This window comes from Apus apus, chromosome 1, assembly GCF_020740795.1.
Source record: "Apus apus isolate bApuApu2 chromosome 1, bApuApu2.pri.cur, whole genome shotgun sequence".
In the NCBI taxonomy this organism is placed as follows: Eukaryota; Metazoa; Chordata; class Aves; order Apodiformes; family Apodidae; genus Apus; species Apus apus.
This window is the reverse complement of record NC_067282.1, coordinates 72,138,547-72,267,731: the sequence shown is the minus strand read 5'-3', so window position 1 is coordinate 72,267,731 and position 129,185 is coordinate 72,138,547. Positions and strand designations below refer to the sequence as shown.

At 44.1% G+C, this 129,185-nt stretch overlaps 1 protein-coding gene across 3 annotated transcripts; it reads left to right on the top strand.

Moving 5' to 3' along the window:
• The first annotated feature begins 17,414 nt into the window (after positions 1-17,414).
• On the top strand, positions 17,415-117,778 carry TBX15 (T-box transcription factor 15). Of its 3 annotated transcripts, none has more exons than XM_051608438.1 (8): positions 17,415-17,773; positions 74,560-74,773; positions 83,853-83,954; positions 85,743-85,914; positions 86,282-86,449; positions 90,700-90,764; positions 99,490-99,587; positions 106,836-107,700. In XM_051608438.1, the coding sequence occupies exons 1-8, from the start codon at positions 17,572-17,574 to the stop codon at positions 107,072-107,074; spliced, it is 1,260 nt and encodes a 419-aa protein (XP_051464398.1). In that variant the 5' UTR covers positions 17,415-17,571; the 3' UTR covers positions 107,075-107,700. The 3 variants fall into 3 exon arrangements, with proteins under 3 accessions (XP_051464398.1, XP_051464397.1, XP_051464396.1); XM_051608437.1 differs by lacking the exon at positions 106,836-107,700 and adding an exon at positions 115,285-117,778 and having other exon boundaries at positions 17,423-17,773; XM_051608436.1 differs by lacking the exon at positions 106,836-107,700 and adding an exon at positions 115,189-117,778 and having other exon boundaries at positions 17,424-17,773.
• The last annotated feature ends 11,407 nt before the right edge of the window (positions 117,779-129,185 follow it).

Here is a 129,185-nt window from a genome sequence, read left to right as displayed (position 1 = left end):
CTTCCAAATTCAAACTAGTCCCCACGGGGAGGGGGAGCCTGGTTTAGCCCGTTATTTGCGGGGTCAGTGGAGGATGTCTCCCGTCAGCTCCCTACTGCGGTACTACGCGGCTCAGCACAGGGACAGGGCTGTCTCCCCGGGCTCTCCTGTGGCCTCTGGGCACGCAGCGAGCCCTCCCAAACGTCAACAACAAAGAGGAGGCGTCTTGATGCTCAAGTTCCGCGTCGCCTTTCCAAGCCCCTTGTCCTCTCCCTCTCTCTGAGATGGTGCTTGCTTAGTGCACAGAGCAATGACCCAGCACTGAAGGCCATCCCGACATCTTGGCATCCCTAAGGGCTCCTTCCTTGCCCTCCCATAGATAGCAGAAAAGGGGTCCCCACCTTCGGGGTAGTGAAGCCCTGCAGGGAAAACGCGGATGACTCCAGTCCCTCTCGGTCTCTCCCTCTCCCAGCTATTATTCCCCAGCACTTTCCTTCTAACGAGCTAGAGGCTAGGCATCATTTCAGTGGCCGACTGGTTTGAAAATATGCGGGAGGGGACTGTCCATCCACAAGCAGATCTACTCATCGAGAGTAGAGCCCTCCCGGCTTTCCTAAGCATGAAAAACACGAGACGAGCCGAAGATTAGCCAGAGCCGCCACCTCTTTAACGTGGGGAAAGAGGGGAAAGCGTGCTACCCTGCCTGGGAGACTTTGCATTCTTTCGTTTTCAAGAGAGGGCAATAGTATCAGCAAGGCAACATACACCTGATCCTGCTTATTGCAGCCAGGGCAAATTTAATGTATCGGCAGCTGAAGACGCCTGCCGCCTTTTGTTGCACCGTGTGCCCCGACATACGACCTTTTCGTCTTGGCATTATTCGTTCCCCGCTGCCTCTGCTGGGGCTGGCGGAACATGCCTTTGAAACAAAAGCAGAGAATGTGAGGTTTGAAAAGCCACGTCCCATCCTGGCCGTGTATCTCAACCTTGAGCCTCTTTCAGCCGCGCAACGCGGTGCTGAGCCTCGCTCGCCTGGCCCTGCGTCTCCTCGCCTCCGAGGGGTCGGAGCTTTGCAAGTTTCCGAACCCCCGGGGTGGGAGAAGTGATGGAGAAGTGGTGGAGAAGAGGGGCTAGTCTGGAGCCCTTCACCTTTGCCGTCCTCCTCGGGCCCCAAACTCGTGGGTGGCCAGAACTGCACGCGTCTCTGTCCCCAGCCAGGGGCTTTTGGGGTAGGCTTATAGCAAGGCAATTATTGCCTTCCTACTTCCATCCTACTTCGGCCGAAACGAGCGTAATTTACCGAGGCAAAGCACAAATGTGTGACTTGCCGAGCACCCTGTCATGTAATATTCCCTGCAGTTTGAGCTCTTCGGGATGAGCGAGAGGTTAAACTCCAGGTTCACGTGAAAATACCTCGGAGACACCGTGCGTGGGGCAAGCGGGAGAGGCAACAGCGGGACTGCAATGCTTTTTCTTTTCCAGCGTCTCAGCGGGGAAAATTGCAGCAACTTCCCTGCAACGAAAACCAATTTAGGGGAGAAAAGAAAATAGAAAACAATTAGAGAGTTGATACGTATCGAGAAATTAAGTCTTGAGCGCCAGGCACCGCTCCGTGCCGGGTGCAGTGTTGGTTGCCTCAGCTAAATCCAGCTGGTCATTCTTCCCTCTGCAGAGCCCGACGAGTCCCGCCGATCTCCCCGCGGTTTCGGCGGATGCTCCGGGTGGTGGAGCCCGCGGTGCTGCGGTGCCGAGGGCGGGGAGCGCATCATTCCTGCGGCTCGGAGCAGCCGGTCTCCCTGCTCTGCCTCACCTGGTGCTCACCCCGGACGGGAGGTCTCGGCTCCCGGCTTCGCCCGAAGTCCCAGGGCTCAGCCTCGCCGAGTGTCTTCTTTGCCTTTTTTATTTCAAACGACCTTGACTTCACCAGCCGTTCTCGTTGTGCCTCGCAAACTTTCCTCAAGCGTTGTTGTGTCCGAAATAAATTTCTAAACGAGCATTTGCCTCCCAAACACGGATATAATCTTCCCGGCCTTTCATTTTAATGACTTCCATTGAATCGATGCTGCAAAGCCCTTTATCTTATAGTGCAATACGGAATGTGGCGTTGTATACATATGGTTTAGTTTTTTCCCCTAATTCTTGCGATCTGGGCAGCTTTGAGCAGGGAAAGGCATATTTATACGTATTTTACTCCTTCCACGTTCTAAGACACTGCAGGGGTATACGGTGATTTGAGAGATCTGTTGGGCCAGACAGATTGAACTAAGTCTTGGGCAAATGCAATTTAAAGCGGCCTCAAAGGAAGCGAGTCTGTCCTTAAGACAGAGCTAAAAATGTCCTGGAATATCGTTATTGCTGTTCCAGAAAATAGGCTAAGCATGGAGAGATCAGTTGCTATGGCAAACAGATAAAGAATAAAAGTTAAGATCCCTTTTTTTTAAAAAAAAAAAAAAAAAAGGTGGGGGGGAGGGGTGGGAATAGAAGGAAGGTACGTGTAAAGCCGCTGATAAAAAAGGATTTTGGAAAGAGGATTGTGCAAAGCCAGGAGAGTTTTGGGGCGTGGGTGCGGGCAGGGGCCGCTAAGCCGAGATCTGGCGTGGGGTGCTGGCGTACCCCCGGGGGTGAAGGCAGGGGGCAGGGGCGAGGGGAAGGTGTCGGGCAGCCTGCCCTCAGCCTGTACCACTGCCCCGGAGCCGGCAGGCCGCCTCTCGCTACCTTTCCCCGCTGCCTTGGTGGAGCCGGGGGCTCCCCGCCTGGAGAGGCGTTTTGGGAACCCCGCAGCCGGCACAAAATCACTCCGCCGGGTCCTGGCAAATTTCCCCCTCCCATCCCGGCCCCAGCTGCGAAGGCTCCCCGCGCCGCTCCCGAAATTCATCCCAGCTCGAAGCTTTCACCCAGGGGCTCGCCTGCCTCTCACTCTGCCAGTGTTGCTGTGAGAGCGTGTGTGTTTGTGCGTGCGTCTGTGCGAGAGCGTCCTGAGTGCATGTGGATGCGTTAGGCTGCCTTGTCCGTGGCTGGTTTCTGTTTGAAGGCATCTAGAGGTGGTGTCTCTGGTCTCCACACGACTCGCTGTCAAGGCAAAGGGGGTGAGTATAAGTGATGTAGTCCCTGGTTGTGACCCCTATTTGCGCTGTGTCTGAGCTGCCAGGCCGTCTTGCCCGGAGCGTTATTTTTTATCTTCAGCTGCTCAGGAAGAGTTTACTCCGCGTTCTCCTTCCCCTGAACTTGACAGGGAAGTATTGGTACTGTTTTCTTTATTGCAAGGCAATTCCTGCAAAAGCAGGAAATCCTGCAGAAATACTTCCATCCAAATGAATAAATGCGAATGAACTCCACTTTCTGGACTGTGCCACCCCCTTCCAGGCTGAATTCAACTCCTTTTTAACTTGCAAAATCTGTCCGTGTCCCTGCCCGCCTGTCTATCTGCCTTTGGGGTTGGGTTTTCTGGGAGAGGCAACCTAGGTCAAACCAGTAAGTACCCAAATATATGTCCAATCCTTTACCCGTTCTTTTGAGTGGGTTATCCTCCAGTCCCCCCCCGAATTCGTTCTTATTTGAGTAACGAGACAAAGACCCGTCTCCTTCCTGAACAGCTAAGGCCCCCGACCAAAACCCAGTTGCAGGAGTCAAAATTCAGAGTGCTTCTCAGAGAGAATGTATTTGTATTTATATTTAAATACACTAACATAGACCCCTAAAAAGCTGTCGAGCCAACCCAGCATGTAAAAGAGGTATCAACCCCGGTACTGTGTGAAAAGAGGTAACATTCTTCTTCTAGGCGCATTTGAAATAGGTTACCAATTTATTGTTGGGGGATTTTTTTCTCCAGCAATAAACATGAGCTGATTTCTGAAATAGTTCCCCCCTCTGGTATTTCCCCCTTTTCTGTGATGTAGCTGCCGTTGCAAACGGGAGAGGAACAATTTCGAAATCTGGGATCACGGGTAGAGGACGAGAAGAGTTAATGCCGCCAACCGAGCTCTGTTTCTAGTCAGACATGTTTTGGAAAATGGCAATAGGCTGAAGAAAAGGTGCTCTCTGAAAGGACGAACCTCTCGGCATTTAGCCTTGAAACCGTGGAAGAGGGTAGCTCTGCAGCTGCGGAGATCTCGACCCCGAAACGTTTGTAGCTATTTACGATGATTTTTGTACCGAGTGCGGGAAGGCGGGAGGGTCAAGCTGTTACTGCAACTGTGCTCAGCTTTACTGCCGCGAACCGTAGGGGACTGTGCTGTAAAGCCGAGGTCTTGAGAACCTCCACTCTGGCAGGGAAACACCCCGAGAGCTGATGGGACACCACGATTAGTGGGATGCCGCCGAGGTGTCCTCTCTCCTGAGAGGCTCTGGGGGCTGGTGCGCTGTGTCGGTCTCGGTCTCCTGGTAATGTTTGTTAAATCGTTTTCCAGTGTGGAGGTTAAAACGAAAAGGCGGCCTTTGAAGCGTCACTTAGGAGACGCGCGGCGCAGACCTGGAAACCGAGTCGCCGGGGATCGGTCGTGAAATCTTTGCAGCAGGAAAGAGGGTTATTCGCATAACACCGGCGGAACGGGCTGCCGCCCGTGCGTTTATAAATCAAACCGGGGGGGGGAACCAATGCGAAAACCAGAGAAGATACAACCCAAGTAAAAGCAGGGCACGTGAAACCTGCACTGTACAGGCCGACTCGCATGCTCGGTGTCAGGGCGGAGGGAGGGAGGTGTGACCCAGATGTGTCGCATCAGCTGGCGGGGCCTTAGCTGGGGCTTCCCCGGGCCGGCGGGGCAGGCGACGGGCGAGGCCGCGGCCACGAAGCGGAGCTGAGGGTCGTGCAGCTCCAGCACTGGTGCAATAGACGTTGGGAGGGAAAGGATCGCCTCGGGCAGAGCTGCCAATAAAGGCCCAGAGCGCCGGCCCCGAGTGTGAACTGCTTTTGTGCTCCTGGTGACCCGACTCGACCTTTTTCGGTGCTGGGGAAGAGACCCGCAGCTGCTCTTGGTTTCCCGAGCAGAGACCGAAGCGTTGAGTTTTCTCCTCCGCGGCTCTCTGGGTGATTCCTTCTCCCTCTCTACTTTTATACGCTTGTCCATTGATTTAGAAAAACTTTCTTCGTGAAAGTTTCTGTTCCCGCGGCTCCAGATGCGTCGTTTGACACTGAAGAGTCGCGATCGGCTTTTTGCCTTTTGCAGGAAACCGCCCAGCCCATGGGGATTTCTTCTCAGCTGCTTCAAGTTCAAAGGCACGTTCCTGAAGTCGTTAAGGGGGCAAAAGGGACAAGTGCGGGGGAGGCACAGGGTCAGGAGTGCAGGGTCGAAGCCATTAGAGCCGCCGTCTCTGCGGGCTTGCCCTTCTCGGCCTCGGCCTTTCGCTACTGGCATCGCCCTGTCCTGAGGCTTAAGGGACACGGGGGAATGGAACTGTCACGGTATTTCTCTTTGAAAACGGACTAAAGAGATGGCACTGAGGGCCATCGAGCTCTCAAGAGGTAACTTCGGTTGGGAGCGAGACTTGAAGAGAGCGCGGTTTCCCCACCCGCTCTCTTCTGCCTTCTTGGGTTCCATGATCCCGAGGGTCTCAAGGCAGTCATATCACTCCTAATGAACGAAAACAAACAAACAACAACAACAACAAAAATAAAAATAAAAAATAAGCAATTATATCTAAAAAAATCTCTGCCGCTCCTGGGGCCTGCCTCTCTCCGTCCCCTGCATCCTCTGTCACCCCGAAGGCGTCTGCTGGGGAAATCTTTCCCCTCGCCGCCGCCCTCTGTTCCTTCCCTACAAGTTATTGGGTTACATTCGGCTGCTGCGTTCTACGGGACATGTGCTGGGCTGTTAGAAGCCTCTATAAAAGAATAAAGACTTAGTGGCAGCCCAAGCCTGAAACTCGTTTCCCTACACGTTATAACACAGTCTGCAGACGCCGTTTAGTAGCGACGGGATTTGGACTAGTAGAAAGACGAGTCTCATATTATTTCTATTTAATCGAAAGAAGAAAGCCATGTAAGGTGTTTCCTGTCTACTTGAGATTTTGTACGGCCCTTTAGGCAGGTTATTTCTTTGGAAAACAGCCACGGAGCCCATTGTCTTTATCTGATGCTTAAAAGATTGGGGAGGAGAGGAAAGAGAAAAATCATTGTTAAAAACCACTTTGAAGTTGTGCAACTGTTGCTGCTCCAATTTTTTTCTCCAGTCTCCAGATGCACCAGAAATCGTTACTTTGATCTCACAAAGCAGCAATTTATATTTTTTTAATTTTTTTTAAATGGTTGGGTAACTCAGAGCGTAATGGCAAACATGCAGGGAATGAGGTCATCGGGCAGCGCGGGGAGGGCCCGGGGAGGCGGGGAGCGAACGCCGAGAGCGCAGGAATGAGGCGGCGGGGAAGGAAGGGGCTTTCTCTCCAAACGAGCCTCGCTGCGGTAACATCTGCTCAAGGGTAGTTTTACATCCCCCCTCGTTCACAAGGGAAAAGTCCGTGCCAGTGCACATGGGGCTGACTGGAGCGTGCGCGGGACCTGCCCTTCCCTGCGTCTGCCCAGCGCTGGCGGCGGGGCGCGATGCCACGGAGAGAGGCGTCGGCTGGCGAGGAGCCCGGCAGCTGTTGAAAGCGCGTCTGGGGACACGGAGAGATCCAGGACCCGGCGTGGCAGAGGGTCCCGACCCTTCTGCGTTGGAGCAGACGGGAGACATGGGGGAGCCCTCTGCTTTCGCTGGTGTTTGACCAAGCCTATTTGACCGCTCCCCAAAGCGCCCAAAACTTTGAGCCCCAGACAAAACCACGAGCCTCGCGTCTCTTGCAATGCTCCCAGTTGGGGGATGCATAGGGTGGCGTTACCAAAGCCAACACGACCCAGTGCCCTGCGACCGCCGGGGTCACTCTCGTCTGTTCCCTGCTGCCCGGAGGCGCCTGGACAGGAAGCCAGGTCCCCACGATCAGGGCCACGGCCGCCCCCGGGCCCATGATGGCAACAGTGCAAGTGCTAAGAGGGCCCGGACAGGAGCAGCAGGCTGCCAGTTGTCTCCCCAGAAGTGTCTCGGGGGACAGGGCCTTGGGCCGCCCCCTCCCTGACCGAGCCACAGCCACCTGCCTAATGGCTTGACTCCCTGGAGAGACCCACCCGTGCGGAGGTCGGGAGTTTATTTTGCTAGGGAAAGTCATGTGTGAGGAAGGGAGGGAGGAGGGCGGACTCCTCATACACCGACCCCATCACTCTCATGCTTAAAGACGAAGCAGCGCCGTGTCCCCGGCGGGCTCGCCGTCTGTGTAGTGGGTTGTGTTGAACCCGGCGTTGAACGCGAGTGATTTTATTTCTGAGCAATCGCAGCCGCTGCCTGGTATTTCTATCCTGAAGATACAGACTCGGGGGCGGTCCTCTCTACCTGCAGCCCTCATAGAGCCTAAAGTAGCTCTTTCGGGACCCCTTCCTGACCCCGTGGGGATGTTTCCAGCGACGCCTCCCTCCCCACCACGAGTGTCCGCGCTGGGGGGAGCTCGGCTTGAGCCCTGATTTTGCCCGGCCTAGAGGCACCCTTCCCGGGTTGCGCGGAAGATGCGCCTCTCCCTCGCTGCAGGTGGAAATTGACACACAGCAGCCGCCTGCGAGCAGGATTTCGGTGAAAAGGTGCCTGGACTCACGGAAGCCACTGGCACCATGAAAACCTGGCTCCGACCTCGCTGCTGCTAAGGGGCGAGACTGCTCCAGCAGCCGGTCACTGGCGAAAGCGCTCAGGCAGCGCAGGGCAGAGCCCTCCCCGCAGGCTGGCTCCCCGTCTGGGCTGACGTGCAGCCCCGGGAGCTGCCGCAACCTCCTGCTCCCCTGCATGACGCAGACCATCCCCTCAGGGAGGAGCCCCGCAGCCGGGCACCGCGGGGCAGGGTTGAGGACAGAGCAGCACACGCCAGTGGGAAGGAAAAGTGCACGCAGGGGACAGGGGGCCAGGCACACGGCCACCTCCCACTGCAGCTTTGGGGCGGGAGCTGCGGCGCGGAAACCTGTGGTCTCTAGGGGAGGGGGCAGCCCGGTACGGCGGTGGGACCGCACTGACCAGACGATGAGGTGCTAGGATCTGCCTCGACCGTTCAAAACTCGCATTTTTTAAAGAGGAGAAAAGAGGGGGAGGACAAAAGCGACATAAATGAGATGCTGACACTGAGGAGTCACAGGGAGGCATCAACAATTGGTGCCTATAGACCACATCAAAGGACTGCAGAGCAACAATAAAATCCCTTGAAATACTTCTTAATGCAATGTTTGCATTGGGCAAGTCCGCAAATGACGCCGAATTTGCCATCACAGAGGAAAGAAAGAACCAGATGAGGAGGTTTAGCCAACATTCCTCTGAAACCCGGCTGTAGAGGGGAAGGAAAGGAAGGGAGAGGGAGAGATTTTGATAATCCGGAAAGGCAAGAGGAGAAACCACATCAACGCAGAGCGAACAAATGTGGCAGGGCAGGATTATTAAGGCACAGGGGGATCGTAACAAATGGACCGACCTGCATCAAGACATCTGTAAAGAAGAAAATTTAAAATCACGATTGCTAGGGGGGCATTTTTGACTCTGAGTCTACTGCTTAGCCCTGGGTTTTTTGTTGTTTGTTTGTTTTTATTTAAAGAGGCCACACTTGTCCCCCTTGCGCATGCACCTCCTGGGGCATTTAGGGGCACTCCTAGCCCGCGTCTCCAGCTCGTCCCAGTAGCTGAAGAGACTTCCCGTGGCGGGATGTCCCGGTGCGGGACGCCTCTTGCACCAATGGAGAAGGAGGCAATCGGGGGCAAATGTGTGTGCTGGCGAGGGTAAAGTCTCCAGGTTCCGGTCGGTCTCTGCCAAACAAGCAGTCACACTCAGATGAGCGCTTAATTGTTATTGTGTTTTTGTTTTCCAAAGGCAGAACCTCTATTCCCCGAGCGCGGCTGCAGTGTGGCACAGACTGGCTTGGTCTGGTTGCTCTGCGGCCGCTCTCATCATGCTGGTCCCGCCTGACTGAAGCCCAAAGTCAGGAGTGTGGATTTAGCCACGCACGCATGAAAGAACCGCTGGGTGCAGGCGGCCGAAAAACCCTAGCACCTGGGGCAGCGGGCCCGAGCCCTGCAGCGGGGTCTCCCTCCCTTCCTCCCTCCCTCCCTGGCTGCTCGCCCCCAAGGAGCTGAAGCCGCTGGGCGCCCCGGTCTATGCCGATCTGCCAGATCCCGCTCCCGCCACCAGTGACTTTCCCTAAGCCGGAGCCCATGGCGGCTGAGCCGCCCGCGCTGGTTTCACACGAAACCTCCCGATTGCTGCGCCCACCTCGGCCGGCCTCGAGAAGCGCTGCCGGGCCGCCTGCCCTCTCCCCGGCCGGCTGGGGTGCTCCCCTCCCCCCTGCTGCCCAGGAGGTACCAGCAGTTCTGCCCCTGCGGACAGAAGCTGGATGCTGTACCCACCCCCCACCCTCCCCTCCCGCAGAACTTCGTTCTGCGAGGGCCTGGAACGCGGCATTGCGGGAGAGGGCGGGGGGTGGGGAGGGTGCTCCCGAGGCCGGCTGGACGGGCCGGAGGGTCCCCTGCAGCTCTGGCGTCCTGCTCCCGCCGGCCTCTCCTCCGACACCTGCCTCCCTTCGCTGCGGCTGCCGAGCCCGGTGCCCGGTCTTACGGCCCCAGCCCCTAAAGCTCTCGCGAGTGGGCTCTCAGCTCCCCGGGCTGGGCTGCAAACTTGGCCCTCGGGCTCCTCCTCCGGGGATGCCACGCGCCGCTGGCTCGACCCCAGGCGACTCCGTGCCCTCCGCGACAGGGACTCGCTGGGGACGGAGGGGCGACGGGGGCAGGGAGAGGCCTTTCGGCGGAGAGATCATCGCACATGCTGCCGGGGATCACAGGATCGCGAACCTTGGGGCGAGGTGTCCTCCGGGACATGGACAGAGGAGATAAAGTCACTCTTAATATCAGTATCACGATAGAAAGTGACGCCGTCAGGAATGTTGACCGCACCGAGGCAGGAGCGGGAGTATATTTGTAGATTTCCGCGTGTTTGCTGGGAATTATCAGGATGAGCTGTAGGGAGGTGAGAAGGGTGCTACGTGGGAAGGATAAAGGCCCAGCTGGATCAGAGGGTACCCCACGGTGGCATCTCCCCCCGCCCCCGTTGTCTTCCAAGATTCCTGTCTTCCAGCCGGGAAAGAGCTTTGTGAGGCGGCCAGAGCGCACAGAAATGAGCGATCGCAAGCACTAGAAGCAAACGCTCCCGGGACAGCCCAAAATTTAGCTGTGATGTAGCTCAGTCTCCGGTAGCCTTTTGGTTACTAGAAACTAATAAAAACAGTATTAGAAACTAAGAAAGACTCGCTTAATAATAGATTTGTGTAAATTCGGGGCGAGGAGCAAGAAAGGGTGAGGTTTGCGATGCAGAAAAGAAGCCCGGGACGGGGCCCGACAGATCATGGCCATTTTATGGGGATCGGATCCGGGTTTCTGGCGTGACCGTTTTACACAGGAGTCGAGTTTCATGTGGGGAGAAATTAGCTGTGTTTGAAAATCCCAGAGTTGTAGCACGTACACATTGCTGCCCGTCGTGGAGGCCGGGGACCGCTCTCCTGCTTTTGTGGTGGTGCCGAGCGCTGATAGCGCGGAGGGATAAACGCCCGGTCTCCATAACAGGCTGATCACACCCCTCAGACACTGCTCTTTTAAATAGCCCCGTTAAAGTCCTCTGCGTTTTAGCATCGACCCTAAACGGGATTGTTTACAGTATAACACATGGTGTATGAGGTAGGGGAACGCACAGACTTCTCTTGGTTCAAATACCTGTGCCTTGAAGAGAAAAAAAAATATTAAAAATCCCCTTATATATATATATTTTTTTGACTGAACACACATTGAAATGCTACGCGTAGCTCGACTTTCTTCCCTGGAAAAGCGGACTTTGGATCCTGTCTCAGTAACAATGGGCCGGTTGTCCGCCTTCAGCACCCCATACGAGAACCGTTGTGTGCAAGACCAATTTATGGAGAGACGTTTTATGGAAGGACGCCGCTTTTTCGGCGAGTTGTGGGGACAAGGGAGGCAAAACGGGGGAATGTGGCTGCCAGGTGGGTCCGGCCTGGACCGGGGTGTGGTAAAAGCAGCGCTTGGATGATCTCGTTCCTATTCCCAGCCCGACACCCTCGTCTGCGGCTGAAAGGTAGCGTGAGCCCGGTGTGCGGGTGAAGCCTCAGATCTCTCCACCCATCACGCTCATTCCTGCGGGTTTGGGAGCCGAGGGTTGCATTGGGGCTGGGGGAAAAAAAAAACAAACAAACCAAACAATCAAACAGAACCCCCCCCTCAAAACTTCAAAACCCTCTTCCTACCCTAAATTGTAATAGCTGCAATAATCTGCCAAGGAATAGCTCTTAAACATGCCGCCGTGGACATGCTGTTTGCTACTGGCGTGAAACTGATTTATTTTTCTTTCCACGTGGAAAAGTAGAGCCGAGGGCCCGGCTGGGAACAGTCACCTTTTAGACTAAGTTCTCCTTGCCGGGACTCATGCGTGGGCTGGCCCTGCCCTGGCTTTCCCGGTGCTTTTCGCATTCCTCCGGCCTCGCAGCGGCGAGAGGAAGCATCTGCGGCCCGGTCCGCTCTCCGAGCAACAGCGGTGCTGAGCCCAAACAGCACAGGGCTGAGTCCCGCGGGCTACCGGGGGCTGCTGTCGCCTGGTGGGCAACCTCCCCGGGACCGCTCGTGTGCCCTGGCTCTGGCAGCAAGTCTGGTTAAAAGCTCTCGTCCTAGAGCTTGTCTAGATACAGCCCCGCTGCTGTCTTCTCCGCTGTTCCCGAGGTCCCCTGACCCCTCAGGTCCCCTCCGAAATCCGGCAAGGGCCGTTTATTTCTTGAGGGGAGAGGGGGTGAGGGTGGTGGAGGGGGAGCGAAAGCAAACAAAAAACCCACCCCAAAACCAACAACAAAAATCAGACTCAAGAACCACTCTGAGATCTTTCTCAGACCCTTCCTGCCGGCCAACGCCACCCCCGAGTCCACCTGCAAACAGGGGCAGGATAAAGGAGGCCCCGAGGAAACCTCAACGACCCACTGAAGAGGGGGCCGGGGGAGCTCGCAGGGGTGCGGCGGACCCCAGCCCCTCTTCCCCCGGTTACCAGCCTTCCCGTGTGAGCCACCTCGTCTCGTTTTGGCACCTTTCTTCAACGTGGGGGGAAGGACACGACACAAATGTGGGTGTCAGAAAGGTAACATGGCTAGGGAGGAGTTGTGAGCAGGCTGGCACGACCGGTTAGACACTTATTTTTCTCCTCATTCTTCTCCTGCTCGGAGGAGCCGAGCGGAGCGCAGAGTTTCTTGGGGAGACCTCTGCTCCCCAGCGGGGTTGCCGGCCTCGGTCCTCCTTGGAGCTGCCTCCTGCCTCTCGCCACCCTAGAGGAGCAGCCACACGAATTCACCTGTCAGCAGAGACCTCAGCAGAGAGAAAATCACCCGAGGAAGGGAAAAAATAAATACATAATATAAGAAAGAGGCGGCAGGAGCAGCAGCTGCCGGGAGTGGGTCCCGAGGCGCCCGTGCGTGTGAAGCGGGATGTCCCGGGCGGGCGCGCCCCCAGGCTGTGCCCGGGGACTGCAGCACACAGGGAGCGAGGAAAAGACCAAGCGCGCCTATGTTTATCTTAGGGTTTTTGTGTGCATGCGGGGGAAGCTGAAAGCTGCAGAAACCCGGCGACCCTGCTGACAGCCAGGCGAAGCGGGTTTGTAGGCGGCAAATGAAGAAAGAGGCCATCTAGACCCTCGCTTATCGCTCCGGGTTGTTCTGAAGTTTGGCGTGGGTAAATACGAAATGCATGGCTTTAAACCCTGCCTGTGTTGTTCCAAGATAGTAGCTGAGAAGGCAGAAGGGTGTCTAGCTGGGACTTTCGTCTTTGTTAGCGAGAGGAACCTGTTTTGTTTGAATTATTCATCGTAATTGCCTGTTTCCAAACAGCTCCACGGGGAGGCTCCGAAATGCAGTCAGGTCTGATTAGTGCCTGCGAAGAAGAGACTCCCGGAGCTGGAGGAAGTTCAGGAACAGTTTGCGTTCCCGATTCGCTTCCCATCCAGGAATACTAGGGCCGAGATGGGGCTGAGTGGGGGAAACAGGCCCAGGGACATGGGGCGTTTTGTTGCTTTAAACCCAGGAAACCTGTCGATGCGTTTCTGCTTTGCCTGGTCCCTTTCTGCCTCCCCGAAAACAGGAGAGACAGAAATCATCTACACCCGTTGGTCTGCGGTGCCGAAACAAGTGGGGGAAAAGTCCTGGTAATATGGAGGGAAAGTAGTGGCTGTTTTTTTATAGTTCAAGTGTGTAATCGGATTTTTTTTCTCTCCTGATAGAAAGCAGATAAATTTATGAAGGGAGAGCTAAGAGAATAATTACAGGGTGAAGGTAGTTAAATTTTATTTCGAGTCCCAAAGGCAAAACCTGACATTTTATTGCAAACATCTGGAAGGCTTAAGAGACTGGCATGGTGTTTGTTTAAACACTAATAGAGATTTTTATTCTGTAAAACACAAACAAAGCCCATTTAAAAACACTCGAGACTGTAAATATTTTGCGGTGGTTCAATTCTCAAAGCCTGAGAAAACGGGGGGAAAGGGGTGGGGGAACGAATCGACGGCATAATAGGGGTATAATTATGAATTAGTTAATAATACGCAACAATACCGTTTGTGAAGACCATAAAAATAAATTGCAAGCGTATTTTTTTTTCCTCAGTCACAATAACTGACCCCGCGCAGCCCGGGAACATCACCTCGCTAGTTTCCAAGCGGCCACTTGTGTTCGCTTTAAACTTGCTTCTTACGAGAGCGCCAGCCTCGAAATCTTCCGGTCCGTTTTAAAACATAATCGACGTTGCATTAAAGTCCAGTAAATCACTCGCCCACGTTATCAGACAGCCTTCAGCCCGCGCCCGCTGACTAGTTTTAACATTGTTTTCAATTACTAACTTTAAAAAAAAAAATAATAAAAAAATACCCGAGCTAGGTCTGGCTAAAGGACCTTCGGCGAAGTTTTCCTTGCTGTGGAGCAGAGTTTGAAACTGGCTGGGCTCAGCCCCAGCGAGCAGCACATCTGGACAGCACTCCCGCCTCGCAGCCGGCTCCCCTTATTTCTCTTTTTTTTTCCCCCAAATATTTCAACATATAAACAAGTATTTTCAGGCTCGCTCGGCGACAACTGGAAAGCAGGAGTGAATGATTTCTTTATAAACCCCGGGGCCTGGCCCTACGACCCTTGCTCCTTCCACTTTATTCCAGGGAGCAGTTTCCTGGATTTAATGGGAGCTACCCCTGCGAGTAAGGGTCTGGAATAAAGAGCAGGCAAAAGGACGCATTCATCTCTGGCGGCCGGGGGTCAGAGTCGGATCTGAATCCAGATTAAGCCCAGACCGACTCCAGATTGACGCCACTTGCCACGGAGAACGGGAAATTCGGTCCCTAACACCGTTCCGGCTGAGAAGAGCCCCGGAAACCGGGTGCCGGCGGCACGGAGCAGACGCGTTTTGCTCAGCGAGATTTTGGTGCAGAGGCTGAATCGAAATCCCAACCCCTGGCTTGAGGAGCGTGGATTTCTCTGCGCGAGCCCTCTCAGGGCAGGGGGCAGAGAGCCCTGCGAGGGGGCAGCGTTGGCTTCCCTCTCTCAGCGGCACCCCTCCCCTTTTCCCCCGGCACATCCTCGTGTGCATGGGGCCGCGGGGCTAGGGGAGGGCAAGGTTGCTAAAGGGGCTGCCCTTTCCCTCCGCTCGTACCGAGAAGCAGCGATTCCTTTGTGTTTCTCGCTTTTGCACCCCCCGGTGCAGAAGGGCAAAGGGAAGGCGAGCTGTGCTAATCTCCGGAGCATCGGCGTAGCCGCAGGGGGGAGGGAAAGCACCGGCCCCGGACACCGCTCCCGAGACCGCGGGGAGCAGTTCTCCCGTCCCTGGCAAAAGGGTCCGCTATCTGGGGTCTGTCAATTAGGGGCCGTATTGGCTTGAGAACTCCGCTATGTTTCTGCTTGCTGCTGTGACGGCTGTGTCCCGCTGCCAGGGCAGGGCGCGGGGTCGTCTGACACGGCTTGCAGCCTGGAGAGCCCCTACGTACGAGACCCGAAAAGGGCCACTGCTGCTTTAAACTGTCGACCCGTAAAACCACACTTAATGCTGTGGAAAACGTGTTTCTGAGCTCTTACATCAGCCCCCAAAATTAGTTTAAGCAGCCCTGCCTTTCCAACACAATTTCCTCTTGCTAAAATGCTATAAATAATCTCCTGTTTTCTTGGGCTCTCTTTCTAAAATCTCCCTGCAGCTTCTTTAAAAGCCTTTCTCGGTATCTGTCTCCCAGACGAGTGCTTCCGAGGCTTTCGGAAACGGGGAAGCGTGTTTTTTGTTTGTTTGTTTGTTTGTTTGTTTTACTCTGGGAGACGTTCCTTGGCCGGGAGGAGGACACACAGCCGGGGGACCCGCTGGAAACGCGTGTGCCCCCTCCAAGTGCTCCTCAGTCAGGCCCGCTGCCGGCTCCCTCCAAGCCCCTGCCTCTATCTTTCCCTTCTTCTCACCGCGCCCGCCTCGGCACTACTCCCCATGGACCCGGGGAGCGGGGCAGTGCCGGGGGGGAACACCCCGTGTGGCAGTGCCGCCGTGCCCGGCGCTGAGCCCTCGGCGAGTGACCTGTCAAAGGCAATGTACAGAAGAGGGGAGGGGAAAGGATCGGCGGAGAGGGGCGGGAAGGCGGGAGGGGGGGGGGGGGGGTAGATGAGGGGGTGTAGGGCTGGTGATGAGGACGCACGAAACCCGCTCCTCGGCCTAGATAACAGGGCTTAGTCGTTCCGAGATTTCCAGAAGAAACGGTTTCTTTCTCGCTTTTCACCCGAAAACCCTTTCCGTGAGTGTGAACCTCAGCGGGCTGTTGTGAGGCCGTCGAGAGCTAGCTCTTTAGGCAGGGGAGAGGAGGCTGAAGGGCTCCGCCGGACCACGTAGACATGGGCAACCTGGGGTCGTTCCGATAACTAAAGGAACCCCCCATGCCTGCTCCCTTCACTTGTGTCCGGCCTCATCGAAAAATCTCGCCTAAGAAAAATCTCGCTCTCCCCGAGCGCTGCTCGAAGCAGCTCTGAGCCTTCGGGAAGCATCTGGGAAACACTGGCCAAAAATAATTCCCTCTTGAAATTTGGTGTGTATCCTCGACCGCTTTTCCTGCGGGGTTCTATGCATATTATTCGCTTTCTTCACTATATAATTGTTTATGGTTTATTTTCAATCGGTATTCGATTCTCGGGATCGAACCCCAGCGGCTTCAGGGTTTTTCCCTGTATGGTGTTTTGATTGACTTCACCTATTTTCCCGTGGTCCCATCAGCAAATGAAAATACACGGTGCTTCCTTCACCTTCGCAAATGCAGTCCTTGTTCCTTTTCTCTGCAAGCCCCTACACCACGCACGACCAAGGAGCGTGGGAGCAGCTACAGCCCCGCCTCAGTCCGGTTTCTGGGCAGAGTGAACAGGCGAGCGGAAATAAAACGCTGAATATCATGCAGGCAACCGGGCGGGATCTGTACCTAGCGAGTTTGTTCGCGCTGTGGCTGAGAGGCAAAAATAATCGGGGGGTTGGGGAGGTGTTTATATATGTAATACATACTTTACATTGAATATAGTTGTTCTATATATATTTTAAAAAATATTTATTTATATAGATATAAATTCCTCTTCCTAGAGGGAAGCAGCTCCCTTGCCCGAGGCTGTCTGGGTCCATCTGTGCCGCTGCTGGCGCCGGCCCACGCCGCCCGCTCAGCCCTGCCGCTCCACGGACACGCATTGTTTGAAGTGAAACTTCAAAACTCCCCCGGGGACGTTGCTGTTACCGGGCCAAACACCGATTCCGCCGGCAAGCCCAAGTAATATATGGCATGAATTACCTTGTAAAAACACCCCCTCGTCCGGCACCCCCGGGTGGTAAAGCCCCTCTCGGGTACTGTGCGTGGGCATTAGCTAGTAGCAGCCCCTGGGAAACCTGGGTGCTGCGGAGAGAAGTGCGGGAGTTGTTACCTCTCGGCATTTAGAGCTATGGGTTTCCTAGTGGCTCTCCGCTCTTTAAACAGTTAATTCTCCCGGCCGGTGCTCCAGGTCTCAGATGGCCAAAATTCCTCGCCCTGAAGCCGGAGTCTCCCTCCCCTCCCCATTGGGTCGCGGCTTTTGGGTCTCTCCCGATCTCTCCCTCCTATTGGCCGGAGACTTTTTTTTTTTCCTTTTTTTTTTTTTTTTCCTTGACAGGCGCACGCAGCCTGCTAACTCTTGGAGAAAAAAAAAAAAATCCCATAAGTTTGGATCAATCAGAGAGAGACAGAAGGAAAGGGGAGAAGGAAAAAAAAAAAAAAAAAAAAAAAAAAAAAAAAAAAAAGATGAAATCCAGCCTGCGGCCCCTCTGAGCAAGTGCTGGGGACCTGGGCTGAGCACACCCTCCCGGCTCTGCCTGCGGAGTATCTGCAGCCTCATGTAGTGCCTTCAGGAGACTGAGGGCTGGTTTTCTGGGGGTGCAGCTGGGGAGGGGTGGGGGGAGAAAGAGGCGAGAGGCTCTGCCTCTGGTCCCTGAGCTCTGCTCTCCCAGGCACTGGCCGCTCATCTGCCCAAGGGTCTGGGCTGGGGGATAAGATGAGTGAGAGACGAAGATCGGCTGTGGCCCTCAGCTCCCGAGCACACGCTTTCTCGGTAGAAGCCTTGATTGGGACAAATAAAAAGAGGAAACTGCGAGACTGGGAGGACAAGGGTCTGGATTTGTCCATGGAAAGCCTCAGCCCCAACGGCCAGCTAGGGGACAATGAAGACCCGACTCAGTGCCTGGACCTCAACCCCGGTTAGTGCAACTCCTTTCTCTTCGGGGACCCCCCAGCCCCGCTTCCTCCCCGCCGAGCCCTGTCGGGAGCTGCTCACCGGGACAGCGGCGCCAGGCAGGGAGGCAACGCGTCCCGCGAAACATCCGGAGCTGGGGGAAGGGGAAAAGGGGGAGGGAAATTTGCGGAGATTCTTTGGATTTTAATTTTAAATTTTTTGTTTTCCTTTTTCGGTTTACGGGGACTTTTCTTCTACTCGCTGTGGCCCTTTCCCTCCCTAACTCCATAATGTCCCGGGAGGGAACGGCGTGTCCCCTCCGCCCGCTTCCTCCTCCTCCCTCTCCTCCCTCCTAACTCTGCCGCTCGCGATAGTCCTTCCTGGGTGTCTCGGGACACGCGTTTCGCCTTGTCCCGGAGCTTCCCGACCACAGCGGGGGTGCCGTGTGGGTCCGGGGCAAAGGAGCGGGGCGCGACACTCGCGTCCCTGCGGGAGGGATCCCCCCTCTCCACTTCCGCGCGGCTTTCCGGGACACCAGCCAGCACCCCGAGCCTGCCCCGCGGAGACCCTGCCGCCCGGACCGAAGGCTGCGGGGCAGGAAGAGGAGGCGGGTGCCCCAGATCAGCGCTGCGCCCAAGCGAGGGACGCCGACTGCGCGGAGCGGCGGAACCCGCTGCAAACGCACCCCCGCCCCGCAGCGAGCTCCCGTCCGAGACCTCCACGGGCATGGGGTGGTCTCAGCCCGACAGAGAGGGGCCGGGAGCCTGATCCTTTCCTCGGGATCGGCCCCTCCAGAGCTGAGCGGTGCGGCCTCGCTCCGCGCCCAGGGCGGAGCGCGCAAGCCCCAGTGGCGGTGCGTGGGGGGGGGACGGGGACGGGGAAAGGAGGTCTCCCCTCTTTGCAGGGATACCGCTCCAGGCAAAGAAAAGGGCCTCAGCCGGGAGCAGGAGCAGCTGGTGAGGGGGGCTTCGGGGACTCCCGGCCCCCGCTACGGAGACTGGCGCCTCCCGGGAACGAAGGCGTTTGGAGCAGCGACGGGGCCCCGGCCCCTCGGTCGGCTGCACAGTATTTGGGGAGAGACAGCATGAGACTTCCCTCGTGGTATCTGTATCTTCAATTTTAAAATTTTATTTGATTGCTTATTTTTATTTAAAAGGGAGCCTGTATCTTGGAGTGATCAGTTAGCTCAAGCGAAACCCTCCCTCTGCTCTTGTCGTTCCCCCCCCCACACCCCGGCTGTTTCTCTCCTCCCTAAAACGACGGAGCAGCAAAAGCAGCCCTGGACCCTCTGTTGCCCTGTTCCCGCGCTGTCCCCTCACCCGCGCTGCCCCCGTGCCCATCTCGTCACCCCTCCGCCTCCCTCCCCGGCGCCTTAAAATGAGAAGGAGCGGGCGGCCCCGTTCTCACAGTTATATTGTGCGGAGGAAGCGAATTTTAGGTAACTTCTCTTTACTTTTTCTTTTAATATTCGGATGGGGGGGGAAAAGGTCAAAAGGTTTCTGTGCGCGACCTCATAAGAGAAAGGGCAGAAGTTTCCTCCACTCGCGCCAAGTCCGCTCCGCTGCACTTGGAGAAGAAAACACCTTTTTTTTCCTTTTTTTTTTTTCTTTTGTTGTTTTTCCCGTAACATTTCCCGCCCAATCAATAAGCATCAGCTGCCCAAAACCCAGCATAAAACAAATAACCAAAGAAAAAAACAACAACCAAAAAAAAAAAGAAAGAGAAAAAAACAAAACAACAAAAAACCCCCCAAACAAAACAGACAAGATTAGAGACCGGGGTGCGAAAAATATCTTCGGGAAAAAAAAAAAAAAAAAAGTTTAAGTGTTTTTGAAGGGAGCAAAAGACCGGGAACTTCCGGAGAAATCGCTCCACTCCGCTCTCAAGGAACTGAGTTTCAATCTTCTTGTAGCAGCAGCTCTTCCCGATGCGGATCCTAAGGAGAAGTAGGTAAATTCTGCTGCTACGACCTTTCTTTCAGCGGAGCTACGGGGGTAAAGGAGGGTGGATAGAAACGATCAAAATCTCCACCACAAAAAAAATAGTTCACGGTTTCCCAGGCTTCCCCTTTGGAAATAATAAATACACAAACGAAAGGGCAACAATCAACTTTCCAATAACAGAGGGGATATGTGCATCAATCTTTTTTAGAACCGTTTCTCGTTGATTTTTAGCCACAATAGGATCTATTTTTCGTCGGTCTAGAATTTAATTTGCCCATTTCTCCACTAATTCAAACTAAAGTACTGGAAACTCCCCTTGCGCCAGACTGGAGAGCGGGAGAGGACGGCTGCTAATGCCTGAAACCTTAGAAAGCAAACGTGATGTTTTTCATAAAGCAAAGGAAATCAAGAACAGTTTGAAAAAATCATTTTTAGGAGGTTGATAGACTTTAAATAAAGTCCGCGACTGTAATTTGCACAGTCACTTCATTAAACCTAAATCCTCCGCGGTGTACCTTTGCTGCTGGGTGAAAATTGATTAGCGGCTTTATAATGGCCACCAAATTCCATCTTTACAAGAGCCAATTAAGAACAAACTTTACACCTAAAATATTTTAAACTTGCCAAATCTCTAACGGTGTATCAAAAAGAAATTAGAAAGGGGAGTTTTTATAGCGTCCCAAAGGTTCAAAACTCAAAGTTGCTGCCCCCGAGTAGAGTAGGAAATAACACAGGGCTGTTCTTTAGGCGGGCAATAGTATCGGTACGGATGTGCTAACACAGAGCCCCCAAATATCACACTATACGCTGGGAAATTATGTGTTGATTTTGCCTATAATAATGTCAATCGATTTATCATGATTTATTGATATACTCGCGTAAAACCCCTTCAGTTTCGGCTCAGGAGGGTCTGAAAAGCTGAAAACTGTTCTCCGCCGGGAAGCAAACACCGCCAAGGGAATAGGAAGGCTTCGCTCTGCTTTTTGAGGCTCTTTTCCGTGTAGACGGGTGTCGGGATTGCTGTCCCACACCTCAGTTTTCCTCTCCGGCCCCCCCGGGAGCGGTACTGGGTGCACCGGGGCATGGCAGGCGGGGCTGTCGGCGGGGCGGCCCCGCTCCGCTCCCGCCGTGGGGGCTTCGCCGCCCTCGGTGCACAATCCAGCCTTCGGGGCTATGGGGGGGGGGGGGGGGGGGGGGGGGGGGGGGGGCGTGGGAGGCAGAGACCCTCATTTCCCCGTTTCGCCGAAATCCCTCATCCCTCATGTGCGATTTTCCAGTTGTGCCTAAACACTTCGGCGACAGTCCTGGCGATCCCTCGAGTTGTCTGAAAGATCCTTCCTGCAGACGCATCTGCCCGAGAAAGGCGAGGTGGCAGGCTGGGAGGTGCCTGGTCGGGGGGTTGCGTGGGGAAAGGTGAGAAAAGCCAGCGGATAGATCTCTCAGGTTTGTGGAAGAATACTACTCCAGAGCATCCGAGTTATTTATGTCTCAGCAATGAATCTTGCCGCCAGAGTTAATGTGCTGTTTTACGAGACTCAGTTTAAAGGGGGATAAAGATGGATCTTAATCACGGGCGGGTTTTAATCACGAAGTTGTGAAAAGGAATTCGGGATTACAGCGGCTCTTCTCCTCTCTCTCGAGCGTGGGGCTCGCCGCGGGGCTCGGCGGAGCGGAGGGGAGCGGGGCAGTCTCCCCCGCTGCTGTCCCGCCGCCCGGCCTGGCCGCCCCGCATCCTCCACCGGCCCTCGGCTCTCACCGCCTCTGCTTTGGAGAGGAGGAGGAGGGTAGCTGGAAGCAGGCGGTGGCGGGCGCCCCTCCGTCCCCTTGGCAGGTTTGGTTTCAGAGGGCAGCAAAACAATGGGCTCGGATGTCTTCTGGGTATTTATAGATTAAACCTGAGCAGCGGCAAGGTCACGGGGGGCCCAGGCGTTGCCTCCCTTGATGTATAGATTATTTACCATCGTTTACAGCGGTGGCTTTCGTCAGCCCTTCTCTCTGCGCAGGGACAGACGGCGGCAGAGCCGTGCACGCTCCGTTGCTCGTCGAGAGTTTAAGGTGGGGTTTTTGGGGGAGACGTCTCCCCGCGGACGGGTTTCCCTTCCCCCCGAGACACTGCTGCTCGCGACACAGGGAGACTGCACAGTCACTTCAGAGGCAGAGCAAAACGGGGCTGCTAAAAAGATTAATTTTCTCGGCTTCGTGACCGTCCTGTTCCCCGCAAGGAAACACGCTAACGAGTTTGTAAACGAATTTCGCCGGTGCGATCTTCGTATCGCACATCCGATCGGTTTGGGGTTGGTTTTTTTTTTTGATTGCACATGATACAAGTTCACACATCGCTTAAACTTCCCCCCCCGCCCCAACAACAAAACAAAAGAAGAAAAACATTTTCGAGTTTTATTTTTATCGATCTGCGAAGACATTGCATTACGAATTGTTTCCTGTTCCGTTTGTTTTTGGGAAGCTACATTAACGAACGACTGCGAAGCTTTGTAACGAGAGAGAAGAACACGGCGCACATTTTAAGTCCTACAACGTGTTTATTACAGCTGTTTATCCATAAGATTAAGATCCGATAGCTTGACAAAGCCTTCCGTGGCTGGCAAGAGGAAACCTCCATCTCTTTCACCGTGTCGTGGAGTTTTTCTGCCTAGCCTCGGAGGTGGCACGAATATCCATCCCAATCCCGTCCCGTTGCAGGGTACCTGCTCCCTATTGCCCCTGGGCAACCCTCCCTCCAGCAGCGGGAGCCAGGCAGTCCTGTGACTGTCTGGAGAGGCAAACAAATTTCAAGAGTGGGAGAAATGCGATTTTTCCAAAAATCTATCTATTTATTTATTTATTATATCACTGCTTCCCAGGGATGATATCGATGAAGTCCCTTTTTTTTTTTTTTTTTGAGCAGTGCCTGTTAAACCCGTTAGTGAGAAGTTAATCAATTTGGTTCCAGACACAGTTTTTTACTTCAGCCTTGGTTTGTGTGCTCTTAAGATTTTAAGAGCTGATAGAGAATTTTTTCTCCTATCTTATCCGAGGCGGGGTGATTTGGTACATGCTCTCCTTTGCGCGGTTTTTGAAACTCGCCAGTGAGCTACGGCCCATAACAGCGAGGTATAAGACAGAGAGTCAGCTTTGCTTTTGGCAGAAGCACTTGGGACTGGGATTTATTCATGAGATGTCTTTCTAACAAATGCGTTTGTGACTGTGGTTGTATGAATTCGTTCCACCTGTTGGATCCTCAGTTTTCCTCCTAAAGAGGGGATACTAAGCTCAGATCCATTGCTCCCTTGTGCATGCGATGGAAGGAAACACGAACATCTGACCTCTCATAATGCCTCTGCTACTCCCTGTACTCTGCTCTCGCCCTTCTCACGGGAGACAGTTGCAGGAGGCAGATGGAGCTGCCCAGATCAGAGCCAGGAGAGCCCTGTGGGGGCTTGGGAAAGGATTGCCTTGGTCAAGTTCGTACAACTATGACCTTGGAGCCGGAGGAGACAGAGAGTGAGAATGATTTGTCTCTGCGGTAATATGTGTCTTACTGAATTGGTGAACTCCTGCTGCTGGGTTTGAGAAACTCTTCCTGCAGAGAGGTGAATTGCTCACGCTGTATTAAGAGGGCAGGTAATAGAATAATAGAGACAATTTCGCAGAACACTAGAGTATTAGAAAAAAAGCAGTGTCAAACAATGTCTTCCTTTCTTTTACATGGACTTTCTATCTGCAGCGCTTTTTTCGCAGGTTTATCCCATGTGGTGGGAAGGGGAAAGCTGCTATTTCAAAAGACGTTTCTTGTCTTTGACAAGAACTTTGGGAGAATCCAAAAAGCTTCTGTTACAAGCAAAAGTCAACTAATTCCTTACAAACCATCAATCACCTCTCCCTCCTCCCACTTGGGACTGAGCACTTATATCAAATATCAGCCCAGCTAGCCTCTCCTCAGGCAGAAGTGTCCTGCTTTATCTATATCTGTCTTTAAGGAAAACTGATGCTTTTTTCAGATGGAGAAAGTTGAACGATGTCTTCCAAGAGTGCCACATCCAGGAAAGAGCGTTTGCATTGTTTTACAACACAGTTAGTGCCACTTAAGCTGCCTCTATTTACACAGAACACGGTTCCTATTTTAATAAGTTAGACTCCTATAGGAATCTTTGCTTGCAGTCTTACATCTTCAAAGGTGAAAGCATGCTTGTTTGTTTGTTTTCATGTTGTTTTTTTTTGTTTTGTTTTTTTTTAACTTGTCTTTTTTCCTGCCTTCTGATCTAGATTAATACGCTTACACGAGTTTTAAAAATGTACTCAAACCAGTCCAAGAGCACTCAGAAAATTCCTGGATATATTGAAACTGGCTCATATGGCATTTACATCAGTTCCTGTTGCAAGTAAAATCAATTCAAGTGCGATTTAAATCACCCCAAGAGTCCGTATTGAGCTATGTAGTTTGCACTAGAGATATAAAATCAAGTTCAATGAAAGAAACTTAAGTTTTCTAAAACTGACAATATTTCAGAGACCAACAGATTTTCCCAGAGAAGCTGAGCTTGCTAGTGCCTGTTGATGGAATTACAGGATTTTGCTAGCTTTTGTATCTCTGACATCCTCTTCAACGTTTACTTTGCAGGAATTGGCTGGGAAGTTGTGTTTAATTCCTGATAGCAAAAGCAGGGTGGGTATAAACGGGAATGGTCAGTATCTGCCAGCTTGGGAGCTGTGTGACTTTACCAGGAAGAGCAGCAACGATCACCCGGGTGCACAGGGGAGCCCAGGCAACTGTGGGCTTCCCAGCGCTTCAGTGCCTGATCTTGCCCACTGCAGCTCTGCATAGCAGGACATGTAAATATTTGGCTTTTCTGGCTTATTATTCCAACCAGAGCTTCCACAGGTAAACAATACTGTGCAACAATGTCGAGACATGATTCTTTTCAGAGAAAAAGCAGTGTAGCTTTTTGTTGCTTATTTCCAATACTGCATAAAATAGTTTACGATTCCAACCTTCCTGCCTGCAAAGCATCTGCTGTCTCAAAACACAATGCCATTGCATTTCTGATGGTAAAAGCAGTAGCGTGCTTTGGTGAGAACAGCTGGGGAAAGAGAATATAGCATTATAGTAAAAATAAATGGAAATATTTTTGAGAGCAGATTAAGAAATTTTAAAACTCTGTCAGGAAACACAGTGCCAATTCAAGCCCTAGCAACAGCATTCATGCCAGGGGCATCTTTTAATTGCGTATTCTGCAAGATCAGAAAAGAATGAATCAGTAAATCAATCCAAGAAGTGACAAAAGCACTTGTTACAATAATATTTGCAATAATATTTCCATACAGCATTTGCTCAGTCGAGCATTGGTCTGACAGTATTGTGAGGATGGTGAAAGGACTGTACGAGTCAAACCCCGGTGGCAGGAGGTCATCAAGTGCTTGCTGAGTATTTGCAAATGCAAGCTTACAGCTGCTAGAGGGAAGGCTGCACCTAGCAACTGTCTTAGGCCAGCATATACTGTTCTGCATCAACAGAGGAATTCAAAGGAAGATTTTTTTCAGCTGGGGACTGAAAAAAATGAAAAAAGTGAAGGGAAAAAAGTGAAGATGGTGACGAGGCATTTAGGTTTGGATGAGTAAAAGCAAATATTTTATTCTTTTTTTTTTTTTTTACTTTATTAAGGAACATGAAACCTTAGGGTTTGGCCAGCCTTTAAATATTTATTTTTGTATCATCAAAATACCTAATATTTTAATTTATATGACCATTAAAAAAATGGATCTCCAAACCTCCTTGTTGTAATTCATGTAAAATATTTTAAAAGTAAATTATAAAATGAACTTGCAATTAAAAAATAAGGCATTTTGATTGAGATAATGATAAAATTAAGTATTTGGACATTCAAAGCTGCTTCTCATTTTTTTCTTCTTTTACCAGTCTGAGGTATTTGCCAAATTCTGCAGGACTTCACAAGTAAGTTTTAATTTCTCCAAAGACATATTTCCTTGGTCAATTCAGCTGCTCTTGCACAGTAGAATTCAGTCCCTGTGTCTGCACCTGCTCGTTCTTCTTAAGGCTTTTGCTTTTTGGGAAGGAGATCTTCCAGTATTGTTAGATGGACATTTTCAGCAATGTCCACACGTGTAGCTCTTGGAAAGGAGCTTGGGAAGAAATGATTGCCAGCCGCCTTTAGAACCGATTTACAGTTTCTAAAGAGTACTTAACCAACTGGTTAAGAACTAACACAAATCATATTAATAGTCAGCACATTTATATGAATGCAGCCACAGCAAAAATTGTTTGAAAATCACTGGGCCAGGGCGCACACAATCATTATGAATGACTTACAGTTCTTTGACTTCACTCAGGGACTGGATGCACTCTTGGCTAGCATTAACATTTTTCCTCTGACCAATGAATTAACAAAACCAAGCTTCTACTTTTATAAGCTTCAGGAAATCAAGAACTGCCTAAGCAAAAACCAACCTCAAAACTAAGGGGAAAACTGGAGACATCAGAGTGTCTTTGCTGTTAACGAGAGTGAGGCACTCTGCGTTGTGGACTTCTTCAGAAGTGGCACCAGTTAATGGCAGTATCTCTAAATAAGATACCAAAAGGGCTGACTGACTCTGTGGATGCTTATGGGCAGAAAATCAGTCTAAGGAAAATAGTAAGATTTAGAAATGTATGGGGAATCCTATGAGTAGGTTAGGGAGTCTTAAAAAATAAGTTTATGCTGTTTTATCCCTGAAATGCCTGCAGATCAGTTCGTATGTTTGAGTTTGCTGAGGAAGAAGGGACCTTGGGAACAGATGGAGAGATTAGCAGATAGAAATTTTTTCACCTATTTGCCAAATTGTATTGTCCTCAATCCTGCTCAGAGGATCCTATTTAAAAGTCAGTTATTGAATATTCATAGATGTTATTACCATCTCTTCTACAAGCATCACTTAGGTCGATGAAGAAATTGCCGTAGCCCTGTCATCCCTCTTTCAACTTTGCATGTAGATGCACTTTGGACAGATAAAATGCAAATGTAGTTTTATTGTGCTTGAAGCAATCTTGTTTATCAGGCAAAAAAACCAGTAGAAGACAACCTGCTGAGCATTCCCTTGTGCCCAGGCATACCTTAATGGAAATATTCTCACTGGCTTTTTTAAAAACAGACTTTAGCCATGGAGTTGGACTGGACTCTGCTGCTGCCTTAGTTTGTAATAAGATACCATGCAATAATTGCAATTAGCAATCCTAAATTTTTAGTTGACATTTTTAGTTGAAAATATTAGTGTTGCCCCTGAGGTTGTTCTTTTATTTATCAGGTATCTGCAAAATGAGAAAGCAAAGACATTGGAAGTGTCCCATGACATTGCAAAATGCAGTAAGTAAGGTGAAGGCTGTGTGGGAGCACACTTACCAGGCAGCTGCTAAAAGAGACCCTGATTCTGCAAGATGCCAAGCATCTACATTTCAAAGGACTTTATGGTTCTGATTTTCAAGGGTGCAGCTTCTGTGACCTTATTTTCTGTGGCCTTAAGAACGTGTAATTGCCACGGAGATCTTGACCTCTTGCTCAATTTCTGCTCTGAGATGCCTTAAACAGACAGTGTAGCCAGAGAGCAGCCTCCCCCTCAGCACAAGTGTCAGAATTGGAATAATTTTGATTTATGTACAGGGATTTATTTTTTCATCTGCTGGAATACTGTGCCAGTCTGGCTGAATATAATAGTAATGACAGTGAGGTTAATGTCTGGGTGATTATTTTTATGCTGTGAAAGGATCATGTTTTCCTCTGCTCCTGCAAATGCCTGATAGTACTAAAACTATCAGGCTGGGTCAGACACAAGTTTCTGGTTTATGCCCATCTTTGCAATTTCTAAGTTCTCCTGCCTTTTTATTGTGTAATACAACAAAACAGTGCTTCATACAAGACAACAAGAATGTTATTTTTAAACTGAGAAGCTGTTTCTTACTTCAGAAAACTTAATCTTTTAATGTCAGAATCTTGTAGGAAGCTGGGAAAATATAAAATGCAGCACATGACCATGGATGCCTAATGGTTTTTATTTCACTGCAGAATTTAAAAGATAAATAGAAGATTTATTATTGTAGGATTTTGGGGTTTCCTGTGCCAGGCTCCTTAGAGGAAATAAATAAAAAAAAAGTCTTCATTTACCATCAAACAACCCTAGTAAAGTCTCCATCTGCCTAGCAGCAAGCCAGTTATGTTATTTACTTCAATGCTTGCGCGTGTTACCCACATAAGACTGAAACATCACAGTTCTGCTTTGCAGGTCCTTGCAATGCTGATGGAGCAGCAGAAAGCCCACACTGCCTCGTTAGACACTGCTTAGATTATTTTGGACTTTGTAATTCTGTTTACTCCATCACTCAGGAAATTGTGCCTGGGCTGGGGAAAGGGAGGGCAGCTGTAGAGCCTGCTAGCAGTGCGCTGCTACAGCAAGGGACAGTGATTAATAGCTTTTGTGAAAATACAGTCCTATGATGCAGGTTCAGGAAAAAAAATAATCTTGTCCTGCTTCTTGGAATGAAAGATTTGATTTTGAAGCGATTATTGAGAATGTTTCAAGACTGATTGTTCAAGTTACATTAGGGTGCTGAGAATCGTTTATCCAGGGTAATTCAGGAATAATTGATTTAGAAAGACTGGACAGAGGCTTGACTGAATATATGTGGGGCACACAAGCTAGAAATCCAGTATGGCTGCAGCCTTTAACAAGAAAGCACTTTAACACCACAAGGGGTTAGAAAATGTCTGGGGCATTTGTTGCCTTCTGACTTTTTGCCATGTCAGATGCTCTGTTCCTGGTTGTGCTCTTGGACACCTGCTGGACTGGGAGGTCCGTGGGCTTCTGTAGATGCTGACTTGTCCCTGGGCTGACAAGTGGTAAAGGAATAACAAGAGAAAAATCAAAATGTTGTACCTCAGCCTGGATGAGGACAGTGTGCTCTGAGGACCTTCCTTGGTGGGGACAATGGATGGACAGAGTCACTGTCACGTTCGCTTCATGTTGATGTTGAGCCATGGATACACGTTGCCATTGCAGGGGTGAAATGCTGGTGAAATCAGGAGGAGGGGAGTTAAAAGGGGCAAAGAAGTAGAAAAGCAGGCAGAAATGGGAACCGCTGTTGGGAAGGAAAGAGGAGAAAGATGCAGGAAAGGGGATGGTTCAGGGCTTCATTTCCTACCCAGCAGCTGCTCACTGCACGAGGAGGAATTAGAAACTATTTTCAGACTTTCTCCCTGTATCTGGGTACTCTTCTGCTTGTTTTTTATTTTTGTTTGTTTTTTTCTTTCCTCAGGTAATGAAGGGCATGGTTCCTATAAATGAAATACACTGTTACAGTTCAAAACAGTTTATAAAGGCAATTTAGTACCTTATACCAGACAAACATGTAAATAACTTGGTACAGCTTAGATACGTAGAAGGCCTGGAGAAAAAAAAGGAAAACCTCTACAACAAGTAGTTTTCAGGGAAAATAACAGTTTCTTCCCATGGTCTTTGTTCTCTATAGTTTGATGTGAAAAAATCAGGAATGTCAGGAAAAATTAGAAAGAATCTACTACATGAGTTTTTTTTTCTCTTATGGAGAACTCTGTAGGATTTTTCAGTACACTGTTCAAAATCCTATGTAATACTTTTGCTACTTGTATACAGAGCTACGGTCTGTTTATAATCAATAGATATTACACATGGTGTTGTTTTAAGTTTTATTGTGCAATTGCATTGGCTGTACATTGATTTCCATTGCACATAAAAATTAGGCATCCAGTACTTTATATTATTAATATTTAAATTGTCAGTATACAGATATTTTTTTTCATGTGCCTGAGACAACGTGTTAATCATTATTGCAACGAGTGTAGTTATTTATTATATAGGTACGCCTAGAGGAAATTTCTAATTTCTAATCAAATTACATGTAGCCCATTTCTTATTGTTAAGGAAGAAATTAATCTTATGATGATCAGCGACTACAGATAATTCAGCCTTCCCCTTCTACTCGAAATTTCTACTTGTTATTTTGTTTATGTGTTTTTCCTGGGGATGGAGGGAAGAGGAATGCAGCTGGTGGGCACAGCAGCAAAACTTTGTGGCAATTACTTTTTTCACATAGACTGGTTAGGGCCATGTAACCTAAATAAAGGATTATGAACAGTAGTAATGGTTTGTTATTGAAACCATTTGTCGTTCAATGAGAATATTTATTTGTCAACTGACCCTTAATATTTTTAATTATGAATATTCAGACAATTGCTGAGTATTCATAAAAATGGTTGACAGTCCTGAATTAAAATAAAAATTCTATCTTAGAGAGCTGCTATTCACTGTAGCATTTACACAGTGATGTTTACTGTGCAGATACACGGGGGGGGGGGGGGGGGGGAAAGCAGCTTATTATTATTACGGTCACCTAATGAAATGCATACTTGTTATTTCGTATTTCTTTTCTGAAAAATAAATGTTTCTCTTTTTTTGGCCTTTTCCCCTTATTTCCACTTTCTTTTTTCTTAACTCCAGTTTCAAGGTCATAGTATTTTTGACCTGTCTGGCTCATGACTTGTGTCTTGTAAATCAGGATGCTTATCTACCTTTATTTCTGAAGCGAGAGGTGATTGTTTGTTAGCACCTGGGCTGATGCCCGCACTTAGACTGTTGACTCTTTGGGACAGCCCGATGATCTCCTCTGCTTACATTTACCCGTACAGCCAGAGTCAACCCACATCCAGGACTTCGGGACATTACAAATGTACAAAGGATAATATTTTAAAGGTGTTGCTGGTTAGTCACTTTCCTTTAATAAGACAACATTTACACCAATCATTTACTCTGAGGTTGTCTGCATTTTTTTCCCAATGTACATACTAAGAGGTGATCTTCGTTTCATATGCCAGACTTTAATTCTTTAAGTACAGCAGGTCAAATGCTCTTACATCTTCCCTGGGATCTCTGTCATTAGGGAAACAAGGACTTCCATCAGAATTTGTCATTGTTGTACTTGTGGTCTGAGTTTGACATAATTTAGTAACAGATTCGGAAGGATGCTTAGTGATATTGGAGTAGGAACTGAAAATGTCAGTGCAGTGAAAACTCTGAATGAAAAATGAAGAAATAATGATAGTTTTGTGAAGTAGAACAGCGGTCCTGTATTGTTTCAGTGTGCAATGATTTACAGGTAAAATCTCAATTTTATAAAGGAATATTTTGTGAAAAAAATCCCAGAAATTTCTGATAGTTGTTTCCTCTTCCGCTGTCTAAGGTATTGGGAGAAAAAACTTTCCTCTTGAATATCTTGAAAATAAACAAGGGAATGAAAAGCACTAATTTCTCATTTATGGGCACAGAGAGCAACGTGAAGCTGAAGGCTTAGTGTTCAGAGATTGCAGAGCAATTAAAAATAACCGGATTCCCATTCAAATTGCTGGCTTGAAATGCAACCAGATTCAGCAAAGAAAGCCCAGGAATCAGACAATGACTGAGTTCCTTACACAAGGGATTTGTAAAATTTGAGATCTAAAAGTTTCATTTCCTTCAATTAAATTTTTGGCTACCATTGCACAGATATAAAGGTCATTTTTTATGAGGACATGACTTTCCAAAGTTATTTTAAAATAGTTGTTTCTTTGTTTCTCTGCAGAAGACTCTGTGGATACCTATTTGGGGCCAGATTCAGCTTTTTAAATGAAAGCTTCATGGTGGCAGTAACTTACAGCAAATACCTAATATTCCCCATTTTTTTGGGGAATGTAGTTCTCCCTCTCTCTTTTTTTTTTTGTTTGTTTTTATTCCAGGATTTCTTTCGTTTAAGAATTAGGGATTTTTTGCTGGAAGGAAGTTCCTGCTGCTCTTGTCAGTGCAGAAAAAGTGACAGTCTAATATTGAACAGCAAAGAATTAGTGTTCAAATCCCATTTATATACTTCCTCTACATTGTGTGCATGTATAAGCCTCTCTATATAGATAGTTTCGTAATATGTACATGTATATATTATACTGTTAATATTTTAATAGATTCTTTTTAAAAGTAAGACTGTAGTCTGATCTTTTTCTAGGGCCACTAAACCTCTGAATTTAAACATAAAACATGTTTTCAGTATTTTAGAAATACCAGTCTTTTCCTGTTTTGCACTCAGGTTTATATGGCAACAAATGTTAGATACAAGTGCTACATTTGATGGCTAGAAAGAAGAGACTCATGCTCTGTAAGAGGTTTCTGGCATTTGGTAATGAAAGCTACTTCCATTTTACAACGGAATTTAAACACCTGTTTTTGTATAGGACGGTGGAGAAATGCCTTGCTTTTTAAGGAGAAGCATTATTTTATGCATTGATTTATCTAATTCAGTTTGCAGCAAGTACATCATGTTCAGGACTTGAAGGCAGAACTGTATTGCTCTCTTTGGTGGGAACCACTCGACAGCAAGAGCATTCCCATTTATCTAGTAGATATATTCGTAGCAGCAAGGGTTTCCCTCCAGGCAAAAGTGGAGGTGAAATCCTCTTTTAGAAGGGCAATTCAAAAAATTCTCCGTGTTAAACAGAAGTGCAAAAAACTGTTTTAATGAAAGACAGATTGCAAGCATTTGCCTAGGATTATCACTGGGCTAAACTGAAGCAGAGCAACTGAAATTCCTGCATCATTTAAGTCCTGTGAGCAAAGCAAGGGCAAAAGCTGGAGGGAAAATATTCAATAGCAATGAAGCAAACAGCTGTGAGGAAGAATAAAGCTGCACTTTTAGTTGCTGGATCTCTTACCAAAAGAAAATAATAGTTTAGTAAAAGCCAAACTAAGCAAATCCTGGGTTGTGCCATTGCCGTAAATCTTTAAAGGGGCACTCTCAACTCTGATTTAAAAAAAACCCAACAATCAGTTCTGCACTCCTCCAGTTTCTGCTCCCTTTAAGTACTCTGGCTGGCATTTAAAAGTGTATAAAACCTTAATTTTTTCTTCCTGGGATCTTTCTCTCTTTGTGTTTGCAAAGGTGGTTTCTGTTAGCTAGTTTCCTCCTTGCTATCTGAGGCCCTGATCCTGCCAAAATGTATTCATGTCCTTTATTGCTGCAAGTCTCCCAACAAAATCCCTCCCAGCAGGAAAGGTGAGCTCACATTTATGTGTTTGTAGGATCAGCGCCTAATTGTAGAGGAAATGGAAACTGCACAGAGTTCTGTCCATGGCACAAAGTAAACAACAGAGGATGTGGAGTAAAATATATTTCTTTAATACTTCAGTTATAGAAACACTAGATGTGATGTGTAACTCTAGTAAGGGACAGACCCTTCAGAGAAGAATGTAACTTTTCATGCTGTAAGTATATATTTTTAAGCAGAAAATATTAAAATAGTTATTAAAATAGCTATGTATTGAAATTTTTGTAGCTGTGAGGTGAGGAATCAGGTTCTTTATTTTCATTCTATATTTTCCTTTCAACATAAAACTGTCAAGCCCTTGTGTTGTTTGCCATTGCATTCCAGTGGGTCTTTGATTTTATTTCCCTGGTGCATCATCTTGTTTTGCATATTTAGCAGTTCTCATGATGGAACTTAAGATAAATCTATTCAGAAACAGCAGCATTTTTAAAGTTACCTTTTGCATTGGCAATACAACCCAGAATGTTAAATGAAACAAAACTGTGACCCCTCATATGTCCTTATTCAGAAAAATAGTCTCACTGAAGACACTGGGAACTGGAAAATACCTTGGATGTAATTTACACATTTACTTGAACATAAAAGCTTAAACTGCATTTGAAATTGAAAAAAAAAAGAAAAAAGAAAAAAAAGGAAAAAAAAGTGTGATTAAATAACGCGCGTGCTTTAAAAGATGCCATTAAGATTTAAAGCATGATACTGTCATGCATGGGCATAATTTAAAAATCTGATCTAGCCACATCATGTTACCTTTAGCTGGTGCTAGAGCTGGTTGAGATAAAGACTGCAAACCCACCATCATCCTATAGACCTGGGTAAAGTCATTGCACAAACATCTGTCACACTGAACAGTAAGAACAGGAATAACAGGACACTGAGCTGTTAGGTAAGAAATTACCTTTCTTGCTATCAACCTGAGATAAAAGTTGGGGAAAGATATTTTTCTATTACTCAGTTTTTGGACTTAAGTTGCCAGAAAGTTATAGTGAACAGAGACAGCCTTTATTTCTTGTTCTCTCTTCCCACACAGTGGTGGAGCTATTTTACTGAGAGCCTTTTGCAGAGCACAGGCAAGATATTAGTGTTTAGACCTTGTAAAATAAAATATGAACAACCACATAGCAGCACTTCGGGAAGATTTTATAAGCATTTTCCACTCGAAAGACCTAGTTTTGCTCTTCTTCTTGGCACTGAACCCTTGATGACTTTTAAAGGGTATTTCAGAGAAAGAAGCAAACTTCTTGCAAGCAGCTGGCCAAATTGCATTATGTCTTGATGTCCCCATCACAGAAATGTTAGTTCCTCCTGCCCCTTCCCCAACGGTGTTATCCTGTTGTTTATCAACATTCTCAGCTTCCCATACTTTTCCCTGAGTGTACTCCAATTTCTGTCCCAACTCCTCTACTACAGCCAAGCAAAGGGTAGTGTTTTCTTTGTCTGCCTCCTGGCTCAGGTTGTCCTGTCTGAAGACACACATTGAGCAAGTAGCTCAGTACCTCTTAGTTGGGATGCCAGTTTGGATCCCCTTTTTCTGTTTAGCCATTGATTTTCACAGTATTTGTGGCAATGTAATTCCTTTGGGACTTCTATCCCTCTGTCAATGTTGGTTGAAGATAACTGGTGTGTCAGTTTGGACCCGTGGGTCCAGAATATTAATGGAAAAGGGAAAATAGACCAGACAATGGTCTCCTGCAAGCTTGATTCCCTAGGAAATATAACTGAAAGTTTTGATACATAGACAATCGATCCCTGTACATTTTATATCCCAGTGTGTCAGAGGGGTGTGGACAGTAGGGAGCTGAGCTTGGCATCAAGTCCTGCTACTTAGCTGCTGCTTGACCAAACCAGAGCACAGGCCAAATTAGTTGTGATTGTGTTCATTTTGCTTCAGTTGGTATTTGAGTGTTCAATCAGTGATAAATAAACCTCTGTGTGTGTGAGGCCCACTATCTGGTATCCAAAGTACACTCAAATATGTTGAAATAAAGAATGCCATTTGAATGCAAAGCTGAAGTCTTAATTCTTGTTTTGAAAAGTTCAGGGTATTAAACTACATTATTAAAACCCTTGGGGGTTTATGAATGTAATTTTACTAATTTGACTTCTCTTGATGTAAACAGTTACATGCTCAACTGATGTACTATAACATTCCTTTAACGCTGTCTGTGACAAACCATTTAGCAATATTTTTGTGGAGATCACTGTGCTGTTGCCACTGCGCCTTCCCTTGGGCTGTCTTAGAAGCCCTCACGGCTCAGAAGGAAATGCTTCCCCTTATTTGGTAAACATTGACATTTTCCTAATGATAGTACATAATTAAGCTTGCTTTTTTTTTTTTTAATTTTTTTTTTTTTTGGGGGGTGGTTTGATATAAATAGTTACATCCTCTGAGTGAAAATCTCCCTGTCAGGGAATCCCAGATTAAGAACCCATTTACCACATAAGACTAATTTAAACCCCATATTAAGGGTTTAGTATAGTTTATTGGCTCTTGTGTGGAGCACTGGATATTAATTTCACCAGAATATTTATAGATACAACAGTCCTTCTTTGTATCACCATCTGCTCACCACCTCTGTTTCTCTAGCTGAGCTTCAGGGTCTGTACCAATGTCAGCGGAAGCTTTAAAATCTGCCATTAAAATAGCAACAACAGCAGAGGTCTGCTGTTAAAATAATAGCAACAACATCCCTCTGTGGGATGCTAGGGAACACACGACTGTGGACAGACCTGAGCCAGCATTCTTCTCCTGCCCTGGGAGGTTTTCTGGGGGGGAAAAAAAGGAAAAAAAAAAGAAAAAAAAAGAAAAAGAATGCATGGGCTGAATTTGTTTGTATATAGATAGATGGAAATATGGAACCACTTTCTCCCATTGTCCTTCTAGCTGAACACTGGGGAGAGAGTGGAACAATCCATGGAAATACCATGGAGGGAATGTAAAGAAATGTTTAGCAGATGCATTAAATATAAACAGAGCTAAAACCACTGATACAGTTAATTTATAACTTTTTTCAAATGACTCTCCATGTAATTGCAATTGAGCTAGCTTCCACACATACTGTGGCTAATGGTAGAAGGATTACAGTTTATGGGAGCAGTCTTTATCTCAGTGGGACTGAATTTATGGGTCACATACAAAACACCCTCAAAACACAACTAAAATAGTGAGCAAGAAAATAAGATGTGAAAATGAAAGTAATAAATAAAAATTAAATATTTGGTAATTTTTAATTTAATCATATGGGAAAACCATTGTGCCAAGATCATCCAGGTGTTGTTCTTTTTTCTAAGAGCCTAGGTGGCCAATTATATAGGAGAAGCTAAGAAATGTTCCTAGATAACATCTCAGTGGACACACGTCTATTGAGTTTGCATCATATTCAGAGATAGTGTAACTCCTGACACAAAAATAAGATTGTGGTGGCTAGTATGAAAGAAAACATATGATCACAGTGATCATTAATATATCTTGAGAGGATTTACTTTTTGAGCTTGATGTTGCTTTGATAAAAAGAGCATAAGACTTGAAGGAGGTAATCTGAAATGCAGCTTAATGTGCTTTTTTTGAACAGAAAAAAGCTAAAGGCTTTTAAAGCGCCTTTTTCATAGAAGAATAAGCATAACAAAAGGGTATGAAAGCCAGAACCTCAAGATAGAAAGTGCCTTTGAATTATTTCTTATCCTGAAAAGTGAGTGATCTTAAAGGTGTAAAATCAAGAGAGAGTTTTAGGTCCCTAAATATCTTTGTGGACCTGAGCACTAGTGTCACATTTCATTCAGCATAATATGCTGAATAGGTTGCCTGCACGTTATTTTGAATAAGTCCTAGTTTAAGCACAATAGCCATTAGTATGTGTTAGTTGCTTTTGATTGTCAGTTAGAAGGAAATTTGAGATAGTAATTCCCTATAACTGGTATCCAGGGGTGGGGTAGAACAAAAGACATCTTCTCTGGTGCAAAACCTGTGAATTCCCATTCTTCGCAAAAATAAACTGTAATCAACTTACACATGGGAGTAGAAGGAGGTTTCTGATTTTGATGCAACTATTTGGTGAATACCTTGACATAAAAACAATTCTGTGTCTTGTTGTGCAATCACTGTGAACTGTAGCACTCACTGGAGGAAGCATCAGAAATAAAGTCTGGAGGAATAAGACTAATATTAAGTGTCAGCTCTATGTCAGTACAGTGACTTCATGGAAAAAAATTGTGATAATTGATAACCGGTCACTTCAGAAAAGTAACATTGTTACTGGAAAAACATTCAGTCTCTAAAATACTGAAGATCCTGCTCAGCTATTGCACGATACAAATAGACACTTGCAGTTTATGGCATAGTAAGAACACACACAGAATTAATTAACAAAGATCAACAGAAAATGGCAGCATATTAAATGATTAATGTTTTAACAATGGTGGACAATAGCAGGAATACCACATTTGCATGGAATTTTATTTCCTCTTGTATTATGCAGGACTTTTTAACCTTGCTTCCCTTATGCATTTTGAGAATGCTCATGGTAAAATGGAACAACAGATGAAGGTGTGAACTACTAGTGTCTCCACTGCCAAAAGAGAAAAGGCTGCATTTTGTTTTCATCTGAAGTGTGCAAGTCTGCCAGGAAGACTATGTGGAAATGAACAGGAGACCAAAACAGGAGGTGAAAATAAGAGATCTCCATAAGATAAGGAAACACAATTTTATTTTTAATGACAGGCATATGGAAGAGACACATATGCCATAGCAGTAACAAGAAACACTCCACCATTTCATAACTGTAGAAGATAGCATTTATTTTTATAGCAGGTCCAGAGCCCAATCCACAAAATTTTGCTTTCATGAGCTCGGCAGGCCAGCCCCATACCAAGGAAGCCACAACTGCAGTTGGACCCATCTTTGAAGTCAGTTTTATCTGCCGTTGCAGTATCAGGCACACGAAGCCTGAGAATGTTAGGGGAAAAAAAAAAATCTTTAAAATATTACCACAGAGAAAAGAGGAAGTACCTTAAAGGAAAACAAAGGCAAAATCCACATTTTTGTGGCTGGAAGTCAGTCCCTGTGAGCTGAGTGAATTTTCCCATGTTGATGCTACGTGAGGCTAACCCATAGAGACAGAAGTGCCAATACAGTTACCAGTTTGGCAGACCAGCAGTGAGATAGGCATTATCTGTGTAATCTGAGATAAAGTCCTGTTCTTGTTCAACAAAAGCAAGAATTGCTCAGTGCAAGCCATACAGATGAGGTCAGACTGGGCTGCATCTCTTCTGTGTGCCTGTGACTGCCCATCAGTAATGGGCCATGGGTTCAAGGCTTTCATTTGATCTTGCACATCTAGTGCCTTTTACTTCCTTGGTCTATTAAGACATTGTAGGATCTTTCCTGCTCACCTGGATTTTGCAGAGAAGCAAATTGGGATGAAACACCCAGAAGAAGGTTCCTGGCCAGATACACGTTTTTTGTCTAGGATATATCTGCCTGGTTAAGAAGCAGTATCCATCATTAAAAAGGGATAGATTTTTGGGGTACATCAATCCTGATCCTTCTCGCCTATTCCTGGCCACCTTAAGGTACTTTACATCACTTTATCAGGTGATTTCTTAATATCTCTTCCTCAACTGTCCAGCTCCCCTCTTTTGTTTCAGGATCTTTTTCCCTAGAAAACTTACCACTTTCATACACTCAAACCATCTTGCCTACAGCAATACTGCTGATAATTCTCTCCAGATGGTGTCTGGCACATATTTATCAAGCCAGGCACTTCCTGAGAAATCTTCTCTTCCATTGAAGAAAAAAAACCAAAAAATGAAAACAAAGGCAATTTTCTGTTTAGACAACTGAAAAGCCTAGACCAAAACACATTTAGAACATGCAGAAATTGCAAAACAAGATATTCAAGATTCAGAAAAACACTAACATGATACAATTCATATAACAGAAGAATTACACCTGTTAAGACATATGAAGAAAAGTAATATGTGAATAATACATACGCAATATGTAAATAGTCAATATTATTAATGGAATCACAGAATGGTTTGGGTTGGAAGGGATCTTAAGTATCACCTAGGTCCAACTCCCCTGCATGGGCAGGGTCACATCTCATTAGACCAGGTTGCTCAAGGCCCCATCCAACTTGGCCTTGAACACTTCTAGGGAGGGGTCATCGCCAACCTCTCTGGGCAACTTGTTCCAGTTTCTTGGCATTCATTAAAAATACCATGGCTAGGGACTTAGGCTTATTAGCTGGTGAATTTCTGCCTTTTGTGTTAGTAAATAACAGAATGTGGATTTAAAAGCACTTTTTCCTCTTCTGACTGATTTCTGGAAATGCCACCGAATGGAGCTCTCCATCTGTTACCAAGGTGCCCCAGAATTATTGGGCTGCATCTTTAAGGAGGAAAAGAGAGGGCTGGTTCAAGGTAAAGACATAGTATCTTCCACATTTGATCATTTCACACTTAGGGTCTCACAGCAAGAGGGTTATCCTCTCTTCCCTCTGCACCAAGTGAGCTCTATGTGAAAAGCATGCAGGCCAGTGGATCTGAGGGGATATTGCTGTCTGCTACAAGGCTCTGGTTATGTCCATTCAGAATATTTGGGTCCCTGGTACAACCCAGGATGATGATAAAGAAGCTTGCATCTCCAGAGGTTCTCCAGGGGGAAAAGTCATCACTACAGAATACATATTGACTTGCTACTGAAACAGATGAATCAATACAAAATAACTTTTATCAAAGTTATTTTAGAGGAAATGATACTTGGAAGATAATTAGCTTATGTGCTTTCTCTCTCTCATTCCCTGCACTGATGTATCTATTTCTTTCACTAAAATGTCATACATTTTATAAATTATTCCATCTTTCCTTCAGTTCATCTATGTCAGTTGCTCAAAAGGGCAAAAAGCTTGGATTAGAGCTCTTATATGCTGATTGATATTGCTGATAGAAGAGAGGAATTATTACTTTATTATCACAAGTGGTTTAACAAGATTAGATATCCTCCTCAGAAAGAGTTTATCTAAATGGTCACAGCTGCCATAACGCAAACAGAGTTATACAACAGATTGAATGAAATATTCTTTGTTTTTAACCAAGATGGAAAATTGGGAAAGATGAAGGGAAGTAAGTTTTTCCTATTTATCTTTTTATATTGAGGGCCAAGTAAAGAAGTGGCTTTATTTTTTTTTCCCCTTAACCTCATTTTTTTATGCAGCAGCCATCTCAGAAATTTCCTCACACCATTCTCATTCTGTATCAGTCTACAAAGATGGCTTTGTCCACACCCTTCAGCCGAGTTCCTTATTTCAGCTGAGCTCTGTAGTAATGTGCCACTCTTCCAGGCCTGTAAGATTTCCCATTGGGGGGGGGCCTCAATAGTATGAATCTGTTTGGTTTTGGCACTGTTTATTGCTAGTTTAAAATCATGACAATAGCTTTTCAAATCTTGAAAGTGCTGTCTGGTACACATACAAGTAATAAAGCACAAAAAGAATGTGAGGGATGTGAGGGAGTATATTCATTTTCACAAGGTTTTTTTTTGTGTTTTTTTTTTTAGCTCATCTCTGTTTCTTATCCCGTTTCTTAAATCTCCTTTAAAAAAAAATAATAATAAAAAAATTCTGTTTTGGACCAGAACACTGTGACATATTAAAAGACCTGAGATATCCAGGTATCTCACTGAATCTTTGATCTGCAATAGTTTTGTATCTGAGCATTTTTTATTTATTTATATATATATATTTTTTAGAAATGCAGAAACCCAACATTTTCCTTTATCTTGACTAACAATTTAATATGTAGGAGCTGTAGAAGCCAAGCTATGTCTGCATGCTTGGAACACCACTGCTTATGAGGCATCCTGTGCTGTAGGTTTCACAGTTATCTGATCTGTCTCCCAGTTTCTTTGTTTTGAGAATTCTGCTTAATTCCTTGTCGCTAAACCAAAAAGCCATCAGCTGTCAGCAGGGCCTTGTCAACTATCTTCCCCTTGAAGACATTCACTCCACTCCATTTTTAAGATGGAGAGCTTTACTGGTACCTTTACTGTATCTCTTTGCCTTACAAGCCCCCCACAGAGTTTTCATACCTGAATGAGCTTACTGTTTTCTTTTAGATATTTCTTTTGCCCTAATTATAAGCACAGTTCCATCCAGTTGCCATCAATACAATCTGTTTTAAATTTCAAGCTTTTAAACATAGGGACAGGGAGTGAGGATACTGACTGACTACATCCAGACAGATCAAAGTAACAGGATTTAACAAGCTAAAAGTGACAGAGAACACATCACTGCCCGAATATGCATTGTGTGGTTGACAACAGTAAGAGCATCCCCCGAGTTAGGAGCTTACTGCCTTTCAAACATTAGCAGGATCTAACAGGGGACTAGCTTTAGGTTATCTTCCTGTCTCCAAATCCAGATCACCTTGGTCTATCAAGGGTTGGATTAACGAACTGACTATAATTCTCTTTCCTGTCCTAAATTTTATTAAAAATAATTTAAAAAAAAAGAAGGAAAAAAAAAAAAAGAAAGTGAAATGAAATAGTTTTGCCCCTGGGTGGAACAGTATGGAGTATATACTCTTTTAAGTTACCCTTTCAGGGGTCTTTGACTGGAATATATCTGCCATCTTCAAACACCAGGATTTTAGGCTGAAAAAGAGGCATTTTACTAATAAAACTGCCACCCCTTTTCCTTTTGATGGCCTGAAGAGTGGTGTGGTGTCTGTTCTCATACTGCATCTCAAGCAGCTCTCATTGTTGGTCTGCAGAGGAACCTCTTGTAATTGTACAGTTGTGTTATCATTATTTTTTTTTAATTGCTTGTAAAACTTGTTGACCTAAGCATTTCAACCTTTTAATATTTAAAGGCATAATTTGAATTGGTTAATCTGTTCTACTGGCTTTCCAGCTGCTGCTTTCCTAACATTAAAACTTAAAGGCTTAAATTTGACTTAAATTCGACTTAAATTCTCCTCCTTTTAGCTGGTAGTTTAATAAACAAGTCAATGTTGCCTGTTGAAATAGCAAATATACCCTATTATTGATAGACAATTTGACAGATCTTCAGATAACTTTCCAGGCTATACTTGGTTTGCTTCCTTGCTTGCTCTGCTTCATACTCTATCGCTGTCCTGCCATTCATTGTGTTAACTTCAGCCACTCTGAATTTATTCTCTGTCCTCATCACCTGTCTTCAATACCTTATTTCTACCCTTCTGGGTCCCCAAGCACTGCTGTGTTCTGTGCCTTTTGGAGCACAACTGCAAATTTGAGTGACCAGAAATCCCTCGTTAACAGAAGGTACCAACAGCTAAAGCGGAGAGTGCTTGCAAAACGGAGATGCTGAGAGAGGAGGTAAGAGAGGGAGAGCAGCATTATTTTAAAAGCTCTGCCAGCCTGGCCAGTGGGGTCGATTGCTGGCCTGCCTGGCAGCCTATACAAAAAGCAGCTGTTTGCCTGCTGGTCTGCAGCAGATCACTCAAATTAAACGAAGGACAAGGGTTTAAAAGGCTGTCTGAACTCCAGCAGCAGCGTGCCCAGTTCAAGATGGTGTCTCTGCATGTTACACGCCCACTGCCAAGAGGAAGGTGTCCACAAGTTTTATTTCATACATCTGGAGGGGGCCTTACCATCCGGGGTAACTTGGCACTGCAAAAGACTTTGGGTGTCCCCAAAGCTTTTGCTCTCTTTGAAAGTCAAGGCAAGGAAGGCACCCTGCCTCGCTAGAGAGATTTCTGCTGCCCAGACGGGGGAAGTGCTGCTTGTTATTAAGTCTCTTGAAACTGTGAGCAGTTGTGAAAGCATGTTTGAAAGCAGGATATGCTCTACAGTGATATCCAGGGCTCATAAGAGATTTTAAAGGAGTTTAAAGAGGAAATCAGACCTGATCAAGAGAGCTTGAAGACGGTAATTTAACAGAGGAACTCTATATAGTTTGAGGGTGTTGCTTTCCTGTGTATTGATTTTTCTGTGATTCTGAACTAAAAAAATGCATTAGAATATTAAAACCAGAGCTTCTAGAGTATGGTTTGGATGAAATCATGAAGTGGGAGAATGTGGCAAATTTGCCCACGCAAACCCTATGTAAGCTTTTCCTTGAAAAGTCACATCAAAGCCATAAACATTGCAAGATGTAAAGTCCAACAAATGTGCAAGTAGAGCAGTACCTCTCCCTGTTCTTTTCATCTAAGCCTACAGAGGAAAGTACAGGATAAGTTAGAACAGTAAACACTGTGGGATGCAAAGGACATCGCCAAGCAAGCTAGTTCAGGACCTAACACAAACATTAAATTACTCTTGCAGGTTTTGCTGCAGATTTACTGTCCCATCAATGCATTCAAGAGCTGTTCTTAGCACAGAAGCTGGTGCAGATGTGTGCTCCTGATAATACCTCTCCTATCAATAAACATCCTTTGAATTCATGCCATTGGTGGGGGAAGGGGAAGGGCATTGTGGAATTTGGTCCATCTGCATCAGAGGAAAAGGAACTTGCTTTACATCTCACTTTTTTTTCAGCTTTATTTCTGATTCAAACTCCTGCTGGTTTTGAAGCACAGAGGAGCTGAATAGGGTAGATAGTTGATTGTTCCTGGGATGCCTGCATCTTTTTTGTAATGAAACTCAAAGAGAACTTTTGGCTTTCTTGCCTTAATAACATTATTTCATAGTAGTGGCTTTTTCTTTTTAATACAAGTAAACACAAATACTTTATGTACTTGAACACTGCAGCTCAAAACTTTTACACTAGCAGCAGGGATATGCTACAGAACCCAAGCAGCATAAACTACATAACCTGCTAATGGCTTTTAGTGGCTGTTATAGAATTTTCTTTGAATTATGCTGATTAGCTACAGTATTTTATTGTTTTCTACCAATAAATGACAAGAGCAGCTGATGAGTTTCTTTTACAATGCAAAACAATATTCACTATTTCTGTATTTGTTATCATATGGTATTAGTGAAAATACACATGTTGAACTTCTATTTAATATTTTTTTTTCTTGTGAGAGGGTCAAAGTCCCACAAGAAACCCCCTTGAAGTCATCATCATTATCCAAAGTCAACAGTTTCTTCATAGTTCAATGCTTTAATAAAAAAGCCTCCAAGTTCAATGAGAACAAAGAATGAAACAGTCCAAGGTGCCTGTAGCTTTATCATATCCTTCTGTGGTGTAAGGAATGGTCTTTGACCCTAGCAGCATTGTTGGTTACTTTGAAGAAAATCCACAGAGACCCACCTGCCTTCTAATCATAAGCAGTTTAGATACATGGAGCTTAAGGACCAAAGAGACCATTAAATTATCTCATTACCTGTATCACAGATTGCAGCATCTTACTCATCTTTTTATTTGGTTAACAAGTGTCTTCTAGAAAAGCACGTAGACTTTATCTGAAGGGTTAAGAAGTAGGAGAATTCAGCACCTGCAGAAGGAGTTATTGCATTGCTATGAACATGTGTCTTCTTTACATTAGAAAAGGTCTTCACCTTCTTGAATTGGTTTGTGTAATTCCTTCCTCCAGGAAATTAAAGCATTCTCTTATATTTCATGTTTTGTAATGTAAGCATATTCCTGCATTGTAATGAACTTGCCCTATCTTCATTTGGTATATGAAGCAATCAGAGCTCCTTACATCTCTCTAACATATTTTTCTCCAGACCAGAAGTAATCATGCTATTTCTTCTCTCTATCCCATTGAACTTTTAAATATTCTTTAGAAAATGTGGGCACAGAACTGTATACAGTATTCCAGTAGTAGTACCGCTACTTCAAAAAACTTTAAACATCTAGATTAAAACTACCTCAAATCCCACTTAAACCTCTCCAGTTTAAACACAGTTACTTACATTTTCCAGAGCATTACCCTGAGAGTTCACGTTGTGTTGCTCATCACTGTGACCCTCCCCCTTTTCTCAGACACACCACCCTTCAAAACATAATCAGTTTTTATGTTTGGCTCCCATTCGTTGTTCCTAAATATACAGCTTTGCATTTGCCTGCTTTAGCACACGCTGTTTAACAAGATTTATGTTCCATAGAACTATGTGATACAGCTTTATTTATATCTTTATTTGGTTATTTTATGAATGGGATCCCTTCCTAGCTTTCACATTCTTCTTGCCCAGAAGGAATACCAGGCTCATCAGCATGGCTCATCAGCATAGCTCCTCTACTCATCCTGTTCACTTCATATTGACATTATTCTAGTTTTTCAGTGTTCCCCTGAATTTCCAAGATACGTTCAAGATCATCACAGCAGGCCAGAGACGTCTTCAGCCAAGTCTCTTAGAATTGCTGTGCATAAGTGGTCTTGGCTTGCCGAGTTGAATATTCTTACTCCTAGGGGACTGATCTTAATTTATCTAGCATCCTCCTCTGTTACTAATAAATAGAAATGTTCTTCATCATTCTTACATGGTGCTGTCCTACTTCTGAGTCTCAGGCACAAGTAATTGTTATTTTGTGTTTATATTAATGTATCTGAGTGCATTGACCTAATTAATTCAGCATTCTTAGTTTTACAGGCTACAAGCTAGTATTTATTGCTGTTTTCTGATGAAGAATGTTATGCCTGTAAATTCCCTGATACATTTATCACGTACTAATGCAGATTTCCTTGCTGGCTTTTTGGCCAATTTACCCTTGACTTATTCAGATAATTTAAAGCTGTATTCAAAGTTGCCTCCTTTGCCCATTTCTTCCCTCATGCTATGGGTTCCTAAGGATCCCTCCTTTTTTGCTCTGCAAATGGAAGTTGTATTGGGACACCAAAATGAGTTGCTTCTAAATACAAGTACCCATGCACTTTTAACCAACTTTCGGTTCAAGCTGAAGAACACAATTTGACTCTTAAATTCTGAGCCACAAAAAAGTGTTAATCTTCTGCCCCCTCCCTCAAGTGAGCTATTTTTGTGAAAGTGATTATCTCGATGGAAGCTCTCACACCTGCTTTCAGGAAGCCTTGGTTCGTGCTAATAGTTTGCTGTAATACTAGAACTGCAGCTGCTTGGAGCCTGGAGGCTCTCGGTCCTGCTGTCATTCATGTGGACACAGGGCTTTCATTCTTTGGTCCTGTCACTTGGGGCAGGTGGCTACCAAGCCATCCCTGTTGTATGGCAGGGTGCTTCCTCCTTCTTCAGTCACTGGAGGAGATCCTGATGTTTGCTCTGTTCACAAAACAAAATTTCCAGAGGTTTGAATTCTTTCTGACACTGCTCTTCCCACTCTGAACTGAAAATCAGGGTACTGCTACAATTGCATACATTTCAACACTGATGGGATGGAACCATTTTTCTCCAGGTCAGTGTCAGAAGAAAATGAAAGAGGAAAGGAAGAAATAGGAGGAACAATCACAACTGGCAACCACCTGGGGGATGCATGTTAATTTCTGCTCAGTCCACACAAAATAAACAACAAAAAAAACCCCAGATATTATTTCTCACATTCAAGCCTTCAGAGACTGAAAGATTGAAAAATTGTAACTACTCAGTATAGAGAGAAAATATAATTATCACAGAACGAACAGGAGATTGAAGGTAAATATTTGGTTCTAGTAATACAAAACCAGGGAGGCAGAATTCCTGGTGCATGTAGCAGAGATCACAACTGAACTGAAAGCCTCAGCTATCCCTGCAGTAAAACATGCAAAACATGCATAAACCACAGAGTATAGTATTTTTCCACGGGAAATGTTTCAGAATTTTGGCACTTGACTGTGTGCAATATTATATTATATCAATATTGAAATAGGTAAGGTAGCACCATGGTTTCTATTGTAATCCTAGAGAGCTGCTCTGAAACGCTCTGCTTGCTCTTTGCTCAGGGCAGTTTTTCTTTACAAAGTGGCTCAGTTGTTTGTAGAGACAAGGTGAAGGTGCAGTCAGCAGTTTACACATCCTAAAACCAGAACTCTCCCCCCTCTCCTGCAGGCTTGCAGGTTGAAACAAAGACTTGGCATTTTGCAGAGATATTTCCATTCCGCTTAGATTTGGTACAAATTACTGTTGGCTCATGTTCCTTTAAGGTTTCTCTAGGCTTATCCTGAGAGCATGCTGCTTTGGTGGCCAGACTCCAGCCATACAACTCCCATGCCCTGTCATGGGAAGGAGCTTGTAAAGATGCAGCAGCAGGGATTACTGTTGCAGTTTATATTTTTTTCCTAGAAGAAGCAGAGAAGCTGAGAAGGTGAAAACAGGGATAGTACCAGAGCTTGTATTTTTTCGTTTGAACTGAATGTGTGTCAGTGCATACGTATATTTGCATTTGCACAGAACATTTAAATATATGGAAACAAGTGGATTTTCTGAGATTGTTTCCTTTGCTTCTTCAAAAAGCAAACAATTGCCAATCCTCTTCCATGAAAAACACATTCCCAACCCTCCCATTGTATTTACAAACAAGCTATGTTCTGCTCAAATTCACACATTTTGCTTAAAAGCACCCTAGAACTGGTCCAAAAATGAGAGTTTTTCACAACACACACCAGTATTGCCTCCTAAATCATAAAGGGCAGCACAACCAAGATCTTTTATTATCTCCCTTAGCCATTAGAGGTACTTAGAGTGTAAGAGGCTGAAAAACCTTGTATTACCAAGAAAAATGTCTGAGTCTGCCAGGGTAAGAGTGGGCTACTAATGAGGCAGAGGACACCAAGAAAAGGATTGAAATTTTGCATAAACAGCCATAGATCTGCCACTTCCAAAGTGTGCAGAACTTTAATATTAAGCCAATTCTTTCTGTACACACTGTTGGTATATAAGCCAACTTGGCATGCAGTTATTATATTCACCACATGGTGATAAGAGATGGTGAAAATAAAGCAAAATCTATAAAACTGTAAATTGGGACAGAAGTCAAATACCCAAATGTCAGGAGTGTGGGAGAGCAGAAACAAAAAGCTGGACATGGAGTTACAGTGATGTGCAGCTGAAATGATCTGACAGCTTCCCTGGAGAAAACATGCAGGCATGGCACATGCCCAGGTGGACGATAGGTATGTGGGAGGGAGTGCAGAAGTGGTAGCCCAGTTCATATAGAGTTTGTCAACCATGTCTGGACCATCAGAACAATTAAAGATTTTGCATGAAAATCACTTTCTGCTGTTGCTTTTCCAGTGATCCCTGTGGCTTGGACAGTGAGCGAGTTGCAGATAAAACAGGCTGTTTAGCCAGCTTACTGCTTGCAGTCTTCTTGTTGGACCTGTCTTCCTATTGCCTCCATCCTATGCATTTAGTTCGTGGGATGAAGGGCCCTCTGATCTGCTGAAGTAAGTTGGAAGTATATATACTCACCAATAAAGATTACAGGGTTTGAGGACCTTTGAAATAGTCATAGAGTCACAGAACGGTTTCGGTTGATAGAGACCTTAAAGATCATCTAGATTCAATCCCCCTGCATGGGCAGAGATACCTTACACTAAGCCAGGTTGCTCAGAGCCCCATCCAGCCAGGCCTTGAACACTTCAGGGATGGGGAATCCAAACCTCTCTGGGCAACCTGTTTCAGTGTCTCATCACCCTACTAGTGAAGAATTTCTTCCTAACGTCTCATCTAAATCTCCCCTCTTCCAATTTAAAGCCATTACCCCTTGTCATCACACTAGAAGCACTTGTAAAAAGTCCCTCCCCAGCTTTCCTGTAGCCTCTTCAGGTACTGGAAGACCTCTATAAGGTCTCCCTGAAGTCTTATCTTCTCCAGGCTGAACAACCCCGGCTTTCTCAGCCTGTCTTCATAGGAGAGGTGCTTCAGCCCTTGGATCTTCTTTGTGGACCTCCTCTGGACTTACTCCAACAGCTCCATGTCCTTCTTGTGTTGGGGGCTCCAAGGCTGGACGCAATACTCCAGCCGGGGTTTCACAAGACTGGAGTAGAGGGGGACAATCATCTCCCTTGACTTCTACTCTTCATCTAGCTTGGGGAGTTCCCCATAAGGTTTAGTGTTGGCTTTTTTAGTAACATTGCTTAGTTAATTCTTTCTAATAGAACCCTTCTAAAGCCTGAGAAGGTGTGTTTCAAGTACAGATTACATCCAGGCAAGCTTCTGGTGGTAAAATATGGGCTAATAGAAGCAAGAAGAAAACTAGTCAGACTACATAAGGTTAGAGGGAGGAGACTAAATGAGATTCTGCAGAAAGCCTGTCTTTTGAATGTGCAGTTAGCTGAGCTGATAAAGAAGGAGAGGCAGAAAAATCACCGTAATTAACATGTATAGAAGTTTTCATGGTGAAAAAACACAAACAAGTCATCATGGAAAAGAAAGTGGTATAAAAAATAACCTCATCATAAAAATAATGGAAAACAGCGGTTTGGGAAAATTGAAGAGCAAAACTACTGCCGCGTAGTGGAAACGTCAGGAAGGCATAATTCAGGTCACAGTGACTACGTAAGAGTGAATTACAGAGCAAACCCAAACCTGAACTGGGAAGGTTTTCTGTACTAACTATACCAGCGGTTGCTGATGGCTCTAAATTGGAAGTCAGTTTTAGCTAATATGTTGCTTATTTTTTCCTCCTCTGTTAAAATGTTTTTCATTTTCTGGTGCACTGGAAATAGCTCTGAATAGGACCTTACAAATATATGAATTTTTACCACAACCCATGCAGGCGGCGGTAGGAAGAATGCTGGAGAAAATTGCTTTTGGCTTGAGGGACTCAGAAGACAATGAGGAGCTTCTTAGAAAAAAACCCAACAAGCTAGATTGAATTTTTCTGTGGATCATACCACAGGACCTGGTTATGGGAATTGTCCCACACAGAAACCCAGTCAGCATCTCTCACTATTGGTTTGCTTTGTGCAGAGGAAGATGAACTGATATTTTCTGTGGCCTTGGTGGGGAACGAGAAGTGTCAGTACATCAGCTGTCCAAGACAAAATAAAAGGCTGGAATCCTTCTGTCCTCTAGAAGTGGGAAAATTCAAGAGAAAACCTGCCTGCCACACGAGTTAGGAAAAAATAGGAAGCCAGCATTTTATAGTCAGGATGCATAATATATTGCCCATACAGATTTTCAGAAAAGAGCATAGTTTTGTTGACATTCACAGCATAACTTTTATTGGCATTTAATAAGGAGCAAAAGCTATTTGGAATAACTACTGTAGAGAAACTAAAATGTGCAGAGGCGTAAATCCAGACTTCAGCACCTGGCCTGAGCAGTTGGGCCCAGCAGTGGGCAGGGAAGTGGGACAGGAGGAACAGAGGGAAGGAAAGCCTGGGAACCACTTTGAACCTTCTCCGCAGAGTCCCCACGGTCTCTTTTGTACTGAACAGCAGCTGAGCAGGCCCTGCTGGCAGCAGTGTCTCTGTTTATCCTCCTTGCCACCTTTGTCTCATTTTCTGCAGGGCCCCACACAGACCTGGGTTGTGCGTGTCTCTGGGCTCCTTTGAACTGAGCAACTGCAGTGATGATACTGGGTGGGAATATTTGCTCACGAGTCATGAAACGTGACAGTTACGATTCACCAGGTCCTTTTGCAATGAGATTATCTATCTATCTATCTATCTATCTATCTATCTATCTATCTATCTATCTATCTATCTATCTATTTTTCTGAGAGACTCTCATGGCACTGCTTCTTGTTGCTGCTTTTCTGCTTTGGTTTACTGTTTCCATTTGGTAGTGTACCTTAAGCAGCATTTTGTCAGCCTGACTACCCGTTGCTTCCTCAGCCTTCTGCATGACTGAGGACTTCATCTAATACTTTGTGCCTTTTGCTGGTTTTCATCCAGATGTTCTGCTGCATTTTATGGAAGGTGAACCTCCCACCTTGCACACACTAGCCATCATACATAGTCCCAAGGCTTCTCTTTGGAGGTTGAAAATTGAAAAAGGAGGGAAAAAACCCCCTCCTTAGAAACAACTTCCTCAATCAATAAATCAAGGCACACATTTTTCAAAACTGCCCATGGGGTTTTTTTGGAGGAAAAACCTGAATCGCTGTGTGTGCTTATTTGGTTTGCATGGTGTTTTATAGATTTCTCAGTGTTTGCCTTTAAAACCTGGTTTAATTGAACACAATCGCAAAAACTGTAGAGGCAGAACACCAGCTCAACATTAAATCCTAATTAAATCCTGCGTGCAGTCAGATGAATAGTGATTACAAATAGCTGTACAGCCAGCATGCTGTGCAGTGCTGAGAATTCAGACCACAGGGTTCACCTCTGAAATCCTCCCAGCTCCCATTTTTTTGGAAGACAAAAAAAACCCAACATAAAACAACAACAACAAACCACCAAAAAAGCAAGCAACCAAAAACAACAACAAAAAACTCCAGATGAACAAAACAAAAAAAAAGAATAAGAAAAAAAAAAAGAAAAAAGGAAGCTGCTGTCATGAGCTGAACTGCTTGTATTGAATATCTAAACTGTTCTTTGCTTCTGCCCTGGAGTCGGTCAGTGCAGCTTCTAATAACATTGCTCCAGCTGCAGCAATCTGCTTGGCAAAAGAGGAGGAGAAGGTGGATGGCTGCTGGCCATTTTTGTTTTCTAACGTGCATGAGTTGAAGAAAGAAAAATCCCTCATGGGATTTGATTTAGATGGTTTTGGCAGCTGTAAATTACTCGGAGCATGCTGTGGAGTTTGTGCTGTGAGATATTTTCAGTTCTGTTGAAATCTCATGCTAAAAAAACCCACAAACCCTCACTCAAGTTGAACAAAAATAAGGCAGAAGGACAGGAGATGGCTGCAGATGACTTTCAGCTGGCTCGTGCCTGCCTGCTCTTTATGAGGCATTTAAAGGAGGTGGATTAACCACTTAAGGAATGCTGAAGATATGACAGTGAATGGCACAGAAACAGTTTTCACTGCTGGTGGCAGTGAAAGAGGTTTTCTTAAGTCTTCACTTTTCATTAGTATACACTTACCAAGGGCACTGTCTGTGTGTTCTAAGATGATGCTGCAGCACAGGTTTTTAAAGGAACTGGGGAGTAGTGAGTTAGACCTTTCTAAAGCATTGTTTACCTCTGTGGTTATGTCCTAGCAAAGAATTTCTTCCTCATGTCTCATCTAAATCCCCCTCTTCCAGTTTAAAGCCATTACCCCTTGCCCTATCACTACAAGCCCTTGTAAAAAGTCCCTCCCCAGCTTTCCTGTAGGCCCTTCAGGTACTGGAAGGCCACTATAAGGTCTCCCTGGAGCCTTCTCTTCTCCAGGCTGAACAGCCCCAACTCTCTCAGCCTGTCTTCATAGCAGAGGTAATATATGGACATGGTAATATTGAAATTTTTACAAATGGCAGTACAAAATGTTTCATAACAACAAAAATTAAACAGAAAATTAGACATAGCTTCAAACATGAAATGAAAATAATGCCTCTTTGAAACACTTTTACTTTTACAGAATTGCATTTATTGAAGAAAAACTATTTCATCAGCATTTCTTGACCAGTTTCAGTTGCAGTTTCATTTTACCATTACTTTCTCAACTGAACTAGAACAAGAAAGAGTAAAGAAAAATGCTAATATCTTGTATTACTAAACTGAAGCTCAGTTCTAAATTGAACTTCCAGCCTTCTTGCTGCTTTCCGTCTCTCAGTGGATCCTTTGCTGCAGGTACAAATGCACCCACTCACCCACACATACCTACACACCCACCCCTGTGGCTGAGCAGTGGTCAGATAGTCAGCTTCTCATCTTGCTTGATGACATGGTACATCTACTGCCATCTCCTTCTAAGCCAGTGTGCTCATAGGCTTCTCAAGGGGGTGATGTCAGAAAACCATAGAAACCAGCCAAGCCTTCTGCTGGTAATCCTTCCACCTCCTTTGACCAAGAGGTATCAGTGGGTAAGGAAACAGAATGTGGATCACATTGAATTCTATTGTTACTGTTCATTTTGTGTAAGGTACCATGACCTGCCCTCTCCATACAATCGGGAATTTTGAAGGCTGTGCAAAATGTTTCCTCCTGTTCCTCTGCTGGGTTATAAGCTGCAGAAGCTGGGCCAGCTGAGCAGTTTTCATCCTTGCATTCCTGTGAGTGCTTTCTGGTATTGGAGGATTCTGTTGGTGGAGAAGAAAGAGGTTGTATCTCAGTCTGGGGCAAATGATGTGACAGTATTTTCATGCTGTCATCTGTTCTCTTATGCATGGTCTTTGCATGTTTTCCAAAGAAATCCATAACAGGTTCTACCTGAGCTTTCACAGGGAATTCCTGGCTTTGACTGAGTAGGTCCATTCTGAGGTCCTCTGCAATAGCTTGCTAATTTGAGATGGAGAGGTAGAATTATTTTTCTCCAGTATATTACACGGGAGAGCTGATTCTCCTTTGGTTTGCTACACATGTACAAAATGAGAGTGCAATAGAGGATAATTAGCAATCTCCAGTACCACTGTAAATCAGGAAAAATGCTATCGAGGTCAATAGATGGAACTGTCGTGATTAAGACATAGAATTACTTTGCACTGAGTTAAATTAACATAAAAAGATACATATGCATTTGCATATGCAGCTTTGTGCCCACTTGAATGTGGTTGTCTGGTTCATGCAATGTGGGCATCTCACAGAAGTACAGAAATTCTACCTAGGGGGCACTGGGAAGCTGTTCAGACCATTTAGCAGTGTCAGAGTAATTTCTGAATTTCAGCTTGACTTGCACTTTCCGTAGTCTATTTTCTCTTTATGTTTCTCGTTCATGTTTTTGTGTCTTTCTAATGTCCTTTTACTGTCTTAATGTTTTTTTTCTTTATTATTTGCTTCACACTTTTTCAAAGCTGTACTCTTATAGCTCTCTACTGTCTTTCTTCTCCTAATCTCTGCTCATACTGATCTGCTTAGCTTTCTCCCCTTCTTTTGCTTTGCTTTCTCCCCTTTCTTACAGCTGTGCAACCTGCAGTGTTTCTACCTGTTTCCTCTGAATATGTGGACTCAGGACAGTCTTAAGACTTTTGGGGGGCAACATGAGCCAGCAGATCTAGGAAATGCTACAATTGAAACCTTAATTTTAGCAAATAAGAAGTATTGTAGCCTTGTAGTAGTGGTATTGTTCCTGTGGCAGGAAAGGTGGCTCTTTGGGCGTTTGCATTAGCTTCCAAGCCACTTAGGAAATTCTGGAGAGTGTTTTCAGTGATTCAATTTAGTTAGTAAGTCTGTAGTCACTGAACATTTTTTTGTATGTGTGGGCACATTTTATCTTTATGCTTTACTGTTTCCTTTTTCCTGTATTTTATTACCTCTTTGGATTTTTTGCTTTTATTTTATCTTTTCCCTCCCTTAAATTATTTTTCTCCTCATAGCACCACCACATCATCTATTTCCATACACTATGTCCTTCCATGTCCATTTCATCTTGCTGCTTCTATCCTTTTTTTCTCCTTGTATTCTTCTTGCTCTTACTGACCCTATTGTTCTTTTCTTGCTCTGTTTAAAACTACTGAGAGCAGAGAGCTCCATCCTCTAAGGAAGAGGTTTTTATGGTATTAAAACTTACAGCTGGGACTGTTCAGCTTAGGAGCTCTGAATGTTACCTTTCCTATGATAGAAACTGAATTGGACATAAAGTTTACCTGTGTTTCTCCTGAAATGGCCCCTGCTGGATGCTCTGGCTTTAGGAGCAGAGCAAGGGAATTGCCTAATGTGACTCTTGTCTTTGCTAAGCACTAAGGTAGCATGCAGCCTTGGAGACCATCAGCCCCTGCCACTCACCTATGGCAAGGAAATGGGGAAGAGTGTGAAGGGAGATACAGCTGGGAGAAAGGGTCTGCTGCCCAGGCTTCTCCTGTGCACAGAGGCTTTCTGTATCTTCTCCCTTGGAGTCTGGGTTCTTCCTTCCACACCCAGGAGAACCATGTGCAGGGTGGAATGTCCTTTCCTCAGCGAAACGTGTGGGTGTGAAAGTTACTGAACTGGTGCTAGTATTAGCAAGGCTAAACTGTGGTGGATCTCCGGGCCACCTGGTCTAGTGGGAGGCGTCCCTGCCAATGCAGGGGGGCTGGATCTAGATGATCTTTAAGGTCCTTTCTTACGCAAACCATTCTATGATCTCTCTAAAGCTGATAGTGGTGCTGTAGCACTAATTTGAGGTGGTTTGTACAGGCCCTCAGACACCATCAGTGAGCCTGACTCAGCCTTGTGTGTGAGGGTTTCATGTTTATACGGGAAGGCAGTCTGGCCGATGGTGAATGTAAATGGTTTCACTGCTACTTTGAGGTAGCAACTGTGAATTAATCATAGCCCCTGTGAGGAAATGGCTCAGATCTGAGCAATTCTGGTAGGTGTGATTCAGCTTGGACTTCCCTGGGATGCTTCTATGACATGCAAGCACAGGCACAGCAAAATAGTCCTGGCAGGGGTTTGAAGGCATTGTATGTAAGTAGATGTCTGTGTCTTTGCTTTTGGGCATGTGTAACCCTTGTGTAAGCCCCCTCAAACCAATCTTGGTCTGAAAGAAGTGAGAAATTGCTCAAGGTCATTGAAGAACCTGGAATATAATAGTTTTTTATTACAAATTCTGCATAAAATTGCTTTAAATTATGTGCAGAAACTAAAATGTTTATTGGCATTTGCATTAAAACATGTCTGTGCTACCAGAGAGGTTTTTATTTTATGGTGGTTTGGATTATCAAGGCAACCATGCTGCCTTACAAAGTTTGAATGCTCTGTTTATTGTTAGGCAGACTGTGCTGGGCTGTATGATTGATTTGTATGAACTGTAATTTTCTTTTTGCTCAAGAGCTGTAAGTTTCTGGCAAATTCTTTTGAGTGCTTTGCAAACCTTTGAAATAAAAAGCTGTGGAGTATTTGAGTGCATAAATAAATGGGAGGAAATCACATGCAGTAAATCACCAGGAGTGCATAGACAGTCTAAGGCTTGTGAAAAAATAAAGTGTGAAATAGCAATGATACTGTAAAAATGATATAATAAAATCAGAAAAAATAGTGGGTCAGGTGCTAAGCAGCCTTAAGGCTGCTTTGCTTCACTCCAGCAGCTCAATATAGCAGTTAAACAAACATTTTATAGCTGGAGGTACACATACTCTGGTTCCTCTGAAGCTGAGTGCTGTGCCAGTCTCACTGTGAGGGTGAAATAGTAGCACACAGTCCTTTCACAGGTCATCTGCAGGCCTCATTCAGTGGGTCAGTGTGTGGAAATGGGACAGAAACAATATTCACTGCATGTAGGTTTTAATGTTTGGAGTTCCTGCTTAGTTCCCTGCCAGTTCCCAAACTTCTCTTCCCAATCCTGTGTACGACAAGAGTGGGGGAACCACAAAGCGATGCTGAAGACTGTGGAGTATCTTCTGATTTAGCTGAAGCAACTAGGCAGTTATTCTTGTCTTTTAAAGACAATACCTCCTGCAAGATAATATTGGTTTTCATGCATTAGTGAAATGTCACAGGAAATTAAGCATTACAGGCAAAAAAAAAGGCAGTGGCCCTAATACCACTGTACTTATTTAATAGGACAAAGTGATTTATTTTTTGCAGCTGATCTCCTTCATTCACAGTTACTGGTGTGCATGTGTGTTTATGGAAATTATGCTTAAACTAGCCTGAAGGAGTGTAATTACAGGGCCATTGTTATGCCAGAGCATTTTCCCCATGAATCACGGAATACCAGGTTGGAAGGGACCTCAAGGATCATCTGGTTCAACCTTTCTTGGCAAAAGTACGGTTTAGATGAGATGGCTCAGCATCCTGTCCAGCTGAATACCAAGTGTCCGATGTTGGAGAATCCACCACTTCCCCAGGGAGATTATTCCAATGGTTAATGAGATGACATTGATCAGTTAAGTGGGTGATGGTGGTGAGCCTGGCTGTAACTGTTCCTAGGGCTTTCAAATGGATCTGGTGGGGGGTAGTCTGAAGGAATGTTTGGAGGGAGAAGAATGACCTGGATATGTAACTGTTTCCTCCCATGTGTGAAAGGTGCCATAGGAGAAGTCACCAGAGGTGCTGGAAATAACTGCTAGCACTGAGAGCCTTTCAGTGTCTTCTGCTGGTATGGGGGAAGGACAGAAGTGGCTGACCAGCTCCTTGAAAGGAGATTTTTCAGTTTTGCATGGATTAGGAAAAAGGGGAGAGAGTGGAGGGATGTGATAAAGCAGAGGGGTCAGGTGACAACATGAGAAGTTTATCCTCACAATGGTATTTTGCACAAATATAACTGTGGCAAGACTATGTTAGATCCAAGAAAAAACATTTTGTGGGAGACAAGATGCTGGTACTGACAAATCTTAGCAATACTGGTGCTGTGAAATCTTAGGGATTTATCATAAAAAAGGCAAAGGTTTTGTTCATGCTGCATCAGCTTCACAACACAGAGAGAAGCTACAGGCTGTACATGGTTTTAAGATATTAAGTAAAAGAGAAAGGACTGCTCAGAGCCTTGTAGAGAAATTTGTTATTCAGGAAATCCAGAGGAAGCTCCAGCTCTCCTCATGAGCCTGGGTCTCACACCTCTAGGTATAGGTAATCTTTGGCAATGGCTCATCACATATCTCACAGACAGGGAGGACACCTGGCAGAGCCAGAAATAAAGTGAGGTGTCTGTCCTAGCAAAGTTCAGTTTCATTCTTTTTCTTGCAGTCTTCCAGAATGAGCATTTCAGAGAAGATATTTCCTTTTGTTTAATTATCTTTTTGTCTGATAGCTATTAGTACCGTGTATCACCCTCTGCAGGCTGAACAACACATGGTTTTTCTTCACACTTTAATCACTATTACATAAAAAGCAATTGATTATTTAGCTCAGATATAGACCTGAGAGGTTTTTTTCACATCTTGAGGCTTCACTTAACTCTTGGTTGGCAGTCTTAATATGACTTTATTATGTTTGCTCATTTTCATATTAAATCTAGACCAGGGCTAGAAACTAAAAATCTGATGGCCACACATTTTGACTAGTAGATTAATGCTTTGGTCATTGCAAAATGTAGCCTTGACCTGTTCATGTAAAGAGTAAAAATTTACTTCTTACCTATTGCTTGCTCACTTGTATGTTTTACCCTAAATGTTAGACAAAATTAAGTGTAAGTATAAGGATTTTGGCTTACGCCCTCCTACTCTTTCCATCCTCCTGAGTTTGATATAAATGTATGTTTAGATGAAAAGAAAAAGTATAATGTTCCTACACTAATTATGACAATGTTTGTGTGTCATAAACCCAAGAATGTTGTGCTAGTTGTTTTATTTGCAAGGGTGCAAGTTTTCATTTTAGGCTAAGGGGGTGACAAACAGAGCATTTGGATGTGATGATGCTGTCTGTTGGGCAGAGAGAATGGAAGACCAGTTGAGTAGGCTCTTAAGATCTCAGCTTTGGTTTGATCAATTTCTTTCCAGAAAGCTAGTCTCTGATTTGAAGATGCAGCGTTAGCAGCAACAGGTCTGTTAGACATAGATAATAGTTTACAGATTCTTTCAGCACCAGATCAGAATCTGGATCAAGCCCAGCTCAGGGTGTGTAGTAGTTAATCCCAACTTCATGGATACACAGTGGTCCCTCTTTAAGATGAATGTGAGAGGCTCAGTTCCTCCTTCTACTCCACAAACTTGCTGCTCAGTCTTGTCCTCTGCAGCAGAGATACTCTCTTTCTGTGTGCTTCTTGGGGGTTTAGCATAGTGAGTGGGTGAGACTGGGTAGACCCTCATATAAGCACTCCTACCAGGGCCAAAATTGCTCCAGAGCAGATGTGAAGTTTACAAAAAGCTCTTTGCACCAGCCATTTTACAGCATTAGTATCTCTGGCCTGGTAAATGATTAATATTTTGTGAGGTAGACTAGATAAACTATGTCAGGGAAAAGCTTTGGAGGGTGAATTCTCAGGGTGAATTATTAACATATTTGTCTCCCTTGGTACCTCATGGGTAGCATTGGGACACTTACTGGGTGTCAGGGAGGAGGTGTGCTGTTGCTGAGGAGAAGGCTTGTGGTGGACCTCTAAACAAAGCTTTGTGTGGACTTGCTGAAGTCTGTTGAGAAAGGCTATGAAATTTGAGTTGCATGAGTTTTATAAAGGAGGGGGAGCCTTGCAAACCAACTGAACAGTTCCTTTGCTGAATGGCAGGAGCAGCTGCCTTGTAGTACTCTCTGGTATACATTCTCAATGTGTAGCTGACAACACTTGTTGCTGTGTAATGGATTAGGTGCAGGGCAGCAAGGGAAAAGCAGAAAGCCATATTCAGAGGTGAGGCTCAACCTGTTTGTTGCAAGAGGAGTGTGCTGATGCACATGCCCCATGATACGTGCAGGAGAGAACCATGTTTTTTCCTAGGGTGAGGGAATACACTTTGTCACAGCCTTTTTCCAAAGGAGGGGAGATGGCTGTGGCTCAGGTTCCAACAAGGGGACAGTGGGTTCCTCCTGTTTGTGCCATGGAGCTGGGGGAGCACTCTACCACCTGTCTCCAGGGAGTGCTGCATGGCCACTCGTTGCTTGAAACACAAGGGACCTGAGCAGAACAGGTTTTGGGGGTGTGAGGGTGGATGAGTGCAGTGGAGATGGGTGGGATGGAGTGGTTGGTGGGTGGGATGGACATGGGTGGGACACTATAGTTTTCCCTAGCAACATCCTGCACAGGGCCCTAGCTTTGTGCTCCAAGGCCTTCTCTGCATTGGAAGTTCTTACTGATTTTTTTTGATTGCAAATCAGTGTGAGGCATCCTTTACTCAAGGAGAAAAACAAAACCAGCATCATGGTTACTATCTAAGTAACCCAAAAGTATCCATGGCCTGTAAGTCCACGTGGAGATACCTCGCTGGATTTAGAAACACCAGAGTTATTACACAAAGCATGTCTCATGGACGTGACCTTCTCCGTTCCTCCCACTCAGTCAACAGTGGAATCTGTTATTCTCCAGCTGTGTCTTCCCTGCAAAAAAAGGCACATTTTAAACAGTAAGATACATATAAATAAGTTAGCTGTCTTTTTCTAAAATACTCGATATAAAGAGCTGTGAGGGGTTTGCCCCAGCTGCAGATAAAGCAAGAGAGAGGTAGGGGCTGTATTTGATATATTGTTGGATTTACTTTGCTGCCTTCTGGGAGAAACTAATTGCTCCTGTTTTCCAGTGAGGCTACCAAAGTGCATTTCTGTAAATATCCTGACTTGTTTTAGCAGTAAAAAGGTACCTGTGGCTGCAAAACTGGCATTTTCAAAAGACATGGAAACAGCCATTTAATTTCAGCCAGCTGCTTTTTAAAATTATTTTTTATTTCCTTTTATTTTTTTCCTCTATGCCTTACTGGACCTCTCCTGCAGCTGTACCATGTTGTTAGTGAGGAGTGTTGTGAGACATGCTGTCTGCTCAGAGGTGGGAGAAGAAGGAGTCTGCAGATGGTTGAAAGGCTTTTTAGTACTGGTTTCTTTACACCTAAATCCTGTAAGATTTAAGGAAAGAACAGACTCTCCAGCCAGGATCCTGGGTGACTCGTGCAACAAAAGGTATCCTATTGAAGCAGGCCCATATTTCTGTATTATGTTCATATTTTGCTCTGAACGTGAAATGGAGGCGGGCAAGCAAGCTGCTGAGATGGGTTTAGAGGTCCTTACTGACCTGGTGCACACAGGAGGGAATCATCTCTGCTTGAGCAAATCAGACCTGCAGCCAGCAGTGGAAAGCCGTAGAAAGCAAGACTGTCTGACAAGAGCTGTCGAAAGGGAGGGAAAGACTTATATAGCACAGAGGACATTACTTAGCTCACGGTCCTTCCTTGTCATTCCAGGGTGTTTTGTGACAAGGTGTAAGGTGAAAGCTGGAATGCTCCTAGACTGTCCTCTCTTTACAGCATTTGATTTTAAGAAGCCAATTCCAAGAAGATGTCCTAATCCCCAGCCTCTTCCTTCTCCTCTCTTGCTCCCTCCATTTGTTTAACTTCTGTTGTATCCTGTTTTGTTTTTTTTCCCTTCCCTCCCTCTCTTTCCCGCCTTCCATACGGCATCTCACTGAAGAGCAGCCCAGCTGCTTCTCAGACCCTGCTGGGCTCCAGGCTGGAAGGGGTGGGTCACAGTTTCCCTTTGAAGCATCACTGTGGGCTTTCACAGCTGTAGTAGGAGAGGAAATTGCTGCCTCCTTCTGTAGCCACATGGTCAAGCTCAGCAGCATTAGGGCAAGCTCGGGCTGCTTTTCACATCACATTTTTTACCACACAAGAAGAAGGTGACAGAAGTATGGTTGGAAAGGAAGGTGAAGAGATAGGGAGAAAAGTACATTGTTTTGAAATGTATTATCCTTCTCTTCCCCATCGCCCCCACCCCCCAGCCAAGAGAACTGGTGGATCTTTTTCCAGTTTAATGCTTCTCTCTGAGCACCACGTGCTGAAGGATGGGAATTGCTGAAAGGAGCTTGTGAGCCACAGATGAAACAATATGTTTAGAGGCCAAATAAAGGATGTGCAAATTGGCTGCTTGTGCACTTATACCCCACTCATAATGAAACCCCTGGGACAGTTAAAACTATGCTTTGCCCCTCTGATGTTCTTGAGCTGACCAGTAAGATAAATCTACAGCTGCATCTGGAAAGGATATGAGTGATCATCCGTATATCAGAAAGCCCCATGCTTTTTCATCAAAACCTTTCATGTGGAATATGCTGAATGGTAACAAACACTGGTAGGACTGGTAGATACCTGGATTCTTAGTATGCTGCTGTCTGTGGGTGTCTTTCCAGGTCTAGGCTGTAGTGCGAATGATTTTGACCTTCCATTCTGAGTATCTTCTGCAGTAGCACAGTATCAGTTTTCTCTGTGCCACTGTTGTTTGTGATGGAAACCTTGAAGTGCAAGCTCTAATGCTGGACAGCAGAGTGAGTTTGAAAAAGGCTTTTTGGGGGGCTCATCAATGCTTTATCTGTATATTGGTTTATTAATTAAATGTTTAATGATATTGTCACTACATACACCCTTCAACTTCATAGTTAACAACACAGTGAGCTACGAGGAACAAATCACATCATTCAGAGCTGATATCCCGAGATGCCCAGAACCCTGAGAAGTTGCTGATAGAATAAAGTATATTCATTTATCTGTTAGGGATTCTTGCACACTTGAGATCTGGAAATGTGATTATTTTAAACTCATATCTTGAAGGCTAAAGTAGAAGTTAATGGTGATGTAAATACTTGTTGTGTTCTACTTCAAAAATATATGGGATACCTGTAATTGAGATTCAAAATTTTGAGAATTTTGCAGATTTCCTTTCCACATGAAAATTTTTATAATTTTCTAACCATAAGTCCTAACGTAATTCAGTAGAATGTATCGAATTTCTTCTTCTCTTCTGCAGTAAGATACAGCAAGCCACTCACCCTGCTGTCAAAAACCCCAGCATTTTTAGAGAAGCTGGATGGAAAAAACCCCTCAATATACTCAAAATATGCATGTAATTTTCCAAGTGTAGTACATGCTTTTAAAGGTTTTAAAAGAACGGGTTATGAAATAGTTTAGTTCTGCATGGTTGAAAATGTGTGGGTAGTCATACACACAGAAAATTACTAGCCCTGTTTTTGACATCTATAAAGGATGCTATCTGAGGTCACAGAAGCCAACAGGATTCTGAGGTCACCACTGATGCATTGACATTGCTGGCAGGAGAATCAGGCAAACCTGAGACCTTTGCAGCTTCACTGCTTCCATTCTGTGTATTTTACAGCATTTCTGCTGTAAGGTATAGTTTCCTGAGAACGTCACCATGGGGCATCCCATTGTTTCCAGTGCACTGAACTGAGAACCAGGCAGGCACAAGGACTCTGAGATAAAGTATTTTTCATAAAATACCTTTTGCCCACATTCTCTGTGAACATATCTTTTAGATTAGATGTGGATGAGAGAAACAAAGGAAATCAGACTGGAAATTTCTAACATCCAGAACTGCTGAATCATGCAAGTGTTAATTTTAGTGTTAAGCACTAGGATGTTTTTGTGTTAATGTATCTGGATATTTGGAGGTGATTCTTCATTTCCTTTTATCAGTTTTATTCTGGCATGATTTGTAGCTGAGAAGTGGAAGACTGAGCCTCATAGCAGGTTAGGGCATATAGGCACATGTACAGGTATGACTGAGAAATAAAGAGGTGTGTATCTGTATGTACATTATGTGCAACATCTGTTAAGTGTCTAAGACAAGAGCCATTCATGCCCTGCTATTCAGAAGGGACTAAATGTATGCTTTAAGAGTAAGTGCAAGTGCTTGGTTGTATTTCTATATGTGTGTGACTGTGAAGGCCGGGTTAAGAGCATGCTTCTTTCAGTGAAGTGGAAAAGGTTATGCACCTCTTCAGTGGATGTACAGATGAAGTGTTTGTGAGTTTTTTAAAGATGAATGAAGTTCATGGAGTTATTACAGTCAGCTTGTGATTGCCAGATGTTGCAATATGTGTGTACATGCATGCTAGTGCATCTGTTGTTTGGATAATAGAATATACACATGTGGGACAACTGTGCAGCGTAGGTGTTACTACACTCAGGACCATAGCTTCAGCAGGCATAAATCAGGGTGGCTCAGTGGAAGTCAGTGAAATCCAGCAGTGTGAGCTTCCTGGAACCAGTATGGGCGACTGCATGTAGGGATTTTGACGTGTGGGGCTGCGGTTGGCAGAGCGTGTTGGGATGTGACTTTGGGAGCTTGTGCTGAAGACAGTAAAAAAAAAGAGAAAAAGCCAAGCCACCAGTACACATCCAAGGAGCAGGAATGTTAAGGGAAAAGGAAAAAATACATGAATTGAGACTGATCTTCAGGCTAAGCCACCAGTTTTATGCTGCTGTTTCTCTGTGGATGTACATGGAAGATGTGGGATTTTAGAATATTCTTTTTGATAATTCAGTCGCTGGCGATGTCTGCATGAACAAGTCATGCAGCCCCACAGGAGCAGATCTGCAAGCTGAAATCCTTGGTGTTCAAGAGGTGGTGTCCAGACTCTCTGACTTTTCAGTAGGATTAATTTAATTTAATTGCTGCCACGAAGCTGGGGAGGGCCTACAGTCTCTCTCATCCAAGACTTAATTCCTCATTGCATTGTTGCTCTGCAGAGGAAAAGTTTGTATCTCTGAGCATCATCATGAAGCTTCGCTCCTCTGTCCCCCAACTCTTCCTTATCCTGCCTGACTGCTGGACTGAGGAGGAATGGAATTCAGCATCTTCCTCTGCTGTACATGAAATGGAAGTCTCTAGGGTTTCCTCCTGCTCTGGTTGCTAAGTGCAGCTACAGCCTGGCTCTCACTGAAGTATTGTCTTTGTATGTGCTGCCCAGACTTGCATGGGGCTATTTTGTCTCGCCCAATTACATAGCATGGGAGCCCACTCATCTGTCCTTTCTTACCCCTTGGCCCCTTTCAGCATCTTCTTCCCTGTCTTCTGTCAACTACAGCTGCTGTTGGTGTGCTGCCTACATCAATCTTTCAGCTCTTCTGGGCAGTGGTTGAATTATTAAACTGTTCTGAAACATCAGTGCCTGCTATCACTCCCTGGATGCGGAGTGAAGCATCAGCTTTTGCAACCTTGAAAACTTTGAAAGCTTTAACACTTTCTGTGACTACTCTCATCCTAGTCACTGTTCATTTTGCAAGTTGCCCGGTCGTGTGTAAGTTTTTAAGATAATTGTTTCAAACTGATACGAGATAGGTTCTCCATTGTAGCTGAATGGGAGATTCCATTTATGGGTTTGTATATGTGTCTGATATTTCAGATTAAATTGGTTTATATGATATGGTTGCCTTTCATAGCACAGGTTGGACAGAAGCTCCTTTCCAAGGAGTCCATGCATCATACTTTCATAATACAATGCTGTAAGCTGTTCAGTCTCTCATGCTTCCATTCCCCATGGACTCATACTCACTCCATCCCCTGCTATATCACTTTTAAAAAGTAAATTTGATGTTCCTGGATCAGTATTTGAACATTAGAAGTAAAAAAAAATCAGCATCATGCTCAGGGGCTTCTGGAGAACCTTCTTCCTCAATCCTACCTGCATGGCTACATAGTTAGAGGCAGGAAAATCAGCTGATTGAGATGCAAGTCAGTTGTATGTGAAGCAAATACAAGGAGGAATACGTTTATCACTTGTGAAAAATGCCCCAGGCTCATTGTTTAGTAAAAACATCTGGTCACTCTTCAGAGGTGATCAAAACAACGAACAGAAAGTCAGGTTGCAAGAAAATTCCAGGCAGAAATGCCATTAAAAATACTATGATTTCTGCTCTGTGAGGCAGTGGCAGATCACCAATTTAAAAGCCAAATACACTTTTAAGAATTCAGTCCCATGCATATACTTATGTTTCTTTGCGTGTGTGTACATATGCATGTATGTAATAAAAATAGAACAGATTCAGAGAGTCAGCAATTAAAATGTTCAGAGTCAAGGAGAAGCTTTGTTATAAATCAAATCTGAAAGGATTTGGCTTACAGTCAAGAAGTTTAGATAGAGGTCAGTCGAAATTGTGAAAGGACAGATAGTCTTCTAAAGTCTGGTTCAGAAGGGGTGTGGAGGGGTCTGAAGGACAGTTTGGCTAATGTAGCATGTGGATGAAAAAAATGTAGTTTAATGATTTGTTGAACTATTACAAACCCAAACGTTAGTATTGTTGAACTGATGTTTGGGTTTACTGTTTTCCCAAAAGAAAATTGTGGATTGTGAACAGAACTTCAACTTAACAGAGCTGCATTTTTCTTTCAAAACCATTCCCATGGAAACTTCTTAATGATTTCCTCTTGAAATGGTTTCATTTGTAAAGGAAGTATAAGTAATGCATAGAGTGGTGTTTGTCTCATAAGTATAACACTGCAGCAAATGAACACTCACACTAACAAAGTAATGCAGTTTAAAGTGAAAAAGGACTCTTTCTCTTCTTATGTGCACAGTTACATGGTGGAACTCATCACCATGTGACAGTGCCAAGAGCTCAGTAGGACTCAGGAAAGGGTTGGACATTCCTTGTTATTAAGATGCCAGCTGGCTCTCTGATACTGCTGTCATGATAACCACCATGGTATAGGGAAACACATGTAATGTCTCTTTCCCTGTGGTTTGTAGGCCACCAAATATCAGCTTGCAAACATTTAAAGTGTTAATCTTCGTTTGTTTGAGCTGTGTTCATATTTACAAAAAAGTCTGCAATATTTGCTGGACTTCACAGTCCAGTTTAAATTTCTCAGCAGTTTCACATTGGTCTCAGAGGGAATAGCTGCCTCTGCAGCATTAGTCTTGTGTCATGTTTTCCTTTTTTACAAATGATTTTTTTTTTTTTTTCCCTGGCTGGCAGAGAGCAGTCCAAGCCACAGAATCCAGAAACAGACTGCCCCAGAGTATGCCCGCTCCCATCAGGGAAGGGCCTGCCACAGAGCTGGGATCTAGTTTCAAACTCCTGCACAATTTGCGGTTACTTAGAGCCAACATTTTGGTTTAGGCTGGTCTCTAAATATTTGTTGTATGGTTTTATTTATAAGAATAATGACTCTATGTTTATGGGCTACAGCATACAATGTATCTAATGCTTGGTCTTTTATTTTTTTTTAGCTTTCCCTAACTTTCAAGTGCATTTCTACTCTTTAATTTTACACAAAATCTTGGACATTGGCCAGGCAAATTCTTTGTAGTCCATATAGTTCAGGGTCTTGACCAGATTAAAGTTGTCATCAATTTCACCTCCCTCTTCTTTTAATAACATTCCATTTTTTCCCTAGTATGTCTCATGTTTTTAAAAGTTGCCATTCTCTGTGTTCTTCTGCATTTTCTTGAATATTATGCCCTTTTATTTTGTCTCCTGATTTAGGTGAATCTTAGTTTTCTGCATGCTCTTTTTAAGCTCTTTACAATTTAAATTATGGACTTTCTGAATATTTGCTAAGGAGCAGTCTTTTTGTGAGGCTGTCCAGGTGATTCCTTGTCCTCAGGCAATGCTGACTGGCAGCTACAGAGAATCTCCTCAGGGGATTTTAGGAATCTCTTGGTTTCTTCTATACTGAAATTTCAAATTGGATTTTCCTCCTAGGTAATCTGGGATACTGAAAACCCAACCTATTTTTTTTGCTTTCAAGGTGATAGTAGTACAACATCAAACACTGAGTCCCAAGTTTTGCTACTTCATTGGGGTTTATTCTTCTGAAATATGATTGCCAGAAGCCTTTGATGGGAAAGGTTATGCTTATAAAATACTTTCAAGCAAACACGTTATCTCCATCCAGAGATGGAATAGTTTATAGAACAGGTTTTCGGTTGACATCTGTTTGATGGGATATTTTTAGTTGTGAAGGATAATCTAAAGCATAGATTGATGAGTTGCAGGCACTTTTCCTGAGAGAATAGGATGGGGTTGGGAATGAAGTCTGCAAGGAAACCTTATTATGTGACACTGCTCAGAACACTTTTGGTCACCTAGCTTACACTTCTGTAATGAGAATTTGTATTTGGCAAGGATGACTTAAGAGCCCAACAGCCAGCACCTCCATTTTTAGCTGAGGCAGCTCAAAACTGGAGGTAGTCTCTTGAATGTCTGGTTCTAGACTGTTATGTTGGCAAAATGTGTAAGTTTTCTTTTTCTCAGCGTTCATAAAAAATTCAATAGTTTGTGAGATGAAAAAATCACTTGAAAGGTTAACTGTGGCTTACATTATTTATTTTGGCTGGGGCAAGAGTTAACTTTTGAGGGCAAATCCCCAGGGCTAAGTATACTAGTAAACTCCAGCTGCTTTGTACTTCTTTGCCAATATTGAGAACCCATAAACCAAATTTAACTTGTTGGTTAAACCAGGTTTACAGCTGTTTTGCATTGCTGGAGTGGAGCAGAGCAGCTGGAGCATACCAGGGAATCAGGGTGATTTTTTTTCTGTGCTGGGTCTTGCATCCCTTTGTTGAGTCTTACATGGAATAAGCTGAGGCAGAGGCAGTTAGTTTCTTGGCAGTGCACACCCAAGTTGATGCAAGACTTGCACTTAGAGCCAAAGCCACCGTGTTCTTCTGCTTTTGTGTTTGCTTTTGCATTCTCCTACTAGATGTGCTTGCCATGGGGATATAGATGTGTAGTAATTCCACGTCTTTGTTTTGGTAAGGGCAGCCATCGGTTTGAGTGTATTTTACAAGTTTTGCTGACTCAAGTAATCTTATGAAAACACCGTATAAAACTATAATTCAGGAGACTGAAGAAGCCCTTGGGGTTAAATTGCCAGAGGAATACTTGACTTCAGGATCAGCTTGTTTCTCATTGATTTCACTTGTGACTGTATCACATCTCTTTATTTGTTTATGCCACATTTTCTCATCTATACAAAGTCTTCTTTGATTTGTCCTTCTGAGTTGTCTTGTTATCAATGCCATTTTGTCCTGCTGTGGTTTCATAAAAGGGTCTTAGGCTGGAAATTAATTCTTGCATGTTTCTTTTAGCTGTCTGAGATTGCAATGCAGCATGAGTATAAATGAAGTTCTTGATTTGGTCAAACCTGTACTGTCTTCAGATTAGTAAATCCTGATATTGGTTGCAACTTGTAGTCAGTAATGTAATACTAATAAATGTTGTTGAGGGACAGACTAGATGATCTTTAAATGGTCCCTTCCTACCCAAACCATTCTATGACTCTATTATCAGTAATAAACAGGTTACAAATTCTAGCTGTATGTAGTTGACAACAGGCCTAATGCTGGAAGAAAGCACAATGAATGTAATAGGGTATGTGAACGAACGTAAAACAGTTCAGGAGGATAAGACAACGTGTAAGAACACCTGCTGAATGATCTTTATGTTATTTGTTGTGTGCAGCATGTGCATATGGTTACAATCGCCTGGGAAGTGTTTGGAAACCTTTGCCTACAGCAAGATAATTGCTGGATCAGCTGCATAAATGCAACCATGCTAATCTGAATGGCTCTGTTGAACTCCAGCCTGCCTCACCTCTGCTGCTCCTGCTGCCACAGCTGGACTTCTTGTGGAATTTTGAAATTACTGAGGTCTTTGTTTTAGCTTCTGCCCAACTATTAGTTATCAGGGGAAAACAGTTGTATATCTGAAGTAGCTGCGCCAGCAGCCACCACACCATGACCAGATAAACTTCCACTCTTCCAAACTGTTTGGATTTAGTTTATATTCTTGAGTTTATATTCTTTCCATTTCATAGGATTGTGATATTTTGTATCCAGATTACAGTAATGTCACACTGCTGTACGCCGGGCTCTTATGCTTCTGATTTTGTGGGGTGGCAGTGACCTGTTTGAAAATTAGAAGTCTAAACAGAACCATGAGATCTGCCTGCAACCGGCTGCCAAAGCAAGGGGTCCACTCTTAATTTCAGCTGAGTTCCCAAATCATGTCTGCTCATGCATGTCTAGAATTTTTTATCTTCTTTGTGGTCTGCAGATCCTGATTGCCAGCAAATTGACTGCAGGGCAGAGGGAAGGACCACCTGTTGCACTAAATGTTCACTAACCTTCCAAACAAAAATAAACAGTTAAAAAACCCCAAACCAACCCTAGCAGCTTGTAACAGCTGCCACATTCCACCCAAGAGAAATCTGTATGCTAATGGAATCTGACAGGATCTACATTAGACATTTACAAGTATGCAAATAATTTAAAAAAAAGAAAAAGAAAAAGAAAAAGAAAAAGAAAAAGAAAAAGAAAAAGAAAAAGAAAAAGAAAAAGAAAAGGAAAAAGAAAAAGAAAAAGAAAACGAAAATGAAAAAGAAAAAGAAAAAGAAAAAGAAAAAGAGAAAGAAAAAGAAAAAGAAAAAGAAAAAGAAGGGAAAGAAAGAAAAAAGAGAGTAAGTCTTTTGGGCTCCTCTGGGTAGGTGGTGTTTTGTGTATATAAGGTTTTTGTCAGTGTTCTCACTCCTGTAGTTTACATTCTTTGATACCTTGAAGTGAAACATTTATTGAGTGCATGAGCTGCATGATATGGCCAAGGACTAAACTGAGCTCTTTTTGTTTTATTGGTTAAATAAGGGGAGCAGTATCCCTGCTGTGTTCCAGATGCAGAGAAAATTCTGCTGAAGATCCATGTATGAAGTTGCTTGGAAAATTAATGTCTTTTAATGTCTCACATGCCAGTTAGCCTTTTGTGCCAGACTGACAAAAAAGCAGGGAATGTACCATAAGGAATACCAAGCAGCTGAGTTATAGAAAGATGTCAGACAGCAGCAGCAGCCCACTGTTCTGTGTAAAAGGGTTCTGATCCAAGAACACATAATGTTAGGGGTTTATTTTCCATCATCTTGGGACACTCAGTGGGGATGCTGACCTCAGAGTCACCATGCTTGTGAGAATAGTGTTTTCCCTCCTATCTGCCAACAAGAAGCCTGGGAATTTGTGGATCAAAAGAAATTATGAGTTGAGGATTTCCAGGGCAATCTGGAGACAGTAGAAATGGCAAAGGGGTCAAGAAAGAAAAAATCTGAACTAGTTTAATGTGTTCCTCTGTAATCGCAGCAACAGACGTGGTATCCCTGCAAGCTCTGCAAGTGACCCTGTGTTTTTTTTGGCAGGCTTAAAGGTTGCTGAAAGTGCTGAGAAATTTCATCTCCTCCAGGTCCAACATTGTTGAGTTGCAGTAGCTGGGTATGTGGTCAGTGTGGTAAGAAGGGATGATAGGAAGCTATCCAATAGGGGAATAGAAAGGAAACAGCCTTTTTTCATTGTCAAAAAAACACTTGGTCAGTCTGTTTGTCCAGCAAGCTGGACAAGGGACAGTATTTTGGAAACTTCTCTCTGTATCGTTTCTGGGGACAATGTATTAGTTTGGACGAGTTAAGCATTGGCATTCCCCTAAGGTCACCGAGTCCTCCTCCACCCAGACCAAAATGGCTGTGTTTTTTTTCTGACGACACATCACTCCATAGAACAGCAGAAATAATTGATGGAAACATCAGATGGGAAAAAAAAAAGAGTGGAAATAGATGGTTTTATAAGACATCTGTTAGAAGGAGGAAATTAAAGAGGCAGAGAGGCAGAGTGCTATTAACTGTGCAGTCAGCAGGGACTTTGGAGATGTTCACCTCAATAGCTATGTTGCAGCAAGTAGGGCCCTTCTTCAAGCAAACAGGTGAGGTAAGGACCTTGTAGAGAAAAGAAGGTGAGATTGGAAAGTACAAGTTCATGGGTGCCTGTAAAAGCAATGAGGAATTTTTGGCCTGAGGCTCTCTTAATTGAAAATCCAGTTGAATACTGTCAGTTTAGAATCCTCAGTTGCATCTACTCCACTTCTGCTAGTTGCCAGCAGTGGATGCGATTGGTTTTGAAGTATCCTTTCTCAAGGACTGTACTCTACAGTAGGAAGAGAAAACCATAAAATTGTTTTAATTGCCACCTGCTTATGTAGTGCCAATCCCAATCTGTACCTCAGGGTGTTCACAGGCATGTTCTATTTTGTTGGAGCTTAGGAGCTATTCCTCAATTCTCCTGTGCTTAGACCAACATAAAGTAGAAGTAATATCTTTGAGCTTGGTGAAGTTGAACCCCTTTGAAGCTGGCACATGAAGAAAATCGAGCTACCAGTTCAAATTCCTGAAGGAAACTCAGATCTTCTTCCTGTCTTGTTTCATTGTGAGCAAGTTATGTGCAGCAGAGTGGCTTGAGCTGTGCTAGCTGCCAGCAGCCACAATTAATTACCATATATCGAGACTGGTTCACCCTTCACCACTCTGCATGTTACTCACTTACAGATGTTGACACCTTTCTCTTGATTAATTCAGAATCCTAACACGTGTAAAGAACTCTCATTAAGAGTCATGGAGTCTTACAGAGCTGGATGTCATTAGGGATGACTTTCATGTGTCAGCTATGCTGAACTTCCCTTGAATTCCTTGGGTCTGGAATGACCTCAGTGTTTCCAACTGGATGACACCATTCAGGAGGACTTAGCTCAAGAAAGACTGAAGAAAGCAAAAAACTCGTATCAGTGCCTACTGAGACTGAACTAAGAGCAGCAACTCTGGTGACTCTCCCATTTCCAAAATTGGAGGAACAAGAGATACTTGCTGTCCTGTGCACTAATTTGGGGGTAATTACAGATTTAAGGGCACAAAATAATACTGTCTTATCCGTCATTAGTGAGCTACTTTTGCAATTTTTTATTTGTGCTAGCATGGAAAATTATATCCAAGGTTGTTGCCCTCCTTTCACTTCCATTCTTGTCAAAAAATCCCTCCAAAAGTCTGGAAAAGTTAGTGGAGTGATATCAGCATCAAATCAGTGAGAGCAGGCTTTAGCCTCTGATAATTAATTTTCTGCAACATGCAATTCCAGTCAGTTCCCTGGGGTCCCCAAAGCTCCAGCCACATGCCCAGTTTGAAAGACTGCCCAGGAAATGCTGGAATGATGTGGGGAGAGCTTCTAGCCAAGTGCCATCTGTTGGCCATTTACCATACTGCTTCAGGGGACTCTGGAAGTTTCTGAGTGCCTGAACCAAGCACAGGTGATGTGACCTAAACCAGTCTCTTGATTCAAACCTGCAGTTTAGTACCTCATTTCAGGAAGAGGACTGCATAATGGAAGCTTTTTCCTAAGTCCAGTCTCTTCAGACTCCCAGCCTAGTTTACCTTTATTTTCCTAGGACCTCAGAGAAGGTGCAAGACTCTTGGTTAATGGCTCAGCACATGAGTATGAAAAGGTCTTGCTGTGATTTGTCTTGCCTTTTGTTGAAGGATAAAGTGATTAGCCATCACTAGCAAAACAAATGTCCTAAGCACAGTGACCCCCACTCAGGCTTACCTGCTCTGACCCTTTGAGGCAGAATAATTGGAACTAGAGGAAGCAGATTCAGTATCAATTTGCTCCTACATCACTGGGCACCTGAAGCAGGGAGAAAATGTCTCAGCCCCTCTGTACTGTCAGATTGATTCTCTGTCATGTTGTCGCAGAATCTCAGCAGGTTATCTCATATAATGTTGAATAGCTAGTGTCAAGGATGTCAGTTCTGGGTGTAGTACTGGTCTCCATATAACAATCCTCTGTTGGTAGGTTTTGTGTTATTTCTTTAGAGAGATGGACCTACTATTGCTTAAGCCCGACTTAGGACTCAGTGGGAGAGGTAAAGGATCCCATGTTCAAAGTGAATTTGGAACAATACATGCTGAACCTTTCCAATGTCCTACAGAATTTCTGCATTGCAGTGGTGGATTGTTTAAACTGTTGGCAGAGTTTACTGAAAAAGTCCTTCAAAATGTCCACTATCCAATGACATATCACCTAGAGTTCTCACAGAAGATAAGTACTTCCTAAAGTCACTTGGGGCTGGAAGTTTCTCAGATCCTGTCAGCCAGTTTATGTCCATACTGCAGCAGTATGAATTTTCTAGAAGTGTTTAAATGTGACAGGAGGTGCGGCTGGTGCTTCTGCAGGTGACATCTTCACCCCCAGCCTCTTCTTAACTACAGCCCTCTGCACTGATGTGGAAGCTGCTCCACAACACACTGTCTCTCAGAAACACTGTAAATCTGAGACTCAGCCTGCATGACCTCAGGGTTATTAAAGAGTTTCTGGCATTTGCTTGGTATGGAAGGAATTTTAGCTGGGGTGATTTCATCGCATTTTTAACAGATTGTTACTTTTTGTCTCCTTAAGTTTCCCCTGCAGACAGACATATCCCTGTCATTCTTCAAGTGCAGAGAATACATAACTATGCTGTTTTACTCCTTCACTGGGATGCTTGTACTTACATGACCAATGAAGACACTCTAAAATATTGTTTCTGTACCTTCTTTGAATTCCACACAGCTCTTCTTGAGACAGTGGACTGAGTGCTTCACATCACTTCATTCCTCTGTCAGTCATCTATCTAATACTGGTGCCAATTTGTTCAAAATCAGATTCAAAGCATAAACACATTGCTTTGCAGAATATTTCGTGAGTTGTTTTTACATAACGTAAGCATGCACCCTGTTGCAAAATAGCACTGCTATTTGCAAAATTCCATCTCAGCCCTGCCATATGAGAACTACCTAATACATACATGAGAGATCTTTGTGAAGAAGTGGCCACCTGGCTCAATATGCCAACCTGGACTTTTAAACTAGTACAACTTCACTTTTTGTTTGTTTGCGTATTTTTTGAGCAAGCCTTCTTTTTCTCTTCCACCAAGAAAAGTGGTTGTCACCTGCTCTTTTCTGCAGTCTGCTTCGATTGCTTTCCCTGGTAACATATTCCATATGTTTACTATCTCCCCTTTTTGTACTTCAATAGCCTGGAGCATTCACCTCACCAAAAGCTGCACGGTTATTTTCCCAAGAAATATCATTGTTTCAAAAAATATATTATGGGAGCAAATAAAGCACATTTCCAAAATGGTGCTGCCAAATAGCAAAATAATAATAATAAAAGCTCATTATTTCTGATGACAAGAATATGAAAAGAAAAAAAAAGAGTGTTATTTAAAAATAACCAACTCTTCAATAGTAGTGTGGCAGTATATTCAACTAAATGGAATGTAGTTTTCCAGTGAGCCCATCTAATCCTGGATTGAAAGGATGGGTTGAATTATTATTATTATTTTAATTTCTATTTTTTAATCTCTATTTTGTACTTCATTCCTAGCATTATGGTGATGTTTGTTACTGTTTTTATTTTATGTTGAAGATCCTTTTTCCAGCTGTTTCTAAAATTTTACAAAAATGCCAGATGTCATGTTGAAAACCCAAATCCCTTTATCAGGCCATAAATCACAACAAACCATGAATATATATGTGTATGTGTGTATATATATATATATGTTAAGCCATTGTACTGTTCTTTAGCACTTCCCTTGTTGGCTTTCCTCTTTCCTCCCTTTACCACTATTCACAGCAGGTAGAACTGAAGTCTCTTACCTGGCATGTTTGCTTTGCAGACTCAGAGCAGAGCACTGGGTCAGACACAGAGGTGCTGGCAGAAAGGACGTCCTGCTCATTTGGCTCCCATTCTGACCTTACATCTGGTGGCTCAGGCCCTCAACCTCCTCCACCTTCATCCATGGAAGAGATCCAGGTAGAGCTGCAGTGTGCTGACCTCTGGAAAAGATTTCATGACATTGGGACAGAGATGATCATCACGAAAGCAGGCAGGTAAGATACCTCTGGCTTTCTGTCTAGTTAAAAAAATAATACCAAAACAGATTAAAAAAAGAAATAAGAGTCACCCCTCTCTCCATTTTTTTTTTTTTTTCATGATAAGCCAAATGAATAAATATGCAGGAAAAATTATGTGGCTTTCACAGCTGTATCCCCTACTATCTTTCTTAAGACAGGTAAAGTTGTTTCATGTTACTACTTGGATCAGTGGCTCCAAAGGAGAACTGGCAGCTGCAGGAAACTATTGAGGATAGTCCTTCCTTTGAGCAAATAAATCAGGAAATTATAACTATGCTGTTGGCTGTACTGAATTTAAGACGGGTTATGAACTTGGTGGTGAGCCACTTGAGTTTTCTTTCAAGTTCCCAGTTCATGAGCCACTTGATTTAATCTCAAACGCAGTTAAATTCAATCTCACCTTTGCACCAAATGCATGACTTCCTGCAAATCTAAATAGATAACATGTTAATGGCTTCCTGTATCAAAAACGTGTGGGCTTCGTGCTTCCATCTGCTATTGCAACAGCTACCAGGTCAGCTGAGGTGAGGAAGAGTCACTAAATAAGCCAGATTTTTTTTAAAAAAGAAAACCTCACCCTGCCGTGCCCTCAGCCAGGGCTGGGACCTTCACAGCTGCCTACTATTAAAAAAAAAAAAAAAAAGAAAAGGAAAAAGGAAAAGGAAAAGAAAAAGAAAAAGAAAAAGAAAAAGAAAAAGAAAAAGAAAAACAAAAAGAAAAGGAAAAGAAAAAGAAAAAGAAAAAGAAAAAGGAAAAGGAAAAGGAAAAGGAAAAGAAAAAGGAAGGGAAAAAGGAAAGGGAAAAGAGAAAGAAAAGGGAAAAGAGAAAGGAAAAGGAAAAGAGAAAAAAGGAAAAGGAAAAGGAAAAGGAAAAGGAAAAGGAAAAGGAAAAGGAAAAGAAAAAAAAAGAAAAAGGAAAGGAAAAAGAAAAAGAAAAGGGAAAAGAAAAAAAGAAAAAGAGAATGAAAAAGAAAAAGAAAAATGAAAAGAAAAAGAAAAACAAAAAGAAAAAGAGAAAGAAAGAGAAAAAGAAAAAAGAAAAAGAAACAGAGGCTAGAGGTCCGTTTGCGCAAGCACGGCTAGAAGCTAGCTGTAACCCTCCAGCTCCCTCCAGCTGGGAAGGGATGCTCATCCCCGGTGGAGGTCACAGCCACCTCCCGTCCCCCCTCCCCAGGAGCTTCCCCCGCCGCCCAGCAGCGGGAGCGGGACGTCAGCACCATGGACAGGGCCGGCCGCGGGCAGCCCGCCCCGCCCGCCCCAGCAGGACGCGGGGGCTGCCCGCAGGGGCTTGGGGGTTTTCTGGGGGGGAAAGACGGTGTTCTGCTCCTCGCAGTTTTGTTTCTTGCCTGTGCTCTCACCAGTTTGCCAGAAAAGCTGGAAGGGCTTGTTCTACGTTGCTGGGAAGTGAGCGCTATTGCTCTGGAGCCCCAGGAAGTCTGGAGAGTTGAAGGAAAGTTGTAGCAGATGAAAAACCCAGGTTAAGAGCTGAAGAGGGTTATCAGAACCGGATTAGTTCCTGGTTTTAGAGATACGATTTGTTTGCCCCAGGAAGCATCTTGCATCAGTACAGAGTGGGTTGCTGGTTTTGCCCTTCTGCCTCAAATGGAAGATGCAAAGTAACAGGAATTCTAACACTTGCTACTACACAACACGTTTTCTCTGGAGACGTCAGAGCAGAGAAAATCATGATTATCCTTTTGGTTTTTTTAATAGGGGGTGAAGTTGAGACCTAAGCCGATTAAGTGATCTGTCCAGCATCGTTAAATATGACACTGGCAGAACAAAGTTCCTGGCTTCCGACTTTGTTGTCCTGGTTCCCAGGTCATGGCATCTCAGCAAATTAAAATAATAAATTTCTACCTGTTGGATTAGCTGTAATTAGTTCCTTTATGATACATGGTGTAGATAGACTTAACAGCAACATAAGTATCTTGAAGGCCACCAACACCAGTGCACACTAAAATCATAGAATCACAAAATCATGCTTTGGACTGGAAGGCACCTCAAAGATCATCTAATTCATACCCCCTGCCATGGGCAGGGACACCTCCCACTAGACCAGGCTGCTCAGAGCCCCACCCAACCTGGCCTTGAACACTTCCAGGGAAGGGGCGTCCGCAGCTCCTCTGGGCAACCTCTTCCAGTGTCTCACCACCCTCACAGTAAATAATTTATTCCTAATATCTAATCTGAATCTACTTTCTTTCAGCTTAAAACCATTGCCCCTTGTCCTATCACTAGATGTAAAAAGTCCCTCCCCTGCTTTCCTGTAGCGCCTGGAAGGTCCCTATAAGGTCAAATACCCAGAGCTTACCAGTATGGAGATGGTTTCAGCAGTTCACATATTTCTGAATGAAGTACCTGACCTTTCTGGGTCTGAAAAAGCCATACCCTGATAACAGATTCACCCCCTCTCCCTGCATTCATTAAAAAATGTTGCAACATCAATGCCACTGAAATTTCACAAACAGTTCAAGGCAACTTCTCACAAATGCCTTCACAGCATTGGCAGGAGTCCTGGAGAAGGAAGAGTTCATGGAATAAAACAGTGAAATATTCTGGGGAGATATAGCATAATTAAATTAAATACTTTGCATCAGTTAAAAAACAGAAAAAAATCTCTTTGGTTGACTGATATACAAAAAAATCTGTAGTTCCTTGAAAGTTTTTAGGAAATTACAGTTTTGAATACATTGCTAATGATTTGTTTTGTTGTGTTTTGTTTTGTTTCTTTAAACAACTTTTTGTTCAAATTTGTCATCTGCAGCCTTCAAGCTATAAACAAGCCCCAGTTCGTAAAGAAGCATCCCAACACAAAATGTTCAGACTTAACTTCCCCTACCTCATTTATTCTCTATGCCTCAACCTGGCCCCAAAACAAATAAATAATGAAAATTTGCTAAAAAGCACTTTTTTGTGTGTGTTTTGGAGTGGAGGTCTCTGTGCTCTAGGGAAAACCTTGGCCTGCATTTTCTGATGAAATATCTCTTTCATATTTGTGCAGCTGCTGGAGGTGTTTAACAGCACATGTTGAGAAAGACAGACACCCTAACTTTATTTTAAGGAGTCCAAAATAATATGTATTTGGATAAGTTTTAGTAGGGAATAGATGTAGGGAAACCCATAAGGAATGTAAAGAATGTTTCTCTTTCCAGGATTTTTTTCTGTAACACCATTAACAGCATTCTCTAGTATCTTTGCAAGCTCCAGTCTTGATAATTCTTTCCAGTTACAAAAGACCATGTATCACAACACAGAATCATAATTTACTGTGCAAATCATATCCTTTATGATTTAATAATGTTCTTTCTCCATGAAAGGAGATGCTTATCATTACTTGAGTCCTGTTGGCCAACTGGCTCATCACTGGCTGCCCACGCAAAGTCTACATAGCTACTAAATATATATATATTTTCTGCTTGATATTCTTCTCCAGAAGCGATGTTAGCAATGTTGGAGGCAATAGTTTTTTTCTGCTGACTACATTTGTAGGTTATCTCTTGCAAAGCATAGTGAACTAAGGCAGTTTCTTTCAGCAGTACATCTGTTTATTTGGGATGGTCCCTAGAGATTTGATAAAATTCACAAATCAGACGTTGAACCTCTCAGGTCGGTGACAGGTGACTGCTGAGTCTAGCAGTCCTTTTTCTCCATATATGATACGTGACATACGATCCCATTGCATGATTTCTGGCAAAAATGGCAGAACTGGTGTTATTTCCTGAAGATTTCATACTACTTACCGAAATGGTGAGAGGCACACAGTGTAATTTCCAACTTCTTCCTCTGCCATGGAATATTTTGCTCGTCTTGTTGCTTTCTCTTTGGAAACCCTGTTTGAGTCATATCATAGAATCACAGAATGGTTTCTGTTGGAAGGGACCTTTAAGACCATCTAGATCCAACCCCCCTGCATGGGCAGGGACACCTCCCACTAGATCAGGTTGCTCTGAGCCCCATCCAACCTGGCCTTGAACACTTCCAGAGATGAGGCACCCCCAGCTTCCTTGGGCAACCTGTGCCAGGGTCTCACCATGCTCACACTATAGAATGTCTTCCCAATGTTTCATCTAAATCTCCCCTCTTCAAGTTTTAATCCATTAACCCTTGTCCACTCACTACTTGCCCTTGTAAAAAGTCCCTCCCCAGTTTTCCTGTAGCCCCTTCAGGTACTGGAAGGCCGCTATGAGGTCTCCTCAGAGCCTTCTCTTCTCCAGGCTAAACAACCCCAGCTGCCTCAGCCTGTCTTCATAGCAGAGGTGCTCCAGCCCTCTGATCATCTTTGTGTCCCTTCTCTGGACTCACTGCAACAATTCCATGTCCTTCTTGGGTTGGGGGCTCCAGAACTGTACACAGTGCTCCAGGTGGGGTCACATGTGAGCAGAGTAGAAGGGGAGAATCATCTCCCTTGACCTGCTGGCCTCTAAGGCTTGCTTGTTTTGAAAGGCCTTATAATTACAGTCTCAGTTGCGTGTAAGTACAGCTGCTCTTTAATTTTCTGTGACTCGTAAGGCACTGCTTGGTTCCTGCCTGACCCCACAATGTCTTTTTGCTCTTACTTTGTAATGTTAGTTTCCAACCTACGTTCTCATTTCAAACATACTTCTGGAGCTATATCCTGCCTACGTCAGGCCTACAATACTTTTTAACTTTCAGACTCCTACTCACATTTAATTCTGCTTTATGTTTTCTATTCTTGATGCTGTATCTATAGATGTCTTTTGTTGCCTGTTTCCATAAACCTACTTCAGTCCCCTTAGAACTTCCCATTTCTTCCTTTCCATCAGAACGTCATTATTAATAAGTAAGATGCTTATAACAAGACTCCTTTGTTCTTTGTGGAAAAGATACAAATGTTTTTCTGTCAGCTGCAGTGCATTCAAATCTGCAATAACCTTTATCTCCTTTTTTGCTTTGCCTTATAATCTATGAAAAAGCAAAGAACTTCAACTTTAAACCCCAGCTTTAAGCAACTAGTCCTAAAACCACCTTTAACTCTTTTTCTCTACTCTCCTTCACAAATAGTAAACATGCATGTACCCAGTTAGTTAGCTGTTAGTTAACCACTGAAGGGATGTGCTGCCCAAAGGGGAAAGCAATGTGCAGTTGTTACTGGGGGCTGCACTACAAAGTGTGTTTGGAGGTGTGCTGTGGGAGGGAAGTGCTGCCTCCTGTTTGTGGGGGTGGTTATACAAGTGTGACCATGCACAGAAACACAGCCAGGAGGTATTTCTTTGGGGACCCAGGTTCTACCTGTCACAGAGCCAAGATCTCATCTTGACAATGAGAGAAATTATCTCACCTGTTGTATCATAATCATCATACCTGTACTGTGGGATGGCTCAAACCTAAGTGCTGAGGCCAGGCTCATAATAAGAGTGGAAAAAGCCAGCAGTGAGTGGAACAGGTGACCTTGTCCTCTCCTGACTCCTTTGTGCCCCCTGATAGGTTTAAAGATTCTTTATTTTTTTCCAAAGCTTCCCTGAAACCATGAATCTGAGTTATTTGAAATGTGTATGTGGGGCTGTTTGCATTACCAAATGTTGGGGGTTTTTATTTCCAATGGAAGGAAGAAAGGGCCCCATGGTACTCTGCAGTTAGGGACAGCAGTGGAGATGTTGTGAAGCTCTGTAGATGCTGAAGGGGCCCATGGAAAGGACTTCTCAGAGCGAGAGCTGGCAGACTATAGCTACCAAACTGCTGCCCAGAGGTCCTGGCCCAGTGGGCCAGACAAGCTTTCTCCAGTTCCAGAAAAATGTCTCCTTCGGGAGCTACTGAGATCTGCTGGGCTCACTCTCCCTCATAAACAATAAATCCTTTTGCTCTCCAACCCTGCCCTGAGCCTTTACTCTCAATACAAACATGTCCTCTACACATTCCCACACTGCAGAGAGAAACAGAAAGGCATTAATCCCATCCCTTCCCCTGTGCACTACTGAGCCAACAAATGCTATTTTAATCAAGTTTTGGAGATCTTCATAGATCATTAATTTTCTTCACATTCAGTTTCATAAACCTCATTCCCATTATGGAAGGAGGCAGGAATTGAGTAGACTGTAGGCACATGGTTCTTACAAAAATGCTTCTTAAAACACTTCTAAGTGGTCCTAAAGTAATTGTAGTAACTTATTATGTATGACATCAAATTTCCCCTAAAAGGGCACTGTGTGTAAGTTCACAGTCTATGTTTAGGAAGACTGTTTTCCTGCTGAGTGGTAAAGCTAACATATAAATAACTTGATCATCCCAAACTGCTGCTGATATAAAACCTCCTCCTAAAGTATATCAGATGTCACCATGTGTTCCTATGAAAACAGACAGCCTTCATGTCTGTAGCTGTGGACTGTAAAGCTAGCTGATATCTTTCTAGATGAAAGGTTCTTGACTGTTTATTAATACAGCCATATTGGCCTGAATTCCTTCCAAACCTTTGAGCCTCCCATTTTCTATAGGGCTGATGCCTCTTGGAGGCCAAGAGCCAGCCGAGAGGAGACACCAGAGACAGGGACTTAGCCAGGATTACACCTGAGTACATCCCTAAGTCGCCGCTGTTTGCCTCTGCCTTTTCCATTCTCCCCTTTCCAGGCAGCAGTGCTGCCAGAGAGTGGCTGTGGCAGTTCCAGGCTATACCGCTGTGGCAAACAAACTTCAGTTACTTTTACACCCACAGAAAAAGCAAACCAGTAATAATTTACAAAACTTTAAAAGTACACTTAAACCTTTGAGAAAGCAGAGGGATCAGCCGAGCTCTCTCTGATCATTTTAGAGATCAGCCTCTAAGCCTGTTGAATGGTCTGCGGTCATTTTTTACAAGGTATTTCATAAGCAAACAACACCACAGGCTATACTGCAAGTTTACACAGGGCTATGGATTTGGAGAGAGCTTCTTGGGACACATAGTGTTCCCTTTTCCCAACACAGTGCACAGACTTCTACCCAAAGAGCCTCAGATTTAATCCAGGGTTTCTCATCAACCTTCTGAAACATGACCTATCTTTTAAGCTGCTCTCAAGCTACCTCTCTCCAATTAAGGAGCTGGGCTGTAAAATGCCACATCCTGTACCCATTTGGCTTGGGTATTTAATGATTTAATGAGCCATTGTGGTAGAAACAAGGTAATGTCCTCAAGCCACCATGGACTAATCCGTTATTCATTTTTTTAACTCCCAAATCATTCAGCTAGCAAACTCACACCATCAGTTGCACAAATCTGCTCTCTCCTTGAAGGGTTTCTGCAGACAATTTTTTTCTGACGGTTTTGTGTCTTTCATAACTCAGGTTAGCTGGGCTCCAGCAGCTATGGGGTGATGGTCTACCCACCCCCATGTTAAATGCCCTTTTCAAAGGCAGATGATATTACTAGGAGGTTAGAACTTTCCTTCTTAGTGGCTTGAAATGGAAGAGCTGTGGGTAGGGCGAAGGCTGAGCACCAGCCTCCTTCTTCCCACCCTTTTCTGCAAGTGGGTATACGTAGCCTACATGGAAAAGAGTAAAATAGCTTCTCATGTTTGCATCCCTTCAGTGCAAATTTTTAGGGATATGTTTGGAGATGTTGGCAAACACTTTCCTCTTTCTTTCCTCCTCCAGGCTGTGCCTACTGGTAATACTTTGAGAAACAGCAATGTTGGGGGGAGATCCAAATCCTCTTCTTTGACATTTCCCTGCCTCTCACTAAATAGAAAGTGTCACAATGGCTTCTAGGGATGGCCCCTAGAAACAGTGGACAAACACTTCTGGCACACTTTTCCATGATTTGGCCTTGTGATTTTAAATCCCTTTTTACTATCCTCCTTCCATCCAAACTATCCTCTGAGCATCCAGTACTTTCAGGATTTCTTCTACCAAAGCTCATATCCTCTGGGTAGAAGTCATGCAATCGAGTAACAACATCCTGTAGGGCCTCAGCTCAAGGTTTTCTCAGATAAAATCTGAGGAGGCACTCAAGTAGAGCTCAGGTTTGACTTAACAGCAAAACAGTGGTGGATTTCTTTCAGTGCTCTGCTGCTCATTTCCTTTTGCACTTCGTCAGCCCTGCTCCTCATATTTTATGAAGACATTAAAATACCACATTAGTTGCAAATATAATATGGCATAAACAATTCACTCAGCATGCTGTTGGAGGGGAGTGTAGAATGGCAATTGAACTACTGGCAACCAGAAAATTTTTAAGAAGGATAAATTATGCCATAGCCACACTGACACTGACATGCTTTGAGGTTAAAATTGTTCTGAGCTATTCTCTTCTGAAATAATTGCCTAGCTGCAAACACCTCTGGAACAGTGACTAGGACACAGCAGAGCTAAATATGTGCTCAGACAAGAAACAAAAAGGCTGGGAATTGATTCTTACTGGTGTAGAGTTTCATAACTTGCCAGTCAAAGGAAAATGCTTAAGACAGATCTGGATCATGTAACATAGAAAAGACAACACTTTTTGAAGGAAACCATGACAATAATGCTGGTGTTACTGTTAAAATTGAAATATATGCCTAATAAGCACATTAATTTGATGGACAGTTTTTCTTAAGCAACTATAAGCACAAGAGTAAGAGGATCTTTCAGGATGACGGTTTTGCTTTAACTACTACTTCAGTACTATCAAACTATATACCGAAATGTGACTTTCTCAAAAAAGAGAACCAAAGTGATGCTGTGTTTAATGGAATATGAGAGAATAATTAGAGATGGGTGGTCAGCAGGAAAAACAGCAGGAAGAAGGTACACTGTCCATCCTGGAAATGCCTAGAGAGGACAATTTGTGTGGAGCATAGCAGAACCGTCTATTAGGAGCTTGGAACAGACAAGAATGCTTGACTGGGAGTGTTTTGTTGCCCACAGGTTGCTATCCTGCTACCCCTTCACTTAAGTGGGAAAAATGTTCAGATGCAAACCCCTGCCAGCACAGTCTTTTCTTCTCACACCAAGACCAGAGGAACCATGCCAAGAACTTGGCTATGTAAAGTAGCATGCTCCTGAAGTCAGAGAGAGGTCTAAGGAGCCTCCTTCAGATTCCTTATTCACCATTTTCTTCCTTATTTCTACTCTTCTTCTCCTAGGAGAATGTTTCCAGCCATGAGAGTGAAAATTACAGGCTTGGATCCCCACCAGCAGTATTATATTGCCATGGACATTGTGCCTGTGGATAACAAGAGATACAGGTAAGCTTTTTAGGTGCAGAGGTAGGAACTTTGTGAGAACTTACTGTCCATGACAGCCTAGGAATAAACACATGCTATTACACACCCCTGCAAAGGTATGTTGGAGGAGACCATCTTGACTTACACCAACATAGTTAATTTGACCACAGTAATGAAACAAAATCCAGAGGTTTGATATACTCTCTTGCTCTTTTGGATTGAAATCTTGCTCTTTTCAAACAGCAGTTTTTAATCAGGGGGATCTCTAGCATTAATTTCACAGTTGACATGATTAGCACTGGCTGTTGGAGGGAACGGATGACTGGAGTTATCAATGGGGAATCTGGAGCCTCTAAAATTACTTCAGCAAGAAAGAAATCGGCAAGTAGCAGCTGAACCAAGATGAGCATCTAAGATCTGGCCTGAACTTAAATGGGTGTTTTTTATAAAAAAGCATTCACTATCCAGCAGAGCAGGGAACATGGGGATATGGGTCCTGACTTACAGTGTGGAGCCATTGAGGAATCCTCTGGTGAATATCCACCAGGGATTTAAGCTGAGCTGAGCTGACAGAAAGAAGATTTTTCTCTGATATTACTGGGTTTCTTGATCTTAAAAAGTCCTCTGGAAAACTCATGGTTCTCTACATCCCAGAAAACTATCCAGACAGTGGTGATTTATCTGTACTCATTGAAAGACCTTTGAGAGCAAGTCTTTTCCCCAAATAGTCTTGACTGCACCACATTTCAAGGATTCAAGAACTGATCCTCTGCTTCAGATGCTAAATGTTATATTTTTGTTCTCAGATAGTGCAGAGTGTTTTTCAGAAAAATGCATTTCCTGGGAAGCATCAAGATAGTGTCTGATACTCAGCTGGATGGTTTTCCCCTTTCTTTGAGTGTGGTTCTGACAGCATTATCATTGAAAAGAAATATATTTTCATATAGTTTGTTTCTTGCTCTGCTAGAGCAAACTAGCAATGGAAGGAACAGATTCCAGATTTTTTTTCATTTCTTGTGAAAATACAGGAAATGAGTCACTGTTTGTAGGTGAGGACTGAAATAGCTTACCAGAGCTGAGTAGAGACCCAGTGAGGGGCAGCACAGGGCAAAACTTGGAGGTGTTAGCAGAACTGTTTGTGAAATTCTTTAGGCTTTAGGAGGCACAGGACAGAAAGAAAAAAAGGTATCTAGGCAAAGCTGGGGTAGAGAAATTTATGGCATAAAGAGGATGGGTAGATCCGGAACACATTAGATCGTAAAAGATCAGGAATATAAAAATTATTTTTCCCTCTAATGCCAACATTTGTAATACTATATGGAATTTCCTATTTTGCAACATTTTCAACCAGAAATTCTGTTTTATCTGTTGTTCTAGTGGTATCCATTGGATTTTGCCCTTTCTGGCTGAAGACACATGTTTTGCACAGTCTGGCATGGCAGCCAGAGCAGATTTCTGGAACTTACAGGGCATTTTTTAATATTTTCAGAGAGGGCTTTGTTTACCCATATTTTCCTGCCTCTTCCTCTGGCTCAGAGAGGGTTAAGGAGCTGAGAAGGCACATGTGGCAGCGTTTTACATGGAAAATAACTGCAAAGGTGGTTTTAATAAGGAATCAAGTCTGAACAAGTGGCTCAGGGTAATCTGGCTTTCATTTAGAAGGTAGGAGGTTGCAATAAAGCACATTCTCCCCTGACTGCAAATAAGAGCTTGGGGTGTGTGTGGTAGGGTGGCAGGGGAGGGGGAGCCCTAGAAATGTTCCTCCAGTGAGTGACAACTTCCCTTAGCCATCTCCCCTTCCTCTTTCAGGTATGTGTATCACAGTTCCAAGTGGATGGTGGCTGGTAACGCTGACTCCCCAGTGCCCCCAAGGGTTTATATCCACCCTGACTCGCTGGCTTCTGGAGACACCTGGATGAGGCAGGTGGTCAGTTTTGACAAGCTCAAGCTGACCAACAACGAGCTTGATGATCAAGGCCACGTAAGTAAAATGCTAATCCTAGTGCCTGCTTCCCCAGCCTCACTCCTCTCAGACTACAAAGGGTTCTGCTGATGCTTTGATGCTTCCGTGTCCTGCTGAGCACAATCTATAGCTACTCTCCAGAGTTATGGAGGACTTTTCCTTACTTCAATGCTTTTCTTCAAAACATTGCTTTGTCCTATAAATTGATGAAGCACCTTCCTCTCTGGTCCCGACACAAACTTTGTCTCATGTATGCTTGTAAGAGAAGGGTGATTTTCTTCATATCAGCACTTACTCCATCCCTGCTTCCTTGTACATCTGGATGTAGAGTAGAATATTAAAAAAAGAATTTAACACATTTTTCCTTCTTTTGCTTTCTCTTCAGATTATTTTACATTCAATGCATAAGTACCAGCCCCGTGTTCATGTCATCCGCAAGGATTTTAGCAGTGATCTTTCTCCTACAAAGCCAGTTCCTTCAGGAGATGGGGTGAAAACCTTCAACTTCCCTGAGACTGTCTTCACCACAGTGACAGCCTACCAAAACCAACAGGTAAAGAACCTTCAGGATCCTTTTTTTGGGTGTTCATAAAAATATTCATGTGCTTTCATGCTTCAGACATAAGAAATGTAGCTCAAGAATGGTGTAAACTTTTCAGAATCACTGGGTTGTTGTTTTTTCTGCACAAAAAGAAAATGTTTGCAATGGAGTACTATGTAAATATGAGGTGTCTAGCCAGAAAACCACCTGGCAGAAAAGGTGCCTGCAGTTTTTACTGTAAAGTAGATGAGATCAACTGTAAACAAATGCATTGTGTTCATGTTTTCTTGCTACCTTATGGTATAAACTACAGTGTCCTGTCCCCACTGTAATTTTAAGGCAGTACAAGTAGTCCATCTCTGTTATCTCACGAAGAAAACACATAGCTGGTCTTTTTACTAGCTGGGAAGAAAAAACTTGTAGAGAGGAACAATCTTACCAATTTGTTGACAAAAGAAGCCTTTGAACATAAGCAGCAGTAGTCCGTGTATTAATTCACATTAATATAGTTCACATCTTTAGGGTCCCTTCCAACCCTAGCCATTCTATGATTCTATGATTTGATTCAGTTTTTGCACAGTTCCCAGTGGAGAGTGTTACTATTGACTCCAGATATCCTGAAGAAAAGATTTTGCCATGGTGGGATCCTATCTGTAGAGACCTTGACTACTGTCCTTTGATCTGCCCTTTTTCTTAAACTAGTCATCATAAAATCATTAAGGTTCGAAGGAACCTCAAAGATCATCAAGTTCCAACCCCCCTGCCATGAGCAGGGACACCTCACACTAGACCAGCCTGCACAAAGCCTCATCCAACCTGGCCTTGAACACCTCCAGGGGCTTCCACAACCTCCCTAGGAAACCTGTTCTGGGACCTTACTACCCTCACGGTGAAGAATTTCTTCCTAATATCTAACCTAAATCTCCCCTCTCTCAGTTTAAAACCATTACCCCTTGTCCTATCACTATCTTCTCTGATGAAAAGCCCCTCCCCAGCTTTCCTGTAGCCCCTTTCAAGTACTGGAAGGCGCTATAAGGTCTCCCTGGAGCCTTCTCTTCTCCAGGCTGAACAGCCCCAACTTTCTCAGCCTGTCTTCATCGCAGAGGTGCTCCAGGCCTTGGATCATCTTGGTGGCCCTCTAAGGACCCTCTCCAACAGCTCCATGTCTTTCTTGTGCTGAGAGCACCAGAGCTGTACACAGCACTCCAGGTGGGGTCTCACCAGAGCAGAGCAGAGGGGCAGAATCCCCTCCCTGGCCCTGCTGGCCATACTTCTTTTGATGCAGCCCAGGATGCAGTTGCTCTCTGGACTCCAGCACACACTGGTGGCTCGTGTTGAGCTTCTCATCTACTACCACCCCCAAGTCCTTCTCAGGACTGCTCTCCAGCCATTCTTCCCCCAGCCTGTATTTGTGCCTGGGGTTGTGCTGAACCAAGTGCAGGACCTTGCACTTGGCCTGGTTGAACTTCATGAGGTTGGCACTGGCCCACCTCTCCAGCCTGTTAAGGTCCCTCTGGGTAACACTAAGAAATGTAATCTCAGTGCACACTGGTGTTTGATTACAGAATTCCCTATCTATCCCTATTTTCTCCAAAGCTATGGTATTTTTAAGAGGGTATTAATTGCAGGAAAAGCATGAGCATTTGAGAATGTATGCATTCAAGAACGTAAGCATTTGAGCCACTAGCAAAAACGTGGAAAGGCCTTGCTGTGGATTTCACATTTACTCTGCATGCTCCTTCAGTGGCCAGTGACAGGCTATGCTCTAGTCTTGGAGAAGGTGGCCTGATTCATGGCTTCTGCAGGCAAGTTCATTGCACGCATTGAGTGCTCCTTATATCCACCCATTCCTTTTGCAATCTCCTTATGTATTGCTCATCTGCCGGTTATCTCTGCCTCGGGGATTCCTCTCAGCCTGCACACCGCCCCTGTCATGCTTTGGGCTCGGTGTGCTCCTCTTCTCTTATTCATGTACATGTACTCCCTATTTTATTCTCAGGTGAGTGGTACTGTGCACACCCCATTCCCCTTTCCTGCCATTCTCCTTCCTGGGGCAGGGGTTGTGATGACATTATAAGGGCTGTGTAAGATAATTTTTTCCCAGTCATGGCAATTTTTTCCCAGCCACGCCGGTGGAGCTTTTTGCCATGTCAATAGTGTGTCCACTTAGAAAGAAAAGGTACTGTTATAAGCTAGGATGAGGGTATGAACCAGCTTGGAAGAAAAATCATCTGTTATCAAGTCTTTTAGGGAAATAAGTTATACAATTTTCTGCCATAAATTGCAGAAAAATCTTGAGTCAGAAATGGTGAAGTAAATATTTTTTCCATGACAACATCTGTGCTTCTGAAGAATGACTTAATGAACTCAGTCTGTGTAATTATATTTATTATTCTTGAACTGAGAGACAGACCCATGTCGAGTCAGCTCAGGGCAGATTGTAGTATTTAGCCAATTTATAACAATTGTGAATTGCAACAATTTGGTGAACTGTTACAGAGTTTTTATTTTGCAAAATTTAAGAGAGATCACATGTGCTCGCTGCAGTGCTCCCATGACTGCTTCTGGATGTGCATTTCTAACTTTTTCTCTGCCTGGTCCTCTTGAATTGACTTAAACTGGAGTCGAAAATGAATCAAGTATTCCAGCAGATAAAAAATACTGCAAAGTGATGGTAGGTTTGCTGTCATTGCAGCATTTGAAATTTCCTGCCCCCCTTGCCCAAACACCACAAACTTGTAATTGTTGACCAGACATGGAAAGAGGATAGAGAAAGGAGAAGGAATGACAGGAAAGAAACTCGTTGTTCTTCTCTAATTACCAGACCTATAAGACATAATTATGCAGGTAAGGGAGGTGCTAGGGAAGCGATCTCTGTCAGGCACTGACTCTGTAAGCCACCTACCTCACTGTGAAGAAAAACTGAAATTTCTTTCTGTCTTTCTGAATTCCAAACATTTGGGCATTTTAGCCCTGCCAAATTGCTGGGTGGATTATAAAAATGTAAGTGAAGGAGTTTCTGATGGACTTGAGAAACCTTTTCATTAAAAATTAAATTTAAATCCCCTGAATTTGCCTGCATGCCCTTCAGTGGCTGTAAAGCTTTGCCTTACTGGGAGAAGCATCTCTGGAAACAATCGTAAAATGTTAGTAAATCCACCACAGGGATTCCCTCTGCTGTAATTCCATCCTCTGCAGAACATATCTGTCTCTGTACACACAAGTCCCTGGACAGCTGCAAAGTCAGGCTAGCAGAAATTAAGTTCACACATTAAGCTTCTGCAAAAATAGGAGCTGCATTCCAGATTTGAGGTTAATATCCAGAGTAAGGGCTTGGTTCTGATGGAAACAAACCACCTGCAAATCCCCTTCAGGTCAGTCTGTATTATACTATTACCTTTTGAGCAGTTTCAGCAAAAACACCTCAAAATGATGAGATCTGGAGATCTCACTCTCACTCCAGAGACGAAGTCTCTGGCACAAGGTAAGACTGGTATAGGGAAGCTCTTGTGACACATGGGGCTGGGGAATAGCCAACAGGCAGTATGATGCCATGGGCTGTAGGGTCAAAATCCCAATATTATTTTCCATAATTACCAACATGAGATTCATGTCTAAAAATAAAGCAGGAAGGAAGATTCCCCAAAAATCACTAAGTCCAGCTTTTGTCTTTTTTTTTTTTTTAGAAGAAGAAAAAAGAAAGAAAGGAAAAAAAAGGTTTCCAGACCAGAAAACCCTTGAAGCAGAACAGCAGCATCTTCTGTACATGACTGGGTGGCCAGCTGCCCTCTTTGGATAGGCTGTGCTGTTCTGGCCTTTTTCTCCTTAATATTGTTTGAAGGTCCATGAGTGCACCCAGCTGCCTGGGTATTTAGAGTGTTGAGGCTGGAATAACCCAGGTACCAGCCAAATCTGAGCAGTAGGCCTGTTTCCCAAGGCTATTGTTGAGTCATAAACTCCTGGGCTTTCACGCCTGGGCCCAAGGTGTGCTTCTCCTTTAGGAGCAGCTTCTCAGCCCCAGCACTGTGCTAGGTTTCCTGATGCTGCCAGATTTCTGCCTCTGGCACCATTCATTTGCTAAGCAGATAGTCTTAGCAACTTTAGTTGGCAGGAAGGGCAACTTTAATATAATTTTGGGGAAATGTGTGAAAGACTGTCTTCCAGGTGGTTTGGACAAGAGTGGTAGACATCATTAATTTTCACTTGTTGAAAGAAAGAAAAAACTGGGGAGATCAACTGATTCGCTTTTTCTTCCTTTGTAGATCACCAGATTAAAAATTGACAGAAACCCCTTCGCTAAAGGTTTCAGAGATTCTGGGAGAAACAGGTAAGAGTTGTTTTTTTGTGTTTCCTCACTGATCTGCTCTCTCCTTCCCCTGATGAGTGCACAGGGCTGTGTCGAAGGCCAAGGAAGGCTTTCTGTGATCCTAATTCATTTTTACAGGAGAAGTTTGCTGTAGACTCTTTCTTAGAGGAATCAGAAGGACTGTTTTACTTTGACTAAACAGATCCAGTGTAGAATGATGGTTTCCTTAGAAAATACTTCCCAAGGTAGTCAGCAGGACTGAACTCATTTCTTCTTAGAAGTCTCCTCCTGTGCTGCTCCTACCTCTGCCTGCCTATTGCAGTCCCAGACCTTGACAGGGAGTTTTAGATGTTCTTAGACAACATATCTGTAAAGATAACTTACTGCTTTCCTTCTTGACAAAATTTTTTCTGTGGCCCTACTTTTTTTGCTGTAATTTCCTGTTCATTGCTACCTCAATACCTCTGATGTTGCTGCTATCTTCAAGGCTGTTTTCATTTGTATATAAATTTTGCTGCTCTTTTGTGGGGTTTTTTTTTTGTTTGTTTTGTTTTTTCTGTTAAATGATTAATTTATTTACACTTGTTTCTGTTATTTCCATGTTCCTCTGAGCTTTTCCATTTGTCATTGAGAAACAGATTTCAAATGTTATTTAGAGTCTCTGGTAAGTTATTAGTAATGAATCTTTAAGATGCCTTCCAACCTGAACCATCATATGATAAACTGCTCATGTGTTACTGATATGGTGCCATGATATTCAAAGAATTAGGTAAAATAAATTAACTTGTAAAGATACTGTAGAATTTTGTTAAAAATATAAATTTTTTTGTTACTAAAATGAAGAACATAGAAAAATGGAGGATTAATCAATAGGTCACAGGCTAACACTGCAAAATAGTGAAAATTGCAGGAAAGGAGACCTAGACACTTTTGCTTGTTAGTTATTCTATGTAGAGCAGGCTGAAGGAGATCTTAAAATTTTAATTTTCACAGGGAATTCACAAACCTGGAACACAAATACTTGTTTTTTATTAGAAGAAAAATAAAGTTTCTGATAGCTTTGCAGGATAGAGGTGCAAGAACATACAAGTTTCAAACTATTTCAGTTTTTCTCAATTTTTTTTTTTCATTTTGACTTGCTTAATTTTGTCAGGATTTTTATGAAAAGATTAAGTAGAAAACCTTATACATTATTTAGAATACATTATATTTTAACAACACAATAGTAAAACAGGAAGTTTAAAAAAAAGCCACCACAACAAACCACCAAAACTATTGTATTAGTAAAAGACATTACAGAGTTATCAAAAAAATAATGAAGTCCAAACAAAAAGTTTCAACTTTTTCTGCCATTCATGAATCCAGCGGAGTGTGCAGCAGATCTCAGTCTTTCAGATCTACATGATGTGGGTATCCTCTAAATCAGCATGGCAAAGGCTTTAATCATTACATTAATTACAGAATTAGACATATATGACTACAAGAACCCTAGGGTTGGAAAGCAAGGCTCTGAGTGTGCAGACCAGAGTGAAAGCCATGTGCATAACCCTCCTTTGCTGTCCCCATGGGCACTGTAGTTCAGTGTTCACTTGCATGCTTCTCTTCTGCATGCTCACCAGGACCTCTGCCTCACTCATGGTTTGTGTGGGAAGTGTTCAGTGACTGGGCGAGTGCCCCCTGTTCCCATCACCCCTTTCAATGCTACACGTTCTGTGGTCAAAAAGATGACACCTTACTGACCCAGCCACGTTCTACTCAGCTCCTCTGCTCTCATCTTACTTTAAGCTCTGCAAAAGGATGTTACCGCCCTTATTTAATTTCTACCATGAGCTCTAGTTTTGATACTTAAGGCATATGGGACTTACTCTGCTCTTCTCTTCTGGGTGGGGGAAGTAGTGTAGACACTGGGTAAAGGTGTTCCCTGTGTGCAGAGATGCAGCTGCACTGGAGGCTGGGCTTAGAAGAGGGATTGATACAGTTCCAGGTACATGGTGGGCTAGATGAACATGGAAGGCATTAATAAGGTCCGACCTCAGTGAATTTGGACAGTTTCATGAAAAGGTTGGGAATTACTGATCTTTGTGGCTCATTGATTTAAGAAAGGGCAGGAAATTGCTACATGGCTGCAGCTGCGGGGAGGGCTCAGTAGGGCTCTCTGCTGATGTAAAGAGGAATTAAAATCTTTAAGGTATTACACATCAAAGAGAGCAGCCTGAGGCTTTGGGAAGAAAAAACAGGCAAAGGTATTTGCAAGCATATACAGCAGTCAGGCGCCTGCCTCACAAGCAGGACTCTGACTAAGGTTGCATCGCAGTTGGCAACTAGCAGAGGACACTCCAAGGCTCAGCTGCTCCCTTTCAAGAGGACACATGCATGGATGTACACATGGAATGGGGAAAAGCCTTAAGGTCCAAGCTGTGAGAGGAAAGGCCTCTGCAAATGGGACTTTTTAAAACCATGCTGGCTGGTTCCTCTTCCCCTTGTGAGTTTTTCATCTCATCAGGATTGGTGGTCAACCTGTGTGATCATCATGATGATCCGTAGCTTCCCACATCCTCACAACTTTGGTCAGCTACAGTCCATCAAGCTGGAGCTGGAGGTCATCCCACTGAAAATGTAGGCCCACTTTGAAAAAGAAACAGGGTAACTTGAAAAAGGGCCATTTGTGAAGCAGTCAAGTGTATGTCCAAGGGATTTGCTCTTTAAGGTCTTAAAGAAAAAAAAAGTGTGGCAGCAGCAGGGGCCACAGAATGTCTGTGGCTGCTCTGGGGCATCATATCCCAGCGACACTGGGCTACTGAATCAGAGTCATGCCTAGAGTTTATTTCCCATCAAATGATGGGAAAAGGACCAACACACCAACAACGGAAAAATACCAGAGCACGGTGGGAGAATTAGGCCACTTTTTCCCTAGGACATTTCCTTTCTGCTTTGTTTGGAGGGTTTTGCATGAAATGGAGAGGGATGTGTTTCCTTCATTTATTTCTTATTTTGATACCGTTTTACTGTTGTTACTGTTAGTAACTGCTGCAGAAATTATGGGATTGACTGTTGTTTTTAAAACTAGTTTCCCTTTTAAATCTTTTACTTCTGTCAGCTCACAGCCTTCCCCTTTGGTTCCCTGTGACTGTGGTCTCACTTCTTTAGTACAAGAGACTGCTAAAAATGTGCTGTTCTGGGACACCCCATCATTGTGTCACTGCCTGTATCCATCTGGGGGAGCGATCTTTTCACGGATCCCTTCCTGGATCTCCTTTAGTTGTTTGCATGGTTGTCTCCTTTCACAGCTGACTGCCTCAGGCTTCGCGTGGGGAGAAGTAGTGAGGTATTTCAGTGGGAAGGATGGAAACAGCTCCGCAGCTGGATGTTGTTTTGCAGTCTTTGAGCACTCAAACCATGTTAACTAATGGTGTTTAGCAATGGAGCCAACAGCCTTGATGGATTAGGGGGTCAGCCTGTATTAGAAGGCTGAACCTTAGTTTCCGCTTATTAGAGATCCCCTCTACATAATCTTTGCTTTATCTGCAAAAGCATATGGTGCATCTGCAGAAGTGAAACAAGAGTCCGGGTGGTGAAAGGGATACCTACATCCTGTACACACAAGGCAGGTACTCCTTGCTTCCTTTCCTGAGCTTCAAGAGACTGAGAACCAGAGTTTTTGACATATGGAGCTCAGCTAGCCAAACGTTTGGATGGTGAGGGTGCAGGTTTAATGCCACGGAGCCTATTTTTGGAGACAGAGTAAAGTTCATTTGACAGTGGGATGCTTGTGGGACCTCCTTATCCAGTAGGAAGTCAGAAAGGACAACCATCAAGAAACCCAGCAGGGTGAGGGAATTAAAAAAAAACACAAGATGAAGGCAAGCAACAGCACTTCCCTTTCAGATGTGGGCAGCTGAGGTGGATAAAAGTTGTTTGTGTTGGAAATGCTCTTTGAGCTTTTGTCTAGGGTAAGAGAGCCAGGAGGGTGCTTGGAGCCAGTCGTTTGGCTTCCCCAGTGAACAATGAAACGATGACCTGAATCCTGCGTGCAGTGGGAATGGCAAGGTCAGCCATATGGGATGGATTATGGAGGTGCACAGATAGCTCGTACATCTTTTTTCATTTTCCAGAGAATGGAACTGTTTCATTTATTGCCTATTATTAAAACTTTATAGCACCAGAAAAAAAATAAAAATGAATGAAATAGAGAGAATTTTGGATACCTTCTAAAGGACTGACCTTATTAAAATAAAGCTGGCAATGAGTTCTCTTCTGATACTTTTTTTTTTTTTTACTTCCTTCATAAAGATGGTGTGAGAGGGGAGGGTTTATGGCCTGATAGACAGTTTGAAGTCAATTTTTCAGTGCAGCTCTTTGGAAGAGAAAGTGGATGCCACATGGATAATGTTCAGCATGCTTGGTACCAGCAGCCCTCACCAAAGCCCAAAAGAAGTTGCTGAGGTTTCAGAAAAGCTGAAAACAATTATTTTTTTTTTTGGTCAGCATTTATTTCTGTCCCAAAATGTCTCTTCATAGGCCAGGTGGGCTTTGTTTTCCCTGTTAGGGGCTGGAACACACACAGAATAGCACTCAGTATTTCTGCTGACTAGGAGTGCATTACCCTTCAGTCCTGTGGTGGAGGTCTGTGATGTGGCTCTGGATATCTTGGTAGCACACTAATATCATAAACTGCTCTGGGAGAGAGGGTTGTTAGAGTTGATGATGATGGAGTTTCTTAATTTCCACCCCCTCACCGCACCTTTTTTTTTTTTTTTTTTTTTTTTCCAAAAATAAGAATACATTATAGGACAAACTGAAAAATATATTGAAAGGTTAGGGATAGAGTTGTAAAATCGGTCACACAAAGGTGGTGTGCATTCTGACCTAAGATGCTGCCGGTTTTTTCCTGCAATACTCCATTAATAGGATCATTAAGGTTGGAAAAGACCTCTAAGATCACCAAGTCCAACCATCAACCCAACACCACCATGCCAACTAAGCCATATCCTGAAGTGCCATGCCTACACGTCTTTCAAACACCTCCAGGGATGGTGATTCCACCACTTCCCTGGGCAACTTGTTCCAATGTTTGACCACTCTTTCAATAAAGAAATTTTTCCTAAAATCCAATCTAAACTTTTCCTGGTTCAACTTGAGGCCATTTCCTCTCATCCTATCACCCATCACTTTGGAGAAGAGGCCATCCCCCACCTTCTACAACCTCCTTTCAGGTAGCTGTAGAGAGCTGTAAGGTCTCCCCTCAGCCTCCTCTTCTCCAGGCTAAACAACCCCAGTTCTCTCAGTTGCTCCTTGTAAGGCTTGTTCTCCAGCCCCTTCACCAGTTTCATTGCCCTTTTCTGGACTCTCTCCAGCACCTCAATGTCTTTCTTACAGTGAGGGGCCCAGAACTGCACACAGTACTCAAGGTGCAGCCTCACCAGTGCTGAGTACAGGGGCAGGATCACTTCCCTACTCCTGCTGACCACTGTTCTTGAGGCAGGCCAGGTTGCTGTTGGCCTTCTTGGCTATCTGGGCACAATGCTTGCTTGTGTTTTGCTGGCAACCCCAGGCCTTTCTCCTCTGAGCAGCTTTCCAGCCACTCATTCCCAAGCCTGTAGCATTGCCTGGGGCTTTTGTGACCCAAGTGCAGGACCCAGAACTTGGCCATGCTCTAGGAGCATGCTCTAGGAGAATGCTGTGGGAGATGGTATCAAAGGCTTTACTAAAGTCCAGGTAGACAACATCCACAGCCTCTCCCTCATCCACTCGGTGAGTAACCTGGTCATAGAAGGAGATCAGGTTGGTCAGGCAGGACCTGCCCTTTCTGAAGCTATGCTGGCTGGGCATGATCCTCTGGCTGTCCTGCAGTTGCCATATGAGTGCACTCAAGATGAGCATCTCCATGATTTTTCCTGGTCAGGCTGATGGGCCTGTAGTTCTCTGGATCCTTCTTCTGGCATTCTTGTAGATGGGTGTCATTGGCAAAACGGGGTGGTATGTGCCTAGCACATTAGCATGGGAGGCTGCTGTCTCGTGGATCTTGTCTGACGCATGGAAAAATATGAAAGTTCTGCTTAGACACTATTTCAGAAACACCAAAAAGAGATTTAAGAAAAAACTCAACACCACAAATGAGGGAAAGAAGGCTGATCTGGTATACAAGGACCCAAATTTGTGTATAAGAGAAGTGGACATTGCTTTGACCTCCATCACACACATACTTAGGAAGAGTGTTTTATAATGCATGTTCAACTTATGCACACCTCTGGGACAGTAAAGGACTCTAATTTGGGGCAGGAAGAGGGAAGAGGTGGAAGAGGTCACTTAAAGGCAGCTGTGGAGTTTGGCATCTATTCTTTAGGTACCTGTGGCTGCATTGCTGCCTGGAGCATTACATGGCAAACTGTGAACCTGGTGAAGCCACAAGGATGCTGCCAGCAGTTGCAGTGTGGAAAGTGGAAGGTGTCAGGAGCAGTGCCCACAGCAAAGGAACTGTTCTAGACCTGCTCCCCTGGAGCAGGAGGAAGAAGGTCCCTGGTGGCATCCTTCCTTCTGTGGGCATACAGGACAGGAATAGAGCAGCTTTCCAAGCTGCTCCAGTACCCTCAGTGCTGCCATTTACCCTCTGTGGGCTCAGAGGCACAGTAGAGTCCAGCCACTGAAAGCAGTATATTGCTCCTGATTTTCATTTTGTTATCTCCTGACTATTCTCTTTTTACATTTTCTTTTAGAAGTACTTGCAAGAACTGTATTGCTACAGGAGAAAGTGGTAGACAGAAAGCTAGAAACTGAGTCAAGCTGAGCTGAGAATGATGCAGGCTCCAGGCAGAGGCAGGGGTAATAACCTTAGCCCCCATTCACTGCTTCCCTGAGCCCCCTCCTGTTAGGGGTTGGATTTTACTGGAAGGGAGTCACAAAAGCAGAGCTAGAAGTCAGATGCTGGTGCAGAGGGAGGTTATGTGTGAGGGTATCTAATGACTGAACTAGACTGGGAGAACACGGGTTTTAGTGAGCTGGCCTCCCTCCTTCCTTGTGTAATCCTGGTGGTAGACACAGAGCAACTGGATTAGCACAGCTGGAACTTTCAATCTGCATGCCTGGATGTATTAGTTGGTTTTAATCATCAAGACAAGTAATTTCAACAGTAGTCCTTGCTGCCCTGTGACTTGCTCAGGTCATTCTGTGCCCCCTGGATATATGGCAGTTGAAGGTCCTCCCTCAGTATTTGGGCTGAGGTTCATTTATGAGGCTGCAAAAATGTACCATTCTCTGCCCAACTGCATGTGCTGAAGAGCAGATGGAGTCTGAACACGTGTGGCTTTCTCACAGAGGGAGAGGGGGAAATCCTGGGGGTGGAACTGGTAGTGGAAGAGTTGGTTTTGCCCACAAAGCCCAGCCTAGCAGATGGGTTCACATTCTGCTCTGCCTTGTTTCTTTGAGCTCCATGAGCTGGCAGAGGCCAGTGTATTAACCAAATAGTTTTGTTGTAATGTGCTCAGTGCTAGTGTGAGACTGCTATGCAGAGATGTCTTCTGTTTCTACTTCTAACAGCTTAGCAGCTAATAAACACCATGCAACAACCTCTCTTCTAAACCTCCTCTTAAAATACAGAGTTTGGTTTGCCAACTCCAATGTATTTAAAGCATCCGAGCTTCCGGGGAGACTTTGGAAAGTTAACTGAGTGAGTGGAGGCACGTGCAGAAAGACATTTTCAGAAGCAAAAGGCAGCTCCAGTATCAGCTCAACATCTGATGAGAGGCTCTGGGGATGTTAGAGCCTTTTGCATTGAAAGGGGATATGTTCTCACAACTGACGAAGAATCTGTAGTCGTGTTTGGTCAGCGCGAGGGCTATAACCTACTGCTGGAAAAGAGGCAGGGGAAGGCAAGGAATGGGGAACACAGCAATATACAGGTTCCACAGAGGAGAGCCCTTCCTGGGAAGGAACTCCAGGGGATTGTGTCGTAAAGAGCATGGGGGTCTTTTCATGACAATGCACTCTCTCCCCACTGAGAGACTTTCATCAGAGTTAGCATTCTGTGGTGAAAATAAGAACAAATCTGAGACCCTGGCCTTTCAAGAGGAAAAGTTCTCACTTGATTTTCAGCTTTTTCTCTTTAGTACTGTCTTTGTGGTGAGTTAGGAGCCCAAAGCAGAGATGTCACTGATCTTTTCTAAAAGACATCTTAAGCATTTCTAGTTGAAGTCCAAAACCAAGGAGATTCCCTTTTGGACGGCTACCCATAGCACTTCAAAGCAGTGTCCAGAATTAGGAGGCAGAGAAAGGCATTTCACAAAATCTCTCTGATTCTGAAGGCTGAATCCCAGACCTCCCTTGTTTGCATCACAGTGAATCCAGAAAGTGTGGAAGCCTGCTCTACGGTAAAGCATGCCCGGAGGAGCTGATGGTCACGTGTACCCTGCAAAACAGACAGAAAGTTTTGGATCCTTGTTAAAAAAAAAAAACAAAGCAAAAACAAAAACAAAAACAAAAGGAAAAAAAAAAAGAAAAAAAAAAAAAGAGAGAGAAAGGTTCTGGAAGACTGTTAAGAGCTTCTGAAATCCTGGGCTGGGGAAATGTCATTTTACTGCAGTGGCTAGTACCTGTGCAGGAAGGCTCGCTTGAGGAATTCACAGATGCCAAGGTGACCTTTAGGTGGCCGCTGGCAGCCTGTCAAGCGAGGTCGGAGCCCCCTTCCCCCAGTGCTAATACCCTTGCCAGCTGACTGACATTCCTCTCTCCTTGTTTTATTTTCATTGCACAGGACAGGGCTGGAGGCCATTATGGAGACCTACGCCTTCTGGAGGCCCCCCGTGCGCACTCTCACCTTTGAAGACTTCACTACCATGCAGAAGCAGCAAGGTGAGCGTACAAAGGCCGTGCAAAGAGCTGTGGAAAGAGCAACAGCAGAGGGTGGAAGAGCAGCAATGCACCCTGCTCTGGTGTGGTTCATGCACCTTGTTGAGCTCTTCACTGCTGTGAAAGGACACCCAGCAGAGAAGATACATTTGAAATGGTTGACAGGCCGTGCCTTATGCGGTGCAGTGCAACCAGTTCATCTTTCTGGTGTTCCCAGTGCACCTAGGAGCTAGAAGAAGGACCAGAAAGGAGTGCAGGGTTGGGAGAACCAGCCCAAGTACACAGCATGATTTAAGTGTGCAGAGAGCAAAGACAGACAGAGGAAAGACTCCAGCATGTCAGACATGTTGTTCCCTGTTTCCACTTAGTGTCTGCCATTTGTGTGGCAATAGAAGGGGGAGGGGTGTGTGTCCTCTGGAAGCTTTAGGAGACCAGAAATGTGCCTCTCTCCAGGATCATGCTGTGTCTCTTTCAAAACCTGGTGGCCTTGCTGGAGACATTTTCTGTTAGTAGGAGGCTGGGAAGAATTATTGGGTAGGCCAAGTGTTTTCCGCGTGTTCATGCTGTGTCTTTTCATAGCTTCTGCCCTTTACATCTCTCATTTGTTAAGTAGGGCTTTCATCTCCAGTTTCAGGCTGTGTTACTATTTTTTTTGCACTGATAGGACTTCCCTATTTACTTCATTGCAGATATTTCTAGTTAAAAACACAGTGATCACTGGGAAGAGAGCTACCAGGGCATCCTGATACCTTTTTTTTTTTTTTGGCTTTTTTGTTTATTTGCTTTGTTTGTTTGTTTTCCCCCAATATAAATGCAAGAAAAGAAACAACTCAAAGCTGTGTGCAAATGTGACGTCTGTGAGGTTAAACAATCAAAACCAAACTCAGGCCCTGTGTTGCAGATTCTCCAGCCTGTCACATTTGAGCTTGATATCACCCCAAAACTTCCCTGTAGACCTCAGATCCATCTGGGGATGGTGTGGTCTCCTCCAGAGGGAGAGCAGCAGCTGGGACTGCCCATCACAGGGCAGGAGAAGTTCTGCACATGTTCAGGGGCATGTGTCGAGGAGCACTTGCAGTGAGGTGTGCAGTCAGAGATGGGTTAAAACAGGGATTCAGAAACATTTTCATCACTCACCTAAATAGAAACATAACAGCCTCTTCTCCTGGTCATGGTTGCTGAAGCAGCCTCCCTCCTCTGCCTCAGCCCCTATTCGGGTTTGCACACCTCCCCTCCCACTGGTTATCAGATAACATACTAGTGGCAACTCCAGCTACTGCTTACGTGGTAAAGTAATATTAGGAAAGGAAAATATTTCATGTATTTTTAGCTTGTTTTAATATAGTTTGGCAGCTGAAAAACCAGGAAGCAAGCCAGTACCCTGTGACCAGCCTGCTCAGTGCAGACCACCACCCCTGCACCACGGACCTCTAGGTTTAGGACAGCCCTTAACTTATGTTGTATCTGCAGGTTGGTCTCAAAACTTAAAACTCACTACAAAGCAGTGCTCTTGAGCTCTGCTTTTAGCCATGCCAACGACTTCAAGGTCATAAACTAAAAATATTCCCTCCATCATATTGCTCACCTCCTCAGTGGTTGCTGTGAGAAGCTGATCCTGGACTCAATGATAGGTGCAAAGCCAAGGTACAAACACAATTTATTTTAATTTCTGGCGTCTGAGAAAGCCCCCAAGGACAAGCACAAATATTCTGGTCTGGAGAGCTTGGAATTGTTGGCAGAAAACACAAGAAATACTGAGGTGGCTTAAAGCCATGTGTGATTCTTCCCTCCAAATCCAAGACAACCAGGATGTACAGTGCCCATACCTCTTCCTCTCCTTGCTTTCAAGCACATGAACTGTGTGACAGGTGAATAAATCACTGCTGTTTAACAGTTGACTTCGGTGTAAGCTATTGCATGTCAGCTCCTCTGAGCTTAGCCAGTCTTTTTGTATAAGAGACTTCCCTGGGACTTGACTCCTCTCTCCCACCTGAAGCTTCAGCTGCATGCTGTTATCTCATACCCTGCATCTTTAAGAATTAGAAGTTTCCCAGGTAGTATTTAAATTAACAGACGGTTTAATTCTAGATCATGCTCTTGTCTCCAAAGCTGGGTGGATATGGCATTTTGTCAAGGTTTGACTCCAGATTGGCAACTGAACCAGTGACAATAAACACTTGAGGATTTGAAGGCCTCCATTTTGTCCTTTGAATTGTTGGGAAAATGCACTGGGGCTGCAGGAGACTTTTGGGACTAGAAGTGTACACTGCAGCCTGAGAGGACTTCATACTTCCTGCAGAGAGACAAGATGAAAGCAGCAAAACCAGACACATGCCTAGGAGGAAACTTCATCAATGAGGAACAAGTTATGGTTGTTCAGCCTAGTAATGAGGGAGACAGTACATAATAGCACTGAAATAAGATGCTGCCTGTGGTGGATAGGAAAAAAGCAATAGGCTCCAGTTATATGAAATCTACAGAAGTGCTAGAATACATCACCTGTAGGAACTGTGAAATTCAGCTTTGAATGAGATGAGAGATGAGTCCCCATTACTGTGGTGGAAAAAATGATGCTTTGTTGTGCAGAAGTTTGAGACTTCAGCAGTATCAATATGATGCCTTTGCTGCTTTCCAGCTGGATTTTTGTGTGCTGTGGATTCTTAGCTCTTCTTTTGTCACTTGATAATTTTCTCATGAAATGAAAGTGTTATCTGCCTTTTCCAAAGCAGATTTGTCAAAAAAATCCCCAACTGAATTATTTGTTTAAGTTAGAGATTTGACTGATAGAAATAACTGGATAGGTGCGATAGATTTTTGGAGAGTGTTTAACTCATTGCCATGTGTGCCAGCTTGGAAAAGTTGGCATTAGCATATATTAAGAAATAAGTAGACTGGTCTCAAAGCTGACATGATAAATATGAAAACACCATCCATTAAGGACAGTCTCAGTGTTGCTGTGCAGGTTCCAGTACTAATTTGTCCAGAACTGAAAGAAACAGTGGTGTTGCTAAAAGGTACAAATCTCATAAAGACTGCAGAGTGGACAGTAATGATGGGACAAAGATGTGAAGAGCAATAGAGATTGCTTGGTAATCCGTATGCATTCAGACAAAGCATGGCTTTTCGTTCAGGCAGATGCAATATCATGTGTCTAGTAACAAAACGTAGGACATACAGAGCCACCAAGTGTGGTAGAAAGTGTTGGCACTGATAAGAACTTGGAGGTCTCAGTGGATAAGCCACTGCACATGCAAGGGACAGTGTAAGTTTTACTGTGATAGAAAAGGATATTAAATCTCTGGTGTGTAGGAAAAAAAAGGAGTGGTAAGCAGTGGGGAAACAATTTCCTAGCTGAAAACTGACATTACAATATACTCTTCTGCTTTATGTATTTTTAAGGGACAGAGATTGAAGAGGATTCAGGAAAAAAAAGGTAGAATGATTTGTTGGAGAAGATGCCTAAGAATGAAAGCTCAGTTTGCATAGTTAATTAAAAAGAGGATTAAATACAGAATCTTTACAGCCTATGCTATCTTGTGAAGACCAGAAAATGTGGTGTCTTTGTGTCACCCATCCTGGATAGACTCTTGTGACTGTGATTTCCATGTTTTTATGACAACTGCGTGGAACACACTTCATTATGGCGGCTCTGATTTTTCTACTCTAACTGAATATTCATCCCTTTTTGTGGGATGTTCTCAGATAAGGAGAACAGAAGTTCCCCCTCATCCACCTTCTTCATACAGTTAATGGTTTCTTACAGGTTTTTATGTCTCTCTCCTGTGCTTCTCCCAGTGCCAGTCATTTATTTTCTCTTCAAGTGGGAAGTTTTCCAGGTCCTTAATCGTTGCTTTAAAAACAAGTCTGCACAGAGTATTCCAGATGCTCCCACATGATACAATTATCTAAAGGCATTATAATTTTTTCCACATTATTCTTTCTCCCATTCAACATGTATCCTGGTGCTTTGCTCATTTGTTTGGCCCAAGATGTATGATGAGCAAGGGCCACAGTGACATACCAAACTGATACTCAGTACCCTGGATGCAGCTGTTTCATACAGGGATTAAATAACTTTCTAATCTACATAATGATAGGTTTCAGCTGCCACACAAACTGGAGAGCCTGACAGCATGACCAGTCACACAGATGTCTGGTGTGGCTGACTCTAGCAGTCCATAAGCTTTAGTTGCACATGTTGCCATCGAAGGGAAGTGCATCAGTAAGTCTCTGCAGGTCTGTGACTTGAGGGGTCACCATGTTGCCCTACCAAGGAGAAGAACATACCTTTTCTGTCAATGAAACCCTCTGACCTGAATGCAAAACCTGTTTTTTAGAGAACGCAATCCAAAGTCATCTCAGCTTCACAAGGGCAAGCACCGTGTTTGTCACAATCACAGCAGATCTATAGCCAGTTTGAAAAAGAAAGTCCCCTTGAGCAAAAGCTTCCTCAAATATGTTCAGAAAATGACAGTCCAGGAGAGGCTGGCCTTCTGGAGAATGATGTCACCGGCTTTGCAGTCTACTTATTACTAGGGAAAAAGGGGGTTTGGGATTATTGGATGCACATGGCACTGAGATGTGGGGAAAGCCAAGAATCTATTAAAATCTTTAATTGGAATATATTTTCAAAATTTAGATTGAACCTCTTCCAGATTCTCATTATTAAAAGTATGTGGCTCAGTTTCTTGATTTTAACAGGGAACATTAAAAAAAAAGAAAAAAAAGAAAGAAGGGGGGGTGGGGGAAAGAGAATAAGAGTTCCAGTAACTCTGGATTGTGTCACTTTCCAAGAGTAAAAAGAGCCATTAGTGGCTCCTAGGTGAGATACAGTTTCCCACAAGTTATTGAGATGAGCAGATTGCTATCAGCAACTGAAAGTTTTACCAGAACATAGAGGCTAGAAAGGCACTGTGACAATGCCGGAATAGTGATCAGTATCTGATCCTTTCTATAAAAGCTGATGACTTAGGCAAGAAATAGAAGTGAAGGTACCATAGCAGCTGGTAAAAAGAATTGACTCCTAAGCAGTATTTCAGGACCAGTATGAGCAGTCACACGATGTGGTGTGTTGGCAGGATTGCAGCACATAAATTTTTACTTCACCATTAAATTACTGTTTTGATACGTGCACACCAAGGCTCCAAGAGCCAAATACCTTAGCTTGGACTGGTGAGTTCTCAAGACAGCTTTTCTTTCAAATGGGGTTTATTTGCTTTAATAAGCACCTTTGCTGAAGACTCTACCAATTGCTTTCAGGAGATCCAACCCATTTTCAATCAACTTGAGCACATCCATTGATCTTGCACTGGATACCTGAGGTAGAGAGGCCACCTATTAGGGAGTCTTTGTTAATGTGCCTCTGATGCTGTTTTAGACAAACTTCAAGCTTTTGATGGCAAAGAGGGGATGTGCTTCTCGCTGGTAAGACCTCTGTTGCTATCTTTGCTCTCAGCAGGTACCTCTGGTAGCAGTAGAAGTGCTTCTCTCTCTAGAGCAGCATGTATATGCAGGCTGTTGATGGAGTACAGTTTCTCCTGTCTTCCTCTGAGAGGGGACAGTGTAACACTTGAGTCTTGTGTCAGCAACACTATGCACAAAAGGCTCCCCCTTTACTGCTGCAAAGGAATAATGTTTTCTTGTAGTAGTAATGAGTCCAGACAGACCCTAAGGCTGCACGATGTTTCAGGAGATGGGAGATAGATACCCTGAGCTGAAGTGTTACTGTTTTTCTAGCTTCCCTGTCTGTAAATATTACCCTTTTTGGGCAGGCATCACCTCTGTCTTGCCAAAGTTTGTACTGCTTGCTACTCATTTTTTCTTTTGGTACACTCTTCTCCACATCAGGTGTGGTGCTCAGAGGGCTGCCCTGATTGAATGCACAATGCGTATTAGTGTCAAATAAAGACAAGACTCAGCCCTTCAGAACTTGATCTGAAAGCATCAGAGGCACCTTGAGGCAGAAAGAAGCAAGTAACTGTTAAGATCCTTCTGGCTTTATCTGAGATCCCAGATTCCCAAAATAGCACCTCCAAAAGAGCAGAGCTACTGATATCAAAGAAGGCTGAACAACAAGTGGCTGCTTGGCCACTTGTCTCCTGACAGCAGCCATTGGTTCTCCCAGTCATGTCACCAGGATGATCTGGATGCTGCTTTCATTTCAAAATCAATTGTGAACGGTCTAGGCTATTGGCAGAGGTCAGATATCTGGGTTTGGTCTCAATTATGTTCTTGATTCTTTTGACCTTGAAGAGGAGATTGGAAACAGAACAGTTGTTGTCAGAGTTATTGGGATCAAGAGCTGCTTTCTGCTGCATACTTTAAATGGCTAGTAGATTGCCTCATCTAAACGAAGCAACAGGGAACACACTGTTCCAGCTTCTTCTTGGTTGAGCTGCAGCAGTTTTTCTTTAGGGAAGGAGCGTTTCTGGGGCTTCAAGGTCTCATCTTTCACAGTGAAAAGTTAAAATACACTCCCAAATTTGACATGAGGGTCTAAGAGTCAAAGTCTATGCTGCTCTCTGATGACCTGAAAGAAGCCTGAAGCACTCTGTTACTCCAGGGAGGTGTTTGTCCTGAAGTGTAATTACTGAAGCCTAAATCTTTGTTATATCATGGGTGGTGATCATATTTCACATGAATGAATGGAAGGGGACAATCATATTTTGAAGATCTGCACAATTTCCCCAGAGTGGAACATTATTTTGTTATGAATAGAAAGCAGTGTGTGCTCTGAACTTGCCATGATACTGAGACATTATTCCTCAGTTCAGAAATTTTGAACCACAGTGCCTCTAGGGTTTTCTATTTGTTTATTGCATATTTTTATCATTTAATATGCTGGAGCTTCCAGGGCCTGTGTTGACCCAAATCAGTGTCCATCAAGAATGGCAGGAGAGGGCTGCAATTCAGTTTGCTGTTGTTGTCACCAAAGAATTAGAGAATCATAGAATGGTTTAGGTTGGAAGGGAACATTAAATATCATCTAGATCCAACCCTCCTGCATGGGCAGGGACACCTCCCACTAGATCAGGTTGCTCAAAGTCCTGTCCAGTCTCTCCTTGTACACTTCCAGGGATGGAGCATTTACAGCTTCCCTGGGCAGCTTCTTCCAGTGTCTCACCACCCTCACAGTGAAGAATTTCTTCCTAATGTCTTACTGAAATATATCCTCTTCCAGTTTATAGCCATTACCCCTTGTCCTGTCACTACATGGCCTTAATAAAAAGTCCCTCCTGTGCTTTCCTGCAGGCCCCTTCAGGTACTGGAAGGATGCAATAAGGTCTACCCGGAGTCTTCTCATAACCCAACTCTGTCAGCCTGTCTTCATAGGAGAGGGGCTCCAGCCCTCTTGTAATCTTCTTGGCCCTCCTCTGGACTCTCTTCAGGAGCTCCATGTCCTTCTTGTGTTGGGAGCTCCAGAATTAGACACAGTACTCCAGGTGGGGTCTCATGAGAACAGAGTAGAGGGAGAGAATCACCTCTCTTGAGCTGCTGGCCGCGCTTGTTTTGAAAGAAATCACCATGATTTCAGGTCATCTCAGCTGAAAAGTTGCAGCAATTTTGTTGTGGCTTTCTGAAGGATTTGTGCCACAAGGAGTCCTTTTCTGCATCCCCTTTTCATTCAGTGACATCCCCTGGGGTAGCTTTCATTATATGACCCCATTGTCATTGTCTGTGCCCAGCCAATGGTTGTAAATGTAAAGGACAGTGCATAATTATAAATTATAAGCAAATTTCTCCACTAAAATAGGCTGCTCATCATTCTCCAAGCCTGAGTTGATTTGATCTGTCTATACTTAAAGAAGGGAAACAAGACATTTCTGTAAGAGCTGAGGTGCATCTCACAGAAGTGCCATGTATGCCACGTTACATCTGTCTGCAGGCAGGACAGAAAGTCATGTCCAACAGGCCTTCTTCTGGTACTTTATGGAGTTGGCCCAAGAATCCCGTGTGTTTATGTGAGGAGCAGAAACCCTTGTATTAACGACAGTCTAGGGGAACTGGCAAGGGGATATTGTCTTACTTTTGGTAAAGCTTTCTTGGTGCTCTGGATATAGATGGGAAAGGAAACCAGATGTCCCAGACTGCACTTTTTGTCCACATTAGAAACATGGTTTGTTTATTTACAACTATGTCTTAAAAATATTTTATCTTGGAGGATGACTGAGGCAAGTTTTACCTCTAACTTTCTCACTTCTCTATGTTGTAGAAATCTGTAAGAGTTAAAGAGAAGTGTTATTCTGAGTTGTTCAAGATTTACCATTAAATCCAGTGATTCTTGTAATTTGAGGCAAGCTTAGAAAACTGATTCTTCTCTGTAATTTACTAACCTTAAATAAAATTTCCTTTAATTCCTTATTTTTGTACCGTATAGTATATGCTTTCCCCCTTATATCTATTGCTGTAGCCATCCTTTTTGTGCTCTGACTTGTAGCTCAAAGAACTACAAAGCTCTCTTTAAGTTTCCCCTACAAACACAGCAACTTGGCATGAGGGAGACTTCTGGTTTCATATGGGTCTTTTAAAGATTTTACCAGCAGATTAATAATTTGATAATTGGCCCAGGGCTCTAGAGAGAAAACAGGCAGCTACACTCCAGGAGCCAGAAATGGCTCTCATTCCCATGAAAAAGGGACATTTTCATTCCTAGACATGGGAAAGAGTAAAGAAAGAGTCCAGCACATCACAGACCAGGTGTCCCTTCCCTGACTTGGTGAGAAGACAAGGAAGAGGCAGCAAAGCTGTTTAGTTTTCCAAGGTGGTGAAGAAGGAACTGAGATGGGTAGTGGTGGCACAAGAAGGATGTGATGAAGAACCTTTCAACCCTTCTGAAGGTTGTAGGTTTGAGTTTTTGAAAACTAAACATGGGAAGTGAGACCTCAGGCTGTCCACTATACTTGTAAGACAAAAGCTGTCATGATTTGTGAGGGCAGGAGTGACACCAGATTTTATGGCATTTAGATGCCTGTGGATGCAAGTAGGTATCGAGCAGGACTGAGGCACGTGCTACTTGAATGCAGGAATGAACCCAGGTTTGTGCAAGGCCTGCCTCTGAAAAACATGAGATCAGATGATTACTGTAGCACTCTCTGGCCTCATAATCTACCAGTCAGATCACCTGGCAATCTGCACAAACACTCCTTCATAACCAGCTCAGATTCCACCTTTGGATAAGTACTTAATTTTTGCTCTGTGACCAAAGGCACAGTAACTTGGAAGACATGGAGTAAGTTTCCTAAGCCATCCTTAGGGTGCATGCATGTGCAAATGCACAGAAAAGGATTTTGTCTTTTTGTTCAGTTTTGTTTTCCTGCATGCATGATGGCACTTTTATTCCCTGTTGTGTCCAAGGGTAGAACATTGCAAAACATTGGGAAGGATTGGTCTCTCCCATGCTTTAGAAAACCCCTTTGCATACGTGTACATGTCTGTAGAACATTTAAAAAGTATTAAGACTTTTCAAGAATGACTCAGAGTATGTCTGTATGGACAGGCTCATCTGTCTGTGGTCCATGCTGACCAGACACATGCCAGCTCCCAGCCAGCTCCATTTGGAAAGCTGGAGAGCTGCATTAGCATGGCTCTGTGCCCAAGTGAATATAAACTGCCTCTCAGGAGGGCTTATTAGCTCAAGCAAAGTGCCAGGAGGAGAGCTGCTAGCTAAATGAGTGACTAGTGGCCACAGCCCCTCTTTCCTGCAGCCTCGTGTGCTTGGACACATGCCTGTCCCACAGTGCAAATGCTGATGTGTCGGGCATGTGGAGGGGCTGTAGCTCCTCCAGGAGACCAACCAGCAAGGCTGTGCACTGATCACTTCCAAGCATCTGGCCTTCAGGCTAGGTCCTGCTCACCTCTGAAGGTGGGACCAGATGGCTGGGCTGAGGCTGTGGGCCAGGCACAGCCCTGCTGTGCTGTGTACAGCCTCTGAGCCATAGGCTGGACATGCTGAACCTACAGCCCATGATGAGCTAAACTAGCTTGTAGGTGGCAGTGGGCTGAGCTGCTTAAGAGGTGTTTGCGCTCAAACTTTGTGCTGACTGACACATAAAAATGTAAAATCTGAAGACAAATCAGCTTGTGGTTCCCATCCTTCCTAGAAAGTCAAGGCACAAGCTCTGAGGCCCCTCAGCCACATTTGTTCTTAATGATATAGTGTTATCACTGTCTGAACCCGACCACGCCAAGAGCTGTAGGCTGCTGATGTGGTCAGATAATGGCAGTGATCAAGTTGCTCAAACTACTCTAAAGCTCTTGCCTGTAGGTGTCTGATGAGACTCTACCATTGCACAGGGCATGGCCTTCATGTTCATTTATCTTGTGCTGACTGCAGCTTCAGCTTGCACTTGCTTTCATCCTCTGTACTAAGGAAGGACTTCAAGGACTGAGAGGTTTGTACAGAGGCACTGCAGGTGATGGTAGCATCCAATGCCTGGAAACAGTAGGAAGGAAAGCACACTGTGGTTGAGTCCAAAGTGTGATTTATGTGCACCTTTCAGATCAAGGAGATTGAGTCAGCTGACTAGAGTGGTGTCATTCATAAGAGAGATCCCAGATTTTTTTCCATGCACAAGTACTTTAGGCTCCCTTAGCACTATTGCTCTCCTCCCTATCTCCCTGTTGCCAGAAAGCTCCCTTGGCTAACACTGGCAGCTGGCAGATGTGTTTTCCATCTACACTGCGGTGTTGGAAGTTCTCTACGTCACCTGCCCTGTGTGGAAGAGGTCCCCTTTGCCTTTCAGACACCCTGGCATGCCAAATGCTTCAAGGATACTCCAGCCCCTCATTTTAAGGCATGTCATACCCTTGGACTGGGTATGTTTGGGCTTGCAGTTTACCCTGAAATAATCCTTAACACGCTCAGTGTAGGTAAAAGCAAAAGCAAGGGTCTAATGGAATGTGCAGAGAGACAGCAAGCACTGTTACCAAGGTTCAGAAAGACACAGGTGACAGGAAGGAAAGACAGGTCATAAGCTACTTGAGATGAAATTTTAACAGCAGTTGTTATCTGTATCCAGATGAGAAGCTGCAGTTTCTTCCCTGATCCTTCTGGGCAGGTATTTGGTACTAGTTCACAGCCAGCATTTCTCTATGTTGCTCACGAGAAGGAGTGCTGGCACCAGGAAGGAGGTTTGCCTTTACACCCCAGCCTCTCCTTAGGGTTTCCCTGTCTTCCACAATGGTTTCATTCTTCTTTTTTGCACCTCTCCTCTTTACCAACTATTTCTTGCTTCTTGGTCCAGTTTGTAGTTTTTGACCTTTCTTGCACTAGATCCACCCCACTCTTCAGAAATGCTCCTACCCCTTTGTTAAGGTCAACTTAGTTATCACCTGTATGGCCAAACAGAGAGCAGGCTCCTTTCAGGATGGCACCAGGGCTTGGCCATAGTGTCAGGACAGTATAAGGACAGACCCTTTCAGCTGCCATGCAGGGCAGTGTTCACATGCAAAGGTGGGGAGTTTGAAGTTACAAACCCTGCATCTTATACAAATGTGACTTGCTACCTGCACATACCTGGGACTGATATATACAGAGCCAGAAAGGATCTTCAGAAGACTGAGCACAATAGTAATTAATCACTCTAGAATCATGACAAGTGTGGAGATGAGAGATACTGTGACATTGCTGGTAAGTGCTGTTGGTGTTGGCAATTATTTCCAGGGAAATGGTGAAAAAAGGAACAGAAGAGAATTCTTGAGGGATTCATTTTGTTCTTCCTTAAGCGTGGTTCCACTTGACTTAAACCAGACCTAAACATAGCCTTGTGTGCAGTTTAACTAGATTGGTTTGTATCCATGCTTTCCATTAAAATGACAGACATCTGTGTATCTGAGACTGTAGCATGGTGTGGATATACTTGCTGGGCTTCCTGCCATCTCTAGGAGAATTTGGCTGACTTTGTAACAACTACAGTCCAAGTTAAAACTGCACAAAAGTCCAGCTTGCTTTTGGCTCAGACTTAGTGCTGCCAGCAAAGGTGAATCAGAAATATTGTTCAGAGCAGAGCTGTCTGACTTCTGAAGAGGGTAAGCTGAGATGCACCTTGCTTTGTCTTATTTCCCATTTTACTTAAAGATGTGAAGATTAATCTGCAAACGATCAGGAACCTCAGGCTTCTGTGTTATGTTCTTATGCAGCAGAATTGTGCTGTGTCCTGTGCTTAAGGTTGGCACTTACAGCAAAGCATTCTTGAAAGATTATTGTCAGCTCAGGCATTTGCCCCTGTTGATAGATCTCTCACCTCCTTATAATTTTAAAGTTACAGAGAAAGAGACAAAAAACTTTTTAACATAATTTTCTGATGACTGTGTGGTCACATCAGGGTGCTGGCCTGCAAATAGGGATAATTCAGAGCAGAATCACTTTAGTCCCTCTTTTGGGGTAACCTACAATGTGCAATTCAGTGTTTCAGTTTTGGAACCATTAAAGTGTATCTTCTAATTGCTCATCAGAGATCCCTACTTAATCTCTGTGGAGACAAAGCCTCAGCTAGGGGTACAACTTGATTGTAACTCTTTATCAGATGATTAAAATCTAATGTTTGAGGTAACTGATGTGTGTGCTCCTCTCCTGCATAGTTTTTAAAGGTTAACTATGGGATAAAGGAAGACTGAAATAAAGACATTGTAGTTAATAACCTATTCTACTTATTTTATTTCAAACAGATCATTAAATGCTCATACAAGTATACATATATATTTTCACCCAGACACTGTCAGTGAGTAGGTCACTGTCTGAGGTTTGCTCATGAAATATGTGGTGTAAAGAATCAAGTGTGGAATTACTGTTGGTTAAATACATCTCACTTTGTGCTGTATTTGTTTTGTGATTATGTGACCTCTGTATTTTAAGTTTTGATAGCTAAGTGATGTTATATGAACTCAGCTGTCTGCCTGCCCTCTCTGTCAGAGGTTATCTTCTTTAGTGCAGGGCTAACAGGAAAATGTGTGTCTGTAGATGTGTACCTCAGTTCAAAATCAGTTTAGCAACAATTTCAGCTATAATAGACTTTGAAATGAAGCTACTTGTGTAGAGGCAGATGTTCCCTTCTGCTGATCTGGCTGAAGTATTGACAACCTGTGACAGAGAGAAAGGCTGGAGGAGCTCCCATCTTAACTTACCACAACAAAATTAGCCAGAGATTGTTTGTCAGACACTTTAAATGAACCAGGGAAGCATACCTTTAAACAAAATTACTAAATTAGAAATTCATACACTCTGGAGCAAAAAGGCACTAGCAAGTGCATTTCAGTGTGGTAAAGAAGGGAATATAGAGAGCCTATGATGCCATTTAAAACTTCAACTTTTCTCATTAATTCTAGTGGACTCAATACTTATCTTTTATGCTTCTAAATGAGTGTCAAAAGGAGTCAGTGGCTTAGCAATAAGCATTCATCATCATGGTAGGTAATGGGAAGGACTGCTTTGACTTAGCAACACAGAAACATGCATTTGCTTGATGCTGCCTGGGCCAGCTGGTGCTTATCCAAAGCTGGTTTTCTGCTTTTCTGTCTCTGATTTCAAAATTTTTAAAAATTAAAAAAAATCCAGATATCTCTGAAAATTGTATTTTCTCTCTAATGCCCCATTCTGTTTCACCCTAGATATGTTTGAATGAGTCAGATATCACAGAATCATAGAACCATAGAATGTTTTGGATGGGAAGGGACCTATAAAGGTTATCTAGTCCAAACCCTGCTGAAATTAGCAGGAACATCTTCAACTAGATGAAGTTGCTCAGAGCCCCGACCAAACTGACCTTGAATGTTTCCAAGAATGGGGCATCTACCACCTCTCTTTTGTTCCAGTGGTTCACCACCCTCCTCGTAAAAAAATTTCTTCCTGATGTCTAACCAAAGTCTACCCTCTTTTAATTTTAAACCATTACCCATTGTCCTATCACTACAGGACCTACTAAAAAGCTGATCCCCATTTTTCTTATAAGCCCCCTTCAGGTACTGGAAGGCCACTATAAGGTCTCCCCAGAGCCTTCTCTTCTCCAGGCTGAACAGCCCCAACTCTCTCAGCCTGTCTTCATAGCAGAGGTGCTCCAGCCCTCTGATCATCTTTGTGGCCCTCTTCTGGACTTGCTCCAACAGTTCCATGCCTTTCCTGTAGAGAGAGATAATCTCACATCCTCACCACCATATACTGACACAGAACCTGTCTTTCTAATGCATCTCTTAACCATTAGCATCCCCTATTCTCTTTTCATCAAGCAGGGCTGCATTCAGCTCCTCCTGCATTTTGCAGCAGACCTAGACTGGTCTTAAAATCCTGCTGTTTTATTTTTCCACAAGGTCACATAAAATAAAGCTGTCCCTTACTTTTGATCCTCACTGTCTAATCTCTGCCTTGGTTAAATTTCAGCTGCCCACTCTAACACCCTCTGTTCCAGTCCCTTTGCCTCTCACCTGTCATCTTCTAGCCTGTCCAAAATGCCACCTCACCAGTTGTCTTCTTAGTTCCTCTGGTTCTGCTTATCGTTTTGTCAAATCCCTTTACTGGGACCTCTTTGCTTCTTTTACAAGAATCTTCAGTGTTAGTTGCCCTAATGCAGAAATGGGATCTCAAGCAAAAGAAATAATTTAAATGGAAAAAAAAAAAAAAAATTAATACCAGAAGACTTCATTCCCTTAAGCACAGAACTGGTTTTCCTGGTTGACCAAGAAGCTTCCTCTAACTCAGAATGTTGCCCATAAATAACCTCTTCTCGAGCTCCAAGTTGTGCCATCAGCTTCTTCCTATCACTTGCAGTTTGTTAGTGTTCTTGGTGGGATTATGCAGTATTGTTTACCCAGGTCAGAACACACAAGCATCCCTGCTGTGCAAAAGAATTCACAGCATAAATAATGTGTAACATATTGATACTAGTGACACGCATATATATCAATATTTTGTTAAGACCAGTGATACAACATATGGAATCCCTTTTACAGTTAGAACACATGATTGAAAAGCCTGACACATCCCCTTTCTGTGCTCAGTGGAACAGGCTATATCTCAAAGCTGTGTCCCTTCATTTTAGTGTTACTTCTGGCTTAAATCAGGACTGCTGCACCATGAAAAAAAACACTCAACAGTGCAGAAGTTCAATATCCTCTCAGCCACTTCCCGCCGCAAGACCCCCAGGTGGATGCTAAAGCATGTTTTTAGTGGAGCCATGCAGCCCACTGACTGGGGGTCTTCCTGCAGACCAGGAGAGGGAGATGAGATTTTTGAAAAAATAAAAGAAATAAAAAAAAGAAAGGGCTAGATAAACACATCTGAAAAGAGCAGATCTCTTGACTGATGGAGTGGTGCTTCCTTACAGCTTTTCCCACTGCCTTTGAGTGCTCTGTGACACGCTTGCTTTCCTCTCCTATTTTAAAAGGAAAGAAAATCTCCATGGAAAAACAAAATCATAACAAAAAAAAGCAGCAGGAAGGACCAAGAGATGCTATTAATAAAGTAGAGGCTCTTGCCAAGAACGGCTGAGTTTTCCAGCGGCCATTTTACCACCCTTGTTTCTTTATTAAACTAAGCTGTGTTTTAATGAGAGCGTCTTGCTTTGCAGATGTGGTCCCGGGCTCTGAACATCCTCCCATGTGTTTTGTTTTGCAGGAGGCAGCACAGGCACCTCCCCGACCACCTCCAGCACGGGGACCCCATCGCCCTCTGCTTCCTCTCACCTTCTCTCTCCATCCTGCTCTCCTCCAGCCTTTCATCTGGCCCCCAACACTTTCAACGTTGGCTGCCGGGAGAGCCAGCTTTGCAACCTCAACCTGTCTGATTATCCCCCGTGTGCCAGAAGCAACATGGCTGCCTTGCAGAGCTACCCAGGGCTGAGTGACAGCGGCTACAACCGGCTGCAGAGCGGCACCGCCTCCGCCTCGCAGGCCTCCGAAACCTTCATGCCTCAGAGGACTCCATCCTTGATCTCAGGAATGCCGACTCCTTCCTCCCTGCCCAGCAACAGCAAGATGGAGGCGTACAGTGGCCAGCTAGGCTCCTTCCCCAGCTCCCAGTTTCAGTATGTTATGCAGGCAGGCAACCCTGCCTCCACCTCCTCCTCTTCACACATGTTTGGTGGTGGCCACATGCAGCAGAGCTCCTACAATGCCTTCTCCCTGCACAATCCCTACAACCTCTATGGATACAATTTCCCTGCTTCCCCCAGGCTGGCGGCAAGCCCAGAGAAACTCACCACCTCCCAAAGCACTTTACTCTGCTCTTCCCCATCCGGCGGGGCCTTCGGAGAGAGGCAATACCTTTCCACGGGGATGGATCACGGGATGCACATGATCAGCCCTCCCTCTGGCAACCAGCAGACAGCCAACGCCTGTGACAACAGACAGTACGGTGCGGTTCAGGGCTCCTCCTCACAGATGTCTGTGCACATGGTCTAACAAGCTGTGCCTCTCCTTGGCATTGAAGGCAGCTGGACCTTCATCGTTTCCAGGGGTAAACCCATCCCAGTACCATTTTGCCTTCAAACTTGTAGTGGAACTAGTATTGGAATGATAAATAAGAACATAAGCCATCTAGGTATGCACCACAGAACCTTGTGGAAAGGCTTGACTGACAGCCATTGCAGCTTGTTGTGCCCCACGGCCTCCATACCTGGCACGGAGCACCTGCTCTTTCTGGACATTGCAGAGAGAAGGGCATGACTTTAATGAGAAGCTGGAGAGAAGCAGCTGAATATACCATTTATGCATTAACTCTCGGCTTGTGTGAGCTCTCAGCATGGAGGGAGCTGTGCCCCTGTGCTGTGTCCCCTGGGAGTCAAAGGAAGGCAGTCTCCCAAGGCTTCGTCCTCTGAAGCTGCATTGCCCGTAGCTTTAAAGACCTCCCCATTCCCAGACCGTTCCTCACTGATGGAGCAGCTCAGCCCATTTCTGGAGCCAACAGTGGCCTGTGGCTCCTTCTCCCTCTATAGCACGGGTATGGGGCTGCTGGGCTGGAGCTTCGCCTCCCAAGAATGCTTCTGCATTTTCACCATGGCTCTGCCCAACGAGGGGTTTCTTTGCAAGGGTCGAGTATGCCAGCACCCAGCCTGCAGATGGAGATGGGAGAGACAGAAGAGAGAGAAAAATGTTAACATGCAAGTGAGCCTCAGCCGTAAGCAGGGACTGATCTTCAGAAAGATGCATGGGGGAGAGGGGGCCCAGCTCCTGTTGACTTGACCCAAAGTGACGCACCCAAACTGAAAGGACGACAGCCGTTGTGGGGAACGTGTGTCCCCTGGCACTCAACCTAACGGGAGGAAACTGTCTAGACTGAGTTCACAGGGGAGCACAAGGAGAAGAGAGAGCTCTGCTCTCTAGAAGTGCAGCTGGCCTCCCTCACCTTGCATGCAAGAGTTGCCATGGAAATCTAGCATTTGGAAACACGGAAAATTAGCATTTCAGTATCAGTGAGGTCAAGCAGTCGCCAGCCTCCTGCCTGCCACATGATCTCAGTTTAACCAAATAGATCATTGCCTTTTGACATCTTTCCTTTTTTTTTTTTCTTTTTCTTTTTTTTTCTTTTTTTTTCCCTTCTCTTCTGTTTTTTTCCTTCAAATCCTTTAAAAATAAGAAAACAATTGTAGCTTGGTGCAAGCTATGCATTTAAGAAGTTGTGTGAAAATGCAAATACCAAGTAACAGAATACAGATATTATTGAGATTTGTTGTGAGGTGTTGTAGATAAATGTATTTATATGCCTAGTGGGGAATTCAATATAATGAATATAAAAGAGGGCAATAAAAATGGTATGTAAAATATGTATGAAGAAGAAGGTGTATAAAGATTTGCCCTATGCACGGAACTCTGTTTCTAAGTGCCAAGCACAGAATGCGCTAAATAAATCTTTGCAATTGTTCCCTCTGTGTTCTTCTCTGTCTGTGAGGCTTCAGTGCTTTTCTGGAGACAGACATTTCCAAAATGTTTGCACAACAGAGGGGATGAAGACACGGTGCTAAAAGGTAAAGTCCAGGCAATATTACCATAAAAATAAAAAAATTCTGTCTTCTAAGAAATCTTAAAAACTGAGTGCTTGGGATCTTTAAGGTGCCTGCCTTGACAGGAAGTGTGTCTTAAGGACAGCTAGAGTTGTTATTTTGATTGTTGAAGTCTAATAAAAGGTTCTTCAGCATAACTTTTCAGAGTCAATATAGAAAATAATACTTAGGAATAAAAGTATAATTTGTTTCTCGTTTTTAAATGTCGCTTTGGGGTATGTGTCAGTTTTTCATTTGCACTACATTTCTAATATGAAATTGAGACCTTAACACTGAAAGCAGTGGGGAAGCTGAAGCCTCTCCCAGACCAGGCTGTAAGTTAGGGCTGCAGAGTTTGCAGCTTTCCTCGTGTCAGTAAACTTTTTCTTTTTTCTTTCTGAATTAAAAAAAAAGCACCAGGAAGTTAGAATGACCTTGAAAGAGAAACACTGCAAGCATTTCTTAATTTCTTTTTTTTTTACAAGGGAAGATAAATGTACCCATATCATTCCCAGTTCTTTACCTAGCAACTGTATTCTGGCTTTTATTGTGTCTAGCCATGGATGCTGCTGAAAAGGGCTGGAGGGACTACGCATGGCAGAGAATCTGTCCTTCCCCTTGTTGTCTTCTGGTTTTATCCTTGATAGTTAATTCTTGGTTTAATCTTGAAACCAGGAGTTTTATACCCTTTCTAAAATCCTTTCGGAGTCTTTCCAAAATATTCTTCAATCTGTGCTTTGAGGTTTGCTGTGCTTTTGGGTTTGACTCCAATCCCATGGCAACGATTTTGACAGGTTAATAGTATGTTATGTGAACCAGTATTTCCTTCTGCTGGCTGTTTGCATTAGATTGCTCTTCCTTATTCCATTCAGTTATTTGTGAGCAAGTCTGCATTTCAGCTAAGAAGAGAATGTGATTCAGCAAAATAAGGATCATTCTTAGTATCAAAATAAATATTTCTGATTTTGATTAAAACAAAACAAAAAAAATTCATCAACAGTTATGACTGGAAACACTCACTGAGGAAAGCAAAATACATACATAGGGCATAACCTTCAACATGAGTGTGAAGAGTTGGAATCCCTGTTTCCATGCATTTTAGTAGGAATCTGTGAGGAAGAGCTTTGAAATTGTCGCCCGGACTCTTCAGCAATATGATCCTTCAAGGTACTGAGCACCCTGTCACTGATCCAGCCGAGCTCTTCAACATACTGAGGTAATAATATTATCCATCCAATTGCTGTCAGTGTGAAACTTACTGACCTCAGGGTGAGCATTTATTGACTATATTTTAGACATATTTATTTAACCCTTATATGGCACATACATAAAATGAGAAAGCTTAGTTAGCTCGTTATTTATTCATCTTAGTATATGCATAAGTGTTTGGTTGGTTCAGGATCAGAATATTCAGCAGGAAGGCTGAAAAAACAACAGGAAAAAAAACTCTGAGAGAGGCTTCCCTGTCACAAGAGGTAAAGTTGTAAGTGCACAAATATGATTTGGTGTGAAAGTTACACTGACAGTCTGTAAGAACAAGCTAATAGGGAAATGGGGAAAAAACAGTAAACTCTTTCCTTGGTTGTCTCTGTGCAAAGTCAAAGTAAAGCAGGGTTTGGAGGGCAGTAGCAATAATAACAGGCTAAAGCATGTTAAATTTTTTTAATTAGTGTTTACTTAGGTGCAAAGGTCAAATAATAGAATCAGAAAGCTTTGGGTTGAAAGGGACCTTAAAGATTACCTAGATCCAAGCCCCCTGCATGGGCAGGGACACCTCCCACTAGATCAGGTTGCTCAGAGCCCCATCCAACCTGGCCTTGGACACTTGAAGGGAGGGGGCACCCACAGCCTCCCTGGGCAGCTTTTTTAAATGTCTCACCACCCACATTGTAAAACATTCCTTCCTAATATCTAAACTAAATCTACCCAGGATAACCCTCCTCTGAGCAGACAACATACTTAAGGCCTTGACACAGCCCCAGAAACATAAGGCGAGCATTGAATCTGAGGTGGACCCAGCTATAACAGAGGTATCCCATGTACAACAGTAGCTCTTCTCCCCCTGCCACACCTGTAGGGACACAGGGCTCTGTGCCATTTGCCACTTTTTACTGGAGGCTTCCCAGAGAAGAGGTGATGTGATGGCCAATGGGTGTGGTGCACCAGGACCAGGCTGGGAGATCCCCTTGGGACCAGTTGTCCTGGTGGGCAGCCCAGGTTGTGCTACACACAGCAGCCACCCCTGGAAGACTCCCTTTCCTTGGGTGATAGCCCTAACCACAGGCCCTGTGAGCCCTTTCATCAGGGTCACGCAGTTATCCAGGAGACCTTTGGTTGCTCATTTGCAGAGCATGTGTGTGTGGTGGGCGGAGGCAGCAGTTGTTTAGTTCCTCTCCTCTTCCTTCCTTTCCCATTCCACCATGAACCTTTGAACCTCTTGGCCAGCTTTAAGCAGCTTTGATAGTGTGGTCACAGTCACAAAGTTTTACGTTCTCTTGTGTTTCTTTAGAAGAGACAGGGGAGGAGGACAGGGCCCTTATTCATTTTCCCGATGCAGGAAAGGCCAGCTTGTGACATCTCAAAGAAGCCACACAAGGAGCAGGTATTTTGCATCCATGTACATCATGTATCTCTTTGAAGAAGTACCCTTTTATAAAAATACAAATGCAGTAAGGTTAGTGGAAATCTTAATGATAGGAGATCCCTCATCTTGCAGCACAGGCTCTTCCAAATGCAAACCTGACAACATGTTGCACAGCTGAGGAGAATGGGGCAAAAATAAACAGAGCGGGTTTACAGTTTGCTTAGCTTCATTACTTAACACACTGACAGGCACAGGACATCAATATTACTGTGGCCATAGTCACTGCAGCTTAGCAAAACCAGGACATTGCATCCCAGTATTCTTGGCAGGAATGTAAGTACTATGTGCTAAAGCAAAATGCTCAGGGCACAAACATAGATACTAATTAGACACACAGCCCGTGACATGTTCCATGGACTTCAGCAAAAATGAAAGCAGAGGATCTGTTAATGTGGCTGATAGAGCCTTACTGATGGAGGTGAGGGCTGACAGGTAGCAATTTGCCTTAAAAAAATCCCCAAAACAACCCAAACCGGAAGTGTTCAGATTTTTTGTTTCCCCAGCACAACTGGGTGCACGGACCCAGAGCAGACATCCCATGTTAGACTAGCACTAGAAGATGAGTTGTGCTGGGGGCTGCTTGCTGAGCATCGTTCTAAACAAAACAACAACAACATGAAAGTGCACCCAAGGACTGGGCAGAGGACGCCTGAGCACGCCAGTTACATGCTAGGGATGCACTAGGAGGGCAGCTATAAAAGTAGTGACAGGAATTTGTGAGGAGGGTGCTGGTGTGGCCAAGGGGTAATTTGCTATAAATAAGCCAGCTCCTATCCAAGGAACATCTGACTCCTTCAGCACAGTTTCTTCAGGGAGGTTGTGGCTGCCCCCTCTGAAGAAGTGTCCAAGGCCAGGTTGGATGGGACTTGGAGCAACCTGGCCTAGTGGGAGGTGTCCCTGCCCATGCAGGGAGGTTGGAACTAGATGATCTTCAAGGTCCCTTCCACCTCAAACCATTGTATGATTCTGTGATTTGCTAGGGAACCAGCCTGCAGGACCAGGCATTTTGACCAGGTCTGAAACCCAGCATTTTGAGTGCACTGATGGGATCTTTTCTGAGAGCTTGTCTGTTGGGAGGGGGTTGTGTAGCCTGTTGCTGACACACAAAACTTCTGCTGGAAAAGTGGCTCACTCCATATTTTTACTATTCACAACGAAAATCCCTGCAACTCCTTTCAAGGGTTGTTTTTCCAGGTCAGTAGCTGTTGCTTATCACCCCAGACGAGTAACACGATAGGAGGAGCAGTGTATGGAACATACCTCTAGAAATATTAGTTCCTTTCTACAGTACGAATCTCCAGTAATTCTAGCCTGCCTGAATGGAGGACCAGACTGGAGAAGAGCGGTTCACATGGCTGCACACTGTCATGTTGTGACAGCCCAGTGATGAGAGCACGGCTTCTGTGCTGGATAGTGGTCAGCATCAGCTGAGGCAGGGAGGAGCAAGAAACCTCCTCAGTAGGGTTAATTGTGCAATAATCTATCTCTGGAGCACTGAGATCGTCTGTTTTTCTGACTCAATGTGGAATTTGTTGCACGCTGTGGGGGAGAAGGATTAGGAGCCTGTATAATTTTACACTGGTTGAAGTTCCTACAGATGCTGTTCTTATTCCAGTAATGTTCTAAATTTGTTGAGCATTTTGGAAGCTCTGACATTCAGCTGGATAATGTCCTTCCCTGCTGGGTTGGGTGACTTCTGCAGGCTTCTCTCGGATGCTACTGCAAGCAGTCCCAGGCTCCCCTTGAGCATCCAGCACCATAAACACTTTGGGGCACTATTTTCCAGCTGACTGGATGCAGCGACGTGGAGTTGGCCAAAGTGGGGCTGTCAGCAGCGACCATCAGCCCTTCTCATAGGATGATGGGGTGGGTGGCACTGGTTCAGCCAAAAAGACAGGCTGCCTGTAGTCATTCTCTGTGAAGGTGTCTGGGAAGGGCTTTTCCCTCTAGGCTATGGAGCTGGTAGTCCTGGAGACTTGCTGCAGCTTTCACTGCCTTCCTGGTGTTGCCTTTGTAAGAATCAGGGGTGCCCTGGGGCTGGTGGCAAGGGGTGATGTGGTTTCCATTTTCTCTTGTACCTAAGCTGGTTGATAACATTTCCTTTAATGTGCAGTCAGGTAATTGCACTTCAAGCTGGTATAACCAGCCCAGGAACAGGCACAAGGAAAAACTGCAGTCAGTTTGATATGTTAAATAAATAATGTGACCTAGTGATAGGAGACTTAATGTAATTACCTGCATCTGCCTCTTTCAGTAAAGCTGGGACAAGTTGCAGTGCAATTAACCCAGCCTAAGTTGAAGTACAGCCTGCCAACCACCCAAACCAGGGCCAGCACTGTGCTCCAGGTTTTATATTATGTTGCTATGCAAAGGTCTGTGTACAGAAATATTCAGATTAGTTAGAAGTATGAATGCAGATGTGTGTGTAAAAGCACCTGGGGAACACGAGAGCAAGGATTTAAAGAATGGCCTCTACTGATAGCCAGGGACATGATCAACAGCAGCAGAACTGGTAAACACTGAGGAATGTGTGGCTTTCACCAGCAACACAGATGATGACTCAACAGCAGAAAACCTGCAAGCCAGTAACGGGAGGATGGCAACAAGACTCCAGCACACTGTGTGTGCCATTTCTTTTCCTGTGACCCCAACAAGAAGCCAAGGTTTAACAACAAGCTACCCAAAACAAGGATAGAGAAGACAACGTGCAGCAATGTCACCCAGGGTTTACAATGGGTACTTAACCAGGATTCTAAGTGGAAAGCTCATTACCTGTGACTCCTGAAATGTATAAAAGCCATTTAAAACTCAATTCATTACCACCAGTGAAAGAAAGCCAGAAGATGAAGGGTCGATGACAATGTCCCCTCACATGCGGGTCATTCTGCCCAGAATACATGGAGACATACACTTGTCAGTCCTATCTGTGTATTGGCAGTCTCATGTTTTTTAGAGAACTAACTAAAAATCACTTCCACCTCTATACAGTCTTGCATTCTGTTTTGTTACATCAGTTCCTACAGCTGTAGTATTACCCATAAAATACTCCCATAAAATACTACAGTCTCAAGCTTTACAGAAAACCAGAGGAAACCAACAAAAAAGTTGGTGAACTGAGAGGGAAAAGAAAAAAAAAATGGCAAAAAGAATAAAAGAGTATATAAAAGGTGGTTGTTAGCCTGAGGAAACTTATATAATAAAAATGAAAAATATAGTGCACACATCTAAAATAAGAATGAACTGGCCATGAACACATTGCAAAAGGGACAGCACAGAGTCTGTAAAGATGGTTTCTGAATAGCTGAGATACTTTTGGATAATGAATAGTAAACTGCCCTCCTTCTTGGATACAGAATTTGAACTTGTCCACAGGAACGTGAGGTACTCTAGCTTCTGACCACAAAGCTAAAAATAATACAAGCAAAAAATCAGCCTTTGAAAAGAAGCATATTCAATCCTAAAACATTAAATGTGCTGTATTAGATTGATTTTTTACACTGTATAGACTATTGTATACACTGGTTACAGTCACTAAGTTTATCAGGCAACTAATCACTAAACATTCATAACTACAAGCACATAACATTGGTTATGTTGTCTGTATGCAAGCAAAAGTGGTTTTATGCTTTGCCTAACTGTTCTTTCTTTATTTCCAGGGTGACAGAAACACCATGAAGTGTTCAGAGTTATTATGTCAGCTGTCTGTCCCTGTAACAGGGGACTTGGGAAGCATTTTCCATCATCATGGGCTGAGAAGGAAACAGTCTGATTCAAAGAACTTCTAGAATTAAAAATCTGTTCAATAGTGATTCCTGATTACTCATATGTGCTTTCTGTTGAAAAATGAAGACCCTGACTCCTGTCTTAGGTCATGCACAAATGCAAATTAGGGAACTAAATGTGTTTTCCACCACACAGGACAGGATGGGGAGGTTCTGCAATGGCATGAGAGAAATAAAATGCTGGAAACATCTGCCTAACATGCCCATAGTTCAAGCTGTCAACTAAGGCTTCTACATAGCAAAAAGAGTGAGGGAGAGAGGGAGCAAGGCTTAGCTGTTCTATGGCATTAGTCCTTTGCCTTCTCCTTTCTAATATCCAGGTTCCATTGCCAGCATGCTGTGATACCTGATGTGAAGGGATCTGTTGATGTCCATCTCTTTCAGATCTCAGCTCGTAGAGTACTTAATGGTCATTGTTTTAGCATCAATGAGCAGGATCTGTGCAATGGGTCCACAACCTTATAAAAGTCAATGTGACCTCTGTTGAGGGCAGTTTGACACTCCTTGACATCAAGCTTCAGCAGTGATTTTCTTTTCATCATACACAACATCTTGTGAAGAGTAGATGCATCAGAAAGACAGCAATTCAAAGGGAATATCACGAAAAGTAGCTTGGCAAGCTGAATTTAGCTGTGGAGCAGAGTCACAGTGCTAAAGCTCAGGATAGTCCTGCAGGAGCAGTCCTGGGTGGGCTATGAACTAGAGGCTCAGTGTTAATGTTATGTTGCATTTCTAAATCCAACAGGTCTTCAATAGAAGGAGCAACAGAGACTACCCATGAGTTGACCCTACAAGGCCAGCAGGGACTTAATAATTTCAGTTGAGCTTGAATCCAAACCTAAAAAATTCTCTAGGTTCATCCATCCATAATATCTATGTTTTCTTCTTCCTTCAGCTGCTGCCACAACTGTGCCACTGGGGGGTTCTTTAATTCGGTTCTCCACTACTTTTATCCATGTTTCCCAGAATGCTAACAGCTGCAATATAATGAGATTATTTATGATTTCTAAATATAAATTTCTAATGTATCTCCCAGGCCAGAAAAGTGGCAGCCCAGCAAATCTCACTGAACCAGAGCTGCCTGTAACTATCCCAAAGAGTCCAGCCATCCATATTTCCATTTCCTGGCCACACTGGCTTCTCACTGCACTTTTTGAAAATTCTTTCTGGGTAATTTTTTTTTTTCCACAGCAATAACAGAAAGAAAACTCTTATTTGGCAGCTGGCATTCAATCCCTGAAAAGGCATTGCATCAGGACCCTCTCTTTGGTGGTATATAGAGGAGAGTAGAATTTCTGTCCTCAATGCTGTCCCCAGTCTTGGACATGGTGTCCCCTGACCCAGCAGCCTCAGAAAGAAAGTCAGCAGTGGCATGGATGAATGGGCTCCCACAACATTCTGGTCTGGTCTCAACAGCTGGCATTTCTTCCATTCCTGCATTTTTCTCACCCACTTTGGGCCTTGCCCTTTCAGACAGGTACATACTTTAGGGTGAACACATTTCTGATGCTGCAAGTGCAGACTGAATCTCCTTCAGTGTGAGAACGAGTTGAGTGCTCTTCAGCAAGGATGTTGTTATGTTATGTTATGTTGTTATGTCTAAATAAATATTTTCATGTTGCAAAATTAATATGATTTCAGGTTTTCCTATTTTATGTTGAATAAATTTGAAGGTACTTATGCTGCTTTATATAGCCAGTAGAATACCTACAACCTCCTCTTTCCAGTAGTATTTGAAAATTTATCCTCTGCTTTTCATGGCCAAGGCACTTGGAGACTTAACTGAGTAACCCCTGGACCCCCCTTGCTGGTCAAGGCAATATAGCCCCATTTTCCATCCCAGTAAGCTGCACAGAAGACTTGCCCTTGACTGTATATAAGCTACACCAGACTCTGCTCCATTTTTTGCAAAACTATCCACAGGTAGAAGCAATGACAAATTTATACTTCCAGCCTTTATCTCAGATGGGAGGAAGAGTGTGCAGTATGAGGAGTGACACCCACAAGCACAGGTCGTCTGAGCTCTATTTCTCACGTCACTGCTGCAGCTTCACCCAGACATGCAGGCTTAGTGGGACCAAGCTTAGTATTTTATCACCCGCCCATGGCAAAGCAGTGGCAAAAGAGTCCCCAGCAGAGGCTGCAAAGGCTGTGGGTTGCAAAAGTTGGCAGCAAAAGCTGACCATTGCATGCTGCTCCAGAGCAGTCCTGCCAATGGAGACCTCTGGGGTGCAATTGCTGACTCCTTAACAGCACTCAGAGCTGAAAATTGCACCCCTGGAAAGACAGTTTGGTTTTACTCTCCCTTTGTGCGCAGAGGAACATGGCCCTGTACCACCAGCCTTGTGTAGGTGCACAGAGAAAAAGAGACAGTTGTCTAAACCATATGGTATGGAGAGCTGGGGAAAGGCATGTTGAAAATGTAAAGGACAGTCACCCTAAATGAAGGTGTGAAAGCTGTACGAAGAGCTAAATTACAAAATAAAAAGAGAGTACTTCAAGCAAAACAAAAGTGAGCACTTTAAGCAGCCAAATTAAACAAGGCACAATGGGGGCCAACTTTGCCTCCCAGGCATTTCAGGACCCCACACCCCAGAGTTCAGGGGGCAGGGGGGGGAGAACGATGTGGCCCTCTGGGTCTTATTTATTTTGGCCATGGATAAAGAACTTTAACTCTTTAGTGACTTGCCTGCTTCTACAGCACTCACGTCTTCCCACTTCTTGCTTTATTTCTGGGTGCTCTTTCTTGGGTGAGTTTTAAATCCTTTCGAAGACAAATAATTGCTTCCTATTTGGAGAACATCAGCAGCAGAGGCCAAGCCTAAAGTCATTACAGTCATAGTATCTTGGAGGAAAACAGATACAGTATTTAGAAAAGAATTTGGAATGAAAACACAAAGTCTGATGGGATTTAAATGTAGAAAATAAAAAATTCAGGCTTCACCTCTTTTCCTTCCCCTTGTTCATGAGGTCACCATTTCTGTATGGCATCTTGCCGGGAGCCTAAGGCAGCCACCAGAAGAAGTGCTCTTTCTCCTGTAAGCACAGAACAGGATCAAACTGGCCGAAATAAAATAATCAGAGTGGTTTCTTGGGGCTACAAAGACAGAAATTTGTAGAACCAGCAATAAAAAGACATCCAGAAAATGCAGGCAACCTTTCTTTTCCCCTCAAAAATTTAATACGTAAGTATTTGAGAAAAAGGAGACCAGATTAAAATGTGTGAAACAGTGTATGTGCACTAAAATTCAGCATTGCTGGTTGTAAACATCTTGCTAGTAAAGGAATTGTGCATGTGTGTGTATGAAGGATGAGAAGCAGGAGGGTTTCCCTGCACATGCAAGATGTGGCAGACCTCAGGTCACTGAGTTAAACTTAAATTCTGCTTAAAAGCACTTGGCTGCAGCAGGCTGGCTCTCTGAAGGGGGAGGGCTGACATGGTTGACATCTCTGCTCTAGTCCTGCTTCTGCAGCAAACGACTTTTCTTACAGCAGCACTGGTACTGCTCCTGCCCAGACCTCAGGAGGTGCATCTCTGTTCAGCCCAGGCTTTGCAACCCATGTAGATCTCAGCCCACCTGGGAGAGAAACTCGTTCTCTGACACTGCATTGACCTCGTTTAGCTACAGGTAATCCACCCTTTTAAAATAAATTGTGACTAACTGGGGGCAATAGCACGAGGGGATAAAGGATTGTGAATATTCTTCTCCCCTTGCCTATTTCTCTGAAGACTCTGCAAACTCAAAGGACCTCCTGGCCATATGGATGGCTCCTACTTGCTCTGTCACAACTTCTGGGACACCAGGGGCAAGGTGAATGCTCTAACTCTTTCCAAAGTCAGTCAGGCTGCAGCACACTTACTTTCAGTGTCCGTTTCTGAGTCACTTTGTTGCTATTTAATTCCAATGTGGACTCGAGTTGAAGATTCTGTTTCTGGATTTTCTAAATGCTTTTGGCAAATTGCTGTTTTTCTTTTTTAAAAAACATCCATTTCTAAAAATTCATCCTTATGACAATTTCCCCAAGACAAGAGAGGAGAACTAGCTGCAAAGGTTAATTTGTAGATCTCTCCTTGGAGAGAAAGAATTGGCTCTGGATCTGAATTGTCTCCCAGGAAAAATGATGGCAAGGAAGGCATGGAGTCAGCGTGGCTAGATAAGATAGTCCTCTGAAATAGAGGAAAGTCTTAAACATGTGCTCAGCATCAAGCACATTCCTAATATTCTGTCCATACCAACACTGATGTCCATGTGCCAAAGCCTGCAGCCAAGTCTTCAGCTGGGTAAAAGCACATCTGCTGCCCATGGGCTTGAGTCAGCTACTAGTGAGGAGCGCCATTTCTCTCTGCACACCTACAAAGCTCTGTTTAAAAATCACCAGTGATTTCCCATCGTGCTGGCTTTTTTGCTCCTCTCAAGCAAAGACAAGATTTCCAGCCTGCCACAGCATTAACGCCATCATTCAGGTTAGGGGTAGAGAATTCTTCTCTTAATTTTCCTTTCAGCTCTGAAACCTCCACCAGCCATGCTTTTTTCAGCTCCTTAAGAGCAAGCAGGTGTCTATTTCTGTGCAATGCCATGCAGCACCTTGGCTTGAAGCTGCCCTGTGCACCTCCTGGGCGACACAACGGGATTTTTAACAAGGTCCACAGTGGTTCTTGGTATCTCTGAAAGCCAAATCTTCTGGTCTTTATTCTTTTCCCATCCTCTGCTGCTGCTTTTGTCCTGGGTCAGATGGAGCTCCTCAATCCTGTAGTAACAGTATTTTCCTTACGCCACTGGCAGGAATGTAGGGATGAGCGCAGAGTGTCTGGCTCTGACACTGACAGATCTCCTGCTGCTCCCAGGGAGATGCCCAAATGTTACAAAGATGAACCATATGGGCAGCCCCAGCACTTGAGGCCATTAATAGGAATTTTTAAGCAACTGTGATTGATGGGGCAGCTCTTACAAGTCTGAGATCAATGAAAATGCAACTTGATCTTTTGAACTCAACTCCTTAATTTTTTTGTTCCTTTTTCTGCAGAGAATCCCATAAAACCATTTCTGTGCAGACAAAAGCTGTCTGGGACACTTCATGTGAATTTGTCATGCATTTTCCTTTTGCTCCCCCTTCCACACTCTTTGCAGTTTCACATGCAGTTTGGTTTTGGGTCTTTCTCCATGATTTGTACGGGCACTTCAAGATCAGCTTTTTCTACACTTATGAT

Bases quoted from the DNA above. Each gene is read 5' to 3' on its own strand.
- TBX15 (XM_051608436.1), top strand. From the start codon at position 17,572: ATGAGTGAGAGACGAAGATCGGCTGTGGCCCTCAGCTCCCGAGCACAC. The intron at 74,774-83,852 runs GTAAGATACCTC...TTCTTCTCCTAG, and splicing joins ATCATCACGAAAGCAGGCAG to GAGAATGTTTCCAGCCATGA. The intron at 86,450-90,699 runs GTAAAGAACCTT...CTTCCTTTGTAG, and splicing joins CAGCCTACCAAAACCAACAG to ATCACCAGATTAAAAATTGA.